This window comes from Colossoma macropomum, unplaced genomic scaffold (genome assembly GCF_904425465.1).
Source record: "Colossoma macropomum unplaced genomic scaffold, Colossoma_macropomum, whole genome shotgun sequence".
Classification (NCBI taxonomy): Eukaryota; Metazoa; Chordata; class Actinopteri; order Characiformes; family Serrasalmidae; genus Colossoma; species Colossoma macropomum.
Window position 1 is genome coordinate 34,324,354 of NW_023494785.1, and position 103,684 is coordinate 34,428,037.

General features: G+C 38.2%; 2 protein-coding genes across 7 annotated transcripts; one reads left to right on the forward strand and one right to left on the reverse strand.

Moving 5' to 3' along the window:
* Nucleotides 1-740: 740 nt before the first annotated feature.
* On the reverse strand, nucleotides 741-42,635 carry sntg1 (syntrophin, gamma 1). Of its 6 annotated transcripts, XM_036592047.1 has the most exons (21): nucleotides 42,457-42,635; nucleotides 42,058-42,220; nucleotides 32,225-32,356; nucleotides 25,431-25,540; nucleotides 25,182-25,233; nucleotides 21,018-21,152; nucleotides 20,455-20,511; nucleotides 20,302-20,359; nucleotides 20,164-20,207; nucleotides 19,666-19,707; nucleotides 19,347-19,449; nucleotides 19,135-19,217; nucleotides 17,551-17,681; nucleotides 16,887-17,016; nucleotides 12,117-12,155; nucleotides 10,420-10,536; nucleotides 9,028-9,099; nucleotides 8,151-8,303; nucleotides 6,279-6,371; nucleotides 5,728-5,838; nucleotides 741-5,252 (listed from the first exon to the last, which is right to left on the reverse strand). In XM_036592047.1, the coding sequence occupies exons 5-21, from the start codon at nucleotides 25,206-25,208 to the stop codon at nucleotides 5,070-5,072; spliced, it is 1,578 nt and encodes a 525-aa protein (XP_036447940.1). In that variant the 5' UTR covers nucleotides 25,209-25,233; nucleotides 25,431-25,540; nucleotides 32,225-32,356; nucleotides 42,058-42,220; nucleotides 42,457-42,635; the 3' UTR covers nucleotides 741-5,069. The 6 variants fall into 6 exon arrangements, with proteins under 6 accessions (XP_036447940.1, XP_036447917.1, XP_036447924.1 ...); XM_036592024.1 differs by having other exon boundaries at nucleotides 25,431-25,517; nucleotides 42,058-42,635; XM_036592031.1 differs by having other exon boundaries at nucleotides 25,431-25,517; nucleotides 32,201-32,356; nucleotides 42,058-42,635.
* Nucleotides 42,636-56,171: 13,536 nt separating this feature from the next.
* snai2 (snail family zinc finger 2) lies at nucleotides 56,172-58,094 on the forward strand. The gene is made up of 3 exons (XM_036579751.1): nucleotides 56,172-56,395; nucleotides 56,627-57,142; nucleotides 57,876-58,094. The coding sequence occupies exons 1-3, from the start codon at nucleotides 56,317-56,319 to the stop codon at nucleotides 58,055-58,057; spliced, it is 777 nt and encodes a 258-aa protein (XP_036435644.1). The 5' UTR covers nucleotides 56,172-56,316; the 3' UTR covers nucleotides 58,058-58,094.
* The last annotated feature ends 45,590 nt before the right edge of the window (nucleotides 58,095-103,684 follow it).

Sequence of the window (103,684 nt, forward strand, 5' to 3'; positions counted from 1 at the left end):
ATTTTGCAGGAAACAATTCAAGAAAATAGTTTAAATCGGTATATATACTTGTCTCTGTTGAGTTTACTTAGTTTCCCTCTACACATCTCTGAATTCACTTTACAGTCAAGCTATTCTATCATAATGGCAGAATGCTGATTGATTTTCTCTGATAACTTTCCTATAGGAATCACAGATTATGGGTCTCTAGGTAAAAAAAAAAACTCCTTTGCACTTTGTTTTTTTTTGTTTTTGTTTTTTTTAATCTGGGGAGTTTCAACATCCCTGTCAGCATTTCAAATGGACAGCATGCTCACTCACAAACTCATTAAATCTGTGTGTGAATTTTGAGGTGCACCACTTACTGTTTGTAATTTGATGCTCTGTTCACAAGTGTTTTTTTTTTCATTAAACATATTCCCAGAACTCATGATTTTTCTATGCTTATTCTGTAGCCTACATCCAGATTTTAAAGCTCTAAAAACTATTACAAACTAGTTAAAAAATAAAAGGTTAATAATACTGTGGCTAAAATATTTGATCCTTTTAGAACAAGCACAGAGCTGACCCTGTGCCCATATGGACATCTGTCAAGTACATATAATGCTTACTAAGTGTAACATTTGTTTACTTGTTATAGTTTTATAATCTTAAATAAAGTAGTATAACAATTACAAATGTAAACATGTAATGCATATGACTTCTAACATAGCTTTAAAAAAAGGATTTATTTTTCACAAAGCAAAGTCATTAACAACAGGTAGACCATACGTTATAAAACCTTTATTTTAGTAAGTACACTATACATCTTTATTAAAACCAGCAGCAGTTGCCAAAAATAAAAGAATACTTTTTCAACCTCTATGTCATATTATATCAAAGCTAATCCAGGGACGTGTCAAGTTTTCCTCGTACAGAATAAATGCCATCAAGAAACGTTCTTTTTTTTTGCATAGTCTTTAACACACTTTAAAGCAGGGCACTGACTGTGGAATTAGTCTCCAAGTGCTATAGCACTTAAAAAGGGTGTAATTATTGCAAACCTAATCTCTGTTTTTGCTATCTCCTATACGCCCAAAACTAAGAGAGCAACTTCATCTAACAGTAAAGTGGGTAATCCAACATATTCAGATTTTTTTTTAAATAATGCATTTACTTCAGGTACATTACTAATGGTTCTGAGCACCTTATTAGACAAATGAATAGTAATCCACAGTAGTAAAATACAATAGGGGGAAAAATGAACAAACTAAGGGAAAAAAGAAAACCACTAATCTCGTTCTATGCTACAGTTGGTCATACTGTTTTTTTTAATCACGCATATACAATAAGAAGCCTGCCTGCTTAATGTAGTAAAACCAAAAACAAAGAAAAACACATTTGGGGTTGCACAGCTTCTGCCAAGATTGAACATTATGGGCCACGGTGCTACATACTTCCTTTGCTTGTCGTAAAGTCCTCTTTCCGTCTTATGATACCAGCATGCTTGAAATGACAGCATCATAACAAGGAGATCTATTATGTACAAAGCATTACTATAAAATGATTGAGTCTTTTTGTACACTGGGTCACAATACTCTGCTTGGTCTATATTAAGGTAATGGGCAGGAAAATTAAAGGGCAACAGCTGTAAGAATAAGACCACACACTTGTACAGATCTCCGATAAAGCTTTAGAAGCAGCACGTTAGAAGAAGGATGGTACAAACAGACATTTTTCTTGGGAAACAGTCCCAGATTTCCTCACAGTTCAAACCTGAAGCCTGAACAGTATACAGTAGTCATTTCTGTATTTAATTCGTACCTCATCAATATTAGCAAAATGAACAATATCTGAGTACATTTGTACATCATCCACATCATGGCTTTGCGTTCTCTAATCTTGCCATTTCATTTTGGTACTTGCCACTGTTTGTTGTGTAAGATCCTTCATATTAAAAATGTTGAATTAAAAAGGCCAGGCATTTTACTGTCTGCCTCTTTTATCGATAATTTTAAAGGTAGACAAACTGAAGAAAATGACAAGAAGGGACCAGAAATAAATGTAGTTTTAAAAAGGTAAGGCTTAACCCATAACTCATCTCTCTCTGAACTAGTTTACTTTCTGAGACATAGTCTTATTAATTGAGTAACTACAGTGCCCACCAGAAACAACTGACACCCACTGGTAAAAATGAAAAAAAATATCAACTTTGAAAATATGAGAAAAGTATAACCTTTTGTGAGCTAATATCATTCAATGGAAAAACTAAATGCATAAAGACAAATAAATGTAAAGTGACATGCAGGCCAAACACTCAGTCGCTAAAATGTTCCTCACAGAATACATAAATAAAAAAAGACATGTTTACAATTAGGGCAATAATTAAGAAGTTCAAAACAACTGAAGCTGAGATGAACCTGTCTCAAAGATGATGTGTATTTTGCCCCAATGATTGCATCCTGGCGTCACCAAGTCTTCAAAACAACGATCAAACATCACCTCTTAGCCAGTAAACTGTTTGGAAACTTGCTATAAACGTGTCAAACCACAAATGTAAGTGCTTGGAGTTTGTAACACATTACTGGGACTTTAATGAATTTAATGGTCAGATGAACCAAAATGGAGCTTTGGGCAACGAACAGGGGTGGCTTTGGACTAAGAACAGTGAAGTTCATGTAGAAAAGTCTCCACTGTGAAGTATAGTGGTGGATCTGTGATGATGATGTTGGGCTATTTTTCTCCAAAGGGTCTGTTAGAAATACGGCACCATGGACTCAGACTTCAGATCCATAACACTGGGCCTTTGATTCCAGTCCCCTGACATGAACCTCTTTGAGAAAAAGGAGAGATCAGGATAGATTTTGCATGGATGAGTGCTCATCAAGAATCTACTTTCTTGACAGGGGTGGTCTTTGCATTAGGCAAAGGTAAGCAGCCGCCTAAGATCCCATGAAACTACAAATTAGATATACTGTATGGGCTGATGTTAAATAACCTGAAGCATATATCCATTATATATCCGTTTTTTAATTGCTGCTATTGTAGTCATTATTTTCAGTAAGTTCTATACAGTCCCTCCCCAGTAAGGGTTATAATGGACTATTCCATGTTGTTACATGATAAATAAAGACAGGCTGGTAAGAACAAGGCAATTAGGTGATGATCTACATAATGGAGAGGAGGTCCTTCTGTGTGATTGTTTGGGTGTTGAGAGGAAAAATCTAATAAAAGTCATCCAAGTACACCAGGTAAAAAGCAAAAAGAAAAACAAAAGTTTGCTGCTACACTCTAAAGCTCTAAAAGCTTTTTCAGTCAGAACAGAGTGCTGCACTGCCTCAGCAGACTGTACATCATGCTAGCTTTAAAATTATATAGATAGCTCCAGTGCTGGGTAATTACTCAAAAAAGTAATCTGCTACAAGTTCCTGTTTACTTCTCTCAAAATTACATTACTTATTACTTCCTGGAAAAAAGCAATCTCATTAATCAATTCTTTACTATGTTACTCTGTACCAGTTATCTCACTGTACTGACAGATAATTTTGCTTGTGTTAAGCATTATTTCTTAAAACAAGCAAAGTTATCTTACAATACAGTAGAACGATTTCACATTTAATTCTTGCATCCATCTCAAAATGAGAAATATTAGATCTATCAACTAGACCTAAGAAGATTTCACATGTCAAGATTTTTTTTCGCAGTATAGACAGTTGTGCAAATCAGGAGCCCAGAGCCTCAAATCATTTAAAAATGTACATCCAGGGGGTCTCATTTCTATCTTTTGTCTAGCGCTCTAGAATCACTAAATCCACCCCTGCTTGATGAATCAGCAATGATAATGAATAATCAGGTTATTTTAATAAATAAAAACAACAGCAAAGTGGAAGATTACAGTTCCTCATGAAACAAGACATAGCATAGCAGTATGTGAGCCACGATTACAGAGGAGATAGTTACCACTGTTTATAAATTATCTCATATGATTATATGAACTGTGATATGTCAGTGATGAAAATTAGAAACTGTGTACACTCTATGGAAATTACATGATTTTCATGTTTGTGTGACTGCACCTCCAGTTGTTATACATGCCCAAACATGTGCTGATCCCCCACCATGTCTGAATGATAGTTGCAGATGTTTCGAAGAGTTTATCATTGCTTTGGTCTGCTGGTTTGATGTTATTGCCAAAGCTCTTGAATTTAGACTCATTAGTCTATAAAACCTTAATCTACTCATATCAGATGTCCAGTTTTGGTGCAAATTTTTTGGTGCAAATTTTTTATTTTTTGTTATTTCATTCACGCAGTAACAGCTTCTTGGTAGCTAAACATCCATCCATATCAGACCCATAGTGCTGAGTTGACTTCTCACAGTGGAAGGATGGACAGAAACACCTGTGGATTTATTCAGATCTGAAGACAACAAGTCTTGGGCATCTAACAGTTCTGCTGGAGGCTTTTGAGTCATTTTCTTTTTTGACTGGAATATTGACTTGAATATTTTCAAGTTATGTTTCTTTCATATTGTAAGATCAACATTTTTTCCTCATTTGTACCAAGTGGGGCAAGAACTGTGGAGGGCACGGTATCTTTCAATCTTATTTGATATCCCTTACCTCACACCTTGACCTGGGCCAAGAATACTTCATGGCAGTTATGTAATACATCCCTCTCAATCTGATTAATCTAATTTAAGAAAGGATTCAAAGCACTGTTAGGAAATACTAACATTAATAGAATATAAACATACATACTGCAATTTATGCAATATAGAAAGGGAAAGAACTAATGAATGTTCTAATCGTTTTGTATCCATGACACAGCTGAGCATCCTGAAGGCTCCATGATACATTTTGCCTGCAGCCCATATGTTGTATGATAAAAATCCATATTCAAAATATGATATTGTACCAATGCAAGCAGACTTGAATTTTCTCATGATGCCCAAAAGGCCCTTCAGTGTTTCTAAAACTCTTCTGTTATCTTCACAGGCTGAATTTAGAGTCTCTGTTTGAATCAGGCAATCTTGGGCTCCTTTCTGGGTAGGTCGGCAGAAAACTGTTCTGTCGTGGAGTGGAATGAGAGAGGAGGGACAGCGAGAGTCTGTCAACTTGAATATTTTAACTTCGAAGCCTGTGTCATAGAGGTAACAGAGGTCAGAGTGCCAACTGCATTGGCCGTGGCAGCGTTCTGACTGCCCACAAACATAGGATCCAGACATGCCACTTTGGCAGCGAAAAAAGCATGGATGCAGTGGAGCACAGCAAAAAGATTGGAGAATTCCAGTTCCTGCAAAGAAATATTAAACAATATAAAACAAAACCTTAGTTGATAACAAGCCCTCCTTCAAGTCAATACTTGAATATAAACAGAGTTAAAAACATAAAAGAATCTTGAAAATAACAGCACATAAAAATACTTGAATAATTCCACTTACCCATGCTGCTTCAGCCCTCTGTTATTTATAAAATGAACAATTTACACTGCAGATTCAGCCATGCACAGTTTGGGCAGTTTACTAAGCCGGGAAGCTTATATTTTGGGCACATATGAGTATTTTCTTTATATGAGCATATAAGTTTAATTTCAAATAACACCCTCCACAGACAAAATATAAGAACCTAATTTCTCAAGTGGTCCCATTAATCCATGGCACAGTTTCAAGTTTAATTCCTGTCTGTTTGAACTGCACTGAAATATGGGCAGTGTTCATTTTCCAAGACAGATTATCCTCTTAAAAAGACATCAGGTGAGGTGCAGTTACCTTTGCCTCAATAAGTTTTGTGTCTTGATTTTGGAAGAGAAACTTGATTTTGCTCTTGCCGTCATCGGAGGATCCTTTGAGCTGGGAGAACTTGTACCGCCACAGTACCGCCTAGAGGGGGCGATATCCTTAAAATTCTTTCTATGGGAGCATGTGCTTTGTCACAAACTTGATAAGAATTGTAACTTATACCCCCTCAAATGCTATTAAATTGATTAACACTTTCAATTCCATATACCTGTAATACAACTATGTTCATATGTTCAAAAATGTTCATGCTTTTTCTTTTTTTTTAATTGCAAAAAACGTTTAGCTCTAAAAGGACAATCCATAGTGGCAAGTTGTACAGTGATAGTAGGTCTGCAATTATGCTCTGGTGTTATATCATTACCTACACCTGCAGGGCACACTCACCAGTGTTAGCTCCTACAGAGCTCAGTTTACATTTATACAGTTAAATTAGAGTCCATTTAACTTTGGTAGGAGCAGGCAATCAGATAAACTGTATTATGAAAGACTATTAAACTCAGATATGTTCACAATGGACTCACCTTTGATGCAGCATCGAAGCAGACAAAGCCCATGCTGAAGTCTATGGTAAGTCCCATGAGATGGCTCTCCATGATACACGCGTATGTTTTACACTGAAAAACGAGACACTTGGCAATGTTAGGCGGAGTAGAAGCCCACTGGCAAAAGCACAACTCCTTCCCCAGTCTCTGAAGTGTTTAATTAGAACGGTAAGTGTTGTACATCATTGTTAGGGGCCCAAAATAAACAAACACATTTTTGGCTGCAGGCAGCGTTAACTTTGTGTGCTGAATTTGTTTTGTTGAATTGGATTGTGTGTCTCTGGCATACTAAATGCTTTTTTAATAGCATGGAACATACACCAATCAGGCATAACATTATGACCACCTCCTTGTTTCTACGCTCATTGTCCATTTTATCAGCTCCACTTACTATATAGGTGCACTTTGTAGTTCTACAATTACAGACTGTAGTCCATCTGTTTCTCTGCATACTTTGTTAGCCCCCTTCTACCCTGTTCTTCAGTGGTCAGGACCCCCATGGACCCTCACAGAGCAGGTACTATTTGGGTGGTGGATCATTCTCAGCACTGCAGTAACACTCATGTGGTGGTGGTGTGTTAGTGCGTGTTGCGCTGGTCTGAGTGGATCAGACACAGCAGTGCTGCTGGAGTTTTTTTAAACACCTCAGTGTCACTGCTGGACTGAGAATAGTCCACCAACCAAAAATCAGCCAACAGCGTCCTGTGGACAGCGTCCTGTGACCACTGATGAAGGACTAGAGGATGACACAACACACACTAACACACCACCATCATGTCAGTCTTACTGCAGTGCTGAGAATGATCCACCACCCAAATAGTACCTGCTATGTGAGGGTCCATGGGGGTCCTGACCACTGAAGAACAGGGTAAAAGAGGGCTAACAAAGTATGCAGAGAAACAGATGGAAACAGTCTGTAATTGTAGAACTACAAAGGAGGTGGTCATAATGTTATTGTTATGTTATGATCGATGTACATGATATAGGTCTTCTTTGGTCCTGTTGCTACTGAGAATTTCAGTATCATCACTGACTGGAGCATGTCAAATGGATCAACTTATGACAAACACATTGCTAATCTATGCAAGTCCCAGTTTCACAATTACATCTGGATTCAGCACAGTTTCACCACAGAATCAAATATGCCAGTCGGGCTGGCAAGACAGAAGGTAGATCCCACATTACGCCTCTGTAGTTATGTGATTCACTTGAAGACCTTAAGAGTGTTATATTTGAAACTCATACATGGTAGGGCCATGTGCATGGTAGGGCCGACAGCTCTAGTATTAATTCTGTGGTATGTCACATAAATGCAAGCTCTGATAATGTCTGATTGGATGGATGGATGGATGGATAGATGGATGGATGCATGGATGGATAGACAGATAGATAAATAGATACTTTATTGATCCCGAAGGAAATTTATGAGCTTCAAACATTGGGTTAGTTTCTAGATAAAAGGATTTCTAGGTTCTAGATCTAGGGGACTTTCTATATAATTATATATAATATAAAAAGATGACATTTTATATGAAATGTTGATACATCAAGTATATTTTGAAATTACTTCCAGAAATACACATCCCCAACTGCACAGGCAGGCATTTTTACAGTATGCAAAGCAGTAGGCAATTTCTAGAGTGAGCAGATCTAAATAATAACTGCAGGAGGACATAAAACTGTCGCTGGCACCACGAGCATCACTCTTAAGCCTACTCCACTCTGAACTGTGCCAGCATTGCCTGCCAGGTGCTGCTGTTTTTTCCCTCTGCAGTATGCTGGGCTGTATTTGTCTGTTTTGTGTTCCTGCTGCAAGAAGTGCAAGGCTGTAGCTCAGAGGCATGCGGCTACCTGTATTCTCTCCACCTCAAAGAAGGTTGCCATCTGGAAGGCCTTCTCCCAGAGCAGAAGCTCACTCTCCAGCTCCACACTGAACACCACATCTTCGCCTGTGTCCGTCTGCAGGCTGAAACACTGCCTCCTCTTGTCCAACAGGTCCCCGTCCTGAAATGCACGAACAAAATACTGCTCGTATTTTTATTGTCAATGTTTTCAAAGCCAAGTCAATTAAAATAAAAAATTACAAACTTGCAATCACCTCAAAAGGACTAACCGTTTCCATCAAACTTTTCCTTTTTAAAGACAGTTATGTCTCATTAACATATAAAAAAAAATACATACAGGAATTACACTCATTTTATATATAGTGACCTGATTTCAGGAATGCATAAGTAACTGAACAAAACAACACATCTTAAGTATATGTCCTGTTCAGTAGTTGATTGTAATCCTTAATGACCCACTGAAGTCTGTGAACCAGAGAAATCTATTCTAGAGGTTTGCATCTTCTGCTCTTTTGCTTGTAATTCATGGGAGTTTTAGGCCATAGGAATCATGTGCACTGTATATTCATTAGGGTTTTTCTGGGAGTTCTTCTATGATTCCTATTCAGTTGCTGACAAACTTTACTGTAACCTCAAAAAAGTTCTTAATTTCAAGTCCATTGTAATGGAGTTTAAAGCCAAAACTAAAAAAAACTGTCCAGATACACATGGACTGCATTGTATGAGGAAAATTATGAAAAAAAGCGTAACAACAGCAACCAAGAGGTATAAAAATGTATAACAACAGAAATAAATATAAGAAGTGCTGTATATGACTTTTGTAATGATTCTTCAAGTGATAGCTAGTTCTTTGTATACATATCTTGTTTTATCTGTGGTGTTACCTTGAGAATCTTGCACATGATCTCATAGACAGTAAAGCTTTGTTCAGCTCTGGTCCAGTCCCAAGTCGTTACCTAAAACATTTTGAAATACTCTCTTAGTCTTAGTTGTATTCATACTTGTCCATCCTCATGTTGGATAAAGTGTGTGGGAGCAGAGAGAGCACTGAATGTGTAGGGTTGAGAAAATCTAGCCTAGATCATTTCAAAGGTCTGCTAAGCTCTCCTGAACTTTCTACAAGAAATCATTATACAGCTCCATTTCTAGAAATGAGGTCATAGGTTTTTCACACTCACTGTCCAGCCTCAGGGATAAATAAAGTGCCAGATGAGCTAACAGACCTGCTGCCAACAGGGAAGACAGAGAAAACAGCCCCAAAGAAACATTGCGTGTTTCTCACTGAGTGAGTAATGCTGAGGGTGTCCACACTAACCTAAAAGAAGCAAATATAAAGTGAAGAAGCTTCTTGAAACATGCAAGTTTATTTCTGACCAGTGGTGACATCAATTCTTTGCTTTATCAATTCATTTTTGGGAATGTCATTGATGGTGCAAAACTGCACTAGTTGTGTGTCTCCCTACTAATTTGCCTCTTTTTTTACTCAGTAGACGTCAAGTCTTGACAGGCTTTATTTGTGTTTGGAGCGATCAGCTTGAAAGTCAAGTTTGTTTTTTGTTTATTTAATAAAGGCCTTTTAGAGGAAGCAATGAGGTCACAAACCCCAACAGATCTCTAAATGACATCAAAAGCTTTGGTTTAATCTGAAATTTCCAACATTATTGGTGGTGGGTGGTGTCTTTTTTTTAAGGTAATTGCTGATTGTGTACAGAGATTAGATTTGATTAAATGGAGCCTGAGTGCAGAAGATATGAAATCATCAAGTTACATGCTTTTAGCCCATCCTGAATGAATAGATTAATGGATTTCCCAAAGTCTTTACAGAGTGGAGAGAAAAGCAATGATGGCGACAGCAAAGATTGCACTACAACACAAATAGAGCACAGTGCTAAACGTTTGGATTTTAATAGCAAATAAATTTGCAACCCTCCCTAGTGAATATATTCTTCCAAAGGCAACATAAAAATGATACAATACTGTTACTGAGATATAATGATGTTACAATGATGAAATAATGTGATACGGGAGAGTGTAACTGGGCAATGTGGTAAGTGATAGCTCTTATGGTTTTTGAAGTAGTTTTGGATCTATTCCATACAGCAGAGGGCCACCACTGACAAATCTCGGACTTTAAGACCGGCTGGTAGATTTGTGTACAGTAATGCCTTTATTTAAGAGAAAAGCTTAAGTACCAGCTGTCTCTGCTTCAACAGTTTAAATAACAAGTAAATTGTGGTAAACAGAATACCATACAAATGTCAAGCATAAGTGCTTACCGGTGGTGCTGAGAATTTAAAAAGAGATGAACCTCTCAAAGCCAGGAACTTTGGTGTGTACATTCGGTCCTGAACCAAGTCTTGCTCTCTCTCATCCACCCAGCCCATGTAAATGATCTGTAAAGGACAAAAAAACATGAACATTTACATGTTTGATGTTATTTAGCCATCAAACATGTGATTGTTTAGGATCCTCTTTTTAAAAAATCGCAGCAATGTTTTCTCCAAGTAACAACACAGCTGCAGTTTTGCCAGCCATTTTCTGAGCAAAAACTTTTCTCATCTCATTTTTCATTACTACACTGCTAATCTGAATTCACTAAGATTATTAAATCATGTCAGTCAAAACACTGTCTGATATGATTTAATTAGCAGTCTTGTATGGATGTGTTAAAAAATTCTGGCTGTCAATTCAACCTGACAAGACTGTTATGCTGCTATAGCAAAGGTATCATTTACATGAATTTCATTAGGATTCTCTTGTTTACTGTCAAATCATTTTTCTGATAGTGCTATAGTTCCCAATCTTGTGTTTTCCCCACTCTAACATACCTGATAAAGCTCTTCTGGTAATTATGAAGTTCATCAGGCCAGGACAGGATTTTGTGTCTATTGTTGTCTTTCACTGCGGTTAGGGACTGTTATACTACAGGTAAAGTCTACTCTAAAAACAGGACTAAATTACACTGTGAGGTAAGGATGCTTAAAAAGATCAGCATCAGTCTGATATTTTGATTTGACCAATAGTTCAAACAAATATTTAATGATGTATTTACTAAACTCCAGAACAGCAGAATGTTTATTCAATGCTATTGATATCAGCATCAGCATTGGCATGGGCAGATAGAGCTGTATACAAATATACAAAAGTTTCAGCACTCCTGGTCAAATTATACATTCTGTTGAAGTTAACTCGACATCTTTATAGAACAAACTTAAATATGGCACATTTTTAAAAATTGTAATGCTTGATTATCATTTATTTGCTGAATTTAATATAGTAGGGGGGAAAAGAACAAGAAAATATGTCACATGCAAAAGTTTAGCACAAGTTTACTTACAACTGTATATACATGAAAAACATCAGATATCAGTATCAACCCACAATTCCCATATTGGTGCATAACTACTGTGAGGTTTTCTTTGAAGCACTCTTTTACTCCATGTGATTTCTGATTATGATTATGGTTATAATTATGATACTGATGATGACGATGATGATTATGATGTTGACAGCGATGCCTTGAGAGCGCAAGATGCAGCACACTCTCTCAGCCTAGCTCTCCAGGCTGCATTTGTCACACGCTTCAGAATGCAGTGTTGAGGTGTCAGAACACATTTCAGTAATTACAATTTCAACATTCCAAATGCAAAATCAGGACGTTTTCTCTCACTATTCTGATTTTATGCTCGTGAAGAGGAATAACTGTGTTTCTTTCAGTTTCAGTACTCTAAGGCAGCCAACAGGATGTGCCTCAAAATCCTTTTAATTAAACTATGCAACAAAACATATTTCTAAGGACTACATATTGACGACAGGATTCAAGTTACTGCTGTAGTGCAAGATGCCCTGCTTTGGGGTGGTGAAGCTTTGTTGACTCTTTATTTGTGCTTTGTTGATTTTTTGGTTGTTTATCATCTGTTAAACAAACAATATGCCGCTTTCACATTCCACAAGATTTTGGTGAATGCATTACCTGCTGATTTACAGGAAAGTTTCTATTGATTTTCTTCACCTGCAAAAGAGCAAAATAAATTCTCAACATAGTATGATTAAGGCTGAGTTAGCAAATCTATGCAACATGTAGACAAAAAATACAGTATAGGAGTGACATCCTCAAGCAGTTGTCAAATGGATGCTTAAATCCTAGCCATGAAAAATGCACAGATTTTCACATTATCTTTTTAGGTAAAGCAAGGCCTATCTTCTTTGTGTTTCTGGGGATAGGTGCAATAGATACTGTGCTGCTATTACTCTAGCACAGGCAGTTGCATTAAGACTACATGGGAAGCATGGCATCTCCTAAAATTTCACCATAACACAGCACTAAAATGGATCTGTCTGTAGTACCTGCCACTAAACACAAAATGCTGTTTTTAAATGATGATTTCATTTACTGAAAGAAAATGCTGTTCAGCTCTACCTGACTCCATGTGAAAAAGTAACTGCCTCCTTAGGTACTAAGACAAACAATTAACCAAATTCAGTTGACTATTAGATTCGATTTCACCAGCCACACCCAGGCATGTTTACTGCCCGACCTGTTGAATCTAAACATTACTTAAATAGAACCTGTCTCAAGGCCTCAAAAAGCAGTGCACGGTATCACATTCTAATGAGATTCAAATACAGATGCAAAACAAAGTCATTGAAATCTGTAACCCTGTAGGCACTGCTAAGGCTCTGGGACTTCAGCGAACCACAGTGAGAGCCATTATCCACAAATGGAGAAAACTTGGAACAGTGGTGAACGTTTCCAGGAGTGAGCGGCCTACCAAAACATCACCAAGAGAGCATCGATGACTTACAAAAGAACTCAGACAAACATCTAAAAAACTGCAGCCTACACTCTTCTTAGTTACGGTCAACAAACACAATTCCACAGTAAGAAAGACACTGCAAAAATGGCATCCATGGAAGAGTTGCAAGTCGCGAGCCACTACTGACCAAAAAAAAAACCCCCACAAAGCCTCCTCTTGCATTTGCCAAAAAACATCTAGATCACCCCCAAGACTTTTGGGATTATATTCTGTGGACTGATGAGTCAAAGGTACAACTTTGTGGAAGACATGGGTCCTGTTACATCTGGCGTAAATCCAACACAAGCATTCCACCATAAGAAAATTATGGCAACAGTCAAATGTGGTGGTGGTGTGATGGTCTGGGGTGCTTTCATTCAGAACTTGAAAATCTGCACAAAAGTACATTTCCCTCTCAGAACTTGCACCTGCAAAACACTCCGGTTTTCACTCAAAACTGGAAAACTTGCTCAACGGTGCTCTTCACCTTCAAAACTCGCACATGCTCGCAAATAATTTCTGCTCTCAGCTCCACAGCGCGTGCCCAAGTTTCACACCTGTTTTCGCTGTAAAATGTTTGAATGTTTGTGTCAAAACGCCAGCCAATCAGAGCTGTCGAGGGGCGGTTCCTGTCAGCGCACCAATCATGGCATCTTTTCTTAAGCAGCTTTACGTCAACTGGTCAAGGTACATCCGTGGCTGTGGTATTGAGTCGGCTAGTGTGTTGTAGCCTCGACATTAGCTAGATGGTTTACAGCTTTCTAGTATCAAATTAATAGAAATGATTTATCAGTAATACTCTGTCATAAATAATAACGTATTAATCTAACTAACATTGGTAACTTCAAACAAATAGCTTAACATTAGTCAACTAAGCTGACGTTAGTAAGGTTCCTTTGACTGTAGTTAACAGTGTCTAACAGTGTTCTACTGAAAAGTCTTAACTCTCCTATAGTGATTGTCTGCACAAACACAAACATTGGCACAAACGTTCAGACATTTTACAGCGAACAGGTGTGAAACTTGAGCGTGCGCTGTGGAGCTGAGAGCAGAAATGATTTGCGCGCATGTGTGAGTTTTGAAGGTGACGAGCACCGTTGAGCAGGCTTTCCAGTTTTGAGTGAAAACCGGAGTGTTTTGCAGGTGTGAGTTCTGAGAGGGAAATGTACTGTTGTGCAGATTTTCAAGTTCTGAATGAAATCAGTGTTTTGTTGAGCAAATCTGAAGGTGTATCTGCCACACTTTGTGCTGACAAGTGCGTTTAAGTTCATTAGCTGCGCTCAAAGCGCCGCTGTCCTCTCAAACCGGAACATTCCTCTCTCAAACATCAGGATCTTCTCTTAAACATTTTGGCACAAAATAAACTCCATACACACAAGCTAGTCCATCTCTGAATGGCTCAAATGAAGCAAAAGTAGGTTTTTGTAGCGGCCGAGTCAAATTCCTGACTTGAATACCGTTGAGATAATGTGGGAAGGCCTTAAACGGGCAGTTCATGTTTGAAAACCCTCCAGAGTAGCTGAATTAAAACAATTCTGCAGAGAAGATGGGGCCCAAATTCCTCCACAGTGATGTAAGAGACTCATTGCAAGTTATTGCACATTTGACTGCAGTTATTACTACCAAGGGTGGCACAACCAGTTATTAGGTTTAGGGGGGCAATTACTTTTTCACATGGGTAATACAGGTTTTGAATAAATCTGCTTCTTTTTTTCAAAGCACTGTAAAAATACCTTTTAGTGTCTCTAATATTCGAATCCACACTACATAAGTTATTATTAAACATATCATCAACTTGATATGACAAGTGACATACTTCTGAATGGTAGTTTATAAGCAATTAGATTATCACTACCTGTGCTTACTCTGTAGCAGAAGGTATCAGCTGTAGTATAGTAATGTTCCAAGACACATATTATTGTTATTTTATCATGTTTTATTAGTCTATCACACCTGAATAGGTTCCACAATGGTTTGGGACAGTGACATTCATCTCTTGGATTTGCATCATAAAGGAAAGTAAAGTGAATTTGGGCCTCAGTCTAGCAGACTGCTCTGTTCAGTTAAGATAATGTAATATTAAACTGTAGTTATATATACTCTTCACTTTTCTGCTGCTTGTGAGAGATCATGAGGTTGACTGATCTACAATTAATCTAAAATTTTAAATCTTGAGCTTAAATCTCATTGGCACTGTCAGTCTGAACAACCTTTTATGAACTTGGACTGTTAGAAGCAGGGCAGCTGAGGTCTCAATTATCAGTGAGAATTAAAAAGGCCACCATGCCCTGCCATCTCCAGCATGGCCTCCACGATGATTTAGCAGTATGAGTGTGCTGGCTTTCGCAGAATGACCTTTGTCATGTCTCACCCCAATTATCCAGAAACCAGATAACGGTCTTTCTCGCAAACAGATATACTTTATGCCCATTCATCAGCAACACAGAAGCAGAGACTACTGCAGCCCAGAGGCTTTATTCATCATTAACGTTTTTACTAGCTTCATCTCCCTCATTATGCCAGCCACTCAGTACCTTCTCAGAAATTGCTCTGATATCTGGGTTTGAATTTGAAATGAGATTTTTTTTCTTTTTTGCTTAGAGTCTGTTCCACCCAGTCAGTCTTGCAGAGGATGTAGCAAGCAAAAAGTGTGCATCAATCCAGCTTGTGGAGAGGAGCAGAGTTGTTTTCCCAGGCCATCATGCTTGAAAAGATTCTAGGCCAAGAGCAACATACACTCAAAATAGACTGCTGCAAGATGGAGATTCAAAGGCTGCAATAAACAATAACAGAAAGAAAGATTAAACTGATTTGTATTGCTAGCTGATTTAAGTGAGGAAATGGATAATTATCTCACAGTTTTGTCCATAATTGTATAACTGTGAATCTAGTGTCTTGCTGAAACTAAAAAACAAATTTCAATATGCAAAATGTCTAATTGCTTAATGGAAGGCGGATGGTTGTCAAAGGCTGATTCATGTGTTTTTCATAAAATAGTGGGTTTACTGACATTCCTGTAGATCAGTGGTTCCTGGTCCCAAGGGCAACATACTCTGCTCTGTTTGTGTTTTCCCTACTCTAACATATCAACTAATGACCATGCCCTACAAGAGCAGGGTCAGATCTATTATAGCAGGAAAATATATAGAAGTGTCTGGTACATTTGAAACACGCTTCTTGAACAGTACGTGGCAAGCACAGCCAAATATTCTGGGTTGCAAATACCACTGTTCACCAAATGAGTGCCAGAATGCAGGACTGCTCACTTGAATGGCATTCTAAGCACAGGTGTCGTGTAACCTGATAAATCATAGGCAGAGTGCACTTTAAGTGTCAAGTGACTAATCATTTTGTCAAACTATGTAGTCTTACACTACCATATAAAACAAAGCAGACAACATGATAACCTCTCTCCTGTGAAACAAGAAAATGCTTCTAAACTGTGCTCAGAACATGCAGTGAAACATGCACATAGCCTTTAGAGCCCTTTGAGTGCATTCTAATTGACTTGCCAGTCCATGGCATTGTGATTGCATAATGCATGGATCTGAATAATAGATAATCCAAAAGCAGTGATTCAGAGTGTAGAGGAGACTGCAACTACAAGAGTCTGACAATGTACGTTAAGATCTAAAAATAAGCAAGTGTTTTGCTTGATCTAAGTCAATATGACCAGACAGAATGAGACAACAGGGTTAGCTTCTTGTTGACTGAGGTATTTTCAAGTTGTCTTGTTTACCACAAAAATTAGCCAACTAAAATATAAAACAGTAACCTGAGGCTACTTTCTAAACAGAGGCACTAGGTAATGACATTAATTTATTTGTACAACATTTTTATAGAGTCATTTGTTACTGTTTCAGGTTCGAGTCTTTCTGGGTTTTGGAGTTGATTCTCAGTTTTCAGTTGAAAATTATGAATTTTGTCACAGTCTAAGTAATACTCACATTGTGCTTTGTTAGAGCAGATATGTTTGATGCTATTGCTTGGAGCCAGTCTGTGCATTCTTCAGCATTGGGGCACTGAATTATCCCACTGCACACCCCATCCACTGCAATGACTTGAAAGGCATTTTGCCTGAGGAGATTAGAATATACACATACTTGAGCGTTGACAACAAACTCAAACGAGAAAGTTAACCAAGTTTAATTCTCTTCTACAGATTCAAATTATTCAAAATTAAAATTAAAGTATTTGCATGTAATTTATTTAATTTTCCTGTCTGGTTACAAAGAATGAATTCCCCAAAGCCTATTTCCATTTCAGCTTGTTAAAAAACAATAGTACATAAGTGCATCTGGTGTCATAGGCGTGATGTCCTCCATTAGGAAATGACACTGAAGTAATGAAAAGAGGTAATGAAAACCTTCATTAAACAAAATCAAAAGGAAAGATATGGCTGAAATATGAGGCTCTATACTTCACCTTACACAATGTCCCAAAGTCATATTAACTTGGTGTTGTGTGAAAATAATAAAAACATCCCATTAATTGGTACATGGTACCACAAGCTATATCAAAAAACATACTAGGACTGAATTGAGCATATAGAACTGATATTCAGCGCACTTACTGTGCAGAGGTTTGTTGGAAGGTTTCTGCTTGGCTCACCTGCAGATGTCAGAGCCGGGGACATACTGTGACAGGCGAGCATGGAGCAGGGGTATTAGCCGCAGATCCACCCATCGCTTCTCCCAGCGCAGCCCTGGTGACGTAGGCCAAGACGAGCAAGACAGGGTGTCCTGAGCAGATGTAGCAAACGGTTGTTAGTATGTGCAAAACTGTTTCAAGTGAACAGGGGACAGGGAACACTTGTTGAAATTATTGTCAATGATTAACTGTATGCTACAGATGTGACAGATAGAGATCAGGTTGAAAATCTCTGGAATATTCCTTAAACACCTAATGATCATTCCTTATGAGCCGAATTAGGACTGTAGGAGAGTAGGAAAACACTAAGCAAGTGCAGTGCTTGGCTATCCAGGAAGGCACCGTTGTGTTTGAGGTAGACTAAAAGAGATCCTAATAAGGGATTCACTCAGTTCCATGTCATTCTTTTTATGGCTTTAATCTTTTAAGGATGTCTTGTTCAATAGTTTTATTCATTGTGACTAGTTTTACATGTTCTCTCGTACCACGCTTTGACAGAATGTCTTTCAGCTCTTGGTTGTACAACCCTTTGAGAGCTCTTGGAACGTACAGTACTGTACATAATTCAGAGACCACCTTTCATGTATTTCATTTATGGCCAAAATGGCCATTAAGTGCAGATTTTTTTTTTTTTTTGTTCATGAGACATTTCTGAGGAGATTAGATTTATTACTTCCATAAGGAAGGGAAAGACAAGAACAATAAGTGAGAAATCAAGAGGTCCCAAAAAATGATTAGTAAAGCAACATGGGTCTTTGATACGCTTAAATAATTAGAAAGGTTAGAGCATTTTATTGATATTATTATTTTTAACAGTTAGTATCCTGAAATTAGCAACTGGATCAAGGAAATCCAAGGACTGGCTCTGTGGTGTTCAGAGAACAATCTCACCTTGAACTCTTCTGGGTACACACATTGCTGAAGATCTCCCGTGGACCACCAACACCATGGCATTAGTCACAAAAGACGCTACAGGTCCATCACATCACAGACAAACAGACTTAAGAACAGCTTCTACCCCAGTGCAACAAGAGAACTGAACACTGCCCAGTGCTGACATTGTACTCTGCCATCTAGGCACCAACAACACAGGAATAGAGTGTCTACCCGCACCTTTTCAAAACATAATGAAGGGATATTAAAAGATGTTTACATTCTTTTGCACTTTATATTTATTATTAAACTGCACTATGTAAATGGAAATACTACCTTTCAAATTAAAAGCAAGTCTGCCAAAAAAAATGGAAGCTAAAAAAAACACACAAAGCACTGAAAAATTTTTATATTTAGTTGTTGAGGCTTCTCTGTAATTTTCTAAATTTGTTTTCAGCTTGTACTCAATGGCCATTTTGATCAAAAATCAAATAAATGAAACATGGTCTTGTGACTTTTGCAGATTACTATGTTAGGTAAGTAAAATGCCTCAATATTAAAGGCATTCAACTGCACTCTCAACATTTTACTAACTTCTTGTTACTTATATTACATGTGTTGCTTAAAGCACCTAATAATATAACCACATCATTTTAATGATATATTACGCACTGTATTGTTAGGGTGATAGTTCAGATGTAGTCCACTGTCGCACAGCGGAGATGAAGTCCCACTACTCTGATCACTTGGTACACCTAAGCGACAAACACAGATCATTTAACAGGTAAATCGTTCAGATTCTAAAACAGCTTCCCATTCCTAATGAGACTGTGCAATAACCACCAAAAGTGAAGATGCCTGCACACATAAAAGTGAAGACATACACGTGCAGTCTTCACAGAGTGGCAGCTTTAAAAAGGCAGGGGTCCTCTTCAGGAAAGATACAGTCAGAGTGACTTCTTCCCCAGCATTCCGTAAAACCTGAACCTGAAGACAACAGTCATGACTGTATTTACACTGAAAATAGAAATTTAATTGAAATGAAAGCACAGGTTCCTCTTAACCACATACAGAAGTTATGCAAGGAGTCAAAACAATATTTTTATGAAGTACTGGATGTTTTTTCCCTGTCTCAACTTCATATGTTATGGAACAAAGTTCTTTTTTTAAACTAATATTTTTAAGAAAAGAGGTAACACATACCACTTCTTCATGACGATAACTCCTCACATTTATCCCATTAATCTAGAGACAATATTACAGGAATTACAGCAGGGCAGACAAAATAAATCAGTTCATCAATGATCATAGTTATTCCAGATCCAGACACAATCATGTGATATTACTGGGTCATTTCATTAGACCAAGTTACCGTTGACTGACCTTGGCTAATGTCAATCATAATCACAGGACAATGCTATATATATATATATATATATATATGTGTGTGTGTAAAATAAGAGCCCCAATAATCCCATAAACAAATATAAAAATAATAATCCCAAGACAACTGGAAAAAAAAAAATCGGAACGGACAAATCATGCTGAACACCTCAGCGATGTCTGTGCTTCAGGAGACAGGCCTGGCCTAGTGCCAGGAATGTAAATCTATCTATTTAGCCACTATGGGACTTTCAAAGTATATCAACAGAGACAGGCACTGTCAGCACTGTATGACTGAGAATAAGAGGTGCATCTCACCTGGAGAATCCCGTCCCCTATGAACAGAAGACCAGAGAGCTCAGCTGCAAAAAAGAGCAAGATGGCATTCAGATAGACAAAAGACATAAACAAACACTCCAACTAACGTAGGTGGAGGAGGCGAATTAAATAACTTACCCTTCTGTTCTTTTGATATTTTAGAAATCACAACAGGGATTTTGTGTTCTGCACCACCCTATGAAAAATAAAGAATCATCTTTGCTTGTTTTTTTAACCAAAATATGAAGCTGGATTTTGCCTTGGGAACAGCAAAGCATGCAAGCAAAGTACCTTTATACTCAAGCCAAATCCTCCTATTGTCTGCCGTCGTATTGTTACAGTTCTTTCCTGTAAAAAAAAGGTTACAAATGCTTTTCACTGAAAATCTAGAAGACTTTTAAAAGGCTTAATTCATTTCAGACATGTCCTGGTATACAGGTACACCTTAGTACATGAATGATGAGAAAAAAACAAACTGAAAGTAAAAAATACTGTTATAAACAATAATAATGTTTTCCAGCAGCATCCTACATGAAGTTCAAAAATGTGTTAATTAAATTCTGTTTGTAAAACAGAATTCCATACACTGCTGTTCTCATGATGTGCTGAATTCCCAAGAGTGGTGACTCAGCCTTGACAAAGGCAAGATTTGTTTTTCTTCAAGCTCATGGAAGCAAAATATTTTTTATATAGAACCTGAGACATATATATATATATATATATATATAACCTCCATACCATGAATCTTAATCTGATTCACTCAGTTTAAAAAAATACAAACAAGCCTCACTGCAGAAATCAACAAAGCGTTCACAGGAAAGAAGTCATTGCTCTGGACTCGCAACATAACCTACACTTGAGTAGAATGGTTCTCCAGATACGCAAATGACGTCTTGCTCTTGAATGGTCAGAATGTCTTTGGCCAAGTGCAATCGGATATTGAAGGGCTCTTCATTACCATCTTGCAGCAGATAAATCCCCGTCTTTATCTGGGAGCAATCAAGAGACATGCAAACATCTGTAATCCTTTACGACAACAAGTTAATTAGCCATGAAACCCAAAGTAATAAATTGTCAAGCCTTGTCTTGGAGAAGAGATCTGCATTGAAAGCCACACTCTCAATTTCTGCCTGCCTTTACTCTATTTAACTCCATTAGAGGGTTATTTGAATAACCATTTGAGGGTTAGTATTAAGTGGACTACTTGAAAAACATGTATCAAAAGTCACTGAAATTACAAATTACAAAATTTCAAATTTAGCTAAGCAATTCCTTGTGTGTCTAGCCTTGTACATGCATATAAATAACTGAATTATTGTCTTGCTTGGAATGGAATGTTGACGGACTTCATAGGAATCCAAAAAACTGAGAGTTACAGCTGAGCCTGTGAAAATGATAGTGTTGGACTACACTGGATTAAAATCCAGTCCTTGGCACTGCCCTACCAATTTTCATTCCACAAGGTCAACATACATTACATAGTTACAAAATGCTACCAAACAAAAATTAAGATTTGGCTCTTCAAACTGGCACAGAACTTTAAAACACTATCCATTATTACTGCTGTGTTACCTTAGTGTTGCTATAGAGCACAAAACAACAGTATATATTACAATTAAAACAAAAGTATTAAACCTTCTGTCATCTTCTGTTTAATTAATTCAGGTTATGAAAGAAAAAAAAATAAACATGCTTAAAATTTCTGTTTTTTTTTTAAAGCTGTAGGTGTGCCAATAGTTGCTGTGGCTACGAGTCCTTATGTGACACAACTGGCCCCTTTGCTGCTGGGGATGGATTACATGCAGTCATGTTTCAGAGTGGTGAGGTCAAGTAATTAGGGTTCCTGTCAAAACATGCTGAAACAATGCTGTGTTTGTGTACCAGGTCAAATAATTGTGCACGTGCAGCCTAAATCTTTTCTAGAATGGAAGTCAAATGATAGTGGAAGAGTTCTACAAATACTGGGACTTGAAGATATCAACAAATAAAAGCTACGAGTAATATAATTGAACAAACAATACAGTACACTTCAAAGAACAAACATCTGCTCCTCCATGTTCTCACTAAATCTCACACATTCATGAGCTAGGTTCCATGTCCCCCATTTCTACGCTAGCCAGCAAGCAAATTAGTCCTTTCCACATTGAGATCAGTGCTAACTGAGATGCCAGTCTTCTAAATTGCTGTAAAATCTAAATAACGGGAGCATCTATTCATGAAGAGAATTTAAATGAGATGTGTTCTGACGTCAACATCCTTCATATCACTGTACAACAGGACAAGTCATTCAGGGCCTGGGAGGTTAACACTTTGCCTGTTTAAGGCAGCAGCTGCACTACTTGATGATGTGACATGTCCTCACACACAGGGCTATGAGAAGGGTTTTATTGTGGTTCATGATCATTATACAAGCTGCTTGATCACAGAAAGCGAAGGCTAACTCAAACCTACCAGCTAACATATATGAGAATGACCCCAAATATTTGAGACATTGCCCAAAAATATGATACATTAACCTAAAAAATCATTATTCTTATAATTTGACATTACATGTTGGTAAAGTCTTACAAAACCTTGTGATAAAGATTCTCTTTGTTTGATGTCTATCTTAACCCTTAGACGGTTTGACAAAGACTTTTGTGAATCTTCTGAAAAAGATGACAAAATGTTTAAAATGATAATGATCAATTTCTGGTTCGGTTTGATTTGGCCCGCTAAGATCAGTTAACACCGTGCACTTTTGTCTCATTGCAAGTGCATTTAAAAGGTCTATATCCTACATTGTTTTTTGTATTCTACCCATTTCATTGAGGTCCATTTATAATGTTTGTGTGTATTTTGTAGCAAAACAGTCATTATTAATTTTTACATGGTCTCTCAGTAAACGGTTGTTTTGTGCTACATCAATAAAAACTATGAATTTAAAACTGCCTGTTTTTACAGCTTAGTTTTAATATATGGAATGTATGGACTAGGGAGTGACCAGTACATTTTTTTTTTTGTAAACCTTTTTACTTAACTTACAAAAATTAGCTTTTCCAAGATGGGACCCTTAATAGGAGTTTCCCTCTCAAAGCACCAAATACTGGGAGGAGACTATATAAAAACACAGCGCTAATAAAGCTGAGAGCAAATATCAGCAAGATAGTAAAAGTAAGTAGTAAAAATCATACAATTCCCAAATTACCAGGGTGCGCTCAGTGAAACTGAACAGGAATTCTACAATATCACACAGTTGACAAATGCACAGAACTCAAAGACAGGGATGCAGAAAGTGGGAGTGCTGAGGGGGCTGTAGCACCCCCTGATTGCAGAACTACACCTGCTAAAAACAATAATAATAATAATAATAATAATAGAGATCTGAACTTTTTAATAATTTAAGTGTAGCAAAAAATAATGTATGCTTATTTTAGAAAAGAGTTTTCAATTTTTATTTATATATGTTCAAAATCTACAGTAGCCATGTACTGTTTAAGTTAACGCTGTGTTTTCATTAGCAAATCGAATCATTTACCTCTACAGAAGTTCAGGGATTTGGGTGCATGTCATTAAAACACATGCAGGTTGTGGTGCAAAGAGAGAGAAAGTGTAGAGATAGAGGCCAGTTCTGAACACCAAAGCAGCCTAATACTGTTTTTAAACTTTTTAAAAATCATCTAATGTAATAATAACATTGTGCAATCTTATTGCGTGACTGTGGGCGTGACATAATTAGTTACTGTGCTACATATCAACAATCTGATTGCTTGCCACTTCATTTGCAAGTTTGTCCAGAATGAGAGAGAAGAGATAGGATCCACATCAGTGGTCAGACGCGTCAGTTATATGTATTGTCGCCTCTTGCCTTGTTTACAGCGTAGTGTGACACACATTCTGGTTGACGTAAATTATCAAAAAAAAAAATTCTAATAAAAAAGTAAAATAATTTAGCATGACGCCATTGTTCATGTCACGTATACGCCACTTAAAAATTGAGCACACTCAAAACACCTTGCCGCTTCCCTGCTCACAGAACTTCAGCTCATCCCACCAGCCGAAAAAGAACATGTATTTCAAAATAGATAAAGTCAAAATAATGACTTATTCTGAAATTATTTTCAACAAAGAAAAAAAAATCTGATGTATTATATTGAAAAAATGCTTTGTTTTTCCAAATGTTCACCTTAAGTCACATCCTTTTTTACCTGTTTCAAAATCATTAAAAATAAGTACTTTTTCCATATACCTGACAGAAACAGGCTTTCATTCAAAAAGCATGTGAGCCAAACACATGATTGCGCTGGTTATATGTCAATGATGAAGCTTATTTGCCCTGAAGTTCTTAATAGATAACTCGCCGAACTGGCCACCCCTATCAGCACAAAGTGTTGGTAGACTGACGGAAATTAGCATCTCTCTTAGTAAATCTGCCCATAGTGTAAACTTGTTTAGTTTTGTTTATTTAATATTTACATCATGATACACTATCTGTCCAAAAGTACACAGAGAGCTCTTCCAATGACTAATTTTAACTACTTTAAGGTGCACCCAAGGCATCCAACAGCATGCACACAGCTTGTATAATCAGCATAGAAAAGCACTGACCATTAGAATGGGATGGCCTGGAGCATCAGTGCAGAAGCCTAAAGTCATCATACCTAGTACCAAGTATTGGCTAGAGGGGTATAAAGCCCCTCTAGCATAGAGCCGTGGAACAGTGGAATTGCATTCTCTGGAGTGATAAAGCTCGAACCAACACCTTTGGGATGAGCTGGAGTAGCAGTTGTGATCCAGTTATGAACAAATCATTCAACATCAGTACCTGACCTAACTAATGCTCTGAATGCAATCAAATACTCACAGCAATGTTTGAACATTTAGTGTAAAGCCTCTCTAGAAGAGTAGATCCCCTATTATTAAATCCCCTATTAATACCCTTGCTTTAAGAAAAAAAAACATGGAATGAGCAGGTGTCTACAAACTTTTGGACATATCATGTATATTGCGTTATGTGCAAAACATATGAAACAACTTACCTCTTCATTTGCGGTCTTGAAATCCATGTGCTAATGTCAGAGGGGAAAAGCCCTTTCGAAAAAAAAACACAAATTTTCTGTGTTAACTTGATAATTGCTGTACCATCCTGCTCAGTGAAGTGCATTAAAGTATTTTCAACACCAATGAAGACAAGACAGCAGGTTCACTGGAGAATTCAGAGCACTCACTGAGAGAGTTAGGCACTATCTTCAACAAAACACTGAACGATGGAATGTCACAAGGCATACCTTTCAGCAGTCTCTAGAACTCTACTGGGCACCACTCGACAACACCATTCTTCCACAAGATATTTCATCATTTGAGGTCCTTCTATCCTGGAAGATGAAATCTAGATTGTCTAAAATAGGAGTTTATACATGACACCAAGGGTCTGCGTTACTTTGCAGTCATCTGAATATTGTATATTGTTGTACTGGGTGCTGATGCTTATAAATAGGCCGGTGTAAAACATGCAATTATTCAACTACATCGCTAATAAGTTAATCAGCACTACAGTCAAGCAAATTACTTAAATTAATCATTTGTCAAGCAAAGTATTTAATTATCCTTTTCCCTCTCCATCATCTAAGCTACCCACATCTTTTGGGAAATTGGTTTATGAACATAATAAGCATTCACACTAATTTTCTGGCCAACTGTAGAACGACTCTGCTCCCAGGTTCTCTTTCAACTCGTTTAGCTCATGTTAGACTGTCAGAAATTCAGGAGATTCAGTCTTAATACAGAACCATCTGGTTCACTTCGTCTGGCCCCCTAAACTGTCTTCCACTATCTCATATTACTCTGCATTTTAAACATTCAGATACTGTGTCCTTAACTTTAGCAACATAAGAAGACACCTGCAATGCTACACCATTTTCACAGAACCTAGGACTGAAATTTCAGTGAAATGTACTGTTATTGGAAGCTAATAGCTTAAAAGTTAGTGTTTTTGAGCTAACAGCACATCTGCTGTAATCACTGTATCTGTTGCAATGCTGTGTACTGAAATACAGTATAAAACTACAGGCTGTTACCACATTACAATCTAACCACATATCATGATATAAGTGTCAATGCATTGCAAAGGACCTCTGAACAAAGTGAGAGCCAAAACTGGCTGTTCTCCAGCAGCCTAATGCAAGAGAAGAGTTGGGCACAGAAGTCCTAAGCAAAGGACAGTCCTTTTCATGTAGTCCTGGCCATTTTAAAGGGCAGGGTAGCAGAACAGAATGATTTATGTAGACTTGTCTTCACCTCATGCATGCTTGTCATTAGCTCTGGGTAGTGGAGGATGTGTGGCAGGATTCATACCCGTGAACTTTCAGGAATTAAGAGGTAAGAATGCCAAGGCTGCAAAAAAAGTGTAAGTAAGTTCTTTTATACTGATATTGCATTATTTCACTTTAATTTGAGCCCACCTTCTTGCATTGTGGATTAAAAGCTCACATAAATAAAATGGCAACTGTCGGTTTAAACCTATAGTACTTTTTTTGCAACTATTCCACTGTCACATTAATACTTTATGAAATTATTCAGTCAAATGATTTATCTATAGGGCGATAGGGTACAGAGAATTTGTTAACTTATTTTCACTTAGAAAATCAATTTGACCAGAGGTGTTCAAACATTTGAATACAACTATATGTAAATGCCCTCTGTTCAGAATGGCTATCCTGTATTGTGCCTCACTCAAAAAGCATTCCAAGCTGACACACTCCTTATACCTTCATCAGAAATAGGCAGGGCTAAATGTTCTAGGCTGAACAGGTGTATATAAGTTCATGCATTGGTCTTTGTGCCAAGAGGTAAAAACATACTGTGTGCATTCACAGTGTTTTACCCTTGTTAATTCACTAATTTATGTGTGTCAGTCATTTACAAAGGGTAAGTGCCTCTTGTGTGCCACATGTCAAAATTAACAAATTGTACAAGGTACAAATCTCATATCATTTAATAAAATACCACAGCAATGGAAGAGGAAATTATCATAGATAAATATTCTTACCCTAGAATTCCCCTTACCCCATTTTCTTCAACAATCAGAGATTCACTGTCATCTTGAAATCTTTTCTGCCAATCTTGGATGTCTTGAATTTTTAGACTTTTCATTACCATTTAAACTTCAATAAGGAACTATCAGTGAGAAACCTAATAATGAAAGTTGTAATGGAAATGTTTTCTCACAGTAATAATGATTATTATTACAGTAATAATATATAAACTGTGCAGAGAATTGGATTAAATAGGAACTGCAGTTCTTAAAAAAAAGGCACTGAGCAACACTGTTCTTTCCTCTTGGGCACCATCTTTGCTACTTTCTAAGGCAATGAGAGAAAGGAAAGCCAACTAGAGAGAAATGTTTTGAAACAGAAAAACGTAAGTACCCCAAAGATAATGAAATCTCTCTTTCTCTGGAACAGATATAACATTGGCTGTCACGTAACAGCTGGCTGTAATCCAACAGAACGTTAGGAGCAAAATAGCTGCAAGCAATGTATTGAGTTTTTTTTTTTACACTTCATTATACGGCCATTAAAAACCTTTTAAAGCCTTTAAACGTCACCAGAAGTGGCCTACAGCCAGTGAATTATTGTGTGGTTAACACAGTATACACAATTTGCAATGTAACAAATTACTGAAATTTCCAAAGAAAGAATATGTTTCAAGAATAGGGGTGAGCAATATGGCAAAATTGTAATATTACAATGCTTAAAGACATTTCTATGATACATGAAATGCATCACAATGTTTAGTTTTTCAGAGGTATGATGAGTTGGAACTAGGGCAGGACAATACGCCGATATTTTGTCATTAGTGAGATAAAGTATGTCCCACTTAAGGGTGGCACAAACTAGTGAACTAATCAACTTTATTGCTCTGCTATAAGCTATATTTAAGCTTGATGTTGACTAGTCGCTGATCATGTGATGACACCAACAGCAGCAGAAAAACAGGAGTGGTACATCAAGTATGTGGAAATACTTGACTAAAGATGAAGCTTGTGCTACTGTCTTTTGAAAAATATGTAAAGCATGTCCTGAAACACAACAGAAGTCCCAAGCACACTCCTCTGAAAAGGCATCTGCTAACACTAGCTGAGGAATGTTCCAAATCCTTTCGACAGCAGTCAATTAGTGTGTTTACCAAACCCCTCTGTAACAGACAAAAGATGGCCGCAAGTGACCGTTTGATGGTGAATTGTCAAAGATATTAGACCTTTAGGTGCAGTACATGGAGAAGGCATCAGAGAAATACTAAGTTTTTTTGGACCTGGCTACAATGTCCCATCTTACAACACACTGCGTGAAAATATTGTGAAGGAAATGAAAGGCCAGAGTGTGTCGCTAACAAATGACCTATGGACATCCTCCACCATAGAGCTGGTAACTGATCACCGACACAAGAAAACTGAAGACCCAAGTGCTGTATACATCTTTGATGCCAGAGAGACACACTGTTGTTAAGTTACCTTTATTTGTCCCTCAAAAGGGAAACTTCACCTCCGCATTTGAACTCATTCATGCAGTGAAACACTCACATACACACTAGTGAATGCACACACACTAGGGGGCAGTGAGCACACTTGGCTGAAGCAGTGCGCAGCCCTATCCATGGTGCCCAGGGAGCAGTTGGGGGTTAAGTGCCTTGCTCAAGGGCCATCCAGTTGCATACTTTCAGCTCTGTGGATCTAACCAGCGGCCCTCCCGGTCACAAGGCTGGTTCCCTAACTTTCAGCCCATGATTGCCGATCGTCTGTCTGAAACAATCTAGGAATGGGGCATACTGGTGTTTTGCACAGTTTATGATAATGTCAGTAACATAACTTTAGCTATGAAGCTATGTTGAACTGTTTCCCAAAGATCCAGGATGCACCGGGCGCACTCTACAGCTGGCAATAAAGACTAATTTAGTCCTACCTGATGTGGTGAAGACTATCGATGCAGCAAGGAGAGTTACCAGACACTTTCGTCACTCAGCAGTGGCCATTCATGTCCTGAGGAAATGGCAGGAACAGCCTGGCATAGGAGCCAAAAAACTCTAAATTGATGATCTGACATCACCATTGTGGCCTGTATGCCAGGTTCAAACATCTTCAATTCAAGTCAGAGAAGAGAGGCCGCCCGGAACCACCCAAACAGCCCTGCTGAATGAAACTAGTCAGCCAGCTTAATCGATTTAAAATAATCTGGCAAATTTATAGTTATTAATTTTCATCCAAGGCATGGATGTCAAAAGTGAGGATACAGGTGATAACGAAGGTGATCTAGTAATGGGGAAAACTAACAGCCTTGAGCAAAATTTTGAGCAACTTTTTGGTTGCTAGAATCCTGCTTTGCTACAACTACAAGTTGGAGAAAAGAAGGACACTACTCCTCCGCAGCCAAACAAGTCAGTGATTATTTAATGACACCGCATATTACCACCATGGAGAACCTGCTGCAGTGATGGGTCTGCAAGCAGGATAGATTTCCCTATTTGGCCAAGCTATGCAAGAGCTACTTTGCCACCAGTATACCAAGCGAATGAATTTTTTCTCTGGCTGGGAATACCATCACGAGACAGCAAGTGAGCCTTCATTCTGCCCACATTGATGCCCTTATCTTCTTACATGCAAACCAGGATTGAAAAGCAAAAACTTTGACTAAGCAGGACTACAAGAATGAGCAGGCTTACATGCTAGATCTTGTGTGAGTTTTGTTTTCCTCCCCAAGTAATATACTAAAATTTGCACCGATCTTTCTTTTTCGCACTTAAATAGGAGCTATGACATAAAAGTATTTCACAGCATTATTGTTGTTGCTGAGTTACAACCTGTTGTTATAGCTGCATCTGAGCAAGCCTGAGTTTAGTTTAGTTTAAAAAGGAATGTTTGTTTTAGGAAATTTTAGCATTGGTAATGTTCTGTTACTTTTATTCTTAAGGGTGAGTCTAGTAAGAGAGGGTTGTGTTGTGGTGTGTTAGCTAGCTTCAGCAGTAAGGCTGAGTGAGTCAAGCAGCTAGAGGAAGTAACCATGAACTGCCTAGACTAGACTAACAGAGTACTGTTTTTTCCCCTCACTGTATGCTGGTTTCCGAGTTCTAAGCAAAGCTGAGTGATGGACCAGCATATAATAAGTATATTTTCTGCGTGTTTGCTTGCTTTTGTTCCGCATAAAAGATATGTGCATGCGCTGCCTGTTGTCAGCTGCATTAAGTTTTGCAAATACAGATTGTTGCTTGCTGCAAAGCATTTCCTTCTCCTGTGGTTCTATTTATGATATCATCAGCGTTTAGTCGACGTCGACTTAACTTTCACATGAACATCAACTTTAAAAAATCTGAAGTTGTGCCACCACTAGTCCCAATTCTCTTTCCTGAGTACATTGAGGAAATCATCAGTAGTCAAAGGACACTCACAAACGTGTTATGTTTCATTACAAAGCGAGCATAATTAGGCCTGTTTAATTGGATTTAGTGCAGCGCAATAAAACACTGAATAAATATCAATGCAGTTGTAGGTTTATTATTATTATAGTCTTCTCTTTATATATGTGGCACAGGCTCTGTTTTGTCTGTTCCATTTGAATAAATATCATTATGCATATCACAGAAATATTTTGAAATATTTTTGTCTTACCGCCCACCCCTAGTTGGAACTGACAAAAAACAAACCAATAGTGCCACATTTAAAGAATACTAACAAAAACTACAATGATTTTACATTTTCAACATTTCACATACTGCACTAAAGCAAATCCAAACAGGACTAATTATGCTCTCTTCGCAATGAGAACAGTTGGGCACAGATGTTTAGTATTGACAATATCGGAGATATGTTACAGTATGCTTTTCTGAATATAACATAATTGATAATGATAACAATAAGTATTGCCATATTGTCAACCCCTATTCAGGAATATATTCTGTATACATGCTATGAGTCTGCTAAGTAAAAATCAACATCTCCAACATTTTCAAATAGGCTGCAAATGCCATTCCCTGATGGGTATGATGAAACCACAAAAGCTTTGTTGTCTTCATTAGAAAACACTCTCATTCTTCTTACAACCCTGCTGTGTGTTTACATTCTGTATAGAATTTCAGCTTAAGATTTTGCAGTGTGAGAAAATGAGATGTGGATTGCATATCAACAGCATGGCATTTCCTTATCTGCAATGTTGCTATAATCCAGGCACGTTCGCACCTGTTTTGTACTTTTCTGTCTTTCCTCTGGGTAAATGGATCTCTGAATGCTTAAGCATTTTTGCTCATGTATATACCCACGGAAGCACAGACTCCTTTTTGATATGAACCAAACGCTTATGTTGGAAAAGTTTATGAATAAGTATTGCACAGTAACTGTAATTTTAACAAAATAACTATCAGGTAAAAATAGCAGCCTAAAGAAATATTTCATCAAACAAAACTAACATCGCTGTTCCTGAACGGTAGCAGGGGGGCTGTTATCACTATGAAAATCTGCAATAATAATAACAACAATAATAATAATAATTTTTATTTATATAGCACTGTTCAGGCCGCTCCACAAACCAGAAGGTGTCTGCAGGTCAGTATCTGTAGATCTGAGATCACGTACTGGAACATAAACATACACTCTGTGATGTAAGCGCGTGCTAAGTCATTTAGAGCCTTAAAAACTAGTAGCAGAACTTTCAAATCTGTTCTGAACGATACAGGCAGTCAGTGCAGTTCTGTTAAAATGGGACTGATATGATCTCTCGCATTTTGTACAAGTTGTAAGGGATGTATTGTTTTCTTAGGAAGTCCAGTAAGTACAGCATTACAATAATCAACTCTGCCTGTAACAAATGCATGAACAAGTTTCCCTGCGTCACTCTGAGATAGAAAATTTTAGCAGTATTTCTCAAATGATAGAAAGCTACATTTGTCACTGTGTTTACATGCAGGATGTAATGCTAACAGGTCCAAAATGTAGCCAGAGACTGTCAGGTTAAAACGTTCATTTTTGCACTTGCCACTCCCACTGTGATGCTCTCATGACTGCTCTATTTACCTTAACAAATGTTTGTTTTTTTACCTCCACAGAATGATCCACGGCACAGTGAGTGTGGAGGTCATGCCATGAGGCAAAAGTGGTCTGGCTGGGCTGAAGGTGCCTTGGGTCTGTCTAGAGGTCCCTCAGCCTCTGCCACCGGAGTCCCACCTGTTGCTGTGGATATGGCAAAAGCTTAGTCAGGAGCGGCTCAGAGTCCCTGATGTCCCAATTAATGGCAGAGACTGGTAGGCCAGATGTGGTATTACAAAAGTTGAGGTGTTCAAATAACAAAACCATAACATATAACCATAAATATAGAAAGTAATCCTGTGGGTGTTCATTTGACTATGGTAATAAAGAAATGGCACTGTTTCAGCATTTCCTGATAGGACATTTTAATTTCTTCTATCAATTTGTTTAATTTTGACATTTTAACCTTACCTTTGCTATAATTATTTTAAGTGATACTGCCATTTTCTTTCCAATTCCATACGAATCCAGGTGGGCAGATGGACTGTGCAGCACCCTGACTCCCAGTTCTAAAAACTCATCCTTTTGGTAAAGATTGAAATACAGAAAGCTACTTTTCTCATGCAGAACAAGGTCATTACTGATACTGCAGACTAGAATACAAAGATGTCAAATAAAAAGATGTCAAAACATCAGTGCAACTCTGATACCACTACATTTGCTGCAGTGCTGTAAAGGATTCCTTTCAAGCATACTCAAAGCATTAAATTCCAAAAGCTGTATCCAACATTTGTGCCAGTACAAAGATTTCATGCTTGAAGAAGTAACTTTGAAGGAATTTGAAGGAATTATACAAAGCACAGTAAAAATATTACTACACTATCAGTTAACACACTAGGTTTCATTACATTTTTGACCAAGTAACGCATTTTATTACAATTACATAAGAAGCAAAGATTCAACCACACATCCCACTTTACTGTTTGTAACTCTTCGCGAGACAGCACAAAATTCCAATTAGTATGTAATTGTGAGATCATAACAGACGCTTGCAGTGACAAAAAAAATCCATTTTTGTGGGGGCAACTTGCTTGTCTACAATGTAAAGAACTCGCAAGAAAGGCCAAACCTTCTTGTTCTAGTAGTGTTTCGTTTATGCATGTAATCACAGCACAGTTGAGTGATTAGCCTCAGGGTGAGAGATCATGTCACATTATGTTAAGCCAAAACAAAACTCCAAGAGCTAAAGCCATGTTCACAAAGTGCAAAGAAGTGGCACTAGCCAGTCTAAGTCTGGTTATCTTTTCATTTCAAAAGTGATTAACTTCTCTTTGTTCAGATGTTTTGCACACAGTTGTTTTTAAGCTCAAACATTTCTTATTAAAGAAGTAGGCTGAATCCTGCAGCGTGTGAGTTTTCAAAAAACAGTTTGATTCATGCAATATGCTATGGCTAACTCTCTTTGAATTCTTTTTTCTGTGTCAAATTAGAAGATACTGGGACACACATAAACTCAGGTCAAATGATTCAATGTCTTCAATGCAGCTTGTGCTACTGCAGAGGCTGTATCTGTCTCACTCTAACACTCTCAGAGCACACTCCCCCTCCCCGATGGGACTGAGCTTTATTCACAGCTTTTTTTATAACAGGTGAGTGAGCACATTCCCACAAGCCGCATTAAGAGGCCTACATGTTCTATGGTTTTTCCCTCTCAGCCAGTGAATCATACCAAAAAATATCCTCTCTGTTTACTACTGAGCTGCTCGGGGTCCCTACCTTCAACTGTTAAAACTAATACAGCACAGGGTCTGTGAGCTTTTCCCCAATGATCACTTTCCGTTGACACTACGTTATGCCTTGTTACCATATAGCTTAACTTGAAGAGCTGGCTAATCTGCTTAAAACAAGTCTGATCTGACATACAATTTTGGAAAGTATCAAATCAGGAAACCTTTTATCCTGCTTGTAGTTTGTAAAGGTATTTACAATAATGCAAAATTTTAAATATATAGAATAGCATTATACACAGACAGCTGACTTAATTAAAGGAAAAGCCTGAATAAATGAGAGGAAAAACATGCTTCCAAACAAGTGTACTGAATGACATAATTAAACATCCTACCTAGCTCTGTGGCATGTAAAAAATCCTGAGCAAGCCCATTTGACTGCAATTTTTGATCAAGGTGGCAAGAGGAGAAGAAGAAGAAGACCTGACAACGGACTTAAATTGCAATCACAATATTGGTGGAAAAAATTTCAACCAATTCAAGTAGTAAATATTATATTCATGATATCAGGAAAGAAAATAATTTTGAGTTGAACTGAATTCAGAACCATTAGCCAACTGTGTTTACACAGAGGAATTAGACCTCCACATTTAACCCATCCATGCAGTGAAACACCCACATACATGCACATTAGTGAAGACACACACTAGGGGGCAGTGAGCACACTTGCCCGGAGCGGTGGACAGCCCAATCCACGGCGCCCGGGGGAGCAGTTGGGGGTTAGGTGCCATGCTCAAGGGCACGACTGCCCCCAACTAAATAATTTACCAGTAAATATATCTAATATGTTCTAAATTCCTTTGTGAAGTCCATTGTAAACCAAAAGATAGGATTAAAAGCTAAAACTGCTTGCAGTAAAATCAATTCAAACATGTAATTAGTATCTTAACATGTCAAATTACTCTTTAATTATTTGGATTGCAAGCTAAAGAGTGTAAGAGTGAGTGTATGTGTGATTTGTTGAATGTGGAACCAAACATGTAAAGGAAATAGCATTTAATCTATTGCTGCTTCGGAAAATTTCCACCAGAGTTGTTCAGGTGTTATTTTTTTGAGAGATTGTGTTGTGTTATTAAGTGCTATTGCCACATGTAAATTAAGGTAACATGTGGCAGCATATAAACCTTGCCAGTAATCCTTGTTTATTAATGAGCAAACTTTTTACTCCCTTGTTATTTTCTCTTAATGTCACAGTAAATCATGCTACATATGCTAAAACAACAACAACAATTATAATAATGATAATAATAATAGCAGCTCAAACTGTTTTACAGCATATTTTAAAGAACAATACAACAGAGTTTTAACAAATGTTTTAACAACAAGCATTTTAACAAATGTGCTTTTACATATACATGTATACTTTATATCAAATCTCCTTCTGTGTACCTCATTTGAACATCATTTCATTTTTAACGTAAATGTGATGTTTTCAACCATAATGGCATGTTGTCAGTTAAACTTGACACACTGATGATGAGGCTTTATTTCTGTAAAATAGTCTCTATATGAGGCTTGCAACAGTAGGCCCACACAAGCACATTAACGTATAGCACATCAATATATATTTCTGTGGACTGATTAGTCAAAGGCAGAACTTTTTATGCAGCAGGACAATGATCCGAAGCACACAAGCAAGCCCACCTCTGAATGGCTTAAAAGAAAAACAATTATAGTTTTGGCGTGGCCTAGTAAAACAGTTAAAATCCATTGAGATGCTGTGGCAAGATCTTCAATGTGCAGTTCATGCTTGAAAACCCTCCAACGTAGCCAAATTAAAACAGTTCTGCAAAGCAGAGTGGGTTCAAATTCCTCCACAGTGATGTAAAAGACTCGCAAGTTGATTGCAGTTGTTACTGCCATGGGTGGCACAACAGGTTATTAGATTTAGAGGGGCAATTACTTTTTCACATGGGTAATATATGTTTAAAAAAAATCTTTTTCTTCGATAAATGGATTGATCATTTAAAAAGCTGCATGTTGCATTTACATGTGTTGCCTTTATCTTATTTTAAAATTAACTGGATAACCTGAAACGTAAATGTGACAAATTAGCAAAAATAGAAGAAATCGGGTGAGGGGCAAAAACCTTTTCACAACACTGGAAGGAATCTGCAAGGACCTTTACATAAACCATGAACGTGATGCAAAGAAAACGTCATTAACTTTGATTAAACAAAGTGCACAAGAACTGTACTGTGGCCATGCCTATAGACGGAATATGAAGAGTTTCATTCTGAAATGCTGTATATTCATTTGTGACAAGAAGAAGTTGATATAAACATTTATTGCATGTGTAAAGGCCACTCCCAACAACATATATCAAGAAAAATAACAAAATTAATCAAAGTGGCATGCAATGCATTTTGGAACAAAACTCTTCATCTACAGTGCAGTCTGTATGTATTTGAACATACACTATATGTCCAAAGGTTTGTAGACAATCAACGGTAATAGGGAGATGCTGGACAATTGCTGTAAGGATTTTATTGCAATAATGACAAAAAAGACAGTAAATACTATGAAGACAGCATGCACCTCACGATTCTTTTTTAATAAATCAAATGGAAGTGATGTGGCAAGTGAACTAGAAGGCTCTCATTCACTGCTCTTGTTTGGAGCACGAGAAGCTGCTGCTACTCATCTGCGATAAAATACGCAGTTACGGTGAAATAAGATCCAGTGGTGATGGATGTCCACACAGCACATGTTACAGCTGTTCTACCCGTTTTCTTTAGTGATTTTATAACTTCGGTTTTGGTCTCGTTGTAGAGATGGGGGGGATCACTGTGTCAGTAAAGTATTTTTGAGACTGGACGTGTGCAACATAGCGCGAAAGCCCTGTTTCGCAATGACTGAGAATTGCCTTGCAGACTGCAGGTCACATAGCAACGATGCGTTATTCGCATTTATAAGCAGCGCAGTTGGTTTCCTGGTACGTTAGGTTAAATCTGTAATGAGAGACTGTCACACACTAAAAAGTGGCGAAGCTTAAGTCAGCTTCTCTTTCGAATTCTCCCGTTCCACCTTAAATGGTGCCACATTTACATTTGGCGCCTCAGTTAGAATTTAAGGTGGAACGGGAAAAATCGAACAAGAAGCTGGAGAATAAGAAGCGACTTCAGCCTCGTAAAACAGTCGAACACTGAGAGACATTTAACTGATCAACTTTTGAGGAAAGGTTTTCTGCTGGAGATGGGAGGAAAGCGGCTATAGCTAAAGCTTAAAGCAGAGCGGAGTAAATCTTCGTTTTCATTTATATTGTTTAGCCTATACTAGGACATTAACACATTCTGAGACATACTGGACATTAAATGTTGCGGCGGTTTGATTTTTGTTGAAAGGACAAATTGGCTCTTCTTATCATTTGTGTTGTGACTCCTGATCTAACCTGGCTTTTAATGCAGAGGGAGACAGTCGGATTTCTCGCTCATCCATTTTTGTTTTTGTTATGTGCCGCCACAGACTGTCCGGGCGCTGCACTTCTGCACTTCCAAGTTCCGCCTTTTGCATTCCGTCAACATTACGTTATAAATTAAATATTTAGAAAATTGATTTTTGACATTTGTGAATCGATTCAGAATCGTTCATGTCCACATCGCGATGCATCTAAGAATCGATTTTTTCCCACACCCCTACAGTACACTAAGTAAAAGTGGACTGAATGCTTAAGCTTTAAAGACATTTGGCAAGGTTAAGTTTTATTTCACTTCATAAAATATTTAGTAGGTCTTAGGACAAACACTGTGTTTTACATGTGAGTACGGGCATGAAACATTTGGGAGGCCCTGTGCTACAGTACACAGCCTTTCTGTCCAAATGTTCAAAGACTGCACAAAAGGAATATATGTATTGACTGTCTGTAAGAATACACTTATGATTTGTTAAAAATCATTCCACATCAATGTACCTTGTGCACTGAACAATAAAAGAGCGCTGCACACACACTTTGTCAGTGCTAAGCAACCTTAATCCTTACCGGTGTTTTTGAACAAATCAGGTTTTTCATCGAAGAAATGTTTTTTATCCTGGAGAAATGTGACTACAAAAATGAAACAATTAACAGCATGATTTTAAATTGAAAAGTTGCTACATTCATGTCAAAAGCAGCTGTAAATATTAAATTATTTAAAAATCCATTACAAAGTTCTTGCACAGTGAATCCCAAACTGTTTCACCCAACAGCTCATGTTACAGTAGCTTACAATTACTAAAGTGGCAAGAGTGCGACTTGTCACTGCACATTTGATTACGGTTCATGAGGTTTTTCAGCCTGTTTCAATCCTTTCACATCATTATAATGCAGTGACATCTCAGTGCCAAAAGTAGACCCATTGTGGCACCAGGCGATTCTCTACATTCTATTCCTCATTAGTTAAAACAACAGAAAGACCTGGTGGCCCACACTGCTGCTCTAAACTGGATTCAGGCTGTTAAACAGCATCAACAGAGAAGAGCAAGAGCAAATGAGTGACTGGCACATTTATGACTCAGGGCATGACCTATTGTGCGGTGATTGATGGCTTTTGGAGAGGAAAGGCTTGAAAGTACCTGGGAGGTGCCAGAGCAAGTCAAACAGAAGAATCTCACCCACTGAGCCTCATTATGCCAACAAAGGCAGACAATTACTACCACTAGCCAGGAACAGGACACTGAACCAAGTGCCACTGCACAGAAAAATTAAGGTGGAGTTCGATTTTGATTTGTTTGCTGCTTACCCGGCTAGTACCCTCAACGCCCAGTGTTAAATGAGGACGCCCCGTTAAAAACGGAATAAATTGAGTTGTGTTGACAAGAAACTAACTGGCACGTATTAGCAAGACATAATGAGAAGCAGTGAGGCGGGAAACGCCTGTCTTTGATGAGCATCATCATGAATATTTATATGGACTCAAGATTGTGTCTTAGATTAATGTACGCTGAGCAAAGTCACAGAACAAACACTGGCAGCACTGTACCCGCCATACCAAATAAAACCATGTCTACAAAATACACGTATTAGAAATTAATTTACTGTTTTTGGGAGATACAATGTAAACACAAATTACAGCCAAGAAAATATGTCAAGTGAAAAAGTGTACCTGGTGCGGTGTTCATAGATATCCAAGGAATGAAGTTGAATGTTACCCTAGAAATGTTTTTCAAAAGCTTCCATTTTGATAAATTATGAGGGATAAGTGTTTTCTGAGCACTGGCATGAATGATTATAATACATGCATTCATGAACAATTTTGGAATTAAATCACAATTTCATTCAGTTCATCCAGAATACAACATTAAGTAGTTATATTATGAAAGTACATAGATTCCACTGCATAGCACTGCTTAGTGATGGGAGGTGTCCTTTCACCACTACCTTTCAGAAAAAATGTAGTTCATTTTGTCCTCCAGCCACAGACTGTATATGCTACTCCTGGGCTTTAAACCTGAATCAATGTTGCATACCATCCTGAACCTTTGTGGAGTACTACTTTTTCTAATAGTAGTCCTCCACAATAGTCTAAAGAAAAACACTGTTTCCAGCAAAAATGTTACAGGTTTTTGACAGAAAAACTGATTTGTCAGATAGCATACGGTTCCATCATCTTAATTATTTTGTTAGATTTCAAAAGAAGCAATTGCACAAAAATGTTCCATATTGCAGGTCCTGCATGACAAAAAGACCACCAACAATTCGCTTTTCATTATGTCCTTTTGTTCTTCTGATAAACATTATTACATTATTATATTAGGTGATTCTGAGCACCAACCCCCTTGTTTATTACGTTGCATAGAACTAAGGGTGGCAATATACCTAAAACAGACTACCATAAATATCACGATACTTGCGTATTGTACATTTTTTTCTAAGGTTTCATGTTGGAACCAACACAATGCACCAGTAGTGCCAAATTAAAAAAAAGTTACTAAAAACAAATATGTAATTCAACATTTCACAACATACTAAATCAAATTAACAGGACTAACTATGCCCTCCTTTTAATTAAATGTGTAGTTGTTCTTTACGTGCTGATGATATGAACATGTGGTATATATCATCATATTGCCCACCTCTACACAGACCTCTTCTTCGTACCAAATGCTGTTACAAAGGCTTACATCTGCCCCATCACATTATATAGTGTGTGTGTGTAGTTTGCTGTAAAAGCAACACTGCTGATGCCGCTAGGCAACTGGGAGACACAGAATAACACTCCGATCACTGTAGACCTGACCAGTGCTCACGGCTCACCTGACCTTAACGCTGACTCTCAGCCAAGTAAGAGAGTTGTGCAACATTGACGTTTACCATCCAGCCGCCTGGGAGGTGAATAATTGAGTGAGCTCAATAGGTAAGGGGAAGAGGAGCTCACTGAATGAAATTCTAAATGATGTGACATTCGAAAAAGAGTCTTGCACACTGCACACAGGGCAGTACACCAACCACATCAGACCAAAAAAGTGACAGGGTTTGTGGAACAGACCCCCACAAAACATATTTCACAGTGGGCTGTCACTTCATCGAAAAGAAGTCTATCACTTTTAGGCTTCAGACAGACTATTATTGTAATCACTATGATAACTACCATAACATATAATTAAGGTATGGAACATTCTTTGTGAATCAGGAACAAATTAAAATTTATTATTTTTTGCTGCTTCCTCGAATTCTGTCTTACAATCTACACAAGAAGACGTGTTTTGATGAAGGCTGTTCTCAAGTAGTAATTTCTTAAGTGTATTTTGGATGCTTTTGTGAAAAAGGGAAATATGTACTTATTGTGTTGTGATAGTGGGGAAACACTACATGAAAGAATTTGGAAATTCAACTTTGCTTCGAGTCATCATCATGTTAAATTAAACATTTGCCAATTTAAGACAGTGTTTAAAAACTCTTAGGGAACTAGTGGGAAATGCTGCATGCTTTCCTAACTTTAAAAGCCCAAACAAAATGTGACCACATTTCATGAATCTTGAAAAAACCTGCCTCACAGCTTATTCGATGCCTCTAGCCTCAGGTTCAGCATGAACTGAGAGAACATGAACAGTGGGATGTTGCTTTAAGGTGAATCACCAGTATCCAGGACACACAGGGCTGCATGCCTCAGTCTTTTCAGACAAAGGTGGCTGGGATGAACTTTGCCTTCACAGTCCATCAATCTGATCGCACTGACAGCAGAGTAGATTCAAAATTAGCCCTCTTTCACCAGACCCTCCTAGGACTGGGCTGCTTAATGGCAGGGATGCATAGTCAGGCTGGATCATTTGCATGACTGTGATTGGACTTAACATGATGAAACACATCTACAAATGAGTAGTGTTTACCATTCAAACACAGTGGGCAGACTGTACACAAAGATCCTAGCCAATTTATGTGGACTGGCTATTTTCAATGAATGTCTGTCATGTCATGTTTATAGAAGCTTACATAAACAGCACATAGGCCTAATGGGCAACCTATTAATCATGCTACATTAAAAATAGAATTTTTGACTCATTCATCATATTTCCCTTTACTTTTGGGAAACAGTACAGAAAGGACTACTAATCAGAGGTCTCTCACTTGAAAACCTACCTGTGGTGCCATGGGTTAGAGGGCACACAAGTACCATTCTTAATCAAACGAGACATAAATCCTGACAAGCCTTTTACGTGGGAAAGGTGTGTGGCTACTAGTTTAACTCTAAAAGGCGTATAAGCCTTCATATTAGTGTTAGAATAAGGACGATATGGTCAGTGAGGTGGTGGGCTGCGTTGCTGTCATTTCACCTGATGTTAAATGGGGAGCTAGGCTAGGCTAATCTGACACAGCAGTCCGCGCTGCTATTTCGGTCAGCTTTCAAGTGGAAGAGTGGCTAAGCTAACGTTTCTCAATCGTTTCCTTTTTTTAAACACGGACTTCACACACTGGCCGTTTTGTGAGGTATAGCTGTAACTAGATGACTGACAGGACGACTAATGCCATTCTTCGGAAATGTGGCGAGCCAAAACCACCAATGTTTCTTTTCTCTTTGCGCAAACCTAAGAACAGGTTTCGACACACGGCTCCCTCGCAGCTGTATCGAGCTGAATTACACTGCGTTAGGCTGCAATCTCAACCTGTGGTGTATTTTAGATTGACTATACTGCAATGCTTACCTCTTCTGTTAACAGGTGGTGATTTGCTGTTGGTTCCAGTGGACTGCTTTCTTTATTCCCTCTTGAATTCTTGATTTGACCGTTTCAGCCCATGACACAGGCTTAACTCCCACATCGAAACGGACACTATGGCACAGCCCACTTTAGCCCACTCCAGCGCTGACTGGCAAGGACGGGAGAAAAAAGACGTCAAAATCCCCCTATTAGCACGTTATAAGCGTATTCTCGTTTTACATTTTGTGACGGGAGCAGCACCGCCGTCTAGTCTCCTCGCCCACATCCTCCGCGCGGCTTTAACTCTCCTCGCTCACTGCCCCACTGTCTGTAATGACTGACTGAAATTTTACAAGCGGCTTTTTCTTTTTGTCTCTCTCGCTCACTCGCTGCTCGTCTCAGTACCTCGGTATATTCAATTATCCTCCTTTATGCAATTCCAAGTTTTTCACACGAAAAAATGCCACCGTTTTGGGCACAAAAGCCGCATTCAGTAACGGCTGGTTTGGGAAACAACATCTGCTCGGCTCTCCTCAATGCGGTAGATATTTTGGGTGGTAGTAACCGCCACGAGCTGCTTCGCGGGCGCGTTCTTTTTTTTCCCCACCTGTATTGCGAAAAGCCCCACCTTCCTGCGCTAGGATTGGCTAGTAGTTCATAGTCACAAGCAACCCAATGATGTAGGGCTAACTACCCAATCCTAGCGAAGGAGGCGGACTAGTTCTAACCAAACAGACCGCAGGAGGAGAGGTTTTGACGGAATATGGGTGGGGGAAAAGAACGCCATGAGAACAGTCTCTCCAACCGTTTATGTAACGGCTCCCAAATGTTTTCTCTCTAACTTAATGTCATAATGAGAATACTGAGAAAATAAATAGCCAATTTACAATGTATTTTGCTGTCAAATCATACAGGAAATATGGCTGGCTAACTACTTACCATGTCTTTTTGATGTATTTGTACTTTTCTGAGGATTTTAAAATAATAGCAGGTTCACAACGGTCAAGTACATTACAAGTAGAAAAGAATCCACTTTTTACTCAGTGACTACATTATAATCAAGCACTTTTCATTCCTAATGTCTTTTTTGGGTTTAATGTTCTGTTGGTTCAAGGTTTAGCCTTTTTCCAAATCAAAGAATTCCCAAAAAAGAGAGCAATGCCATCTGAACCAACTTTAGTTTCTATCATGAAAGATGCTGTATGTACTTAGAAATTCCCTTACAGTCCTACAAAGAACTCAGAGTTTTTGTTTTAGTTTTTACCACTGAACACTTTTATTCCTTTTGAAATTGTTTTTTGAAAGCTAGGTTCACTTCTAGTTAATCATTATTTGATTGAAGTTAAATATTTTCACATAGGTGTGCTTTTGGATTACTAATATGCATGTCTGGTAGTTACAGAATTCTACAGCTGAACAGCCAGACTCTCTGGTATATTATCATATTGAGTAGTAAGTCGTCAGCATGATGACTCATGACAGCTAACTTGTCCCTGCAGTCACTGCATTGTGATTTCAGTGTGTCTCAACATCTGTTTGTTCTGCCATGCAGATGATTAAACTACATTTGAAAGAGTGACAAATAATGCAACATCATTTATATCAAACTGGATTCTCTTGTTTCTTATTCTTTGTAAACTTCCATGGATTGACAGAAAGGTTGTCTTGAGTCAACATACTCCTTTTTTTCTTCTTTGTTCCCTTGGAGACCATGCCAATAGATCACCAAAGTCTAATGAAAAGGTTATTCAAATCGTCAGCTGGTTCTAATACTGCTCTTAGCAGTAATCTGCCAGAAATATCTCATTATTCCTTCAACAAAGCTAGAAGCGCCTGCTCACACTCACAAATAATAAGTTCAACATCTCTGACGCGTTTGATTCTGCACGTTCAAAATAACACCAGGCATATCAAGGCCTTGGCACAGTCAGCAGGTAGGCTGGTTTGTGGCAGCATTAAAAAGATTCTCCCTGTGAATGAGAATAAAAGCATACAAACATGGACCTCTCGCAGTGCAAGTGTAGACAATGGCAAATCAACATGGGGAATGCATTTGCAAACAAGACTATTTAAAAGCACTTCACTGCAGTGCAACCAAGGACTTGAAATCAGAATGTTCAGTCATCTATCAGAGAGTGTGGCGTCTCAGATCAGTCTTTATCAACCTAGGAATGCCACTTGATAGCAGTAACAAAATGTAACAAAGAGTAATGTACAGCATAATAAGTATACAACATACATGAGAATTCAATTTTACAATATTGCCTGAAATCAATATTATACAATACTGTGCAGAAGTCAGAGACCACCATTCATTTATTTGATTTGTTATTTAATGGTCAGTAAGTACAAGTTATTTATTTCACTAAATACTATATAAACTGCTTCAGTATTTAGTTTGCCTTTGCCTTTATTACAGCTTCTGAGACTAGCTTTTGGCAGATTTTTAGCAGTTTTTCAGAGATCTGCAGGGATCTTTTTCCACACTTCTTGTAAACATCTCCAATGTTCAGTCTTAGAACTTGCATTTTGAGCTTCTGATAATCCAAGGAACCAGTTATAAATTTAGTTATAAATTTAGACTCATCAGTCCACAACCTTACTCTCCATCTCCGACGTCCAGTTGTGGCGTTTTAATGAAACATTTCTTCTTTTTTGTCCATTTCCTTTTCTCAGTAAAGGCTTCTTGACAGCTACACATCCTTTTGGACCCATAGTGTTGAGTAGTCTTCTCACAGTGGAAGGATAGACAGAAACACCTGTGGATTTTTTCAGATCTAAGGCAAAAGTGCAGCTCCGATCTCTCAAAGATGAAAGCTTTAAGTCCCATTTATCTGACAGTGATCTAGTTTTGGTGGTCTACCAGATCTTGCACAGTTGTTACGAGTTCTATTTTCTCTATATCTCTGAATAATTTTTTAGCTGCAAAACTGGAAGGTTTTTCACTTTTTCCCTTGTACATTCCCGTTCCTTATACAAGTGGATTATCACATATCGAATCTGCTCATATTTCCTGAAAAATGAATAATTTAAGATTACGTGACCCTTATTAGTCCCACAATGGGGAAATTTCACTTGCGCAATCTAACCCATCCGTGCAGTGAAACACCACATACACACTAGTGAAGACACACACTAGGGGCAGTGAGCACACCGGAGCGGTGGGCAACCCTATCCGCAGTGCCTAGGGAGCAGTTGGGGGTTAGGTGCCTTGCTGAAGGGCATCTCAGTCATGTACTGTCGGTTCCCTAACCTCCAGCCCATGACTGCCCAACTTAATGACCCTTTTGACTGGAAATTTAGTTAATTAGATCTCTAACATTTGTAGAGTATTGTAAGATAATCCACTTGCATTAGGAAGAGGAAAGTAAAAGAAGTTCATAAACATATTTAAGAAGAACTGATAAGACCAGATATAATAAGCCTGGATATATTATAACATTTTAACTCTAAGTCACCATAACATGAACAGTGATCAAAGCTTTTATCTAATGGGAGACAGATCAAGCACCACTCTTGCTTCAGATCTGAAAAAATTCCAAAATCTGTGTAAATTTCTGTTAAATATATGTTTTCTGAGGCTGAAAAATGAAATTGCAATGGTAAATTGAAAATTGTACAAATGGATGGATAGTCTTTGACTTTTGCGTAGTACTGTAAAATGGATCATTCCATTTGATAAGAAAAAGCTACTTTTGAGGTGAAGGTTTACGTATATTATGATATGTTCATGAGTATGTGACAAAAATGCAAAAAGTTAATGAAATAACTGCAAATATACAATGATGGCTGAAAGTTCTTGAAAAAAATCACTGTAATGCACAGCCTCTCTTGGTTTACTGCTTTGTTTTGCAACTCGAAGACCAAATTCACTGTGTTCACCCTCTTTAAATGTATATATCATTTCCATATGAATAAAATATATTCATAAAAATAAAATATTTTCAGAGGACTTTCTTGTTTTCCTGGCACCGGAGTCGCATCATGACATAATGATCAAGGCATTCTTGTGCAGGAGTGTTAGATGTGTCGGAGCAGGAAAACACAAAACTGTGCAGTGCAAGTGGGAAACTAGTTTAAATGAAGTCACACATATGAATCTGACACTGTATTCCATCAAACATAGACTCAAATGCATAGTTGGTAGGGGTTATTTAAGGTCCTTTTTTGCTAGATTAAGTTAGCTGTGTCCTGAAAACACCCTCAAAAAGTTGCATTTTTAATCTTACATGGGAAATGCTGCAATGCTGTTCAGTGGACATAATACAAATGCCTGCAGAATCAAATACTTATATTGTGCAAACATTCTGCTGCCCACACACTTGCATGCAAGATGCAAAAACAGCTTTAACAGTTTCAAGACGTTGTCATTGTGCACTGAAAGAAAATGCCCTTGCTTTAATTCAGCATGGAACAAAGCATGCTAACCTCCTTCTCCAGTAATTGGGTTCGGTAGATAAGAAATCAAGCTTGCAGCGAACATTTTCCTACTGCAGTGAGATAGAAAATCTGCTTAGTGTGTGTCATTTTAATTACTCAAGGTTCTGAGCCTCCATTAGGCTCAGGACTTCCTTTACACCACTACTCATTAGTGACAAGGTTTATTTTATTTCATTGTATTCAATATTATTGAAGGTTTAATTTAAGGGCTCTTCAAGAGGCCTATGGGGTTCCATTAAAACAAGAAGGACCATTTTGTCTAATGAAGGACTCCTTATGTTTCCTTAACTTTTTTTTTTTTTGTATGTGAAGAACAAAGCAAAAGTTCATACTAGTAAAGTTGAGGATAAGCCTGTGGTAATGGCATACATGAGGAACAAAGGAAAAGTACTTCTAATGCTTAAAGTGCTACATGATTGAAATGCAGTTTGCAACACTGAGTACTAACAGCTAAAATGATTATAACACCACTGTAAAAATAACCCCCACCTAACTGAATACAAGACACGAGTGGAAGGTGTATTGGCACTCAGCAGCATGTTTTTCATGCTCAATGTGCATTCCATGAACTGTGCTCCAGCCCCAGCATTCACATCCACAACTGTAGATGGCCTGGCCAGAGGTGCAGTGCTCTGCCGTCCATCTGTGACAAAAGGTCTGCACTGTTTGGGTGGAGGAGAGGCTTCCCTGACAACAGCGATCTTAGCAGGGAAACCAGAGTCTTGCTGGTCAATGAGGGGGAATCAGCAACAGTTGATGCCACTGTTGTTGGATCCTGTGAAGTGTCTGCACAAAGCAAAGCTAACCTAGGGTATGCCCAGGTTAACAGCTGGTGGACCAGCTGGAGATCTAGTGCCCCCTAAATGGTTTACGTGGAACACTGTAGGTATAGTGTCATGCTGTATTGTATGTTTCACACATAGCCCTAAAGCTGAAATGTGGTTGAGGAGTGTCTCTGTTGTGGGATGGTGCACAGAAGCACAGAAGCCAGTCATTCAGGTATGGAAGTATTTTCAGACCTGTGGCTAGAAGTGGTGTTAGAACGCCCTGTATGCATTGGGTGAAAACACAAAGGGCAAGGGAAAGCCCAAAAGGGAAGAACTGTGTACTGGTATATTTTGCTTTGGAAGGCAAACCAAAGGAAACATCTGTGCTCCCTGGCAACTGAAACATGGAAGTAACCATCTTTCAAATCGACAGTGGTGAACAATTCAGTTGCTGCTATGGCCAAAAGATTTTGTCAGTAAAAAGCATCTAAAAGGGCAGGTCCTTCGAAAAATGAGCTTCCACAAGTCTAAGATAGAGCAAAACCAGCCATGTATTTCCTCTGTTGCACCTCTGCTTAGAAGGGAACTCACTTCTGAAGCCAGAGCTACTGCTTTGTGAGAGTCCGAGACATTAGTCCACCTTATGCCCATTTGCCCATGTTGGCCAGCAGCGAAACTGCAGTCTGTAACCCATTTTGGAGACAGACAATGGGTCAGAAATCAATGTAGCCCAAAAACTCACCTGCACCTGCTCTGATGTTAACCATCCCACCACTGCCTCTTAAAATGTACTGTGCTGAGTGTTGGGACCGGTAAGGGGCACCTCCCCTGCAATGATGGACCTTTTTGAGCTGATGACATGCGTGAACTCAGACATTGTCTAGTATGCTGGCTGGAGTGTGCATCCTGCGTCCAAAGAGCATGGTGAAAAGACCCAGGTAGAAAAGCTGGCCAGGTGGCAGAGGCAAGGACCTTAAATTAGCATGACATGGGTCCAAGAGTGGAGAATAGGCGAGCCACACCTGTCTTTGAGTTTGAGCCAGAAACCCCCAGAACTCTGCCACAATCATGGGCAATGAGGCCTCCAGTAGTTCAGAAGCTAGCTGGTTGACACTAAAAGAGAGAATTTGGGTGTTCAGTGCTAACAGCAAGTGACACAGGGAGTTCCCAATGTGTCTTAGATGGGCAGCAGCAGTGTAAGACCTGACCAAATAGTCATCGGTACACGTGCACTCCAAAATTGGGCATCCTGATGTAGAGCTTCATCCAGAGACACAATCAGAGATCACAGAGGGCTCAGTGAAAGGCATACAATCAAGCCCCATGCCCTCTGGTGTGTCCTCTGCTGTGTACTGGGGCGCAGTGCTCCTCCACTGCACCAAAATATGTCTCAGAAGCAACCAGCAAAAGGACTTCCAAGTCATGAGAGAATTCCATTTGTGTCCATCATACACCTCTAGCTGTGCTGAGCAGGATTTACAAAACAGTATGTCTGAGGCCATTAGGTTTTCTGGCTAGCGGATGCCAACATCTAAGCACCAGCAGTTGGTGAGACAAAACTGTCTACAGCAGTAGCAGAGAAGTAAGAAACATTTCGGCACACCTTTGCCTCAGCAGTCAGTGTGAGATACACACAGATAAACATAGCCCAGATGGCTGCAGAGGGCTAGCACTACACAACAGCACTCAATGTGAGTAACAAAGATTAACTTAGTCCAGAAGGTTGTAGAAGGTTAGCCACATTTAAGCCACAGCAGTTGGTGTAAAATTGCCACAGAAGAATGCAGCATGATGGCTAAGGGGTAGCTGCATCTATTCCACAGCAGTTGGTTAGGAATAACCACAGATAAACGCAGCCCAGTCAGCTGAAGAATAGCCGCACCTATGCCACGGCAGTCAGTAAGAATAGTGACAGATAATGCAGCCTGATGGCTGAAGAATAGCCATGCCTATGCCACAGCAGTAGGTGTGAAATAACAGAAAAAGGCAGCCCTGAACATGCGAACAATGAGCACACCTGCATGCTATGCTGCAGTTCTGACCGAGGTTTCACTTTTAGGCTTAATCCCAATTCACCCCTTGCCCCTACAATTTAGCCCTACCCCTCCATTTTGCGGGATAGGGTGTAGGGTGTCCCGATTGTTTTTGAGATAGAGGAGTAGGGTGAAGTTTTAGGGCTATATTGCCCTCGAAACGGAAGTTTTTCAGAAGCGCACTCCAAACAGAGTGTTATGACAAAAAAAGAAAAAACGGCTAGATGGCAGCGCGAGCAACTAAAGAAACCCACAAATGTAAGTATATTCTCTGTTAAAAAAATACCATTGTATTATCTCAGTTTAGTGTTGTTTCAATGTATTATCATCCTTTTCTTCATAACAAGCATAAAAAATCGCTAGTAGTACGCTGATGTCTCGGTAACTAGCTAGCTAAATTTCCCATTCCACCTTAAATGGCGCAGCAGTTACATTCTGGCACCTCAGGCCATTTAAGTTGGAATGGTAAAAAATCCGAACGAGAAGCTGGCAAATAGCTGACTTCAGCTTCATATCACTGAAGAATTAGGGGTGAGTGATATTAAATAATTGTCGCACCCCTCCCCCCTCTCTTTGAAGGCCCTAAAATTAACTAAAGATGATGCCCTAAAATTAACTAAAGACCAGCAGTGAGGTTGCTGAAGTTGACCACTCCTCTGCTATCACTGCAGATTGGCAGTTTGCCTAAAGAGCACCGTTAGTAGCCTGTTAATAAGGTAATGTACTTTTTTATTTGAGGTTTGTCCCATTTCGTAAGGGAAATTTCAACCACTACCCCTTGTAACTTAGTTCCAAGGAGCAAGGTGACACTTGAAAACAAGGGGTAGGGGTAAAAATAAGAAAAGTGTTTGGACCTTACAGTCACTGGGATGCGCAAGAGACAAGTAATGTAGCTGACCTGCTCTCAAGAGTGAGAATTCAAAAAGAAGAAGATGTGACGTGGATGGAGGTTGATATAGCAATTAGACGTCACATGATTATGTTGGTATAATATCGCAACCTGTCCGCATTTGCAAGATGATTATCCACAGGGCTTGCACTGCCCCTGGCGGTCTGGAACTAGAAAACAAACACTGCCTTCTGCTCTACTCCAGAAAACTCCCCACTCCACCCATTTTCAGACTCTTCAGCATAAAAGTCCTTGTTCAAATGAACCAGCAGCTACTACGAAGAAAAGCAGCTAGCCTGGACATTTAGTTTTTACAAGGGTATTGGACACAGATTTTTATTTGATGAAAAGAACGCCTTGTCAACTGTTAAGCATGCTAAAAAATGACAATGACCCAAAACATAACATCAAAATCAACAATAAACAAGCTGAAGCTTTTGGAACGGCCCTTACAACTTGAACATCATTGAAAACGTGGGTAAATCTTAAACACGTTGCCCATTAATGATCGCCCAATAATATTGCAGAATTGTATGTGTTCCTAGCATTCCTAGGTCAAGAATAGAAAGACTCCTAACTGGTGACAAAAAGTGTTTGCAAGTTGTAAAATCTGCCAAAGGGGGAGTTACGTACTAACTTGGTAGGGAGTCCACGTGTTTTGCACATGCCACAATTACCATTTTATTTTTTAAGGTAATCAATATACAAAGTAACTTTCATGATATAAAAAGTGTAAGTATAAAACACTATCACTGTTAATTTTACTTAACTTGGAAGTATTTAAAAAGTCTCAGTGGAGCATGTACAGTGTTGTCTTCAGCCCCTTTGAGCTCACTGATAACTGAATTTTTAGGAGATACTGGTGAAAAAATACCAAGAATTTGTCTACCCTGCCATTGAAATCTTCATAGTTGACCCACTAGGCTCAAAAGTGTCCAAGAGGGCGAGGCTTCACAAAAGATCAATTCACAGTAATGGTGCATTCAGACATCCTTATCAGCTTGTAGGGTTGGAAAATTTTCATGTCAACATATCGTAACTATCAGCTCTTTGTGTTCGAGTGTTGATCAGTAACTGCTGCAGAGTTGGCCACTGGCATTTTTAATTCAAAACAAACAAAAAAAAAGATTTACTGCTGGTTGCTAGCTGATTCACTACAGTAGGCTTTAAATTATAATAATTTATGCGCATTATGATACAGAAAGTATCATTGATATATTTACTGTTATTTTAGTAGATCACTTTGTTTGCCAGCTTGGACAGCTGAACTCACACGGTATTAGAGAATCAAACCTGAGTTTGCAAGTCACAAATGATAAACTCATGAATGAACTCAGGAACATAAATCCTGTCTCAAAGTCTAGGCTATAGCTGAGACCTGCACCAGCTAGCATTGATGGCTCTCCTTCAGGCTTATTGCAATGTATTTCTTGTTTAGTCTCATTGTTTCATTGTTCATTCTTTTAGAAACTACTATCAACATACCTATTTAAATAGTTTTCAAAACCTGCGCTGTGCATGAAGGACTGGGGATGATTGAAGGTCTGGAAGTATACACACGTTGAATTCACTAAAGTTTCAGACATAAATGACACATTTTGTGGTTGTATTTGAAGGGTCTTACAGAAGTGGACAGGCTTCAGTGATGTAATGTTTGAGAAATGCAGACTACCTCAACTGTTTCCTTGGCTTTGAGACACGTCTATGGACGAATTTACTGCTGACGCTACCTGACCTGCATCCTCGCCCATGCCTGCTATTATTACAGATAATGAACAATAGATTTTATACCTCTGTCCTTTCACGTCATTGTATTGTTTTCGGGATTGACTCTGGGACATTGGACATGACTTGCACATCGGATATGACTTGCACATCATAAACATGTATCATTATATAGCAGTGTTTAATAAAGAAACCCTCACTATATCAGTAGCTTTTGTTTATTGACACTCCTACTCTGATGCTAATTTCCACCTCTATTGGATTTGCAATGCTCTGCTGTTTTCATTTTGATTTATGAGTGTGAGCATGAGCGTATGGTGAGCTTTTCTGTTTGTTTGTTGTTTGTGATCAGTTATCTAACTAGTTAGCTTTTCTTTACTTTTCTGCTGACAATTAGCTTGTTCAATTAGTCAGATTAAATAGGACTGTATGTTACTCACACTTGTGATTCAAACACCGCTTGTGAAGATAAATATAAATTAACTCCTAAGGCCTAGTGTAAAAGACAATGAGTCCTCCACAGCATCTAACTAGCTCCGGCGTTAGCTTTAGCATGAGATCTTCTGAGCGGGTAAATTCCGTCACTAAGACCTTCTTATTAGTCATGTAAACCTGTCACAATAACACTTACTGGCTAAATGCATTCCCTTGTCTGATTCATGTAAACATGGCTTCCAGAATTAATTTCTGTTGCTATAAATTGGCCAACATGCGTATTTTGTCATTTTTCAAACATGTACAGTGGGGTCCACTGGGACCACTAGTATAATTCTTCTATAAATGCATTCCGTCTCATTTAAAAGAAAGCATGACAATTTAGATGAAAAGTAGAATTTTTGAAAATTTTAACATGAATTTCAGAATTTCTTACTATTAGTATTTGTCCTTCTTCTTTTCCATACATTCACTTTTTCATTACAAGGGATAGAACAAATAAAAATGACCTAGCCCTCAACATAGTCATCATCACAAATGTGCTTAAATTTTAATAATTTTTTTAATTCACTTGTGATTACTTTTTTTTAATTTATCACAATTCTAAGATGTTCTTTTGTTTATTTCTAAGTGAAAAAAATCTAGTAAAACCAGTTTATTTTTGAAAGAAAAGACATATTCCACTGCATGTTTCTAAATTTTCCCTGTCTAAATTTTTCTCTGTTAGCAAAAGTATTATGGATGCTATCAACAATAACTTAAAAAAACAGGACTGTCTTCAAATTGTGATGCCATATCTGCTCAAAAGCCTTCCAGTGCCCGTCATACCTCAGCCTGAAGTCCTCAGCCTCATGGCGTACAACCCCATCAGTTCAGTTCAGTTCAGAATACTTTATTAGTCCCAAAAAGGGCAATTCATTTGCAGCTTTCTCGTCCATACACATGACTGTACATATATACACACACATACATACTTTAAAAAAAAACAAAAAAAAACTTACATATGTCAGAGACACCAAATCCACATACATAGGTAAATGCATAAATAAATCAATCAATGCACGGAGACAATGAATATAACAATCATTAAAAAAACTATTATCCGCATTTAGTAGCTTGATAGCAGAAGGAATAAAAGACTTGGAATAGCGATTTGTTCTACTGAGGGGCATGAGATAACGCCGACCTGACGGCATTATAGTAAATTCGCTGGACAAAATATGATCAGATTGAGTGATAATTCCTTTTGCTTTCTGGGCCACTTGTTTCACCCACTCCAATTATCTTTGAACAGATTTTTACGACACCATTCAGGCTATTCTTGTCCTTCACCGACAGCCCATTGAACCAACAAATAAACAAGAAAGTTAAAACACTTTCAATAAATGTAAATTGATAAATTCAATTATCACCGTGTGGCTAACAAGTGACTTTCTGCTTTCTCCTCTGCCCAGAGACATGTCGTCTGTCTCTGCAAATGGCCAATTGAAAAGAAATCATTTGTTTACATGCATATTTTTCCAGTGCTGGTCAAATTACACAGAAACATACATAAGGTTTTTAAAGTTATTTTTCAGGTTTAGGTTTTTGGGTGTTTAATTATTTTCTGCATGATTGTCAGAGAGTGCAGGTGGGGTCTCACTGGTGCCCATGTCTCATTCGAGTCATTCTACAGTGCAGTCTGTAAATAATTAGACATCAACACAGGTTTTGTTGTGTTGGCTCAGCACTCCATTCAATCATTACGATGTACAGTTATCCAAGGGTACTTATTATGATATGACCAATGCCTAACATGAATCACATGCCTTTTTATATATAAAAATAAATAAATGAAATGTTGCTTGTTCAGTTACTTTATGGCCAGCTGTGTAGTTCCATTGTAAGGTCATGAAGCGAGCTAATAAAAGGTCTAGTAAATTCCGTCACTAAAACCTTCTTATTAGTCATGTAAACCTGCCACAATAACACTTACTGGCTAAATGCATTCCCTTGTCTGATTCATGTAAACATGGCCTCCAGAATTAATTTCTGTTGCTATGAATTGGCCAACATACATATTTTGTCAGTTCTCAGACATGTACAGTGGGGTCCACTGGGACCACTAGTATAATTTTTCTATAAATACATTCCGAGTTTGTTCTATATGTGCCATTTGCATCTGTTGCCGTTTTTCAATTTGAGACACTGGCAAAATATTATATTTTAGCCAATACAAACACAAATACCCTTGAATAAAAGCACTACAACCTCATACTCACAGTGAGCTGTTGTAGGATTAGTGTAGAACTAATATACATATTTTGGGAAAGACTGTAATACATCAGTGAAACATAACATTTGATTCATGTAAACTAAGCAAAAGTAGAAGGTAAACAAAGATTGTTTTCGCTATAAATTATGATATGACAGACTGAGCAGATTGAACAGTTTGTAAACAGTCTATTGCGCTTGATTTTACGTAAAGGAATTACAAGATCAAACAGACTTTTCAGATGCTTAATGAAGCAGCAATGTCGTACAGTGATGTCTGGGGAAATCTTACCTCTATCAGCCACGTGCAAGGTCTTTGTTCGTGTTGCCATGAACACAAGAGGGCGCAAATGGACTTTTCTTGGCCTAGACCGCCTTCAACGCTGACCTCACAAGTGTGGGTCAAGTTAAGTGAGGGATGTCAGTATGTCTGCTCTGGTTTTAAGTGTGCAATAAAATATCACAAAATAGGCCACAACATCAATGTGGCGTACATTTCATAGTGCACATGAAAATAGCGTAAGTCTAAGCCATGCGCAAAAGAACCTTCATAGGGTGGTTTGTGAAGCTTTGAGGCCGAGAAAAAAAATCTTAAAGGCTTTGTAATTATTAACCTAAAACTGTTTTTGTCGTTGTACAATTGTGTAGTTGTTTTATTGATGTAACACTGTTGTAACTCCTTCAGGATAAATCATCTATCTATCTATCTATCTATCTATCACAGTAGGATTCTTTCAGGTGCAGGGTTCTGAATGCATCCATCTGAACATGGATTTTTTTCCCAGTGGTTCTTAGTAATCTGGAAGGTCACAGGAACAGCAGAAAAGACTAAACTGTTCGAAACTGTAGTTAAACAAGTGGCACCGGTAGTAACTTGCCTTTTGATGCACTAAAGAAATAGGTTAGGTGACAGAAATCTCCTTGTCACTCTAACAAGTCACTGCGGCGAGGGTGTGACATGACATTGTATGACATAAAAGCTTCTCACTCGTTGGTTAGATTGGTACAATTTCTCAAATGTTCTTTACACAACCTACAGGACAGATGGGACCCCGGCAAGCTAGAGCTTTCTTTTGTTCTATTTAAAACTAAATAGATTTACATTCAAGGCTGGTTAAAATACAAACATAACTTTCTTTCAGTAACCTTTAGACAATCCAACTATTCTGCTTTGACACGCCTAAACTACTTCTTGCACAGACCAGTTAAACATAAATGCTTTCTCAAAACACCTGTCTCCTTGTCCGTGCTTCACTGTGTTCAACCCACTGAGAACCAGCGCGCCAATGATTGGACAAGCGGCCTAGATTATGTGGTAGAAACTCCGCCTTTTGCACCTGATTAGGACTATTCGCTGTTATTTTTCCCACCCGTATTCCGACGTTAGTCCTGCCTCCTATTGGCGGACAGCTTGTGAGAGTTAATTACTGTCCAACCCTAGCACAGTTGGCACGCTCCTGCTAGCTAATCCGATGGCAGGAGGCAGGACGCCAGTAGCCAATCCCAGCACAGGAAACGGGATTTTCCGAAATACGGGTGGAAAAAGAAGTCACACGTATTTACTGCTGCTAGCCGTTACGTGCTAGATTGTGGAAGTTAGCTGCACTGAAAGATGACTCTCTGTTGGGCTACGCAGTGAGGATTTACTCCGTTACAGCGATTTGTCATACCGGGAAAGTGCCGAGGACCGTTATATTTGTCTCCTTTTCACTGCGTTTTCAAAATGCCGCGCTCATTTCTGGTGAAAAAACATTTCAACTCTACCAAGAAGCCCAACTACAGTGAATTGGAGAGTCCAACAGGTAAAAAAACGGCGCCACAAATCTTGACTGAGATAGACTTAATTAGCTAAACATTCTAGCCTACCAGTTGTTGTGGTTTAAGTTAAAAAAAAACGTAGTGGTAGAAACCGTGTAAGATGTAACTAGGTTTGAAAATCTGAGAGCCGTTCTCTGAGCGCCAGCATTCAGCTTTACATTTACTTATGTATTGATTGCTGGGATTTGAATGTTTTTTTCTGTATTTTTTTGCAGTGTTTCTGTCGCCATATCTGCTCAAAAGCCTTCCAGTGCCCGTCATACCTCAGCCTGAAGTCCTCAGCCCGGTGGCGTACAACCCCATCACCGTGTGGACGACGAGCGACTCTCTGCTTTCTCCTCTGCCCAGTGACCTGTCGCCTGTCTCTGGCTCCCTCTCCCCGCTCTCAGACGCTTCGTCCAAGGGCCGTGCAGGCTCGGAGAGCCCGAGGAGCGGCGACGAGGATGAGCGAGTGTCTGCCAAGCTGAGCGTCGAGGACACAGAGAAGTTCCAGTGCGGCCTGTGCGCCAAGTCCTACTCCACGTATTCTGGACTGATGAAGCACAAACAGCTGCACTGCGACGCGCAGGCGAGGAAGTCGTTTAGCTGCAAGTACTGTGAGAAGGAGTACGTGAGCCTCGGCGCCCTGAAGATGCACATAAGGACACACACGCTGCCCTGCGTTTGCAAAATGTGCGGCAAGGCGTTCTCCAGACCATGGCTGCTTCAGGGCCACATCAGGACGCACACAGGTGAGGCAAGAGCAGTAGCAGAAGCTTTTCTACCTTCTGTGTGCAACATTTCCTACTTTAATCACGCTTCAAACACATCTCGTTGCAGTGCACCAAAGGACTTATTTGTTGGCTTGTAAATGCTTGATTTAATATCTTTCATAACCCTACTTTGTAGAGAAACTCTAAATGCTTGTGTTCGTTTAATTTCGTCCAATCTATTACTGTTGCTCATAGCACAGTACTTATTTACTTCCATGTATCTGTTCAGTTCCTTATTTTCTATTAGACCTATCTCTTAGTAGAGTCTGTTTACAGTTTGGTAACAAAATGTTTGACCAAGCAGATGTTTTAAGTTAATGCTTTAAGACATTGGTGTCTAAGCAGAGACAGGATAGTGAAAGTTATAGTTTGGTAACTCAACCAAGGCAATGTTTGAAGGTAATAACTTAAGGATTGGCTGTTTCAGCAGAGGTAGAGTAATACAAGTTGTGTTTTGGTAACTTAGTCTGGTTGTAGCTTTAGTAGGTTACATAGGCCTTATGCAGTGCTGATTGAACTGTTAGTCTTGAATCAACTCTGGGAGTATTCAAGTCTAGTTGTACTTGAGTGAACCTTGTAGGTGTTAATTCAATTTTTTTCCTTTTTTTTTTTCATTATACAGAAACTGTTGTGGGCCTTGTCTCTAACCTCCATTGACTCTGCTTTTTGCAAATTCGAATGATAGCACTGACATATGTTACTGTTGTGCCAGGTGAGAAGCCCTTCTCGTGCCCCCACTGCAGCCGGGCGTTCGCGGACAGGTCCAACCTCAGGGCCCACCTGCAGACTCACTCAGACGTGAAGAAATACCAGTGCAAGAACTGCTCCAAAACGTTCTCCAGAATGTCGCTCCTCCACAAACATGAGGAGTCGGGCTGCTGCGTAGCTCACTGACCAAAAACTGTGCCTTGGACAGGGTTTTTTTTATTTTGGTTTTAAACTCTGAGGTGCCTTCTTGCAGCTCTCGGCACTCTCTGCCCAGGGAAAAAAGACTGTTTGAACACCCAGCAGCCTTAACTCTGCGTGTGCCTGTGACTGAGTCTTCTGTTCATTTCGATGTTTAGAAAAAGAAAAACATCACCCAGTTTATCATGTGCTCTATCATGTGCTTTCAATTTTAACAGTATTCTCACTGTTTCCATCAGTGTTGGACTTGTACCCTTCTGTGTACTGTAGCATTGTTTACTGTTATGTACTATTTGGGAGGTCATAATTGGGCCTACACATGCTGTCACTTGAGCAGTAATTTATGCCAAGTATTATCCATTATTGGATGTTTAAGGGTATGATGATATTTTATTGCTGTTATTATATGTCATAGCAGGTGTGTGGTGACAAAACCAAAGAGCTGGGGACCAAAAGAAATGACTGAAGCCATTTATTACAGAGGGAACAAGTGCAAAACAAACTGCTTTTTCTGTTGAAAGTATTTAAACACTTACATGAACATAACATGACAGTACACCAGCGTTCAAACTTTCAGTGCTCTATCAAGTGCCTTTCAAAGCTCTGGAATCTCTTCTGAGACTTTGCCCAAGTGTGTAATTGATATTTTTTTTTATACATGTGAATGTATGTGTGACTGAAATGATTGTATCTTGATAGTATGCATTTAAAAGTGGAATGGGTGATATTTTTGTATTTCTTTTACATTTTATGAATAAAAATGATTTTTGGATATTTTTAAACATTCATCTTGTTACTAAGAACTTGTTTTTTGATTTGCCTTCTGTGTGTGTGATGGCTTACAGTAGAATACAGGGATTAGTGCTGGGCAATATGAGGAATTTAGGGTATCATACAATATCATAGTATGCTTTTCTGAGCATATCAAAGATATCATCATCATCATCATCATCATCATCATCATCATCACTTGAACACTGACCACTTGCATGTTTTATTACAATGAGTACTTAATTAGACATCTGTAATCGGATTTAGTGCAGTGCAGTATCTGAAACTGTAGACAGTATTCTTTTTCATGTGATTTTGGGTCTTTTTTTGGCGGGGTGTTTTGTTCCAACTTATCAAACCTTAGAAAAACTAGATATGGCGATATGTAATGCAGATTGGAAATGTCTTCCAGTATCGTCATTTTATATTTTTGTCATATCGCCTATCCTTGAAAGGGGTGCTTGATAATAGATTCCAATCTGTGTTTGCGTCAGACATACAGTTGTATGCAATTTTTTGTCACCCTTGGTCAAATTACACGATATGTTGATTTTAAAATAGATGTACGTCCTATATAGAGAACATACTTCTGCACCCTGTAATGCGGTTTCTGTTCATTTACTAAAATTAACATATTGGAAATAAAAATTAACTTCCTTAAATTAAATTCCTACTAATATTCTAAGTATTCACATCATTGATTGTGTTACTGTATGCCATTCACAATCAGGTATTAACAATCAGCCTGGTGTGAATCCTAATTTGAATAGTAGTTGTTTTGTGCCTGTTGCTATAGCACTGACGCACTATTTTTTACCTGATTCATTAGGTGGAGATGTTTTACCCCTTTTTCCACCACTTGTTAGCCCATGTGAGTAAGAGAAATGGGCTGTGAATCGAGTGTCAGACTTGAATGGAATACAGGCACTGACTGGTTCCAGAAGGTGTTCACACATATCAAGGACATGAATCAAAGTGAAATCAGTTGGTTCAAAGTTTGGTCTTGTTGTGGATCAGACATCTAGTAGAGAAACATGCCGTGTGTGTTATGGGCTCTTAAAAATCGTTCGCAATGTTACTAAAAAGTGTTCTCTCCCAAAATGATGTTTGACAGACATATATGGTTTGCTGTAGACCTTTAAATGTTGAAGAGGTATTGTGCCCAAAGGGGCTCACCATAAGATCCCTAAGATGCATTGAAGTGTGAGCACTTTGTTTGACCAGAACCAACGAGCCACTTGAACATGCTCTTTGTGAACCTGTTCAAGTCCCAAACAAACCCCAAATGTCACACTTCTTCCCTATGTTGATCTCACTTACCTGTCATTTTCTTTGAAAGCCCCTTGAAAGGACATCACTGTGGAAGAGCATATGAAAATCTAAACTATTTATATATCTATGTTTGTGTTTTATTATATTATTGTTATGGTACACTTACAGCATGATCTGTATAATACTACCAGCACAGATTCAATATACAAGTGTGTACAAACAATTTGATGGTGTTTAATCAGACAACCTGAACCATAAGTAGATCAAATATTGAACTTTATTTGAATAAGATCTTTTATACATTATGAAAAGTAAAGCATTTGCAAATACTTTGAATAGCTGCAAGATACATTTTCAGACAAAATCCTCAGACATTGTCTCCTATCATCAAAGGCGTCAAACTGTAGGTTGACTATTTTTGCCTGCTTGACTGCTCTGCCTTGAATGAGCACTTGTCTCCTTGCCTTTTGGGCATGAACTCTGCTTGATTTGAGGGGGCATGACTCATGTCTGAACTATTCCAGGTGTTAAGCACGACAAAACCTTTTGATTACGTAGCTCTAGGCCCTCAGAGCTACCCACTGCACAATACAGGTGTTCAGGAGATTAAGTCTTCCAGATGACTTCTAGTGATGAGCGTCGGCATCGACCTTTAATAGTTGTGTTCTTTTTTTTTCAAATGTATTCTTGATCCTTGCTCTTTGTGAAAAACCTAATTACACAATTTTCAATTTCCATTTTCTTTCTGTTGATAAATAATTGTTAATCTTGACTTGTCAAGTTCAAGCTGAAGACATATTTATAAATAAGAACAACAGAACTTGGTAATGTAATTAATGTCTATATGGCTGCATCAAGCCTCATAACTCCAGCATTAAACTAAAGAAGCAGCACTTGGACACCAACCATGTCTTGGGTGACTGACTACATCTGGAATAAGTGGAAAATTGTGCAAAGTTGATTTTCGCCAAAAAATTCCATTAACTCCTCAGCACCTGATTTTTCTGTCAGTTATAAATTGTCATGCTAACATATGACAACAAAGGCCCTCATTCACAACCTAAGACTATGAGCTGGTTTCACAGACCCAGATTAAACCTAAACCTGGACTAAAAGGAATTTCCAGTAGGCATTCAGCACTGACACCACAATTTAGTCAAAGACTAGAATAACTTTTGTCTGACAAAAGCATTCACCACCAGCATTCAGGAAAGTTTTCCACAGTTCCACAAAGGAAGCAACCATCTCTCTCTCTCTCTCTCTCTCTCTCTCTCTCTCTCTCTCTTTTTCTCTCTCTCTGTCAGACTTTAAAAGCGCAGCAGTAGCAGAAAGTGTAGCAGATGAAATCAATCAGCTGGCTGAAGCTCTGCTTGGTCCTGATCCACAGCGTGATCTATAGAGCCTGACCTGATGAGAAAGACTTGATTGTTTCTCTCTGGGTCACCCTAAAAGCCTGAAGGCACTTTAAACAGTGTGATTCTTTTGTCTATGCTTTAATGCTGGTCTCTTCATTGGCATCTTGGAAAGTTTCAGCGATCATCAGGGCCATGCAGAAAGGGGGCAGGTGCTCAAAGTTAAAAAGGGCAACATTATTCAAAATCTTTGAACACCAACTACTGTTGGAATATCGCAACAGCTGTTATTAAAAGCAGAATAGAACATGAAATTATACAACAAAGTACACCATGTTACATCATTAGATTGGCATTTATCTGAATGCATTCTAATTTTTCATCAGTCAATCTTGCAATATCAATAACTTTACTATGAAACCAAAATATAAAATATCTAACTGAAAATGACTAAAACTTTACAAAGGCCCTTACCCTACTACTTGAATGGCTGTCTCATTCAAAAAGCTGCCCAGTGTTTATACATTCCTTATAACTTAAGTGTGAATGGGGGGGGCTAAGCTGCTGTTGGCTGAGTATATGTGATTTTGATGATTTTCATTACTTCACAAACACAATGAATTTAAAATAGGCAGTTTTTGCAGCTTACTATGTGTATATGGACTGTATAGACCCTGTAATGAATAGCATGTTTTGAAATTTTAATAATGTCTACGTATTACATCAAATTCATCATTTATTTAAAAAGATGAGAACATTTTGATTTTCATGTATATGGGTCCCTTTAATACTGAATTACAGGAACAATGCATAATTCTCACTGGATAATATTGATTCTCACCACAGTAGCCGGTAGACAATAAAACAAGTTACTGGACACAATGAACACATGTTAAACCTGATACCACAAGATATAACAGGTTAAATTTCAAGCAAGGCCATCAGGATTCATTAGAAGGTCACATAAATGTTGTTAATTTATTTAAATTATTACAAACAGATGATGGGAAAAAAACAAAGAGGAAAATTCCTACCAAATGCTACAACTCTGAATAAAAACTGACAGCAATGAAAAGGCCCATCAGCTGTTCCTACTGGTGTACTGAGGCTTGAGCTGGATCAGCTAAGTGCTAACTAACATACTGTAAAGTAACATACTGTGGTCAAAACATCCAATACATTACATTACATTAATACTCATTTTAAGTAAAGAAAGATGTAGATGACTCAGCTAAGACTAACTTAGCATGACCAGCTAAAATTATGCTTGGGTTCTAAAGCTGCAACAGACATTTTACAAGAATATTTTTCATACACACTATTTATTATTCAGTCAGAAAAGCTCATATTACAAAGTGAACAGCAAATGAAATGATTCATATTTTGAACAAACATAGATGTTGTTGATTATGTTGTCTGTATATTTAACTGATGGTAAGGTTTACCACACAGAAAAATCCAAAATGACATCTTATTCATTTAAATTTTGGTTTTGGAAGATTGTAATTTTGGAAATAACATCCTCCACTCTGTCAAGCAAGAGACAAGACACATCTTATAACCCTAGCTGGAGCTTTAAATTAAAAATATATTCATGGGAAACTCTGATGCACTGTTAAAGAACTGCTTGACCACTACGGTTGCAAAGCAGTGATTGGAGGGCCAAGAAAATAAGGTAAATCTGTTAAAGAAAGGAGCAGTTAAACCAGAAACCTTCCCTCAACGTGAATTAAAAACCATACTGCATTTACTTTCCGTACTGACATATTTCTGAGTAAAACCCAATATCAGGGAGGGTCTCTGAACTAGTAGAATACTTTGCTCGATGAGAGTTGGGGTGATGGGAGGGAGAAGTGAAACATGATGGTATTGGTTAATGTTAGTTTTCCCCACCCGCTGGTGCATTATGATACAATCAAAACTCAGAAGATGTTTTTGGTCACTACAATTTGAAAGACTGCGAAACAAGAATTTTAGACATTAACTAACAAGGTAAAAATGAATTGATGATAGAGAATCATTATTGATGAATTTGTTGACCGTGATGGAACAATTTATGTGTAAAATAACAACTTAGGTCTGATCAGAAAACCACTACTGGTTTCTTTACTAATTAGCATCACTGATCTTTTTGTCCTACAAAGTGGACTAGTCTAAAGTCAAATACTTTCAAATACTTTCTCCCTGTTACACAACATAATGCTAATCTTAGCAAGGTTAGAGAAACTGAGAGGATCATAGTCACTTGTTGTTTGACATTTTGCAAATCACTTGCAATTTAGCTTTTTTTAAACATAAAATTAAAGTAAAAAATAAAGTGTGAAATTGCTGTGATCATTATTATTAAGACATTTTGATAAACCTTGTGTGATGAGTCAGAATTAACCTTTGATTATTAATTTGTTTCCTGAGTATCTTTAGCATTATGGCAGTGGTATATGTTTTATAAATCATAACTATGTTGCTGTAGTGTTCTATAGTGAAACCATATCAAACAAACCTGATAAGGTCATTTACTCCAACTTCAAGCATCTAAAATATTTTTTTCATAGATTAGTAGTAATTAAGGTAAAAAATCAGTTTTTACTACTTTTTATGCACATGGATTATACAGACAGGGTCATGACTTTAGGAAACCAGTGTTAAAAGCCATTCAAAAATAGCTAGGCTTCATGACTGTTCCTGCTGTAACTTTCTCTCTGCTTTCTTCTGTATTCCTCCAGTAGTTCTGGGTTGTCCTGATTTTTACAATTACACAATCAGTATACTAAACAAAATATTAGTGCCATTGCACTGGTGTTGCAGATGATGACGGACCTTTGCATGTTTATTTAGTGTACATATTTAGAACTTAAACATGTTGTTGTCAAAATGTAATAATATTCACTGATGCCACAGCCATCCAGGTGCAGAAGTCCAAAAGAGTACAATTGGTTTCACTCTCTTCAGGTGGGTAAGATGGCCCTCCCTCTCCTCCATCACTTAGCGAGATGTTAATCAATGCAAACATCTATTAGCTGACATAACAGAATTCGCAGTTAGTGTTCTTCTCCAAGCATGCTGAGCTTGTCCAATGATGTTGCGTTAGCGGCAGGATTCATCACTCCAGAGAACACGTTTCCACTGCTCCAGTTCAGTACACAGTGATCTTAGGTTTCAATGCAGCTTCTTAGCCATGGAGACCAATTTCATGAAAATCCTGATTCACAGTTCTTGTGCTGATTTTGCTTCCAGCAGCAGTTTGGAATTTTTTATGAGCTGTGCACTTTAACACTCGGTGGCCCCTCTCCGTAAGTTTTTGAGGGCTACTGCTTCGTGGCTAAGCTGTTGTTGCTCCTAGACACACTCATTTCACAATAATAGCACTTACAGTTGACTGGGGCAGACCTAGCAGGGCAGAAATTTCACAAACTGGCAAAGATGCCATCCGATGACTTTGCTATGTTTAAAGTCACTGAGCTTATCAGCACAACCTATTCTACTGCCAAGTCTATCCCATAAGATTTATCAATACATCAAAAATAACCAAAATTGGAAATTAGAATCAATGTTGTTGTGTATAAAGTCTAACTACAAAATATCTAACTTTTAACTGGAACATATGAAAAAAAAAGTTTAACTGGTAACCATCATTAACAGTGCTATAATAACGTAGCAAAGGATAAGAACTTCCGTCATGGACACTATTTCATTTACATAACATTCATTATCCAGATCCAGGTTTGCTGTGAAAATAGGAATTTTAGCTTAAATTGTAAAAAAATAATAATAATAATTGAAAAAAATAAATGTTATTATTTTGATAAATTATGTTTTTTTTATATGAAATAACTACCCTCACAAAACTGTGACCTCTTGAAAATTACCCAAGTAGCTTATACTGTATTATGGATATATTTTTTTCATTCATAAATAATCAAGTATGTTGTTGTTGTTATTTTTGAACATAAAAAGTAAAACCATTATTTCCATAATTAAACCATGATAACATTGGCATCACCCATGAATCCATTCCTGTGCCATTCCTGAAAAACAGTTCCTCTGAAGCAAGCCCTATATCTTTGCTGTTTAAACAAGATCTTGCCCAAAATCCATGAAACCTTACTTAGCATGTGACAGGGACAACAGAAATCACATGCCTCTAAGCAAATTACAATCAATTTCACCAGCATCATATGCTCCCTCACACAACCCCCTCTATTCCTGCTTAGATTTCTCTGATGGATAGTCATACTTGCCTGACAAACACATTTACTATGGTTATAGTTATTTGCAGTAAGTTTTGTTTAAGCTCAGAAAACAGGATGTTCTATAATTCTCTGCCATTTTCTATTTGAAATCATGTTAGATTGAGGTATCTTTTTTCCATTTCAAGTCCATTTTTGAACAGTTTCAAATTTTACTTATTCTTTGCCACTGTGTGAACAGCTAAGGTTAAATCAAAGTTAATATGACAACAAACCTCCTTCATGCATTTGGCCTTCTTATTCTAGTCTTGACAGACAAGAGATCTCATTTGTGTGATTTAAGCATTTAAGCTTTTTAATACTCAATCCAGTCCAGGCAAAAGAACTATTTATGACCTTATCTTTTGCATTTAACCTTTAATCTTTAAGCATTGATTGCTTAAGTTAAACAGCTTTACTGAAGTGGTATTTTATTCCCTACGGGGTAGGTCTCCAGATCAAAGGGTACCCTGGACCCAATGAATAAACAAGATGAGAAGTCTCTGACGAGTCCAAAGCCCAGAGGAAAGAAGACTTTTGGTCCACTAAATCATAAAATCCTTGATCAGTCTTCGTATTTGGTAAAGCTCAGAACAGTATGTACCAAAAAGAGTAATGGGCCTGGAATTTAAATTTGCAGAACATCACAAGCACATAGAGCTGACGAAACCTACTTAGCATGCTAAGTACTAAATTTACATAACTATATCATGTTTATAGTTTACTGCTTTTTCCCAAGCAGTATATTTTTGAAACATCCGGGTGACGGATGAATTCCTGGCAGAGAGAATTCATTCCCGCATAGGGAATATCTGTAACGCAGTTTCATCTCATTGAAAAATAATCAGCAATGACAATCCAGTTTAGGACCAATCTCTTCTAAAGCTTCTAAACCTAAGCTTATAACAAGGTTTTCAACTGGGCTGAACATCCTATATTGTGTAAATAAATGAAGCCAGTGTTGAAAATCCCCTTACAATGAGTCACGTCCTTAAACGAGCCGTTGGCCCAAGCTATGCTACAGCAATGTCAAATCTCACATGAAATGAAACTAGGAAGCGATCGATTTACAGCTCAGTATAATCAAGTTGGTGCCTGTATATAGTCACACAGGCTTTATCAAAAGAGACAAAAGTTTCTTGAATAAATACAAGCCCCTGAAAATGTTCCCTACATCCTGGTATTGTAGTCAACAAACATGTCTGAGCAGGACTCACACCAATAGATGAATCTCAGGCCAACACTGCAAGATATCAGGTGTGCCCTCACTTAAGATTGTGTGCACATCTCAGCTTGTTCCCCTTCTACAGCCTTCAGTACATTTGCAAGCAAAAGCACTATTCATCCAAATAATCTAAAAGTGAAGCATACATCGCTTTTGTTGTGTATTCACAAGATTTTATAATTATTTTGCAGAGCAGACCTCACCTTCAGTTGCTAAATTGCAGTTTAAAAAGGGAATGCAAAATTGTAGAGAAGAAGGGAACTTGAGATGGACCTCCAAGTGGCTACAGTAGGCCGGGCCCCTGCTCAGGAATCAACAGAGCTGGGCTTAGGAGTTGAGGAGAAATAGGTAGGAGATAGATAGAAGTTGTGGAGTGCAAACTTTGCTTATATAAAATAGAAAGCTGAGAATATACATTCAGTGGCCTGTTTCTTAGAAATCTTTACCTTGTAGATCAACTTGGATTAGCCATCTTTGTCTTTCATCAGTCGTGAGGGTATCATCTTAGAATTATGAGGTTCCAGCAGACTCATTCCAGCTGATTTTGTGCTGAATATTGTTGCTGTGGTGGATTTATTGAAAAAGCATCATAGAGTCTGTGTTTTAAAAAAGTAAGCTGTTCCTACTTAAAACTGGCATAGTAATTTGGCACAATATGATTCTTTCTGCAGCCCAATCAGTGCAGCTCATGAATTTGGGGAAGTTTCAGTAGCTTGTAATGCTTAATAGCTTGGTTATGATGATGGCGCACAAGCTACTAAAGAAAAAAAGCTTTTCAATTTTCTAAGTTATTTAGTAAGAAATGATTGTGGTAAAATGTAAGTTAAAATGTAGTAATACCACTGATTGGCCAAACAATTTAAAAATACAGTTTTTTTTCCCAGCTAGAATCAGTTACGTTGCTTTTTTTAGCCATTCCTAATGTTAGCTTAAATCAACCAGGTTGGTAGACATTCAATTATCATCTCTACAAAACAGAGAACAAAATAACTACCAAATATAAATGTGGTTTGTTGATCATTCATTAATTAGCCTGTGGTCATCTTAGTTTGCAAGGAAATACTAAAATATGATACCACACTTAGCTGATGTTAGTCAGCCACCTAGAGTAGCAAGATGAAGTAGTTCTTTATTTTTTTTTTAAGCACCAGTGAGTTTACTGCCTCACCTTACAGAGACCTCAACCTTTTAATTCTAAACACAGCTCTCAAAATTAAAAGGTTCTATCTGCATTTGATTCATTCCTCAAAAGGCTAGTTCCAAATATCCTAGGACTTTAACGCTCAGCACTCAAAAGTATTTCAAAAGGCAATGCCTTTGTTAAGATATGAATGTTTTTTATTCTATGTAAGATTTTGTTGTTTGGAAGTGAAATCATTGATCTCAAAGCTGCGCTGAACACGTATTCTAAGCATCTGAGTTTTTTAACCCAAAAATATCAGTCAGAGCTGGTCTTGGTTAAATGTTTTTTGGTGGTGGACCACTTTCAACCCAGCAGTGATGCTTATGTCTCTGCAAACAAAAAAACACCAAATTGTGTCTGATACACTGTGTCCAATGCCCAGCTACCATGTCAGTGTCACTGCTGTGTTGAGAATGGTCCACTGCCCAAATATTACCTGGTCAATAGTGTGGTCAGAAATGGAGTAGTGATAAATGAGGTAGAGCATGGGGTCATCAGTTTCACTTTTAAAGGGCCAGAGTCAGTTGGGTGATTTCTATGGCCTATAATGTAGGTGGAGTTTATAAAGTGGCCTGTGAATGCAAGTACAAGGTAGATGTTTCTAACAAAGATGACAGTGAGTGCATATAGAAAGCTAGCCTGGAGGGAGGAGGTTTTGTGCTTGGTTACTAACTGCAGATCTAAATGTGCCTGGTGAAGGCTGCAGTAGCTTAACCCCCAAAACCCTTCCAATCAATCCATGGGTGACTGATAAGACAGTCTTTGTAGCTGGCTGAGTGAGGGTCTATTATTGCCAGGCACCATTGTCAGCATTATTGATGGCCTGAGAGGTTTGGATACCTCTGAATTTTAAAGTCTTGCATAGCGTAATGGGGTAGTAACACAAAACATAAAAGTATATTTCATACATGTAGGGATAATGTGTTTTTGATGCTGAGTAATGACTTCAATGCAGTATTTGGTTACATGGATGAAGTGGCAATTCTACATATAGTTGTAAACAAATGTTCACACCCCCTGGCTAAATTTTGAATTTTGATGATTTTTTTGTTGGAACATTTGTGTGATGCTTACTCCTCTATTTGAAAACCAGTTTTCATTGTATATAGTTGCATGCATAAGTGGTGGTGCCCCTGGTCAAATGACATGTTTTGTAAATTTTCTAAGTGAAAAGAAGTTATTACTTTTTCTTTTGTTTGCTGAGTTTAACATACTGGGAAAAATCTAAAATCTCTAAGTCATAATCACTTTACTTCATCATATATGTTACACAAACAGGTAATTTGTCTTGGTGAGTGCACACAGGTATGACATGTAACATACTGAACAAACTACACCAGCACACAGAGTACTAACAAACATTTAACTAAAGGACAAATAAAATAAAAAAGAGAGAATAGTAAAAAGCCAATGTTAAAAGAGTTAAAGAGATGTGAGAATAACTGTACATATACAGATATATACTAATGCAGGTCTGAGGAGACATATATTATATATTAACTATTATATACAGAATATTACAGATTCATATGAACATCTGTAAAAATGAGCATTTTTACGATTGTGTATATAAGCATTATGTTGTAGAGGAGTTATACCGTAATACAGTAAGGGAGGTTTGTTAGTTTCAGTAAAATGTGCCTTAACTTTTGTGTAGGCCACATTTCTTCACCAGTATGTTAAATTTCTTCCCCAGTATCATTAAATTCAGCAAATCAACAGTAAAAGTGCATTAAAATCTACGGAAGGGTTTTCTCTTAAGTGGATGTGTACTCATTTTCATTTACATAATCAACAAAAAGGGCGCCTAAACTTTTGTATACAAGAGTCAATGCTGAAAGCTGGATGTCACCTAGAGAAGCAAGCATCCAGCAAACATTCTGACAATTTGGATCCCTCACATATGTTCTTCCATATTGTGCCTCATCTTATTTTCTCTATTTATGGCACCTACAATTTTTTTACATGCAGCACATCTTTTAATACATGTGCTAATTTGCTGTTTTTAGGAAATTTCTTTTAAATTTCTTTTCATTAATAGAGTCTGTTACTCATTTGACAAGAAAAAGAACTTGTTACATTGATGTAATCCTCATAAATGCTGCACCAACACTGAGACTAGTTTTTGACATAATTTGAAAATGTCTGTTGCCCTTTACCTTGTGTGTAAATTTCAAGATAAGTTACTAGGAAAAACGTCTGGTTCCATTTACTTACATAAAAAGTAAAGTATGTTTTTTTCCTTCTCCTGTAAAGTTACTATTTTGGAGATACAAGGTTTCGTTCTGACAACAGTGAAATGTATTAAATGTATGTATGTATATCACTACATCTATGTTGAGTCATTTAGTCCACTAGCCTAACTCTGAGAATACCGCCAAGCCCCCTGAGAAGAACAATGAAATCAACCAGAAATTCATTGAAACATGAACTTCACAGTGACTTGGCTGAAGTAAAACAACTATGTACCACAAGAATAGAGCTGTAGAAAGGACCAATGTTTCTCTTAACCTCACTTCATTTTGGAAAACATCCATAATTTCTGTATGACACATTAGTATGCCTTCATCCTGAAGCTTTTGATACTTGCCACAGCACAAAGGAATGTACCACCGGCGCTCCAGAGATACACTGACTCTAATCTTCACCCACGGTCCCACACTTAAACACAAACACACACACTCACACCATTGGTATTATCATCGTTACAATACATTAAAATACACAATGATTAGGTACATGGGAAAACTCCACTATTGTTATTGTTGTTTTATTCACACTGTTCTATGTTACTGGTTGGCATATTTCTTAATGTATTTTTTTTTGCATATGTTTAACAAAAAATTTACTTATTTAAATGAAATTATAAAATTCTTAACATTTTGTCGTTGCCTGCTTCAGTCCACTGCTGCTACCATAGCCCCACTGCGATCTGATGAACTTCTGAAACTATTTGTGTGTGTGTGTGTGTGTGTGTGTGTGTGTAGGAAGTGTTAAGGTGATGTTAGTATTGTACATAGATTTTCAGAATCTCCAAAATGTCCTGACCATGAATCAGCAAAGAAATGGTCTCAACTTTCTAAAGTTTTTTTTTTTCTGCAAAAATCTAAGCATAACCCTAAGCTCTAGTCCTAGTATGACAATAATTCAGTGGCTTTGACAAAGCCATCTTGCTCTTCTTCTTCTTCTTCTTTTTCTTCTTTTTCTTGTTCTCTATTTATTGTTATTCTACACCCAAAATTTAACTACTTTTTCACAGCGTGCCTAAGATACCATAACAACTGCCTAGCAACAACCTAGCAACCACCTGGAACACTATATCAACCACTCCAGTTAGCGACAACCTTGCAATATCATAGAAACCACCTAACAACACTCTTGCACCAACCTAGAATACCATAGCAATCACTGTTTATACAGTTAAATAACAAAATAACCTCTTCAACTTAAAAATAAACCAAAAGCAACCATATAAACACAGGATAAACAACCAACTTGTTTTGACTACTATGTAAACTCAAGTCTACAATGTTTTAACTTGTCAACTATGTTAGCTGGGTTTGTCAAGCCAACCTAAAGTTTGTTCACAACTTTCCCCTTTTAGTTCTAAGTACAACCGTAAATATAAGCCTAATACTAGTTATAACCCCAATTCATAGCCCTATAAACCTAATTTCTAGTTTCTTTTTGATTACTGAGGTTAAGGTAATGTTTATGTTTAGGCTTAGAAAATTCTTACTACATATATATAGTTGCATATTTATAATATTAAATATTTGTATAACGTGAACTTCTGACATTATATATATATATATATATATATGTATATATATATATATATATAAACTGTGTGTGTGTGTGTGTGTGTGTGTGTCTGCGTGTGTGTGAATAAGGCAGAGGTTCAGCTGAAGCTGCTCTTACTCATTAGGATGTGGTACAGACGGTGCTTCTCTGTGGGGGAGCACTTGCACAGACACGACGAGGCATCCTCCCCTGCTCATGGTTTCCACTGGAGCTCTGAGCGCTGCCTGAGTCAACAGCTTTTGACTGAGTTTGATTCGCTTAAGAAAGAAATCTAGCACAGTCATCATAGACTGAAGAACCTCTTCATGCAGAGCACCCTTTAGAAACTCTCCAGTTAATAAGTTGTCATGTACTTCCCACTAGGCAAACTAACTAACATAATGTATCCAATTACTGATCCATTTATAAATACATTGGGTGTTTGGAGAATTATCAATCAATTTTCAACTTGTAATTGTGATGAACAATAATCTCATTCTTTGTTTTACAAAACGTGAACTCAAAATTTTTAAATAATGGAATATCAACGAAACATTGTATTCTCTTGTTCATGATGTCACTTTCTTTTGTTTCAAAGGTAATTTTTTTACAAGTAGCACAGATTTGATTTATTGTATATTAACTAATTTTTCCCATGATGTGTGAGCAACACCCTCAAATGCCTTTAGGATGAATTGGAGTGGTGTCTGTAATCCAGAATTAACCATCATCTGTACGTGATTTTAATAATGCTCGTGTGGCTGAATGCAATCAGATCCTCACAGTAATGTTCTAACATCTAGTGGAAAGCCTTCCCAGTAGAGCAGATGCTGTTATGGCAGCAAAAAAGAGGAAAAACTCTGAAAACTTGATTCTTTCCAAGAATCTTCATTTCTTCCAAGCACTGTCACAGGTTCTAGCCAATTAACAAGAACTTTTTTCTGAAAGTTTTATGTTTGAAATCTAGTATTTTAATCATTGTAAATGAAAGTATGTTTGGCTGCCTTTCTAAGGAAGCTCTTATGTTAAAGTGCACTTGAGGAAGGTGATGACATAGCAGGAACATGCTAGTACACTTCTGGGACCTGCTGTACGTTCTGAATGAATGAGTCAGCTGATTTTTTTCATGAGTCTCCAGATCTGTTTCTGCAATTTGCATTGCTCTTTTGTCAATGCTGGAACACTTTTTGAAATCCAGCATCTTCTGTAGCTCAAATTGATGGACTTTCCCTTGCATCAAAAGATGGCATGATTCACAGCCACTTAGGATCGAATCGTTCCTTTGAGCAGCTTAGTGAGTAACTGTTTAACAGTTTAAACGGCACGATCATGTTGTGGTGGGCTTATTTTATGAAGTTGCTCTGGGAATGAAGCATGTGTAGTAACATTTTCCCTTCAGAACAGCCCTGCGATGTGATGACCAGGGAGTCTAGGCACACAAACACACACACACACACACACACACACACACACACACACACACACACACACATGCTCACTCAAGACACAGATAACGTCCACCTCATTTGCGATGACGCCACCCACTCAGGCAGGCAGGGTGTTAGAGATATGAGGGTGAGTTATCTCAAGCAGATCTGCGCAGGCCTGGCACAAGAACCTCCTTCACATCGATGGCTTAGTCAGGAACATAGAAAGAGAAATCATTACAGCAGTCTTGTCAGGCAGGCCACTTGTGAAGTTCACATTTAGATGTCAAATTCACAATGAATATAGGTCAGCTTGAAATACAGTACATGTAAAAATGTTAAACTGATGTGGTGGTGACATGTGTTGCGCTGGAACAAGCAGATCAGACGCAGCAGTGCTGCTGGAGTTTATAAACACCTCAGTGTCACTGCTGGACTGAGAATAGTCCACCAATCAAAAGATATCGAGCCAACAGCATCCTGTGGGCAGCGTCCTGTGACCACTGAGGAAGAACTAGAGGATCACTAATACAAACTGTGCAGCAACAGATGAGCTACTGCCTCCAGCAGCATTGATGTGTCTGATCCACTCGTACCAGTGCAACACACACTAACACACCACCAACAGTATGAAAGGGGGCTAAGAAAAGAATGCAGAGCAACAGATGGATGACAGTCTGTAATTTTCAGCAGCACCTATTCTGATGGCTGATCTTAAAAGACATTAAATTTTGGCATGTAGGCAGTAGAAAATTATCATCAAAAGCCAGCAGCTAGACCTTTGTATTTTCTTAATGTAAATAAGAATGAGTAGGCTAAAAATCTATTGCTCTATGAGATGTGGAAAACAGAAAATCTTTTGTATTTGCGGTGTTACGTCTCTAAACTGGTCTTGTAATAAACATTCTGTAAGCATCAGATAGCATACCATCAGTATGGCTCCTGTTTTGCCCTGATGGCGGAGAAACTCTGATCCAAGCTGCACCTGTAGCTGGTTGTATTGGCCCATAATCTACAGCCTCGTGAGTCATCACAGATGTGTTAGTATACACATGTTAATGTAAAAGTAAGCAAAAGTCCTTCACTTCACAATGACTCTCTGGTTCCTTGGGTTGATGAATGATTGGACTGCACTGTCTTCATGAGAAGTATAAGCATTTCCATTACTCTAAAATGCAAGTAGTTTTGCAATTTGAACTGAGACATCAAAGGTTTGATTCTCTGATAAAACTCCAGAAATAACCACAGCAAATACCTCAGCATTAAAGGTAAAAAGATCCTGGCTAAAAGCGGTCACATACCATTACCATTCCCATAACAGGCTTTTTAAGAATACAACTTTGCTTGTAAACCAGGTACACACAAAAACGGTCACCAAACTAGAGTCCTTAATGCTGGAAATCTTGAGAGAATGCAGATATTGTTCTGTTTTACTGTGTTGGGAGGTATTTGGTCAAAAAGAAGAGTTTATTGGACATCAAAGCTGTTTGTAGCAGAAAAGCATCTTGAAAGTGCCTCTTTCATCTGATAGCAGCAGTGGTGCGTCTGCCTTGTAATCTCTGCTTCTGGAGCTTGGGGTTCCTCTTATCATGGTCAGCCATGGCTGGAATTTAGACTTCTGATAATCTTTGCCAAACACAAAAAGGGTTTGTAAAGAAAAAAGCAAAAGAATGAAGCTTGTGTATAAATTGCAAGTGAAGCACCATAAAGCTAAACCAGCCAAGGCATCTCTGTCTTGTGGCCTTAAGCTAAGTTATTGGGGCAGGAATTTAGTGTTTCTTGTTCTTACTCCTTGTTCTGTTTTTGGAGAGTTGTTCTTTTTTGTTGTTTTGTTTTCTTGGTTACCATTTCTTTTACTATTATTACAACTCCAAAGTTTTATTTTAGAAGTTGGTTGCATTTTCTGCTTCTCACAATCCAAGTAATCCCAAACACATTCAATGATGCTCAGGTCTGGTGTCTGGAACATTTTTTTGGGGTATTTCCTTTTCTCAGTAACAGCTTCTTCACAGCTACACATCCTTTCAGTGTTGAGTTCTCACAGTGCCTCACAAGATAAACAGAAACACCTGTGGAATTTCAGATCTGAACCAAGAGTCCCTGTCTCCTAAAGATGAAAACTTCAAGAACTGTTTATCTGATGGTTTGGTGTTCTACTAGGTCTTAAGACAGTTATTAGAAAGATTGTTAATTGTCCCATTTTCTCTATAGTTTTAATAATTTTAATAACCTGGAAATTCCTGTCTAGCTTTGAATTTCCCTTTCTCTTATGCTGCAAGTGGATTACTTTATACAAAATCTCCTCAGAAATACCTCCTAAAAAAGAAATAAGTTTTCTTAATGACTGTTTTGACTACAAATGCCTAGAAATCAAGTGAAGGTTTAATTTGGCAGATTTGGCTGAAAGAAAAATAGTTACAATAGGTACAACTGACTCATTTGACTGATTCAAAGAAAAAAAACACTTCCCTGAACTGAGAACTAGGAAAAAATCTTCACTGTCCAGTCGTCAGTGTTTATTACTTGTCGATGATTCCCTTCCTTTCCTTGTCACGGGCCGGTGGAGGGCTGTAGTGTGCCGGGCCGTGAGTAATGCAGCCCCGACGCCTGATGCAGTGAGTGCCGGAGCGAGTGCTGACCTTGTCCTGCTCACTGTGGGTCTGCGGGATATGGGCCGGGGACAGGAACTCCCAGAGCAGACAGTGTGTCTGCAGGCCCACGGCTCACTCCACAGTAGAACACTTTGTTCGCTGCCACCAAGGAAAACTTAAGACAACAAAAACACACACATTCTGGAAAAATGAACATTTGAGAAGGGCCCCCTCAACTCTTTTTTTGCACCCCTTTCCCCTTAAATCTTGCACTCAGCTTTGGGACGGTAAATAATATCCCCCATCCTCTCTGAAGGGGTAACATTAACATATCTTTAGTGAAAAGTGGCTCCAGATAACAGAGAGACAGACAGTAATAATTCATAAATCACATGGCGAATGAGGCCTCGTGCCTTTTCATACACAGCCTTCTTGGCTGTTGGCAATTGTGAAGCCAAGCCCTAAAGGAACAAACTGCTTGTTGCTGCCTGACTGTCAGTTATCTCTTTTATGAGTGAGATAAGGCACTTTGTGATTTTTTGCTGAACACGATTGTAATGAAAACTATTAGCAAAAGCACCAAGTGTGTTTGCAGTAAGTTGGTGTTTGCAGTGGCATAACCTAGCTTTTCTCAGCCTAGGAGAAAATGATGAAATCATCTGTGTAGCACGTATATGTGTGCAAACATGCAATGGCAGTGCCCTTCAAAATGATTGCGAACTGAAATAAAAAGGAATCATGAAGATATTAAAAGCATGTTTATACACTCCGAACCCCACCCTTCTAGAAAGAACTGAAACAAAGAGTGAAAGAAAGAAGGAAAGAAAGGTTTTCATTGCCCCAGGCTGCAGTTATCCATCTCCACCCAGTTGTTAGGGTGCGTCATGCCTTGATTGAGTTTAATAAACAAATTTCTCTCGCCCTCAGACTAACCCCTCAAAATGTCACAGTGCAGCAGCCTTCAGGCTCCATGGCACTATGGCTCTTTGGCAGCTTGTCCTTCAAAACCCTATGTCTACGAAGAAACAGATTTTGGCGCTTGGTGCTAAAGCAGGTTGCCTGCCTCCAGCATGCCGCCACGTGCCCTGCTGCACCTGATCAGCTCTGCAGCACATTCCTTACCTGTGCACCAGAGAGAGAGAGAGTGAACAGGGGCAGGCCTGAGCATGGCCCACCCAGACACTCATACACTTGTTCTGAGGGCTGCAGGTGTAGCCGCAATCGCATGTCTTACTGCAGCTTGTGGGCAGGTAGTACCAAAAAAAATGGCCTGCTGCCTGAGATGGACATGGAGGAGAAGGTGGACAGGGTGAGGAGATCAGGCTCATCATGTCAAATCTCCAGGCAAAATATAAATACAAATTTAAAATACAATTTTGGCCCCTGTCACCCAATGTAAAATATATGTTACACTCCTTTGCTTCACATGATGCCAGTATTGCCAATAACAATGGATTATCTAGGCTCAGTGAAACTCACTATAAATGTCTGGAGCTTCATTAGGTCGAGGTTTACATTGCTAAACTGTTGAGTGGTCAAATTGGCTAACTACGCTAAATGTCTGTTTCACTGAAAGTGAACATATTGTCATAATATACAACACATTACATCTATATGTTGGATATAGGAGTACAATGTTAGAATGTCAGTTATAGATTTTTACTGCTTTGCTGTTAACAAAAAATTGTAAGAAACATTGAGTTTTCTCACATTTTCATTCTCTTTCTCTATTTCCTCTCTTTACGTTTCTGCACATGTAATTTCATACGACGTACCATCACACTTGACCATATTGTACACATTCACTGCTAACCATGAGAATTAGCTGCTTGTTGCCTCTTTACCTCCTTGCAATTCATGAACACACAAGAAATAAAAATTCATTAAGATAAGAAAATACACAAATTTCTGTAGACTTTCCATTTGAAGGTAGAAAGTAACCTATATATATCTGGGAGGCCCAGATAGGTTACTTTCCTCCTTCAAATGGAAAGTCTACAGAAATGTGTGTATTTTCTTATCTTAATGACTATTTTATTTCTTGTGTGTTTACATTGACATATTACAAATTAACAGTAGTCCACAGATAATGTACAGAAAATTCACTGGCTACTTTATCGGAAGCACCTGCCTTGTAACCAAACCTTACTGGAGTGAACATATAATAACAATATATCAAATTATGACAATGATAACAACAACATTGTTGACTATGTTAAAAAAAAAACTAAATATGTGCAGTGTTGGGGTATGTGGGGTAGAGGTTAGTACAGTAAGGATGTGGAGGGTGGAGGTCAATAGGGTCTGGGTATGGGGTATGTTATCCACTGTCTCTCAGGCGGTGACGTGTTATTACATACAGACTGTACCTGTTAATGCACAACTTGTTTTAGCCATCTTTTAGCTGACCCTTTTTCAGTGCTCAGTTTCTGACCACAGAGCCAGTCTTGGCTGGATGCTTTTGGGTGGCAGACTACTCTCAACCTAGCAGTGACAATGATGTGTGTAAATCTATGTGTTCTGTTATCTATGGTAGGTGGACTTAGCTACAACAGATAACATAATGACTAATTTGACTAGGGTCAAATTAGTAATATTCTTGTTACTACTAACAAAGTAGTAAAGTATGGGAAGCAGGTGAAATCTAATTGCTTTGCATCTATTCACTATGCTGCATGCATTTCCTTCTCCAAGACTTCAGTTTCACACTTTCAGGAAGAGATACACATCTACATAACATTCCTCCAGAACCTCTCTATTCGCAGAGGCCATGGCACAATTGTCTGAAAACTGACACCGAATGACCTCCTGACCCACCACGTTCATCTCAGAAGGTTTCAGAAGTGCTGCCTCGGCCCAATCCCACAGGTTCTGTGAAAAGATTTCCAAAAACCTTAAAACCAAAGTGGATCTTACATCACTGACTCTGGACAATGGCTACCGACAACACTCCCTGCAGGCTAAAGGGATGAGGGATTATAGGAGAGGAGCTTGTTGTTCTGGCAGGTTCAGGCCTGTGCATATGAGTGTGTATGTGTGTGTAAGAGAGGAAGCACTTGCCGTGGCAGGTGCACAGAGTAGACCTGCCGAGTGTGTGAGTCTCTTGTGGAGGAGGTAAAGGAATCCAGGCCAGGACAAGTCACAACTGCCCTCTTCAGATACCGCACCTCCTGCTACACTGTGCTCATACACTTGGTGCTAAAAGTAACATCTTCATTGGCTTACTTATTATTCAGTTCCTAGGAATTATTTTGCAGCTACTATGAACACAACATGTGGGCCTCTAGTCTTTATGTGGGAATTCTATTGATCTTCCATCAAATATTCTGCATAGTTTAGTTGTTGAGATGTAAACAAAGTAATTTAAGGTGGTTTGGTGTAAAATGGTTTATTGTAGAGAAACGCACCAACTTAAATTTATTTGCAGTGGTGGTGATAAGAACCAGTTTGAGATGTTTACAACAAAAAATGTTACAGGATAAAACCTGACGTAATCATAAAATATCTTAAGCAACGAGCAAGATAACCATAACCACCCAAACCCATTCCATGTAATAGCTTTCTGTGAGGTAGATTAAATGCTTCGGATGTCTGGTCTACTACCATCACTGTGAGCAATTTAGACTCCAGCAGTTTTTTAGGATGGTGCACTTCACAGCACATATTTACATATTTACCTGAAACAGTGGCTGTATGTTCACACATCTTGTAGACTGAAATTGAAGTTTTATGTGTGCAACCAAATCTCTAGGCCTTACCTGAATCATCTGTAACTTTTCAGAGAAAGTGGTTTGTACAAATTTGAATATGAATTTGCAATAGTGAGATCTTCTTTGAGTGTGCATGAATGTGTGTGTGTGGGTGTGTGTGTATGTGTGTGTGTATGTACACGTGGCCTCAAATCTCAGAGGTATGTGAGTGTGCGTGTCTGGTCCTGCGTTGGCAGACCCCTGTAATCGCTCGCCGCTGAAAATCACCTGTGTGTGAAGGCCAATCAGAGCCATCAAAGAACAGCTTCAATCCAGCATGGCAAAGCTGAGAGCTTTATCCATTACACTCCAGCTTAAGTGCTCACAAACTAGTATATTTTCAAATGCTTTTCCTAATCGGATCAGTAAAGGCTGAACTAAACTTGGTTACGCCATTATCCAATCATTTGGCAGCACCAAAGTACACAATAAATGTGCCAATGATTTCTTACAGAGTTCAATGTACTCAGTAGAAGATCCAACACTGGTGCTAGTAATTTAGCTCATTTGTCTTTACACTGCAGTTTTTTGAATGTGCTTTTAGCATCTTCTGCAAGAAATTATATATGACCAGAGCCCGTATTCACAAAACCTCTCAGAGTACAAGTGCTGATCTAGGATCAAATTCATATCATGTTTACTATGACTTTACTGGCAGGAACAGATCCTAGATCAGCAGTCCTGTTCTGATTAGCTTTGTGAATACACGCCCAGATGTCCTTAGATTGTACTTAGATTGTTATTTTCATAACTGAAAGGTGACGCTTTCAATCTACATATTAATTATAAGGTTATCTGCTCTCTCTACTAGCTGATATTTTGCTTTTATTATGTATCAGACAATCATTGAGTATGTTTAAAGAATAAGATTTTAAGGAACAAAATAATTCTTAAAACAATTTAACCTTTTAGACCTGACAGAAATATGGCTATTTCTAGAGTTTAATCTGCACTTCTCAATTAATCACATGATCTCTCAGTACTGTTGTAGCATTTATTTGATATGTAAAGAACATGATCTAACAAAGCCTAAAATTCATGGATACTTTTTTTGTTTGTGTCACAAATTACCATTTTGAACAACAAATTAATAATAAGCTCTTACCAATCTGAACTGAGCTCACACACTCGTTTAGAAAAAACCACAGTGCATCTAGAAACGAAGGAAGCATCTTTTATATAGTAATGGAAGTAGATTACCACACAAAAGTGGGGACTCTCCATGCTGATACGTTTCATTGTGTCCAACATGGACATGCACACACATAAAGGAACATCACAACATTCTCAGAATGGCTCGCCAGCGAGATGTTCAGTTAGACGGGGCTAAGAATACATTTTGGTGTTGCTACAGTTACATTGTTCATTTCAGGTTGACCGAAGAAATACATGTAATATAGGTTGCATGCAAACAAATGTGTGGATTCAAACAAAGTTCAGTGTTGATTTCGATTTGTACAAAGTTGCTGTCGCTGCTCATGAGACGGGCTCAGTATTATCTTTCTTCCATACACAATGGATTTAAAAAGGGCAATTTTGATTTTGAGGTGACATTTACAAGTCAAATCTACGTTGCAACATGTTGCATCAACAGGTGAATAGAGGATTTTTATATGGAATAAGGCAATATTGTTCAATTCCACTGCTCGATGTAAGTCAATGTTTGGTATTATATAGCGATATAGGTCTCTTCATCTTTTCTTTATAGGCATCTTTTGTTCAGTTTAAAGCTGCAGTCAGTACAAATTTCCAGTGAAAAACAGCACTTTACATTTATTTGCTTTGGTCGCAGTTTTAGATTAAATCGATGTTTTTGTGAATAGCCTTGTATGTGCATACAAAAACAATGAAAAATTGTACTCTTTTCTCACCAGTGCCTCTAACAGCAGCCACAAGAAAGTGAGTGAACCAAATCAGAATGGTTTGGTGATGGCCATGCGTGATACTGTGAAGAGAACAAGGGCCCTCCCTTCAGATTCCTCGTACTCCCTCTTTCTCTACTCTCTCTCTCTTTTTGCAGGCTGAAGAGAAACTGTAAGTAGATAGTTAATTGGGTCATGGGTTTATAATCTGAGGAACCTATTCATTGTGCCTGTCTACTGAAATAAAAAAAGGAAATCAAGAAAATTACATATGTGTTGTTTCCAATCCCAATATCATTGTAAATACCAAGTGGGTGCAGGTGGTATACACCTCTAGCTGGTCTTGCACTTTCAAAGTTTCTTCAGTCTCAGCTGAACCCAGCTATGCAGTTTCACATTGAGAAGGCCTGTCTAAACCTGTGATGTTTCCAGTGCAGTAAAGAGATATTGGACCCATATGCTGGCAGATTATAACATGCATAGATAAAACAGAATAAAACTGGGGCAGATGCTTGACGAGAATTGCGCCCAAAACACATATCATATCCAGGGTGTCAGCTTTCACTGATTTTCCACATATATCATTATCACAGGTGGTTTGCTTAGAAAGGTCTAACTTGTACAATGTGCATGCACATAGTGAAGGAGTTTACTTCAACTCTTTATGTTAAAGGCAAAGTTAAAGTTTGAATAAAGGCACAGATCCCAATTCCATGACATAGCCAAAAGATCAGTTGCTAAATTAGCTGGCCTGGCTGTGTCAGGACGGATGAGCCACAGTCTGTCTCCCTGACTTAAAAACAACACGGGGATATGTCACTCTCTCCTGGGGACATGTACCTGCAAGGAAGACTTAGAGCACTGACAGCTGGAAACAACTTGTACAAACAAGGAAGTGACAGCTCAAGTGGAGGAAAAGGGACTGAATGGCTGTGATACATTTTAGCACTGTGCTGCTTATTTGTTTGTGAAAAAAAATCTGTTTGAAAGATTTTATTTTCTTTGGACTCTTATTACTAGACTTGTTAATCAAATACTCTTGCCACAATATACATTAAATTATGCAGTCAAAGCAAAGTCACTCATAGTTGTTATATAGTTTTGTGTATGTAACATGTGAATTAATCCTTAGAATCTTTAGACTTTTACCCTCTTATGATTCAGGTCAGTTGTCTTACCCATCCAAAAGAAGGTTTCTTTGCCATTTCTTTTAACCTTATGAGAGAAACTGACTTCATTATGTTTTTTAGCTTAGCAGTTTATGTTTTTGTTTTCTCTTATCATGACATCATATCATGAGTTTGGCCTTAAACATCTTTTTTAAATACATTCATGGGGCATTGTAAGGAAAACTAGTACTTTTCCTTTGATAGTTTTTTTCTGATTTACTACTATTTTAGCATTATCAACATTACATATTACAAGCCAGAAGAAGCATCTAGGTTCACTGTTCATTTTGGATTGAAAATACAATGGATAGACTCGTGTTTTTGAGATTGCAATCCCTGGTTTCTATCTCTACCATTGTAAAGAAAATTCAAAACGTGAGTAAGTTTCTCTACGATTCTCTATACAATTTCATATCAAACTACTCCGAATAACTTTGTTTACATATCAACAACTGAATTGTGCAGAAATTCTGACTGTGATGTTCCTCTTTAAGAAACTGAATATGATTAAATTTATCAGTAAAGTTATTCTATTTATAAATCAAGTATTGGTATGCAAATAATTTTTCATGGGATGACCATGAATGGGTGTTGAAACTGTTCCCATTATAAACTACAATACTTTCTGCTCTAACATGAAATGGCTTACAGCACAGCATTACAATAATAATAATAGGTTGAGTTTAATTGTACAGTGCCTTTTTCAAACCTAATGTTGCTTCAAAAGCAATGGGCACACAAGAACACAGAAATCAACAGTAGACAAAACACTCACTCACACACACACATGCACACTGTTAGATTTCATGCAGAGAATCAGAATCTTTATTCACCAAGTACCAACATTTAATCAATATAAAATGAAACCCAATAAAATAAACATAGAAAAACATTGTTAAAAGATAATACTTACTTTTTTGTATTTTTTATTGTTTTAAATCTTTTTATTTCTTTTAAAGTGAAACTGAAAGATATGAAGTTAATTTTTTTTAATAAAAAAAACTTTATTAAAAAAATGCTGTCTCACAATTTTACGTCACTATCGAAAGACAAAGAGCCTTAGTCACACCCCTGCATTTTAGAGTAGGAAGTGAGACTGCATCCCTGTTCCTCAAGGCCACATGGTGAGCAATTAGATCCTATTGTTTTGAAGTAAATGTGTCCCAGAGTCTGAAAATCAGTGTGTAACACTAAGAACTGTCACTACCAAAACACATATTTTCTGCAGTTTTCATAAAAATATTAGGATTTATGTGTGTACAGTTGTTCAAGGCTGTGTTTGCTAGTCATGTACTGGCTAGCGTTTCTGAATTATTCTCAAAATTAGATAAAATTGTCACTACCGAAACAGTCACTTTAGTAGTGTTATGATTGTTTGGCAGTGACAAAAAATGGAATGTTCAATCATTTATTTAAAAAAAAATCAACAAAAGATATAAGGTCACCCAAAGCAAAAGGATTTTAGTCTAAAGTCCAAGTCAATTAAATGTTTGAAATGTACTTTTAACTCCGATTTTGAACCAATTCAGTAGTCTGATCCATATACATAAAATAGACAGCACACAAACAATCTGCAAGTAATTTAAAGGACATGCAACAGGAGTTGTATTGAAGTACATATATACACTATGTGCAGCTAAAGGGGTGAGGAGCCAATACAAATGTAAATATGTTCATATTCGGTAAAGAGGCAAAAGAAGAAGAAGAAACAGTCTCTGATGAAATTTGGTTCACTGTGATAGTTGCTAAAACCATAAATATTTTATAATCCATGTCTGAACTGAGATTCTGAAAAGTGCTTCTTCTGTAAAGTTCTTCTACTATGGGCTGGAAAACAGCTTGTTAACTTCACCCTTTCACAGAAATGGTTCCTTTTCTGCTAAATTGGACCTGGTCAATACTCATGGGTATAAATATGCTGCGTTGCACTGCTAAATATATAGTGATGCCTTCCCTAACTCTGCAGCTCCACGAAATGGACATTTCTAACCTCAGGATAAGTTAACACCCTCTGCCCAAAACTACTCAAACCTTATGTCCAGTTGTGGAAGTCCCAGTTGCAGTGGTTCCATCCATGAATGTGTGTTCCCAAAAAATCACTTAACTGTTGAGCACCATTCCATCCCAGACTTACTGTCTCATTTGAGTGGTCAGCTCTTTGGTTTTAGCCATGTTGATAGATAACAAAGGAATTTTACATGTAGTGTGTATAACCACATATTTCTACCCAAGGGAAACAGGAAATGGTAACAGACAACATGGAGGCTAGAAGCAATAAAAAGGAAGATTTCTTTTCTCCCAAAGAAGCAAATTTCTTTGGTTTTAGTTTAAAAAATTCTTTAGAGGTGCCAATAATTTTACCACAATCTTAAGGTATTATTTCTATTAGATAAATAATAAGGAATTCCTCCAAATGTTTTAAGGAACATTTTAATCATAATCATGTATTGTATGTTTTATATGACTGTTATTGTTCAGTTTCTTGAGGGGTTAAGGGGTGCCAATAATTCTGAAGTTGACTACTGAAGTTGACTACATAGGTATATATATATATATATATGTAGTCAACTTCAGAATTCACACTGAAACAGATTATTAAGATGATCAAGAACATAATGACCAAGAAAAACTGTACTAACCTAAAGAAATCTATGCACTCCAAACTACTACATACTGGAACAAGCCGTGTCAGGTGTCTCTGTAACATGTTTAACATTAGAGCAGACAGGTTAAAGCAGCGTGCTTATCTAGAGGCATCAGGACGTCACCTGCAGCTGTCTCCCAGAGAGCACTGCTGGGAGCTAAAGAAAATATGTGCCTTTGTTTTTCCAAAATCACTTAAATCCCTCACCCTTAAACAGAAGAGGTCATCCAAAAGATCTTCCTTCCTCTTGGATTACTACATGTGACAAGAATTGTCCTTGTCCACACTGGGGCCATTTTTAATATACCACTTCTTCATTTTTACAATTCTTATCCAATGATGGCCTTCCTGTGACTGCAAATGCATTAACGGTTTCCTTTAAAATATTCTGTTGCTTCCAACTAAGAAATGAAGGAAAAAAACTTTGAATCTTGCTCAGCCAGTCAAGCCGTGACAGTCCTGTTAACTGTAACAGTCCATGAACAAAACCTTTAACCTTAACAATGCGTCACAATGGATTCTTCTGATTGCTCGTTTGGTCTTCCACTAACTCACATTACAACATGCAAACATTTCTGAGCTGCTGCTGGCAACTAGAATGTGCTGAATCTGTTATTATGAACTTACACCTTGGAGAGTTTATTACTTAAGGTACTGCGGCCTACCAGAGACACCCCTCACCACGCACATCCATGATTGGCTAATTTTTTCCTATTAGCCAATTTCAAGAGAAAGTTGCTATTTGTACAGATTACACAGTTGCTTGCACCTTGCTGATGACTTCAGCCGCGCATCTCATTGGAAACTCTAGCTAGCCCCAACAACTCACTGACTCATCGTCTTTACAGCACCACAAAGATAGGTTTGTTTGTTTTTTTTTTGGGGGGGGGGCATTTCTTTGGCAAAATCACAGACGATGGGACTCCCCTTCGACAAGATCAAGAAGCTACATGTCCATATTGGCTCAAGGTGAATCGCGACACAGCAGTCCTTTTAGATCATCTCTGTAGATGGAGTGTGTCACAGCCAGGACACTGTGCTCCTTATGAAACATCATAACACTCTAGACAACAAACAATGATCTGCACAAACAATGCGTTTCTATCCGATCATACACTATCATCAGCAAACAAACCACAGACAGGGTACGTACACACGCTTTTGAGTAATTTTTTTTTTGTTGGGTATATAAACAGGATAAATGCTGTTTAGCCATGACACAAACCACAAGACAAACAATCATAACTAATGACCATCATAATATGAACACATGAAACCCTCCATTTAGGGCCTGCAGCGTTCAAAACTCCCCAAGCACAACCAGGGTGGTTCTTGACGCCTTCGTGTGAGTGCTGTCCTCTAATGACAGAGCAAGGCGAGGCAAAGCTACACACACAACACACATACACAGACCCACACCCATTGCCTTCTGACAAACCCCTGCATTCCACAGCTCCAAGCAGCAAAACCCCAGTGCTGCCGCCCGCAAGTTAAAACACGTTGTTGCCAGTCATATCTTTCTCTCCCGACCGAGCCTCTGCAGTCAGAACAAACCCTGGTGAGGCACTGTAGCCTCGGGGCTCGAGTACACACTGCATGGTTTAGTCAGCTTAGCTGACAACAGAACACTTCACTATTTCAGCACAAAGAAGGGAAGCGACGAGGCATGCACCTGCTAAAAGGCTGAGTTACAGAATGGTAGGCCCACAGAGACAAAACACACATAACTGTGTGAGGAGGTTGTCCTGTCATAAACTGTTGGAAGCGTTCTTCTAGTTCAAACTAACAATTCTAATGATCTTTTGAGATACAGTGTCAAAAGGAAGACAAATGTTTGTCATCCCTGTGATCACATAGCTGCTTGAAGCTACCCAGAGGAAATTATTACTGCTCAAAGGTTGCTTTCGATGGCTCAATTCATTACAAGAAATAGCATTAGATAAAAAGAGACATGGGATAGAGAAGAGACTAGAGTTTAGTTGCAGATAAACATGAATATCATTCTTTCTAAAAATGTGTGATTTTATTGAGGTCTCTACTAAAACTCAAGAGGATTCTGGGCTCTTTTTCTCAGGAGAAATATCTAAACAGCAGAGGCTTAAGCAAAGGTCTTTTATGTCTTTCCTTCTGATCTCACTGTTGTCAGGAGAAACTACAGAGATATTATTTTTTTCCTATGGGTATAGGTCTATATTGAGACCACGTCAGGAATGTCCCCACCTAACCTGTTATCGAGGTTGTAATTTGTATTCATGCTTACTAATAATTAACTATGTTGACACTGATTTCAGCTGTTTATTCTAGCTAAACAGCTCATGTCTGTCTGCATTCAGAATAGTGCAGATAATTCTGGGCAGGCCATGGGTTACAGGCGAGTGACAGCACCTGTCCACAGAACACAAACCACCTGCTTCCACTGGGCCCAAAAAGGCCTATTCACACAGCATAAACTCTGAGCAGAAAGATGAAGTGGAGGAAGAGGGACTGAGAGAAAGACAGAAAGATAGAGAGCAGGAGAGAGAGAGAGAGAGAGAGAGAGAGAGAGAGAGAGGGCGAGACCTTACACCAGAATGTAAGGACCTATGAACATTCCTCAAGTTCTGGAGAGATTCTTTCTCTTCGTAGCCTCGGGCTAAGATTCTGTGTGTGTGTGTGTGTGTGTGTGTGAGCAGTAAGTGAACCTGTTGTAGCATGGTTAGCTCATGTCATCTAACAGATTGAACGCCTTCTCAAAAACATGTCAATCTATGCATAACACTCTGAAACCACCTGCTCACAAACCAGTATCATAAAAGTTTTATACGTCTTGTACATGATACTGTGTTATAAATAATTCCTCTATAACAATAGCTGTGAGATGATTTCTGCTATATAATGCTTCTATAATAATGTACTGTACTTTTATACTTGTCTAGTAGATAGATAGATAGATAGATAGATAGATAGATAGATAGATAGAACTTTATTGATCCTGAAGGGAATTTGCAGTGTTACTGTAGCAAGACATATAATTGCACATAAACTTACATATCTTAGGCAGAAATAAAATAGGAATAAAAACAGACATAAATTAGACAGAAATAGAAAAATAGACATAAATTAAGTAAACTATGAGAGAGTAGGAATAAAAGTATATCTATTGCATATTTACGTAGCATATAAGACAGATTTGTTGTATTTACATGAGAGCAGGTATTGCACTAAGTGGTATGAGGTACATTATAGCAAACTACAGTAGTTGCCCGAATTTACTAAAAGATTCCTACAAAAATTCTATAGAAATCGCTGTAGTGTAGACCTCTGAAGCTGTGTTGTCATTCTGTATATGACGTCATGCCCATATGATTAACTCTTAGACTCTAACGTCTAAGCAGATTTTCTCCATAAGAGAATGAATGGAGTTTTAGAAAATTGCCACTATTTCAGTCTGTGGTAAACTGTTCTAAATTTTGGCACATGGTAATTTTTCCTCTGAGTGTCGCAAGATCCTCAGAATAAGAAGGTCATTAAGGAGCCAAATACTAATAATACTTAACATGTAAGCTAACACTGCCGCGCAATGAATTGACATCATAAGACTGGCCACCCCAACAAAATACCCCACACAAACCAGCAAGCTTTGCCAAATGTGCTGGTTAAGTTGTTCTGGCAGTTTCAGGCTACAGTTTGAGTTGCTGATGTAGGTATAAAGTTTAATAATAGACTTACTTTCATGCAACAGCATTTCAGTTTGTAGCAATGTTAGCTTACTTATAGAATGTATGCAGCATTATTTGTATTTCAACTGTTAAACAACCTCAATTCAGAGGATCAAGTGAAACTTGCGAGAAAATTTAATTTACTCTTTAAATGGGCAGAAGCCATCTATCGGTCTTAATTTCCATGTCTTACTCCTATAACTTAAGAATAATTCCAGATTGCATTGTTTTCCAAGTAATTACTGAATAATAAGCCTTAGGAAGCCTGGGACATTAATAGCTTAAAGATTTGTTGCATATGAAAAATAAAACGTGTGTGTTGAAAGTGTATGTCCCTGTGTGTGTGTGCGTGCCGACAGATAGATGAGTTTTACACGTAGGTGAGTAAGATGTTATGTCTTGTTGCCACCACCTGGAGCAGGGACGAGGTGCACCTGAAAAGAAATTCCATACCAGCCCAGAAAAAATGATAAAAGAAAGAAAATCTGGATCAAAATGCTAAATGCTAATGATAAAATGGCTAAAAATGGCTAAAAAAGGCTATGGGGTACCTTGTAATCACACAGCATAGAGTGAGAGAACCAATGAAAGAGGAGTATCAACGAGGTCAGGACACCTAACGTTTCAGTAATCTTTTTTCACAGTAACGATCAAATGCAATAACCACCTGTTCTGGAGGTTGAACTATTTTTTTGTTTTTCAGTAACTTAAGTTAACTTAATATATATTGATGGAAATGTGTGTGATTTACAAAACTGAAGGCAAACTGAATTTTTGTCCTTGCAGACAGGTGGATTTAGTGATACTGGAGCTCTAAGCAGAAAGCCTAAATGCTCACCTTACACTTAATGAAGCTGTCTATACCAGTTTTGAACAGCAGAGCATGATTCAATTAGTTGTTTTTCATGGACAAAAAGATGTTTCTATTTTTGACGGCTCGTATTTCTCTGCTATTCCACGTCTAAATGGATGAGGAGAAATTCCTCCATGAAGTTGAAAAATTAGGGATCCCTATGACCCCTCCAGTAAATATTAGAAGGATTTTAACAGAAATGTACAGAGCCCTGGAAGGGACAGAGGTAAAAAAAATAATTTGAGTGAACGTTTTGCAATTCATATGCATGTTTTCTTTTTTTAGTGCTCACGATTTCTTAATTAATTTTCTCATTTTGTAGACACAGCCTTTTTATTTGTCATGGGCACAAGTAGGCTAACAGCTCCCTGAAACTGTCTGATGAGATGCGCTCATTGGGTTTGATTTTGATTTGGGTTTGTTATGAGGACACTGTAGCTCCTCTTCACAGCGGGGTTTCAGAATCAGCAAACGGCCTGCAGATTCATGAATGCAGCTGCAGTTCGGTGGAGAAATGAAGGAAGACAATAAATTACAACCACAACCTGCACTTTCTAATGATTATATTTAGCAGAGATGAAGCCTCAGCGCAGCCACTTCTCACTCTTCATTCTGCTCATGAGTTGTGCAGTGCCACACACACACACACACACACATATATATATATATATATATATATATATATATATATATATATATATATATATACACAACAAGCATTGTCACAAAGCAGCTTTGCAGAAAAATCCAGGGCCAATGCCAACAGTGGCAAGGAAAAACTCCCTAAGAGCAAGAAGAAGAAACCTTGAGAGGAACCAAGACTCAAAAGGGGAGCCCATCCTCCTCTGGTCAACACCGGATAGCAAAACAATAACAATATACAAATATGAACAGAGAATAAGGTTTTATCATTAGTATAAAATATTAAAAACATAGAAAAGGGGAAATGCAGGTGAAACAATGGCCATGATTTAATAGTTTGTGTCTGTGCAGTGGCAGTATCATCAGGAGGATCAGTGGCATGCAGGTGAGGTTTGCACAGTGTTGTACAGAAGGAAGCTCCATGGTGGTCAAACTGGTCCAGAAGGTGGGCGAGCAGTAGGCAGCTAAAACAACCTGATCAAGGCAGCTAAAACAACAGCATCAGACCGCACAGGATAGCCAGTTGTTCAACTCAGCAAAGAAACACACAGACAGTTACTTCTGTAAAGAGTGATTATAGTATACAATGTTAACAGACTGCAGAAGTGATTTTGGCAGGTCTAGCTATTACAGCCTAAGTAAAAGGGAGACCCAGAAGGTAACAGACATGAGGGCTCCCTGAGATGTTAGCGCCTTTCCATTCCACCATCAACAATCCTGAGTGAGCATTTGGACCAAGAAGAACTGTCTCTGTACTATGATGAGGCCTATATCCAAACTGAAATTTTTCATGTATGTGATTCCTATGCAAATTTGAACTTAGTCATTGTGGCACAGCTTTTTTCAAAATCTTTGATATAAAGGGAAGATTTGAGATCTATAATATGATAGCTTACAGGGATCAAGATTAGGTTTCTTAATTAGAGGTCTAATTACTGCTGGTTTAAGAGTTTTTGGTATATAGCCAAAGCTAAGAGAGAAGTATATTATTCACAGAAGAGTCTTGGTTACTTCTTGCAAAATTTCTTTGAGTAAACTGGATCTAACGTGCAAGTAGAAGATTTTGAGAGAAAATAATTTTAACCAGCTCTATTTGTTATTGTTGGATTAGTTTTGTAGGGTAGCAGGTTCATAGAGGTTAACTTTGTGTTTTGTTTTTTTTGCCCAATTGTTTCAATTTTATTGTTGAAAAAATTCATAAAATCATTGCTGCTAAAGGCTGATGGCATTCGGGGTCAGTAGCTGTTTGTTTCTTAGTCAGTTTAGAAATTGTGCTAAATTGTGCTTATTATTTTCAATCAGAGAAGAGAGAGTAGGTGAGTGTGCTGCAGTAAGTGCCCTTCTGTAGTCCATAAGGCTATCCTTCCAGGCGGAATATATATATTCCAGACTAGATGAACAACCCATACAGTATATCTAATTTGTACTTTCTTGGGGCCCTTGGTTCAAGGGGGCCCTAGACGGCTACCTACTTTTGCTTAGTACAAAGACTACCTCTGCTTGCAGATGAGGAAACAAGTCGGCAATCAAAAATGTATTTTTATTGTGTTAAAATGCTTTTTTTTTCAATTGTGGAACTTTTCAAATGAACAAAGCTGCAATTGTGCTGTTCGTTTTATCTCGGCAAGACTGTCTTTGTGACAACATTTCACACACAGCAAGCCAATATTGTCCTAGTTAACCTGATAACAGGGCTGTATTTATTTTCATTATATTAATTAAAAGCATCAGAGCTTACATTATGCTGGCAGAAAGGCCATTAGGGGACCCATCGGTCACTGTAGAAGCTGCAGGTGTTTAAGAAGAGCCGGGCAAACTTCAAACAAGGACTGGGTACGCAATACCCATTGTTGTATTAATCACTGCAAAAGACATTTGCAACATAACATGCATTTGCAACGTGAATGATATTTTTTACTCTGTTAAAGATAATAATTAAATGCTTGATGTTATCTTATAGGGGAGATGCAGGTAGCTCATTTAGATATTTGAGAGGATGTGCCCCCCACCCCCCAGTTTCCTATGCACCTAGCTGGAGGTGAATGAGGTGGCAGAACTTTTGGGTGGGTGTGTAAAGGCTGTGAATAAGCTCCAGTGAGAGGATTTACACCAGATTCCTGCAGGACTGTGGACAGGAAGTGCTGAACAGGAAGAACACTGCCCTGACTCTTCCTCCATCACACATACACCAGGCCCTGGTGCCCTGACACACACACGCACACACGCACACACGCACACACATATATATCAGGCTCTGTTACCCTGGCTCATTCTGCAGGTTATGTTACCTCTCAGGTGAAGATAGTAAATCATGGTAGTCTGGATTTGGGTTAAGAAACTGCCTTTGGATTATAACTAAGGAATAACCTCTACCAGTCTTGGGTCTTAAGAACAAAGAGCATTTGTTTGTCTTAGCTGTAGCTTAGATGATATCATATACCAGTCTTCTTCTTTCACTATGGAAAACAATGCAATAGCTTTGGGTCAATCACTATTTTAATACTGATATTATTGCAGGGACAAGAAAATGATTTTCCATTTAACCCCTTAAATGGCCAGGGTCGCCGGCAGGCCCAAAGTTTACTACCGTTTGCTGGCTGTAGTTACTGAACATTGAGCCTTAGTATGTAATAAGCCTAAAATTTTAACGGGATAAACTGAATGTTCACCCATATTTACAACAGTGGCAAAAGGTACAACTTGAATCTTGTCAATACAAACAAATCTAAACCTAGATAAAATTTAGTTAAGGATGAATTCCACATGGTGTTTTTATATTTCTTGTTATCATTAAATGGTTAAGATGTAAACAAAGTTCAAACTGGTAATGTGAAATGCTCCATTCTAGAGAAACAAAGTCAGAACTCTTCACACCGTTAGTGAACCAGATGTCTGAAGTGTGTAGTACCTCTAAAAGCTATAATAATTTATGACAATGTATTATAATAATATATTAATTTCAGAAGACTTTTGTAAAAGCTGCAACTCACCTCTTCCTCACCTCCTGTTTCTTTTCTCTCTAGTCTAATCAGTTCTTTTCTGGTAGTTTATCTCTCTGCCTGTAAAACCGAACCATGGGGAGCTTGTTCTGTAAGCATGAACATCAAACCGCCATATTACTAGACCCACTGACATGCATGTTATAGAAAACACATTTAACTAAGATGTTAAATGAAAATGTGAACTTGAGATTGATGCTGTAAGTCCTAAACATGCTTTCTTCACCACAAACCACACAGTCTTGTGAAAAGTAATACAAAAAACAACTACCAATAGACTGTAACTATAACTTCAAATTATGCACTTTTCAGGAGATATTGCTTAGGAAATATAATACAATCTGCTTGCATAAGGAAAAGAAAAATCAAAGGAAATGGATTTCAAAACTAGGCTTTAAAATTTTTTTAAAGATATAGAGAAAATGATATGATACTCATAACAGCTAGGCAAGACCTGGTAGACCACCAAAACTGTTACCGTCAGATAAACAGTATTTAAAGCTTTCATCTCTGAGAGAGAGGGGAAAATCAAGCTCCACTCTTGCTTCTGAACAAATCCACAGGTTTTTCTGTTCATCCTTCCACTCTGAGAAGCTTCTAGTGTTCTCAGAACAATGGACTGACCACCCCAGTCCAGACCTCAACATCAATGAATGTTTTTGGAATTTCTTGGGTCATGAGAAGCAGAAAATGCAACCAACTTCTAAGACTTGCTAGGAGTTAAAAAAATATATCTGCAGATTTTTTTGAAAAAATGCAAGCAAGTTTTCCCAAAAGGAATGGATACTAGAGTGTGTACTCTTATTACTGAAAAAAGATATTATGTTTCGAGGCTTCTTTGGAATTTTCTGTTAAATATATGTTTTCTGCTTCTTATCCTGACACTGAAACATGAATAATTTGTACTTAATAGCTTTGTACTATTGACTGACATATAATAAATATATCTTAATTTTGAACAGCATTATATTTTATCCTAAACATGGATGAAATAGCTTTAGGCAGTCTGAAATGTACAGCAAGAATTCAAGAATACCCACATTAGAGGAAAGTCAGTGATGTCAGTGAATAACAGGGGAACAAGAAGAAACACAGAAGAAAATATTTCTTCTGTGCTTATGTAAGTACTGACTGCTGCATTTTGAATCAATCAGTTTTCCTTTTTTTGTTGGGAGCATTAATTAGTGCATTGCAATAGGCTACAGAAGAGAAAACATTATTTATTATTTTAATCTTTTGATTAATTTAATGTACAATATATGTACATTGGAATCTTACAAATAAGAGTACAGGGGTACCTGGAGGTAATGAAAGCCATTAGATTTGGGAGTTTGTGAATGGTGTATGTTACTCAGTCAGACTGATGGGGTTTTGTGAATGGTGTGTGTGTGTGTGTGTGTGTGTGTGTGTGTGTGTGTGTGTGTGTGTGTGTGTGTGTGTGTGTGTGTGTGTTTGATAGGGTTTTCTGAATGGGGTGTCTCTGCTCTTCCTGCTTGGCACAGTCACAGAAAGTGTGAAGTCATGCAGTCTGGACTCTTTACAGCTGTAAAAAAGAGAATGTAGGAGAATGAGGAACAGAGAGAGAGAGAGAGAGAGAGAGAGAGAGATCAAAGGCAGAGAGAGAGACAACATGTTGTACTACATATATAGCAATGAGATGTTAATTCCATATTTTGTCACATGAATTTTTAGACCTCTATGTTTTCTCACTGTGTGCCCGTGTTTCTGTGTCTGGGCCATATATCACCTACTTGAAGACATGTATGTAAATGTGTATGAGTAGTGGTCTATGTGAAACCCTGATGCAGTACTTTCTTTAAACATTGCCTGGCGTCCCCCTGACCGACAGTGGTGTGCACTCAGCTTCTCAGCAGTAATCAGGCGCTCTGTCGTGCTCTAATTGTTTCCAGATTTGTGTGGGAGGTCAGCCCCCAGAGAGCTCAGCCCTGCCAAGTTTATAAACACGGCAACGTTTCCAGATGGCCACCGGCTCCAGCCTGGCTAGCAGGTTGATTGGGTCCAGAATAATAACAGGTGGAGAGCAGACAATGAATTCCTTGACACTTTGGACCTCACTTGCATACCCTCTTTCCTCTCTTTTCTCTTCGCTGTCTTCCTCCTTTCTCTCTCTCTCCCTAAATCTCTTTCTCTTCCCTTACCACACTTGATTTATTTCACTGTTCATTGGTGTGCTGACCTCCAATTTCTTACCATCATCATCACCACCATCATCATCTCTCCACACATATAACAACACTACTGACCTTTCAGATGACCCAACATTTGTTATCCTTTACCCTTTTTTTAAGTTTTAGGTGACATTTCAGACAACTTGTGAATGCAAATTGCTCCAATCAGAACTACACAGTTATCATGTATCTTGTGTAGTGTGATTGTATAGTTTGTGTGACACATAAACAATAGAGCCATAAGGTACATAACAGGTGTGGGTCTGATAAAAGTTCAAATAATATAATGAGACCATATTTGTGGAGAATTACGCCTATTAAGCAATTCTGAGTCATTTTATTAAGTGTTTACTAAAGGATAATCTTAATTCGGTAGTTCAGGAAAAAAATATTCAATTTTCCCTGTAGCTGATCTTCCAAGACCTGAAGTTTGCTTGTTTAGTTTTGCACTGGAGCTTCAAGGATGGTGTAGCTAACAAGAATCTGTTATCTACAAAATGGACAAAATTCAGGTTTTAAGATGGCTTCTACCTCTGATTTAGCTATGAAATACTTTACTAATGTGACATAATTTTGTCCACAGTTTAGCTATGTGATGTTTGTTTCAGAACACACCTACGCAAGTGTATTTGAGATTACTTGACAATTTGACACGTTTTTTAGGCAAGTATGTGATGATTTAGGCATGCAGTTTGAACAATGCTAATTGATTTGCTAGTTTCTATTACTTATTAGCTATAGTAGCATTGCAGCTCCAGTCCAAACTTGAAGCAAACTCAGACACTAAAAAAACCTCTTGGCTGAATGACATTTAAGGTAAAGGAGAAAACTGCGCAAATTTAATTTTTAAAGAAATAGCCAGTCCAACATGTCAGGACTAATAATACCAACAAGTCAAACCCACTCCTTCCATAAAAGACAGTTCTTTTGCCTGATTGGTTACCATGTGCTATTGATCTTAAGACAGTTCTGTTGTTTCTTATACAATGAGGAGATCGAGACTGGGGAATAGAAAGTGCCCAAACCAGCCCTACTCAAGTGAAAGTAAATCTTCATAGCCATTTTAGTTTAGTTTCAGTTAGCAATCCTGAATGCACACTCTGAGAACAAGGAAGGCATGGAAAAGGAAGGAGGAATGGGGGATGCTCCTTTCATCGACTGCAGTCAGCTACACTTGCTCGAGCCAAAGCAGCCCCCCTTCCTTCTTCTGAGCTCTTTTTCTCTCTTTCTTCCTCTTTCCTTCTGCTCACTCTCTCTCCCTATTCACTTCCTTCCCCTCTCACCCCCTGTGCTCTCTCTGTGCTCTGGCTTACTCTCTCTCTCTCTCTCCCACTCTAGTCGACTCCAGATGTGCAGTGGCTCCAGCATGGCTGACATGTACACTAAATCGGCATCTGAGGGCTCGTCAATCTGTGGGGTACTGACTGATGGAGCCCCAGCCAGGCGAGCACAGGCCCAGCGCGGAACTCAGGCCAAGTGTGGGCCGAAAGCAGGCCAAGTGTTGGCGGGCTGTTGGCCCCCACTGCTGCCACTGGCACACTGGGTAGCTCGGACAGGGGAGCTCCTTGGAGCTTTGGGGAGAGGAAGCAGTGGGGGAAGAGAATGAGGCAAGGCAGTGGGGAAGGGTGAAAAAGCGTAGCATCAGATTGTGGGGACGAGGCACAGGTATAAGGCAGGCTTTACATGGTGTAACTTGGAACAAGGTTGCGAAACATAATTTACATGCAACATGACAGCTCCACAAATTAATGTGAAATGAATTTAAGTAACATGCAACACATTAATTTACAAATCCAATTCTAAAAAAGTTGGGACAGTGTCTTGTGCATTTTGTTGACCTATTTTAAATTGAAAGTGGTTCAAAAACACAATGTTTTGTGTTTATTTTATCTTAACTTTATTAAGTTTTGCAAATATACACTCTTTCCCAATTTAATGGCTGCAGCACGTTCCAAATTTGGGACAGCAGCATGTTTACCACTGTGTTGCATCACCCTTTCTTTTTAATAACAATAATCATTTGGGGACTGAAGACATCAACGCGTCCAGTTTTAAAAGCAGAATTTTTTACAATTGTTCTGTTATACCAGTCTTTTGCTGTACAATCATAGAAGTCCTGCGTTGTTGTATTTTGAGCTTAATAATGTGCTACACATTTTCAGTGGAAGACTGCATACAGGCCAGTATAGCACCTGCATTCTTTGACTACACAGCTGTGCTGTTGTAATATGTGCACATTGTGTCTTGGCATTGTCAAGTTGAAATAAGAATGGACGTCTCTGAAAAAGACATCATCTAGAAGTCAGTATATTGTTGCTGTCCAAAGAAAAATAAAAAATCCAAAGTGGTAATAGGAGAGGGCAAAGACATTCTTTGCTTTCAAGCCATTTTTCAAAGCAAGTTTGGTGCATTTCTTTTGGTCCAATCATCAAAAAGTTCATACAATGTAAAGAACAGCTATTGAGTGCAGATTATGCAGAACCGCAAAAAACTGATACTTTTTTTTTTGGACAGCAACGATATATTGCTCCAAAATATGTTCAGCATTAACGGTGCCCTCTAATACTTTTTAAATTGAGTTTGTATTGTACTTGTTAGCAAGATTAGTAGCTCATAAATATCATATACCATGTTATTCTGGCAACATAAAATCAGGTCTGACTGTATCTTGTTCACCCCTTTTGTAATAATTTTTGCTTTCAGGACCTTGAAGTCTTTCCACTCTGTGTAAACTTGTGGGGTGTCAAGAGAGGAGAAAATTAACAATCTAACATAGATTACCATAACTGCCAGCCCAGAAGTCAGAGGAGTTAGCAAAATGGCAAAGTCAACATAGTAAAATCACATGAAGCAAGAAAAGTTAAAATAGAATGCAGAACTAGCAAAGAAGTGATTGAAGTCTGAATTTCTCAAATAATTAACAAGCAAAGCCAATTTTGCTTGTGCCTCACACGTACAACTTACAGTCCACTTTATTAGAAACACCAACATTGTGTTCAGACTCACTGGCAACTGTATTAGGTTCAACTTACTGGTATAAAGGTGTACCATTGTAGAGCGTAGCCCAGCTGTTTTCATACACAATTAATCAGCCACTCTGTACTTCAATTATCAATGGTCAGTTTCTGACCACAGAATCGCTGTTAATCAGATACCAAAGCAACGATGCTGACCTAAAAAAACCTCTCCAAACTGTATAAGATTTTCAGAATTGATGTAAGGGTGGACCCATTGTGTTTATTGCTTGTGTTGCCATATTATATTATATTGCCTACAAGTTTAAGAAAAAACTGCAATTTTTTAACATTCTGTGCAAGGAAACGTATTTTATTTGGACACTATTTCAGTGTATATTGGGTCAGATTTCTCTAATATTCTAATGAGAGCATTTGTATAATTCACTGTACTAGAGTGCAAGAGAATTTAAAATGTGGATAAAGCCTTAGTCTGCATAAATATTTGTGTATGTAAGCATTCATGTATGTAATATATATATATATATATTCAATTTTACATCTCCATTCTAGCTGTTACCAAGTTCGATTTCTTTCTCACAGGAGAGTAAATGAGAGTTGAGAGACAAATGCAGCATGGCACACTGGCAAGAGGAAATAAGCCAGAATACTTCCCAAAAGAACAAAAAAATAAACAACAGAAACAAGGGCGCTCTGCAGTTTCAACACATCTAAACACTCTAGAGAGTCCGCATGCACAGACGGCGGAAGTGTCTGGGATTGCAGGATTTCTGTGGTTGAGAAAGAGAGGGTACTTGAGGGGTTGGGAAAAGGTTAACTCAGCTGTGGCTCATAATCTGATGACGTCAAGACCAACATTCATTCGCATCATGTTCGAGGATGTATTCATCAGATGTGGAAAGAAGGGAGAATTGGAGTTATGGAGTGGACATTTGAGTATGTGCGTCTGTGGGCACACATAGATGTGTGTATGAGTGTTTCAGGCTTAAAAATGTTTTAGTCGTACCTCTTTGCAGTTGCTGTGGCTTACATGAATTGCTCTTGACTCCAACTCATGAGAAAAGACCACACACACACACACACACACACACACACACACACACACGCACAAACACACACACACACACACACACACATACAGAATGAATATTCATATATGGAATCTCCATCTACATTTTGTTGCAGGATGTACCTTTCAAAAATATGGAAAGACTTATGCATTACCTTCTGAAAGCCTGCATTATGAAACTACGACATAATTCAAACTGATGCAACAATTGTGAAAAATGTATCTAGATTTTTTAAAACACACATGTGAATCTTGTAACAGTAGCACAGTTTAAAAAAACTACATGCATTCTCATTGCTTACATATGAAACTCATTTGTCAGGGGAATCTAATGCAGATTTTTTGGTGAAATAGGCCGCAGCTGACATGCACTTGAGCACCATTAAATTGTTCTAACTACAGCATGCAAGATGAAGAGTCTTTCATGTTACATGATAGTTGCACTTCCAAATGATATATATTTAACTGAAAATTATTGCTGAGAGTGAAAAATGGGAAAGAGGAATGTGTAAGATGCTGGAAGATTAGGCAAAACTCTTTTAAATATCATGAACACATCCTTCAACAAGTTTTGAAATTCTATTTTGATACTCTTTCAACACACTTGCAAATGTCAGATTCCTCTACTCGAGGTTCAAAGCACAGCCCACATTATGAAATGTTCCTCTGCACGTTACATGCGATTACACACATATGGTCTCCAAATCCGCAAATCTTACAGCTTTAATCAATCATAAAGAAATGCAGTATTCTTATGCTATATACGCAAAGAATTTTGTGAGTTTCAGGCTGAGGTGTTAGTAACGAATTACATTTACTCTCGTTACTGTAATTGAGTAGTTTTCCCAGTAACGGTACTTTTTGGAGTAGAATTAAATCATAGTACTTTTACTTGTACTTAAGTTAAATTCTAATGAAATACTTTTACTTTGCTACTTTTATTTTCATAATGTTACAGAGTAAAAATAAACCAATCAGAAACCAATATGAGCAAGGTGCGGTTAAATTTAAAAGATTCACCAATCACTAAACAGCAGCTCCGGCAGGAAAAACACTACAGAGATGTCCAGTTTAGTGGAGAAGGACAGAGGAGACCTTAACCAGCACATACAAGGAACAGACCGCATCCAAACGGTCATCTGTGTTCATTTTCACATGAACTAAAGAAAAATGACATTATTATCAGCAGCTGAACACTAAATCTGCTGAGATCTGCTCTCACAACTCGACTCCAGCCTGAGGCAGTGTTAGCCGAGCTAGCTGATCCGAGCTAAACCGGTACCGTGTTTACGGTTTTCTTCTGTCTTTTATAATGATTCTGTTTATTAAACTTGAAAACTGTTAAATGCAGTAATAATGTCTGATTCTGTATGAAGTGATCAGCATGATTACTAGTGAAATATATTACAGTAAAAATCAAAGCTGGGTAAATTGCTGAGGTTGCTGCTGATTTTAATGGTAGAAATATTCTGAACAGATATCAGTGAAAATATACAGTGTGAAGGCAGTGAATGTGTTTACTGTATGTAAAGGTTCACACGTATTAACGTAAGATAGAGTCCAGGGAGCTGATGATCTCAGCTCTCAGCTCTCAGAACTTTTTTTCCCACATATTATCATGTTTTGTTTTAGTGTTTTTGGGTACAGATTATTTCCAATAATGTAGTCCAGTCAGTTTAGAAATATGTTCAGGTTGTGAGAGCGAAAATATGAAAAAGTGACTAAGTAACTCAGTACTTAAGTAGTTTTTCAACATACTACTTATTTACTCTCACTTAGGTAATTTTATTTACTAATACTTTTACTTGTACTTGAGTAAATTATCAGTACAGTAACAGTACTTGTACTTTCAGTACTGATTTTCAGTACTCTTTACACCACTGGTTTCAGGGCATCATAAGGACAAAATGTGTTGGTTCACAGAACTAAGTGTGTGTGTGTTTGTGTCATGGATGTGGCTGAGAGGGCCTGGGGGGGGTTTCTGATCATTAAAAAGTCCCCAAAGCCAGTGAAAATATTACAAATATAAGGTCATCATGGGCAAAGGCATTGAGTTCTTGCATCCTCATGACTTTTTTCCACATTAAATAAATGAAAGAGACTGACAAAGGTCTCCTTAGAACACTACAAACTCTTGACAGATGTGATCACCATAGCAATGTTCACGTGGTTGCATGGTGGCATTAAGCAATGCTTTTTTTTCCAACTGATAAACACAGCATTAGCTTGATTCTCACGGTGGACGTTTCTATACACTGTAAGTCCAGATAAGTTGAATTTACTTAAAAACTTTTTGCCTTAAAAAAGTTAAGTAATGTGTAAAGATGTAATTAATTAGCGTCACTTAAAATGTCATGTTATTACACAAAAGGCAACCTTCTTGATTTAACTTTTTTTGTTATACCTATTGTGTTCCTGAGTAATAATACTCAGTATCTTGAGAATATTGTTATCTATTTAGTTTCCTTTTTCCAACTTAAATATCAACAAGCTGCTTTCTGAATTAATTATTTTTCACCATTGCAGTGAGCTAACGAGCTATTGAGCTAATGCACAATCACAGCTAGCCAGTACAGTGGTAGATGCTGTTGTGAAATCATTGTCTTTTTACAGGTGGACAACGAGCCAACATGTTAGTCTGTTAGAGGAAATTGTTTTCACTGTTTCTGAACCTAGTTAAGGTCTGCTAGAGGAGCTCATCTAGTTAGTGCTAATGCTACAATTTCTCTCTACCTTCTCAGTTGTTAGTAAATGATATACATCATTGACAACACGCACACAATAACACTATTGTGTTTCGTAGTAGTAAAGTGTATTATAACATTTAAATAACATTTTACTGTACTGTTAAAACATAACATTGATGTTTGACTGAATTATTAGTCTGTGAGTTTCCACCATCTTCCCATGATCCCAGAAAAAGTACCCGAATAGTGACTTCAATAGTCAAATTCTGGCACCTTGAAAGGTTAGCTGAGTCTGGGTCACCCTAAAATGAAATTCTAGCCGCTAATGTGCGTGTGTTTTTTTGGTTTCAGGGGTCTGAGACAAGTGTTTAATTGAGAAAAGATGTAATATCACATTTTATGTATCTTAGGATTACTTATCTTTGATTATGAGGGAAACCATCCAAAAAGCAACATTGTAGTAAATATGTGTGTGTATGCATGTCAGTCACAGCTCAAGCCCATCCTCTTTTGTCTAATGGAGCTTGATGAGAGAACTGTGTCAAGCACTTCCTGTGGGACCCCTGTTTCCCATCACATTTTCTGGGGCTTTATGTGTATGTATGTGTGTGTGTGTGTGTGTGTGTGTGTGTGTGTGTGTGTGTGAGTGAGTGAGTGAGTGAGTGAGAAAGAAAGAGAGAGAGAGAGAGAGAGAGAAAGAGAGAAACCAGCCCAGGCATCACCAGCCTGATTATTTTCAGTGACCCATGTCTGTCTCCTCAAGGGCCACTGACGCTGACACTGTATGTTGTGTGTGTGTGTGTGTGTGTGTGTGTGTGTGTGTGTGTGTGTGTGTGTGTGTGTGAGAGAGAGAGAGAGAGAGAGAGAGAGAGAGAGAGAGAGAGAGAGAGAGATCCTATATCAGCCGTAGCAATAAAAAAGAGAATTCCATTTTGATGTAAAATTGTAGAGAAATGTATTGACTCTACATTTCTTTACAGTGGTGGTGATAAGATCCAGGGGTTGCAAACATAGCAATTTTATTTACTATCCAAAATGATGAGTGAATCTACTTATGTTTTGCAACGTAAAACATCTCAGAGTAACCATTTCAAACTAGTTTCATCTATGTGTAGTTATGCCTAGTCTTGAACTAAATTGCAGTCACAATGGTGAATTACCATTGGAATGTTCTTTTTCAGTATAGACTTTGTCTGAATCTGGGTCTGGGAAACTGTCTTAATCTGGGTCTGAAAGGTAGCTTTTAGAG

Bases quoted from the DNA above. Each gene is read 5' to 3' on its own strand.
- snai2 (XM_036579751.1), top strand. From the start codon at position 56,317: ATGCCGCGCTCATTTCTGGTGAAAAAACATTTCAACTCTACCAAGAAG. The intron at 56,396-56,626 runs GTAAAAAAACGG...ATTTTTTTGCAG, and splicing joins TGAATTGGAGAGTCCAACAG to TGTTTCTGTCGCCATATCTG. The intron at 57,143-57,875 runs GTGAGGCAAGAG...CTGTTGTGCCAG, and splicing joins CCACATCAGGACGCACACAG to GTGAGAAGCCCTTCTCGTGC.
- sntg1 (XM_036592047.1), bottom strand. From the start codon at position 25,208: ATGGATTTCAAGACCGCAAATGAAGAG. The intron at 12,156-16,886 runs GTGAGTATTACT...GCTCTTTTGCAG, and splicing joins CTGCTCTAACAAAGCACAAT to GTGAAGAAAATCAATAGAAA. The intron at 8,304-9,027 runs GTAACACCACAG...CGTGCATTTCAG, and splicing joins TCATGTGCAAGATTCTCAAG to GACGGGGACCTGTTGGACAA.